The sequence below is a fragment of the Epargyreus clarus genome, unplaced genomic scaffold, assembly GCF_041222505.1.
Source record: "Epargyreus clarus isolate Ecla_fem2 unplaced genomic scaffold, WU_Ecla_fem_2.2 ptg000033l, whole genome shotgun sequence".
Classification (NCBI taxonomy): domain Eukaryota; kingdom Metazoa; phylum Arthropoda; class Insecta; order Lepidoptera; family Hesperiidae; genus Epargyreus; species Epargyreus clarus.
Window position 1 is genome coordinate 193,303 of NW_027332238.1, and position 144,179 is coordinate 337,481.

The 144,179-nt window shown below is 38.7% G+C and overlaps 7 protein-coding genes and 1 pseudogene across 7 annotated transcripts; 2 read left to right on the top strand and 6 right to left on the bottom strand.

Moving 5' to 3' along the window:
- Positions 1-14,912: 14,912 nt before the first annotated feature.
- LOC140755424 (collagenase-like) lies at positions 14,913-17,749 on the bottom strand. The gene is made up of 5 exons (XM_073090629.1): positions 17,549-17,749; positions 16,671-16,938; positions 16,246-16,335; positions 15,438-15,622; positions 14,913-15,047 (listed from the first exon to the last, which is right to left on the bottom strand). Exons 1-5 carry the CDS (start codon positions 17,747-17,749, stop codon positions 14,943-14,945), a joined length of 849 nt encoding a protein of 282 aa, XP_072946730.1. The 3' UTR covers positions 14,913-14,942.
- An 8,841-nt stretch (positions 17,750-26,590) lies between these two features.
- LOC140755440 (collagenase-like) lies at positions 26,591-29,222 on the bottom strand. Its single transcript, XM_073090700.1, has 5 exons — positions 28,978-29,222; positions 28,099-28,366; positions 27,672-27,761; positions 27,121-27,305; positions 26,591-26,725 (listed from the first exon to the last, which is right to left on the bottom strand). The coding sequence occupies exons 1-5, from the start codon at positions 29,176-29,178 to the stop codon at positions 26,621-26,623; spliced, it is 849 nt and encodes a 282-aa protein (XP_072946801.1). The 5' UTR covers positions 29,179-29,222; the 3' UTR covers positions 26,591-26,620.
- Positions 29,223-38,090: 8,868 nt separating this feature from the next.
- Positions 38,091-40,909, bottom strand: LOC140755449 (collagenase-like). The gene is made up of 5 exons (XM_073090709.1): positions 40,709-40,909; positions 39,826-40,093; positions 39,399-39,488; positions 38,591-38,775; positions 38,091-38,195 (listed from the first exon to the last, which is right to left on the bottom strand). Exons 1-5 carry the CDS (start codon positions 40,907-40,909, stop codon positions 38,091-38,093), a joined length of 849 nt encoding a protein of 282 aa, XP_072946810.1.
- Positions 40,910-54,782: 13,873 nt separating this feature from the next.
- On the bottom strand, positions 54,783-58,286 carry LOC140755450 (brachyurin-like; annotated as a pseudogene).
- An 8,029-nt stretch (positions 58,287-66,315) lies between these two features.
- Positions 66,316-72,519, bottom strand: LOC140755447 (brachyurin-like). Its single transcript, XM_073090707.1, has 5 exons — positions 72,322-72,519; positions 71,190-71,457; positions 69,057-69,146; positions 66,822-67,012; positions 66,316-66,447 (listed from the first exon to the last, which is right to left on the bottom strand). Exons 1-5 carry the CDS (start codon positions 72,517-72,519, stop codon positions 66,343-66,345), a joined length of 852 nt encoding a protein of 283 aa, XP_072946808.1. The 3' UTR covers positions 66,316-66,342.
- A 1,795-nt stretch (positions 72,520-74,314) lies between these two features.
- LOC140755448 (brachyurin-like) lies at positions 74,315-86,421 on the top strand. Its single transcript, XM_073090708.1, has 6 exons — positions 74,315-74,463; positions 83,553-83,814; positions 84,164-84,431; positions 84,525-84,614; positions 84,864-85,048; positions 85,969-86,421. The coding sequence occupies exons 2-6, from the start codon at positions 83,614-83,616 to the stop codon at positions 86,071-86,073; spliced, it is 849 nt and encodes a 282-aa protein (XP_072946809.1). The 5' UTR covers positions 74,315-74,463; positions 83,553-83,613; the 3' UTR covers positions 86,074-86,421.
- Positions 86,422-91,647: 5,226 nt separating this feature from the next.
- On the bottom strand, positions 91,648-96,624 carry LOC140755627 (collagenase-like). The gene is made up of 5 exons (XM_073090927.1): positions 96,424-96,624; positions 95,847-96,114; positions 94,855-94,944; positions 94,030-94,214; positions 91,648-91,776 (listed from the first exon to the last, which is right to left on the bottom strand). The coding sequence occupies exons 1-5, from the start codon at positions 96,622-96,624 to the stop codon at positions 91,672-91,674; spliced, it is 849 nt and encodes a 282-aa protein (XP_072947028.1). The 3' UTR covers positions 91,648-91,671.
- A 2,414-nt stretch (positions 96,625-99,038) lies between these two features.
- LOC140755351 (collagenase-like) lies at positions 99,039-102,387 on the top strand. Its single transcript, XM_073090545.1, has 5 exons — positions 99,039-100,376; positions 100,697-100,964; positions 101,359-101,448; positions 101,691-101,872; positions 102,283-102,387. Exons 1-5 carry the CDS (start codon positions 100,176-100,178, stop codon positions 102,385-102,387), a joined length of 846 nt encoding a protein of 281 aa, XP_072946646.1. The 5' UTR covers positions 99,039-100,175.
- The last annotated feature ends 41,792 nt before the right edge of the window (positions 102,388-144,179 follow it).

A 144,179-nucleotide genomic window follows, 5' to 3' on the forward strand; every position in this document is an offset into this window, starting at 1 on the left:
ATAAGCCTTACGACTAAGTCTGGTTTTACCTCTTCTACGAGTACCACGAGGTGATCGGTATCCCCAAAGCCGCTCGCATCAAGGCTGCTGAAGAGAGCATGGACTTCGATGGCGCTAGGATCGTGGGAGGGTCCACCTCCAACGTCGGCAAATTCCCTTATTTTGTGAGTGCTTTTTAGCTCTCGCCGCCAACTCTTTTTTATAATATAGACACGTACGTTTACACGTTTATAATATAGGCCCGTGGACATCTTTAATCTCCCTCAGATAGAATTAGATATTTCTACCTGACGTCGGCCACATATGCGCCACTACTCCTGAGGACTAAGATGGAACGCCTCGGAAAAGTATGTCTCCCTTACCACACCCTTCAAACCAGAATAAAGCAGCGGTTAACACTGCTGTTATAGCAGAAGAGGTGTGGGGGTGGTGCCGCCGGAGACGAACCACAAAGGGTTTGAACGCGCCACAGCCCGGCGCACGCGATCGGGTGCGGGCAAGCGGTGCGGGGAAGCGTTGCGGGGTGCACCTTCCTCCGCGCCCCTCACCAAGACGACGGAGGCGGGAGCTCATTTATCCTCGAATTCCTCGAGCGACCAGCCAGTGCCTTCAAAACCTTCAAAGCGACCGCACGCTACTAACCTGTAAAATTTCGGTTAACATTATACCAGCTCCAAACACTTCTACGTCTTTCATTTCGGGGCAGTTACCCCTAGCTCAGGGAGATAGGGACTGCACGCCAACAAATGGTCCTTCGAAGCAATCAAGACGCTGAAATTTAACAAGATGATCAGAATTCGTCGATTTAAGAACGCCGGCGCTTTTTAACGGACTTCGTGCCACGGCCGCCGTTAAGTCTTACCAGTCGGCGCATTCATCGAGGGCGGATTCAAATAGTAACGGGCGGCTACGTCAACTACATCGCGGGACAAGAAGCTCAATTACGTGGTGCACCGTAATCGTGAGATCGTTCCATATTCCTATTTTTAATCAAAATTTCACTATCCATCCATTTCATTGCATCTATTTATTTCATTAAACGTGTACCATTTCATATTCACTTCCATTAAATTTCAACACTTCTTCGAGACTTCATTTTCATTTCGAAAATCACTTTACTGTTTCATATATTGAAGGTGGTAGAACCCTTTGTGGTTCAACTCCGGCAGCACCACCGCCACACCTATTTCTACCTAATAACAGCAGTGTTAGTCGCTGCTTTATTCCGGTTTGAAGGGTGTGGTAAGGGAGACAGACTTTTCCGAGGCGTTCCAGCTTAGTCCTCAGGGGTAGCGGCGCATCTGTGGCCGACCTCGGGTAGGAATATCTAATCCTATCTGAGGTTGATTACGGATGTCCATGGGCGGCAGTAGCCACTAACCATCAGGTGGACTGCATGCTCGTCTGCTACTCTTATATTATAAATAAAATATATATTCGCATTTCATGCTATTTCATAGAATACTTCTCTTCCTCCATTATTAAGCCATTAATCATACACATCCATTTACAGTTTCAAATAAATCCCCTGTAACATTTTTTTTTTCCTTTGCAGAACACGTGGTGGCGCAACGTGCTTATTTCTGCTTTAGCCTATTGACGTGACAACGTCTTAAATTAGGTTGCGGCTGGGAGTCACTTATGAAAAAGTGTAACGCCCGGTAACGTTACGATGAGTCACCGAACGAGAGAGAGGCCCGCCGAATGCCTTGCGTCTCTCTCCCACTCAACTATGATCGGTCTGCCGCGCGCGCAGCACTAGAGAATTAGGCGCATTGAATCGGCGCATGCTTGTGTCTCTGTCTTTGTCTTTCTCGAACGTTCTTGGCGTTGGAAAAACAAGAAAGCGTCACAATACAAGTTCACACGTGTGGTTAAAGTATCGTCAGCTGTGTCTGTAGTGAAAATATGGAGTGCTTAGATTCGTCATTTATCATTTACAACAACTACAACAATAAAGGTAAATAATTGTACACTGATATTTCACTATCGTAAACTATGATTGATTGATTAATTGTTAGATTGACACAAAAGTTGAGAAACTGAGTTTATAGGTTATGTCATACTATTGATAAATGTTGATAGTGTTAAGTAAATTATTAGTTTAAAATTAATTAATTAATTAATTATTATTTTACAAATTTCTCTTGAAAAATGCAACCATTCCATCAGTATTTTCATATGACGTTGTCACGTTCAACTATCGTCAGTAAACCGACTTTACAGACAACCGATTTTTTTTTTCTTTTCTCCTTTGCAGAACACGTGGTGGCGCAACGTGCTTATATCTGCTTTAGCATATTTTTCTTTTTTTTCTTTCACTTTTGCAGAACACGTGGTGGCGCAACGTGCTTATTCTGTTTTATCCTACATTTTTTTTAAAGCGTAGTTTGCTTGCACTTTCCTTCTTCTATTACTGGACAATATTTTCCAATTTTTTTTAATATTTTGTGAGCTACGAATATATTCTTTTTTGCCATTCTGCTAGCCTTACTTAATTTACAATGGCTACCGAAAGTAAAATAAGTGATTTATGTAGGAAACGTGGTTCCATTAAAGAAAGAAAGAAAGAAAAGAAAGAAAGAAAGAAAGAAACATTTTTATTCGGATAAATTGCAACACAAAATAAATATAACGGAAATACAAAGCTAAGCTTACGCAATTTTCCACATATTTAGCTGTTGTAGAAAGCTGTGAGAAGTTGAGTCAACGTCAATCCTCAGAATTAGATGTACGCCTAGTCAAAATTAACAACTTATATGCAAAATATGATGCTTTACAGACCGACATAGAACAGCTGGTGGAAAATCCCAACGAGCAGTATGAGGAACGAGAGCGGTTCGAGAGCCAGTATTACGAGCTGGTGGCCCGCGCTCATTGTTTGCTCCCGCGTAGCAGCAAGGCAGCTACGGGACTTAATACTTCAACGGTAAGCTCATGTGGCGGATGCAAAGATGGACACAAGAAACGCGTTAAATTGCCTATTGTAGAATTACCTACCTTTTCAGGTAGCTATCAGAATTGGCTTGAATTTAAAAATACCTTTATTTCTTTAGTTCACAATGATACAGAGATGGACAACATAGACAAGTTACATTATTTAAATTTTAACACTTGTTTATATTTTAACACTTGTTTACTCAAGCAGGATGTCAGATCTCACAAATTACAATCCTTAGTCGATGCTGCAAATCTGCATATATTGCCTCTAAGTGCAACACATTTCTTTCCAAACTGTGACCCATCTCTGCTTGATTTAATGATGATATCATCACTGGATCATGTGGCAAAGTATGGCCAGTGTGCTGCTGAGGGTTTTTCATATCACGACCTTCTCTACTTGTCATATAAAATCCGACCTCCGAAAGCTAAGTCAAAAATTCTATTTCAGCGTAATTTCAGTGGGATGGACCTTGATAAACTCCGACATGACGCTGCTAACGTTGACTGGAGTGTCATAGAACGTGTGAGTACTGTTGACGAGCAGGTGGCACTTTTTAATTCCTTACTGGTACAATTGTACGACTTGCACGCCCCTGTTCGTCCAGTTCGTATGCGTCATCGACCAGCGCCATGGCTTACAGACGAAGTAAGATCCTCGATAAATAAGAAAAATATGGCTAAGTCGAGATATAAGTCGGATCCCTCCGATGTTAATTTTGCGCGGTACAAATCCGCAAGAAATCGCTGCAATATGATGTGTAGGGATTTACAACGACGCCATATTCATAAGTCTGTTCAAAATGAAGACCCTAGTAGGGTATGGAAATTTCTTAAAACATTAGGAATTGGGAAATTGAAAAATTCTACTCCACAAAATTTCGACATAAACAATTTCAATTGTCACTTTTCCGTATCTTCTTGCATTAATAGCGAAACAAAGAAAAAGACTTTAGATCACCTTTCACAAATTCCCAATACTAATTCTTGTTTATTTTCATTTAGTCAATTTTCGGTTCGTGATGTCGAGAGAGCAATACTATCCATACCATCTAATGCGGTCGGTAGTGATTGCATTAGCCGTAAGATGATCATCCCTCTCCTTGACATACTGCTTCCTATTATTACGTCCATATTCAATTATTCCATCCGTAGTAACTCCTTCCCTTCTTCCTGGAAAGACGCTCATGTAATCCCTTTACCCAAAAAATCCAATCCCTCCAACTTTGCAGATTTCAGACCCATTTCCATACTGCCGTTCCTATCTAAAGTCCTTGAGCGCCTTATTCATAAACAGCTTAGCTCCTTTCTTTCCATGCATGCCTTACTGAATCCTTTACAATCCGGTTTTCGTCCTGGTCATAGTACGGCTACTGCGTTACTAAAAATCACAGACGACATTCGCATGGGGATGGATAATCAACAGCTGACCGTATTAACGCTGTTAGATTTCAGCAACGCGTTTAATGCTGTTGATTATGATGTCCTCATAGGGGTTTTGCGTTCTCGTTACATATCTCCGACGGCGATTGATTGGTTTCATAGTTACTTGTATGGTCGCCGACAGCGTATTCAAATCGATGACAAATTTTCCAACTGGTCGAGTACTACTGCCGGTGTACCACAAGGTGGCGTGTTGTCTCCACTTCTGTTTGCTATCTTCATAAATTCTATTAGTCTCCACCTCACTTCTCTCTACCATCTTTATGCAGACGATCTTCAAATTTACAGTCAAGCAAATTTGAGCAACTTGCATTGCGCCATCAAAATTGTTAACACTGATCTGACTCATGTTTCGACTTGGAGTAAGACATATGGCCTTAAGTTAAATGCCTCCAAATCGCAGACTATTATTATAGGGAGTTCGCGACTGACCTCTAGAATCGACTGGAACCTGTTACCACCAATTACTCTGGATAACGTTATTATTCCTTACAGTAATACGGTGAAAAATCTGGGTATATACATGGACCAACACCTCTCATGGATACCGCAGATCACGGAGGTTAGTAAAAAGCTGTTTTCTGCAGTGGGCTCTCTTCGTAGGTTGAGTAATGTTTTACCTATTCCCACTAAAATAACGCTTGCACAATCATTACTTCTACCTATACTTGACTACGCTGATGTGTGTTATCCTGACATTACCGAGGAGCAATTAGATAAGTTTGAGCGTCTTCAAAATTTGTGTATACGGTTCATATTTGGATTACGAAAATATGACCATATCTCTGAATATCGCACTAAACTCAAGTGGCTCCCAATTCGCCTTCGCCGGAATGCTCATATTCTATCTCTTCTCTATTGTTTACTATTTAATCCAACTGCGCCTCCCTACCTCAAACAACACTTCCAGTTTCTACACTTGTCCCATGACCGATCTCTCCGTTCTACAGAAAATCTTGCTCTCTATACGCCTTCTCACTCAACTTCCTTTTATAAAAAATCCTTCACTGTTTCAGCTATCCGTCTTTGGAACTCCCTCCCAGTATCTATTCGTAACTCCCAGTCCCTATACTCCTTCAAAAAACTAGTCAAATCTCACTACCTTCAACTCTAACTTTATTCCTTCTCTAAAGTTGTGCTCTTGCTATTAATCATACTTTGTTTCTAAATTTAATTATTAGCTTCTTTCCCTTTTACTTATTTATTCTTCTCCTACTGCTATCCCTTATCTTACACTTCATTTTACATATTATTAGTTAACATTTTAATAATTTTGCACCCTACCTTTTATTGTATTTCATACTTTCTTTAACTCCTCACCCTAAGGTTGTCTGGAAGAAATCGCTGTTTTAGCGATAAGACCGCCTTTTGTGTCGTCCTAAATTGTATGTTTTCATTTTATGTTCTATTTTATTTTATGGTACGATAAAGAGTATTATTATTATTATTATTATTATTATTTACGAGCTTCTCTTAAAGGAAATGCTTTATTAGTCATTGATAACTTAGATTTTAGAGGCGATAACTACAATATAGCATGGGAGCTGCTTTGTCAAAGATTTGATAATAAGCGACTGTTAATTAATAATCATGTACAGGCAATTTTTTCAGTAGAATCCTTTCATAAGGAGTCCAGCGCTTCTTTACGTTACATAATTGATGTGACCAATAAAAACTTACGAGCCTTAGCCACATTAGGTTCACAATCGGTGGATCACTGGCTTGTAGATACATTAATAATAAATATTATGACAACTAAGTTAGATAATGTAACCAAGCGACAATGGGAGGAAAATAGAAATACTTTAACCGATTCTCCCTCTTTGTCTCATTTTATTAAATTTCTTAGCAATAGGGCTGACTTATTAGAGACTTTGGAAGAAGGGCAGGTTCCAAAAAATAAACTTGATTCACAAAAACCTAAAAGTTTTGTTATAACTACTGGAAAAAGTGTTAAAGCCATATCATGTCCTCTATGTAAACAATCTCACTTTTTATTTGCGTGCCCTGATTTTAGAAAATTAACCGTAGATGAACGCGTAAATAAAGTCAATGCGTTTAACGTTTGCATAAATTGTTTACGTCCCGGTCACAAAAGTTTTTCTTGTCGCCTCAGTAATTGTAAATATTGCAAATTAAAACATAATACACTTCTTCACGTACATAACGACGTACCCCAATTACAAGAAAGTAATGTTGTCTTATCTGCAAACCATTCCAATAACTCAAACATTGTGTTACTGTCCACAGCCTTGGTGAATGTTCTGGATGCTAATGGGGAGCCGCACAACGCCCGAATCCTTCTGGACAATGGGAGCACGGCAAACTTTATAGCTAAGGATCTTTTACGCAAACTTAATCTTCCTAGTCATGCCACTGGTTCAAGGGTGATAGGCATAAATAGTCAGGTGTCAAATAGTTCACAATCATGTTCAATTACATTAAAGTCGTCGATTAGTGACTATAAGATTGGCATTGACTGCTTCATTTTACCTGAAATTACTTCTTCTCTTCCTAGTACATTTATTAATATTAATAACTTATCTCTTCCACCCGGTATTCGTCTTGCCGATCCTACCTTTAACGTTCCGTCATCCGTTGATATATTAGTTGGAGCGGAAATATTTTGGGACATTGTAGGCGCGAATCAAATTTATTTGGGTAAAAATAAACCCACTTTAGTAGAATCAAAATTAGGTTGGCTTTTATCAGGTGTGGTACAAAACAACAAAAATAAATCACCCGTACCTGTATGTATGTTCACACAGGATGACCGTTCAGATTTAGACTTGTCGCGTTTTTGGGAACTTGATACGATCCCTATGAAACATGAACTTACATCAGAGGAACGTGCATGCGAAGATAGCTTCATAAAGTCTACAGTACGTCATGACAGTGGACAATTTATAGTTACAATACCTTTAAAAGAAACGCCTGATAGTTTAGGTAGTTCTTTTGAAATGGCGAAAAGTCGATTTTTATCTTTAGAACGTCGTTTAGAGCGTGATAATAACAATCTATGTATGTTGACTTTATGGAAGAGTATATTAGTCTCGGTCACATGACACCTGTACACACACCAGTTCCACATCCACATTATTATTTACCTCATCACGGTGTAATAAGAGAATCTAGTACCACAACAAAATTGAGAGTCGTTTTCGATGCATCTGCTGTTACAACGTCTGGTAAATCTTTTAATGACATACAGATGATCGGTCCTACCATTCAAGATGACTTGCTTTCCATTTTACTTCGTTTTCGCCAACATAAATATGTAGTTACAGCGGATGTTGAAAAAATGTATCGATTTATTCGTATAGCGGATGAACAACAACCATTACAATTAGTCTTGTGGCGATCCGATTATACAAAACCTCTTAAAACTTACACATTAAACACGGTAACATACGGTACCGCCTCAGCTCCTTATTTGGCAACTAGATGCCTAGTTGAGTTAGCTCATCAATGTACTGATAATTTCGTAAAGGATTCCATTTTGCACGATTTCTATGTTGACGATTTTATTTCCGGTAGTTCAACAATAAATAACACACTTCAATTATGCCACAGCGTAGCATCAAAATTAAAATCAGCTCAATTTAATTTAAGAAAATGGCACTCGAACTCAAAACAAATTTTACAAAACATTTCCCGTGACACACAAGACACAACCTTAGTAAATTTGAGTTATAATGAACTTTCAAAAACCTTGGGTCTGAATTGGAAGTGTTTTGAAGATTCATTCTCATTTAACATAAACATGCCTACGAACAGTAACGTAACAAAACGCCACATTTTGTCCACTATTGCACAAATTTTTGACCCTCTGGGGCTAGTTGTCCCATGCATAGTGGAAGCTAAATTTATTATGCAACAATTATGGTTAAATAAGTATTCATGGGATGAATGTATAGCAGGCGATATACAAAAAAAATGGTCTAATTTTCAATGCACTTTGCCTTGTCTCAGTAATTTACAAATTCCGCGGTGGGTTATATGTGACACTCCGGTTAACATACAGTTACACACATTTACAGACGCGTCCGAAAAGGCATACGGTGCATGAATATACGTTCGCTCAGTTAATAGTAACGGATCAGTCAGTGTATGTCTAATGGCCGCTAAGAGTAAGGTTGCTTCTCTTAAGACTACCACTGTGCCGCGACTTGAGTTGTGCGGTGCTTTGTTGGGAGCACGCCTATGTTTGAAGGTTTCCAAATCATTAACAGTTAACATTAATGAGTGTGTGTTTTGGTGTGATTCTACCATAGTACTAGGTTGGCTAACAACTTCACATACACAACTTAAGCCGTTTGTGCGCCATCGCGTCTGTGAAATTCGGGAAGATTTTAGTAACAATACGTGGCGTTACGTTCCTTCCCATGATAATCCCGCTGACCTCGCGTCGCGAGGCCTCAGTGCTGACCGCATAGGAGATTCATCTCTTTGGTGGTCAGGGCCGGATTTTTTAAAATTAGATTCTTCATATTGGCCTTCATTTCCTCACTCTATAGAAATTGTAAATTTACCGGAGCTTCGACAATCCTTTTTTACCGTAGATGAAACCGAAACTATTTCTTTGTTAATGAATAAATACTCTAGCCTTACAAAACTAAAACGTATAATTGCTTATATTTTCAGATTTATAAATAAATGTCGTAAGGTTAAATGTACATCGGGACCTTTAACGTTAGCTGATCTAAATAACGCCACAAATGTACTTATTAAATTTTCTCAAAAACATTCCTTCCCTGAAGAATATTCTGCCTTAAAGGCTGGCAAAGCGTTACCCAGTAAAAACAGACTTTTGTGCCTTTCACCTTTTCTAGACTCTGATGACATTATTAGAGTTGGGGGCAGGCTTAGCAATTCATATTACGAATATAATGTTAAACACCCTGTTCTTCTTTGCAGCAAACATCATTTAAGTACCCTTATATTTGACATGCTTCATAAAAATCTTCTACATGCGGGTCCACAATTACTGCTTACTACAGCTAGACACAATTACTGGGTGTTAGGTGGTAGAAATTTGGCAAGAAAAATTACTCGGTCTTGTACTAAATGTTGTCGAATAAAGGGGGAAACTATACAACCCATTATGGGAGATCTTCCAAGGGAACGTTTGCACTTAGAATTTCCATTTTTAGATACCGGTGTAGATTATGCCGGGCCAATAATGATAGCTAACCGTAAAGGTAGAGGATGTAACTTAATGAAATGTTTTATTTGTGTCTTTGTTTATTTAGCCACACGAGCCGTTCATCTTGAGCTAGCCTCGGACTTAACAAAGGAAGCCTTTTTAGCCGCTCTCAATAGATTCATAGCTCGAAGGGGAAAGCCGCGTAGCATGTTCTCTGACAATGGAACAACCTTTGTCGGTGCATTTAACGAATTGACTAAACTTCTTTCACAGGATCTACTAAGCGGCTGTCTTGACAAAGGTATTAATTTTCAATTTATTCCCGCCTATACTCCACACTTTGGTGGCTTATGGGAGTCAGCGGTAAAATCTGTTAAACATCATTTAAAACGAACCTTAACCTTAACTAATTTCACTTTTGAAGAAATGGCTACTTGTTTAATTGAAATAGAGGCAATTCTAAACTCTCGACCTCTCACTCCACTTTCCAATGATCCATCAGATGTTTCTCCTCTTACTCCAGCTCATTTCCTTATTGGACGATCTCTGATAGCGTTGCCGCATCAGAACATATGCAATCAAAATATAAACAGTTTGCAACGTTTCCAGCGGATCCAAGCACTAAAACAACATTTTTGGACTCGCTTCTCTAATGAATATATTTTGTGGCTTCAACAGAAGACAAGGTGGAGGCAATCAAGAGGAGAACTAAGGGTGGGTGCCTTAGTCCTGATCAAGGACAAGTCCGCGCCACCACCTCAATGGCTTATGGGGCGCATCATAAACTACTGCCCGGAGCTGACGGGGTTGCGAGAGTAGCCGATATCCAAACGCGCAAGGGTGTCATCCGCAGGGCTTACACAACGATATGCCCTCTTCCCGTAACATCATCAAATTTTGAAGAGACTTCAAGGCGGGGAGTATGAACGCGCCACAGCCCGGCGCACGCGATCGGGTGCGGGGAAGCGGTGCGGGGAAGCGGTGCGGGGTGCACCTTCCTCCGCGCCCCTCACCAAGACGACGGAGGCGGGAGCTCATTTATCCTCGAATTCCTCGAGCGACCAGCCAGTGCCTTCAAAACCTTCAAAGCGACCGCACGCTACTAATCTGTAAAATTTCGGTTAACATTATACCAGCTCCAAACACTTCTACGTCTTTCATTTCGGGGCAGTTACCCCTAGCTCAGGGAGATAGGGACTGCACGCCAACAGGGTTCTACCCTCAAGCACTATCACTGCTATAGCCAATACGAGTTTTTAAAAGAATGTGTTTTGTTAAAAGAATACTCAAATTTGTCACTCAAGATTTATTTACAAAATTATACAAATTTCATCTTGCGGAAAGATCACTCAAAGATCCGATAAACACAAGTTTGATTCCATTGTACAAGTGTCGTCAGTTTACATGCGGGCGCGGAGCCAGGCCACGTAGGAGGTGACCCTGGCGAAGCCGGCGGGGAAGCCGCGCTGGCAGCCCAGGATGGAGCCGAACGAGGTCACACCGATCTGGAAGAGGGTTACGTTATGTTAGATGGAACGAAATTAAAAGAATCATCAAGTGATGTAATAGAAGTCTTAAGCCAAAGAGATACGTTATTTCCCATGTCCGTAACAGTGGTCAAATTATCTCCATAAATTGAAAGTATAGTTTATTAATACTTTTGTTCAGCAAATACTATTAGCATTAGAGACCTTAGAGGACATCTTATTTTAAAAATTGTTAACAAGCGTAGACGTTATCAAAATTAATTTAATAATGTCTTTTTGTAATACTTACCTATTTTTTACCTATTTCTATTCATTTTATTTTTTTCAACAATATTTAATTATAACAGAAGACAATAGATGGCGTTGGGGTGATGATGAATGATACGTAAACAACGTATAATAAAATTAAATAAATATATTAAAATATCATTTATGGTTTTTATTTGTATTTATTATAATACCTACCTGTTGTAGTACTAAACTGATTATAAAAAAATCAACCGTTTCTCTAGTACGGTATAACAGTTAGATCAAAAAAGTCGAAAAATACCGGTTTTTTTTTTTTATATATATAATATAAGAGTAGCAGACGAGCATGCAGTCCACCCGATGGTAAGTGGCTACTGCCGCCCATGGACATCTGTAATCAACCTCAGATAGGATTAGATATTCCTACCCGAGGTCGGCCACAGATGCGCCGCTACCCCTGAGGACTAAGCTGGAACGCCTCGGAAAAGTCTGTCTCCCTTACCACACCCTTCAAACCGGAACACAGCAGCGCCTAACACTGCTGATATGAGGCAGAAATAGGTGTGGCGGTGGTGCCGCCGGAGTCGAACCACAAAGGGTTCTACCACCTTTAAATTGTATGTAATTATGGTTTGTTGTATGGAGACCCCCTTTCAAATTCAACTTTATTTTATTTTTAGTATTTGTTGGTATAGCGGCCACCGTTATGCATCCTCTTGCGGAGTTATAGGAGATATAGCCGGACAGACGGACAGACAGCGAAGTCTTATTAATAGGGTTCCGTTTTTACCCTTTGGGTACGGAACCCTAAAACACATCTATATTATTCTATAATCGGATAGTATGGCCTTTAAGGATCAAATTACGGTAAATTTTCAAAATTCGTTATAAATGGTGTAATTATGGTGCATCCAGAGTTAAACCACGAAGAGTCATCATCTACAAACGACTTAATGGTGGTAGAACCCTCTGTGGTAAGTCGCCGGCGGCACCACCACCACACCCATTTCTGCCTAACAGTGTTAAGCGCTTCTGTGTTCTAGTTTGAAGTGTGGTAAGGGAGACATACTTTTCCGAGGCGTTCCAGCTTAGTGTCAGCGGTAGCGGCGCATCTGTATCCGACCTCGGATGAAAATATTAGTATTGTCTCGGGTTGGTTGCAGTAGTCCATGGTCGAAGGGTTCTACCACCTTCAAACAAAACTGTGTAAACAAAGTGTTGCCACGTCTCCATTCTAAAATGCCCCTAATTTTTTTTTAATATTTATTTATTACGTAAAATACGTAGTATACAAATAATTAAATTACCTAAACATAACCATTTTAAATTAAAATATAAATAATAACAACATTAGACTTATAAAATAAAAATGTCGTCCAAAACCCTTTCTTGTGGCATAGTGCCCAGAACACTGGCAGCGTTTCCTCGCTGTATAGCGAGGCTAATTTTTTGTGCGAAATAGCTGCCAGCCCTCTGGTCACCCGAAGCGAGGATAAGTCTGTGGGACATATCTTTTACAAATTTTTTCATATCAGCCGACCACGGACCTAACATCTCAGTTGCAAGCGCCGCCAATTCATAATCATTTATAATTGAAGAATATTTGCGGCGCTTGAGAAACTGAGCGCGGTCGGCTGCAGCCCCAGCACTACTACAGGTGTCATGTATGTAGGTTGGGGCTAGTGTGTCCACACATGTAACGTCCCACACCAGGGCACGACCTAATTTCCACGGCGCCAGAGTTGCACCATCAGGTCTCTTGCCGTCGTCTCTGCACAAACCATTTGGCTCTAGTGAGGCTGGTACAGAGACGGTGACAAGGGCCCTACGGATTAAATCATTTAAGGTCAGTAGTATTAGTAGTATTCGTTATTTATACGTAAATATAATCTAAAAAAAAAAAAATATTTGTCAAGAATTAAAAAAGTAAATGGTAATTTTATTAAATTAAATTATTAAATGGTTAATTTAGATATTACAAATATCTAAATTAACATTAAAATTTAGATTTACATAAATATAAGAACATGACAGTACTCTAGGGAGAAGGTTGGGTGCCTTTAGAAGATTTACCTCCCGATACCAAAAAACAGGAGAAGGGATCTTGAGTAAACTAAACCTGTCTAGGTATGTAACCAATAATGGATTTAAAGGTTAAGTGCGTGAAAGTATCTGGTAAAAATTCTCATGTTTTGGAACCCTGTAGTTCCGGGATAGGCGACTAAAAGGGGGCTTCCGGGGTTGCGGACGGCAAGAGTGGGAGCTCAAACCGCCCGACCAGCGTCCCTGGGGAAGGCGGCGATATGTGTGGTTGCATACCGTCGTACGCACCAGACGGTGTAGCGAGCGTCGTGCTCACCTGGGCGGAGACGGACGGGGTAACGTACCAAGAGGTTTTAATGCGGTAAGAGTCCCACATAACCCTGTGTCACTCCCACGGGTTTGGATAGTTTTTGAAGGTTTCCCCCTCGTAAACAAAAAAAAAAGGTTTACGAACCAATAGTTACAGTCAACACTGATTCATGTACAGACGGCAATTGATAATTTACGTTACTTTTAAATATTTTTTTTTTTTTTTTTTATATTATAGGAGTAGCAGACGAGCATGCAGTCCACCTGATGGTAAGTGGTTACTGCCGCCCATGGACATCTGTAATCAACCTCAGATAGGATTAGATATTCCTATCTGAGGTCAGTCACAGATGCGCTGCTACCCCTGAGGACTAAGCTGGAACGCCTCGGAAAAGTCTGTCTCCCTTACCACACCCTTCAAAGCGGAACACAGCAGCGCCTAACACTGCTGTTATTAGGTAGAAATAGGTGTGGCGGTGGTGCCGCTGGAGTCGAACCACAAAGGGTTCTACCACCTTAAATACTTCTTTTATCCTTATACTTTTGGAATATGAAGTCTTGCTTTGAGTTATAAAATGTCATCCGTTTTTTGCAATTTCTTTTGCTAAATAACTATGATCAACAAGTGGATAAAGATGTATATGTCCGGAACAGGTCTAAAAAACGTTAAAAGCGGACTACGCTTCTATCTAACAATTTCCTTTACCTGCTCTTGCTATAATAACGTAACATTTGATCATTACTCTTCTCGTTTTAGTCATGATGAGTTGACACCTTCAGTGTCAACAACCCAGTGGTCGCTCCCTATGGAGCACCGCTAGCGCCTCTCGTTTCCAGAATGAGAGGTCGCTATCCGATATCGGTTGTACGGTCCCCTAGGACGAAAGCTTGAAAGGAGTTTAGTGGGTTGGCTTCCCTTAAGGATAGTCCTTTCAGGAGCCCCACACTCCCTAGGTACCGTCGTCGCGGCCTGGGCGTGCTAGGATGCATTCTCCCGCCTCCGTCCGCAAAGCGTAGCCCATTTTTCCACCTATCGATCTGGGCGTCAAAAAAAAATTGATCATTACGCATTTGATTTGGTTGCGTCTTGGTGTACGGATCGCTGTCTGTTTCAATAGACTGTCCGAGCCCTCGCTATGGTTATCTTGACTGACAATGATAACTAATTTTAAAATTACTGATTGACGTGTTACTTTTGATTTACGTATGATTATGGAAGAATACTGTAATAATTGTAATTTGGGCGTTTTAAGACGATGTATTTCGAAAACAAAGAAAACAATTAATTTTGCAAACGTTTATTCAACAATCCAAAAATTTTAAGTTTACATGCGGGCGCGGAGCCAGGCCACATAGGAGGTGACCCTGGCGTAGGCGGCGGGGAAGCCGCGCTGACAGCCTCGGTTCGAGCCGAAGGAGGTCACACCGATCTGCAAAAGGTGATGTTTATTAACATTAACATTGTCCAAGCAATGACAACATTTCTTTATAATAGCAGCAGCAGACGATACATCGATGCAGTCCACCTGATGGTAAGTCTCTACATCTGTAATGAACTCCGGATGGGATTAGATATTCCCACTGATGGTCGGCCACAAATGCACCGCTACCCCTAAGGACTAATCATTTACCTATCCCAGGATAGATATGACAGGAACACTGTGTTCCTAAAACTCTTGGAATAATACAACAAGAGATCCAATGGAAATCCCGGAGTGGCCTATTTAGAGTTGAAGAAAGCAATTGAAGGATTTAACGTGCTGCCACGCGGGTGTCATACACTACCCAATCACAAAGAAAGGAGTCTTAGTGCAACTTACAAGAGTAGGTCCAGCGATCCTAAGAGGGCCACCAGAGTCACCCGTGCAAGTGCTCCTGCCACCAGCGCCGCTGGTGCAGAGCGTCGAGGCGAGGATAATGTTGCCGAAGGTCCTGCGGCACTCGTCGTTGGAGATGACAGTCAGGGTCACGTGGTTGAGGTTCTGGTTGTTAGCACCAGCGGCAGCTAAAAATAACGAGTATTGATTGTTGAATTCGATGCATATTGGACAAAACTTAAATTAGCGATCTAGTGTAGAACCAATTTCTGAAGTTAAATAGGATTAGATATGTGACCTTCATTCAAGATTTAAAACCCATTGTAGTTTGAGAACGGTTTTGCCACCATCACTCCTATTGTTACTTGTTATAACGATATAACAAGTTTCTATGTTCTTGTAAATGTAAAAAGTAAACATGAATCGAAAATCCCAACGAACTAGCACCTTAGAACGCGTACTAAAAACATTGTAAAATTATCCACATCGGGGTAATGTTTCAAATTATTGTAAATTTGTAATATTAATATAAGCGATTGTGTAAGTTTTTTTGAGAAATGAAAAATCATTAAACCGAAGTCCTACCTGAGGTGTAGATGCGTTGCTACCCTTAAAGACTAAGTTGAAACGCCTGAGACAAGGATCTTCACTCACCACAACCTCTCTTCGAAACAAAACAAAGTCGCTTAAAACTGCTTTTATAAATAGAAATAGGTGATGCCTTAGGAGTACACCTTTGAACTGTGTACTAATTAACTACTTCTATTTTATTTCAAAGGGAGGATAGTAAAATGCTCCAAGGTATACTCACCGTCAGAAGTGCGGCCGAAGCCAATGGCGTTGGCGTTGGTACCGACGTAGGTGGCAGTACCAGTGGGCAGGTTGATGCGGTTAATGTTGTCTGAGAAATAAATTACGATCATTATAGCGTATTCACTATAAAGATCATCAATAGTTTTAAATCAACAAAGACCTGTTTTATTAGACGTACTTAGAATTTCGCTACAGGAATAAACATTCTTAAACTTTGGCAAAGTTAGATCTCCGCCAGGATAGGTTTGAATGGGGAGCAGCCGTACTCTGACAGTCTCAGTTTGGAACTTGTATGTATACCAAAGTTGAGAAAACTCCGATAGCGTGATTCACAATACTCGTGGTGCCATCTCTTGACGAAGTGGGAACTCATCAAAAACTTATTAAAACTTAACGTCTGCAAAATAATTTGAAAACGCTTACTGTTGAAGGCAACGTGGTTGATGACAATCATGGCGATGTCATTAGCGAGTGTGTTCTGGTTGTAGCTGCCGTGCATCTCCACGCGGTTGGTGTTGATGCGGGTGCCGCCGGAGAAGAGGCGGTTGGAGGCGAGCACCACCGTGAACTGGCGCGCCTGGAGGGAGCCGTGTCTCCAGCAGTGAGCAGCGGTAACAGCGCGCGTGTTGGAGAGGAGAGAGGAGCCGCAGACGGACTGACGGCCGTCCACCAGAAGGATCACCAGACCGCCCTGCACGCAAACATTATCTTATCACAAATTCATGCAGACTATTGACAGAAGAGTTTAGACGATTATCTATACTTCTAATTAGACCTGTCCTTTCTGACAGGATGATTCATAATCGAAGCGCCTAAAACACTAAAGGTAAAGTCTTGACTAGTTTCTTTTATGACGAAGGCATCCACTTAGGAAAGATTTTTGATAATCCACCCCAAAGGGGCCTAAAAAGGAGATAAAAGTTTGTTAGAAACTCCGTCAATTTTGAAGCAAGCACTATTAAAATTAGTATTTGGTTTAATGGTTATAAATAAATAAAACAATGATTTCAAGGTTTTCGGAAGATCAATCCCCCAAGACGGTGAAATAGGGAATGTATTTTGTACGAAAATCCGCTAATGTTCTACTTATTAAATAAATTAGAGCGGAATTTTGATTGGGGAGTCAAGTTAGGAACCACAAGACAACACCATATTGCTGCCAGTTATTTTCCCGAATTATTAAGTTTATTTTAATGAACTGTCTTCTAACCTTAGCCAAATTATGCAACTTCGTATGATGATGTTTAAGATACAATGCAATTGGATTACAAAATATTTCATAAATAAGAATTATGACTTACAAAGAAGGGCCACTGTCCAACGGATGAGCCGGAGCCTCCTACGATTCTGGATCCATCGAAGTCCATGCTCTCTTCAGCAGCCTTGAGGCGGGCGGCTTCGGGGATACCGATTTCCTCGTGGTAGCTGCTGAATATTTGCTCATATTGGGGCGCAGCTGATGCTGCTACCGCCAACGCCAGGATAACTAAGATCGGTCTCATCGTGGAATGCTTTCGATTTTGAATGCTCCAGTGATATTTTCTGGCCCTTTTATACCCGTGTAAAGAATTTTATCAGGATTAAAATTTATAAATATCGAACTATACTGAAATTTCAGATTATCTTAACGTATAATCTTTATAAACATCTTTAATTTATGTTTGTTTTGCTGTCAGGGATCCTTACATTAGTGAACCTTTTCCAATATTTTCACAATATTTTTTATAATGATTCTCTAAAAGTACGGACTTACGAAGTGTCTATTTAATACTGCCTGAAATGTGTATCAATTATTTACGAATACTCAATAATATAACCTAGTGAATGAAACTCAGCCTCTCAAAGGGTCTCGAAGGGTCCGAGTTACCAATCTCAGACGCGCATATCTGATATTTCGAAATTATGTGCGTATTACAAATTATCACGTGCTTGGAAACCTGCATGCCTGAGAGATACCAATTCGCACTGGACCAGCGCGGTACACTATGGCCTAATCCATCTCATTCTGAGAGAAGGCCGGTGCGCAGCGAAGGAACAGAAATGTGTTAATCACAAATAATATAAAAAAGTTTGGAAAATCCAAAAGTGCACGACTCATAATGCTCATTTAATTATGAAATATAAAAAAAAAAACTTAAGTCTTTCAAAATTAATTGCCGAAAAAACAGCTGTAGTAGGAAGAAGATACTGCACAAGCGCCCGTGGTGGAATAAATGTACATAATATCTATAGATGTACAGTCTTGTAATTTTCGTTTTTTATTAATTGCAATTAAACGACACTGAATTAATTAATCATTCGCATTCAGTGACCTACAATCGTCGATTAGAATTAAAAAAAAAAAAATTAACTCAAATGATGGATTTTTTCACAAGTTACAGTGTTTTCAGGTTTCACACATGACGGACAGGAAATTTTTTTGACCTATTTCGGTGTTTTTTTCCAATTCTATTGCAGTAAATCAATTTTTAAAAAGTATGGAATTAATCTCCATTAAATTATCTCGACAATAGTATGCAAAATATCTTGATTCCGTGGACTATCAAGGCTATAATAATAAAAATAGCCGCCAAAATTAAGCGAAAAAAATTTTTCGATCGTAAAGCACTCTCTGATGCTTCGCATCATGAGTCGTGCAAAACATGTATGTATATATAACTATTGTTTATTTGTTATAATAGTTATTAGATAATTATGTCTAGAAGTTACTTATGTTTTTGTCTATCCAAAATATGTAATTGATATTACCAATATGATCAAAATGTGAATTTAATTTAATACACTTCATAATCCATTTATTTCTGAGTCCTGACGATTGTTGACTTTGATTGATTTTTTAACGCGGTTGATACTGCGGGTCACAGCTAGTGTGTAGATGACTGTGATTGGCGTAACCTATTGTTATCTATTAGAAGATGATAGAACCCATTCTGGTTCGACTCCGGCGGCACCACCGCCACACCCACTTCTGCCTATTAACAGTAGTGTTAAGCACTGCTGTGTTCTGGTTTGAAGAGTGTGGAAAGGGACACATACTTTTTCTAGGCATTTTAACTCAGTACTCAGGGGTAGCGGAGGATCTGTGGCCGACCTCAGGTAACAGACGAGCATACAGTGCACCTGATTAAATGCCTACTGCCACTATTACTGACATCTGTAATCAACGCCAGTTAGGATTATATATTCCTACCTGAGGTCGGCCACAGGTGCGCCGCTACTCCCGAAGACTAAGCTGGAACGCTTCAGAAAAGTATCTCCCTTACCACACTTCAAACCAGAACACAGCAGCGCTATACAGCTGTTATAACAGAAATAGGTGTGGCGGTGGTGCTGCCGTAGTTAAACCACTAAGGGTTCTACCATTTTCAGTGGTTTTGGTACCGAAACTACTAAAACTAATAAAAAATCGGTTGTTTGTAAAGTCGGTTTACTGACGATAGTTGAACGTGACAACGTCATAAGAAAATACTGATGGAATGGTTGCATTTTTCAAAAGAAAAAAAAAATATTTATTTGAGAGATATTTTGTATGGATATAGAGAAAGAGGTAAATACGCGGAGGCCGATTATGCCTCTTTGTCGCTCGTTCTGCGCTCTCGCTTGCACTTCAAGTCTTAAATGGAACGCCTCAGAGCGAGGTAACGCCGCATGAGTCATGTTTTGGTGCGTGCAGCCGGCTCCATCGAATTTTAAGACGTTGCCACGTCAAAAAGAACCTACTGAATCTGAATCTTCTAAATATTTAACGATAGTACGGAACCCATGACACTGATGACAAATTAATCCATTTGACGTAAATCAACATGATGAATTATATGTAGATAACATACTTATGACGATTCATAATGATCGGAGAAATGTAAAACAATTGACATAGGCCACCGTCGACTTCAAACATTTGCGTGTTATTCAAAAGTATTTTTTTTATTATATAATTCTTTCACAGTTCAGGTTACGGACTAAGCTCGTCGGAGGTCCGGGGAAAATATAAAATGTTAAATCTTAGAAAGTTGAAGCCCCCTTTACAAGCTTTACTAGCGTGTAAAAATTGTTGTCTACACATGTAGACTTGTAGACAAATTCATATGCGCCAAATACGGTTTGCACAATCTTTTTTATTTCGTCCCCCAAAAGTCATGCAAAATGAAGTTGCGTAGATTATAACTTCGCGGATGGGTCACGGAAAGTCGTGAGTATCAAATACCAACTTATTTGGTCCAGTAGTTTCAGAGCGAAATTGCAGTGACAGATGGACAGACAAACTCCAGTGATCTCATAAGGGTTCCGTTTTTTCGTTTTTCCTAAGCTGGTGGGATTGCATCTAGGCGAGGCAGCAAAATTAGCGTATTTTATCCATCGTGATTATCAACCCATTACTGTTCCACTGTTGGGCACGGGTCTCTTCTTAGAATGAGAGGTCATAGTCCACCGCGCTGGCTAAGTTTGAATTAGTAGACTTCACAAACCGTCGAAATCTTTTTTTAAGATTACTCAGGTATGCAGATATCCTCATGATGTTCCTTCACCGTTTAAGCAAGTGATAGTTAATTTCTAATACGCACATAAGTGATAAGGGTTGATCACCCTTAACATTTTTTTTACATACATGGCAACACAACGTTTGCCGGGTCCGTTAGTATATTATATCTATTAATTTTATTTTAAAATATTATATTACAATTAAATGTATTAAACCAATCTCATGCAGAAAGTAAAGTGTATTTCAGAGCTCTCCCAGTTGTAACCGGGACTCTACATTAATCAGTGTAGAGACATTAATGGTAAATTTTGAGAAAACTTCAGTAATTCAATCCAATTTCTTTCTTATTGTTAAATGTTACAATCATTCTATTGGCAATTATCTATGAGAGAATAGTTATGAACCGCAGTAAAATGCACCCCACGCTTTTTACTCTGAATTGAATTATTATTTTAATAACTTAAATTTTTTTATAATTATTTTCAAGTTTTTTAGTCCGATTATCAATAAAAGCGTGTTTAGTTTATTTAAACAATTATTAATTTATATAAGATAAGATAAATAAAAGTTTAACGAATGGAAAATAAATCACATAAATGAGATTGATACCGGTATAGAGATAAAACTTTTTTTTTATAATATAAGAGTAGCAGACGAGCATGCAGTCCACCTGATGGTAAGTGGCTACTGCCACCTATGGACATCTGTAATCAACCCCAGATAGGATTAAATATTCCTACCTGAGGTCGGCCACAGATGCGCCGCTACCCCTGAGGACTAAGCTGGAACGCCTCGGAAAAGTCTGTCTCACCACACCATTCAAACCGGAACTCAGCAGCGCCTAACACTGCTGTTATTAGGTGGAAATAGGTGTGGCGGTGGTGCCGCTGGAGCCTAACCACAGAGGGTTCTACCACTTTTTATTATGCATTTTGGAATAAGATAAAGTCTATTAAGGCACTTGGCCAGCGTGATGGACTATAGCCTCTCTGAGAGGAGACCCGTGCCCAGCACTGGGACAGTAATGGGTCGACGACTGATCCCATGTGACGAATGTCATTTGAATCTAATCTACGTAAAAATCTATATGATTAATTAGTGTATTTAGGTATACTTATAAGCATATAAGATAGATGGATATAGGTAAATTAAAAAAGAATAATCAGTGGAAAAACCGCTTTGATAACAAAGCAATGTTTATCTTCTTGTTAGGATTTGTAGAAGTGTCGTTGTAAATATCTAAAGATACGAATATAATGCAAAAACAAAACCTTCGTGTAACTTTACATCAAATACATTTAAAAAATGTAGTTAAAACCATTATTGTAAATATATTTCAAAAATGTACTTACAATAATGGTTGAAGATCCCAATATAAGACGACCTTCACCGAGCTGGTTAATGGATGGAAAGTATTTTCATCATCAACAACCCATTACTGTCCCACTGCTAGGCACGGGTCTCCTCTCAGAATGAGAAGGATTAGGCCATAGTCCACCGCGCTGGCCAAGTGTGTATTGGTAGACTTCACATATATTTGATATATTTTTTTTTTTAAATCTCTCAGGTATGCAGGTTTCCTCACGATGTTTTCCTTCACCGTTTAGCACGTGATAATTAATTTTGAATACGCACATAACTTTGAAAAATCAGAGGTGCGTGCCTGGGATTTGAACCTCGAACCCCTCGATCGAGACGCCGAGTTTCTTAACCACGTATTTTAAGTCGAATAAAATATGTGGATAATCTATATATATAAAAGCGAAAAGATACTCACGTTCAAAACGTATTAATCAAGGTTTTGACTAAACTGCTGAAGCTGTTATCATGAAATTTGAAACATAGCTTCATTTTATTATGCAGATGTGCACTAAGAACGGATTTTTTGATATTCCACCGTTAAGGGGGTTAAATGGGGGTTGAAAATTAGTATGTAAGTCCGTCAGTTTTAAAGCAAACTGGATGAAAATTGGTATTTAGCGTTCTGATTTAAAGTAATAAAAATCTAATCTAAGGGTTTTTCCAAAATCAACCCTAAAGGTGATTAAATAGGGGTTGACAGCTTTTTTTAATTTTTCCATTTTGGAAGCCAGCACTATGAAAGTTAGCCATTGCTTTACTGGTAAGATATAATAAAACTGTAGTTATACCGTTTTTGGAAAATCGACCCCTATGTGGGTAAAATAAGGGTTGTAAGTCTGTATGGAATTCCCCCAGTTTTGATGTAAACTCTATGAAAATCGGTATTTGGGTTTTCGATTAAAAATAATTAAACACCTATTTCACCATTTTTGGAAATTCAACCCTTAAGTTGGTAAAATAAGGGTTCACAGCTTATTTTAAAATTTGCCAATTTGAAAGCTAGCCCTATGAAAGTTAGCCATTGCTCTACTGGTAAGATATAGAGGAACTTTAATTGTACCGTTTTTGGAAAATCAACCCTTATGTGGGTAAAATAAGGGTTGTAAGTTTGTATGAAAGTTTTGATGTAAACTGTATGAAAATCGGTATTTGGGTTGTCAATAGAAAATAATTAAACACCTATTTCATCATTTTTGGAAAATCAACCGTTAAGTTGGTAAAATAAGGGTTGACATCTTATTTTAAAATTTGCCAATTTGAAAGCCAGCACTACGAAAGTTAGTCATTGCCTTACTGGTTAGATATAGTGGAACTTTAATTGTGCCGTCTTTGGAAAATCAACCCTAATGTGGGTTAAATAGGGGTTGAAAGTTTGTTGGGAAGTCCGCAGATTTTGAAACAAAGTCTATGAAAATTGGTATTCAGCTTTCTGATTGAAAATAATAGAACACCTATTTTACCGTTTTTGGAAAATCAACCCTTAAGTTCGATTAATAGGGAATATAAATTTATTTTAAAATCCGTTAATTTGGAAACAAGGATTGTAAAAATAGCATTTAGCTTTCTGGTTCAAAATAATAGAACTTCTTTATCACCGTTTATGGAAAGTCTACCCTTAAGAAGGTAAAATAGGGGTGGAAACTTCGTTTAGAAGTCCGCGGCTTTTTAAGCAAAGTCTATGAAAATTGTTATTTGGCTTTCTGATTCAATATACTAGGACACCTAATTCACAGTTTTTGGAAAATCAACCCTTAAGTTTGTTCAATAGGGGATGGAATTTTATTTTAAAATCCGTTTATTTGGAAACAAGGACTGTAAAAAGTAGGATTTAGCTTTCTGTTAACTGTTTAAAGTTTATGGAAAATCCACCCTTAAGAGGATAAAATAGGGGTAGAAACCCCGTTTAGGATTTCGCAGATTTTAGAGCAAATTCTATGTAATTTAGTATTCTGCTTTCTGATTGAAAATAATATATCACTTATGTTTCCGTTTTTTGAAAATCAACCCTTAAGGTTGTTAAATAGTGGTTGGAACTTTATTTTATAATCCGTTAATTTGGAAGCAACCACTGTGAAAAATTATCATTAGACTCAATAAAGCATCTGAGTCACTGTTTTTTTTTAGATCAACCCTTAAGACGGCTATAAAAGGGTGTACGCATTATGCCTTTCTGTTTACACATCTGTTTCAGCATTTTTAGCAACTCAACAATCAACCCCATTGGGGTACTATTAGTAAAGAAAGTTTCTTTAAAAACCGTTATTGAAGTTACTTCCTTTGGCGTGTCTGGAAAAAGAACAGAGTGCAGAGAAGTTTAGTGTAGGGCGAAATTCCACGGGCCGTCGTAATATATATTTTTAACATGGGAATGTATTGCGCGTTCTGAAGTGCAGAATAGCGGTTTTTTAGGGTTCCGTACCGAATAAAAACGGAACCCTATTACTAAGACTTCCCTGTCTTTCCGTCTGTCCGTGTGTCACAGGGCTCTATCTCTGGAACTGTAATGGATAGACATTTGAAATTCTTACAGAGGATGCATAACTGTAGCCGCTATAACAACAAGTAATAAAAATAAAAAAGTTCAAAACAAAAAGGGGTCCCCATACAACACAAACTGCTATTCGATATTTTTCCGACTAACTTTTGAACCGTTAAAGGTAGACAGTTCAAATTTCCACAATGTGTGTACTTTAATGGCTGCTGCAATATTAAATACTAGAAATTAAAAAAAAATGATAATTTTGGTAGTACGGAACCCTCCAGGTTTTTTTTTTATAATATAGGAGTAGCAGACGAGCATGCAGTCCACCGGATGGTAAGTGGCTACTGCCGGCCATGGACATCCGTAATCAACCCCAGATAGGATTAGATATTCCTACCTGAGGTCGGCAACAGATGCGCCGCTACCCCTGAGGACTAAGCTGGAACGCCTCGGAAAAGTTTCTCTCCCTTACCACACCCTTCAAACCGGAACACAGCAGCGCTTAACGCAGCTGTTATTAGGTAGAAATAGGTGTGACGGTGGTGCCGCCGGAGTCGAACCACAAAGGGTTCCACCACCTTCTGGTAAAGGTCTGGTTCAAGGTGCGGGTTTGACTTGCACTTGGCCAATTATTAGTAACGCGCAGACCCGCGGGCCACAGGGGAAAGTCGCGGGCCACACACCACCCGTGGTTGTCGGGTTGCCGACCGTTGGTATTGAATATTATCTTTCAGAAATTTTCTGATAAAATATCTATTGATGCATATGTACATAGGAATGTTTTTGAAATTCTACTAAGGAGGTAAAAGAAGTATTATATGTATGTATGTATACGGGAATCTTTTAGGTTCGAAGTTAGAAACGTGAAATTTCAGATAACGTCTATTCAGACAAATACACGACAACGTTGAAGGGGTGCAAATTTCATATATGATAATGCGTAAGTTTATTCAATTTAGCCTACATTTTGTTATATTGATTAGGTACATCGCAACTACTTTGGACACACTGCGTGCCAACATTTTGTCCTGCCGTGGGGTATAGTTGTGGTGGGTATGCGTGGATTAGTGATGGTGATGTGGTAGATACATAGACCTTGGATTAAAATTTTAGGCTAGAACAGGGCTACAGTATCCCCTGCCTGTCGTACGAGACTAAAGGGGGACTTCTGGAGTTGCGGGCGGCAAGAATGGGAGCTCTAACCGCCTCTGTATGTAAGGCCCCATATAAGATGGACGGTTCCTATGGAATAGTGTAAATAATAATTATTGTATCCTACATGAAACTTATATTTTAAAGAAAGTTTCATTACAGTCCACTAATTAGAATTTTTGTGTATGTTTCTGAGCTTAACCAAAGTGTAAGCTTGACCAATTTAGGGTCACAGTGACAAAAAAAAAACTTTTATAAATTAAATATGAAGGCTACTTTATCGTTAAAATTGTTAGGTACAAATTTACGATTACAGTTATTTGTATGTCATATAATATTGTTTTACGCGAGCGAAGACGCGGGTTCTACTAGTTACTTATATTGCAAATGGGTTGTCTAAAAAATTTTAGTCCAGAATATGATTTTTTTATAATAAAACTCTCCTATTCACTCCAATTTCTGCCTAATAACAGCAGTGTTAAGCGCTGCTGTGTTCCGTTTTAGGGTATGGTAAGGGAGATATACTTTTCCGAGGCGTTCCAACTTAGTCCTCAAGGGTAGCGGCGCATTTGTGGCCGACCTCAGGTAGGAATATCTAATCCTATCTGGGGTTGTTTACAGATGTCCATGGGCGGCAGTAGCCACTTACCATCACGTGGACTGCATGCTCGTCTGGTACTCTTATTTTCTATTAAAAAAATATATTTTTTGTCAATGATAACTGATTTTAAAATTACTGATTGACGTGTTACTTTTGATTTACGGATGACTATGGAAGAATGCTGTAATAATTGCATTTTTGGAATCTCTTTTGAGCGTTTTAAGACGATGTATTTCGAAAACAAAGAAAACATTTCATTTTGCAAACGTTTATTCAACAATCCAAAAATTTTAAGTTTACATGCGGGCGCGGAGCCAGGCCACATAGGAGGTGACCCTGGCGAAGGCGGCGGGGAAGCCGCGCTGACAGCCTTGGTTCGAGCCGAAGGAGGTCACACCGATCTGCAAAAGGTGATGTTTATTAACATTAACATTGTCCAAGCAATGATAACATTTCTTTACAATAGCAGCAGCAGACCACCAGCAGATACATCGATACAGTCCACCTGATGGTAAATCTCTACATCTGTAATGAACTCCGGATGGGATTAGATATTCCCACCTATGGTCGGCCACAAATGCACCGCTACCCCTAAGGACTAATCATTTACCTATCCCAGGATAGATCTGACAGGAACACTGTGTTCCTAAAACTCTTGGAATACAACAAGAGATCCAATGGAAATTCCGGAGTGGTCTATTTAGAGTTGAAGAAAGCAATTGAAGGATTTAACGTGCTGCCACGCGGGTGTCATACACTACCCAATCACAAAGAAAGGAGTATTAGTAAAACTTACAAGAGTAGGTCCAGCGATCCTAAGAGGGCCACCAGAGTCACCCTGGCAAGTGCTCCTGCCACCAGCGCCGCTGGTGCAGAGCGTCGAGGCGAGGATAAAGTTGCCGAAGGTCCTGCGGCACTCGTCGTTGGAGATGACAGTCAGGGTCACGTGGTTGAGGTTCTGGTTGTTAGCACCAGCGGCACCTAAAAATAACGAGTATTGATTATTGAATTCGATGCATATTGGACAAAATTTAAATTAGCGATCTAGTGTAGAACCAATTTCTGAAGTTAATTAGGATTAGATATGTGACCTTCATTCAAGATTTAAACCGAAGTCCTACCTGAGGTGTAGAAGCGTAGCTACCCTTAAAGACTAAGTTGAAACGCCTGAGACAAGGATCTTCACTCACCACAACATCTCTTCGAAACAAAACAAAGTCGCTTTAAACTGCTTTTATAAATAGAAATAGGTGATGCCTTAGGAGTACACCTTTGAACTGTGTAGTAATTAACTACTTCTATTTTATTTCAAAGGGAGGATAGTAAAATGCTCCAAGGTATACTCACCGTCAGCAGTGCGGCCGAAGCCAATGGCGTTGGCGTTAGTACCGACGTAGGTGGCAGTACCAGCGGGCAGGTTGATGCGGTTAATGTTGTCTGAGAAATAAATTACGATCATTATAGCGTATTCACTGTAAAGATCATCAATAGTTTTTAATCAACAAAGACCTGTTTTATTAGACGTACTTAGAATTTCGCTACAGGAATAAACATTCTTAAACTTTGGCAAAGTTAGATCTCCCGCCAGGATAGGTTTGAATGGGGAGCGGCCGTACTCTGACAGTCTCAGTTTGGAACTTGTATGTATACCAAATGTTGAGAAAACTCCGATAGCGTGATTCACAATATTCGTGGTGCCATCTCTTGACGAAGTGGGAACTCATCAAAAACTTATTAAAACTTAACGTGTGCAAAATAATTTGAAAACGCTTACTGTTGAAGGCAACGTGGTTGATGACAACCATGGCGATGTCATTAGCGAGTGTGTTCTGGTTGTAGCTGCCGTGCATCTCCACGCGGTTGGTGTTGATGCGGGTGCCGCCGGAGAAGAGGCGGTTGGAGGCGAGCACCACCGTGAACTGGCGCGCCTGGAGGGAGCCGTGTCTCCAGCAGTGAGCAGCGGTAACAGCGCGCGTGTTGGAGAGGAGAGAGGAGCCGCAGACGGACTGACGGCCGTCCACCAGAAGGATCACCAGACCGCCCTGCACGCAAACATTATCTTATAACAAATTCATGCGGACTATTGACAGAAGAGTTTAGACGATTATCTATACTTCTAATTAGACCTGTCCTTTCTGACAGGATGATTCATCATCGAAGCGCCTAAAACACCAAAGGTAAAGTCTTGACTAGTTTCTTTTATGACGAAGGCATCCACTTAGGAAAGATTTTTTGATAATCCACCCCAAAGGGGCCTAAAAAGGAGATAAAAGTTTGTTAGAAATTCCGTCAATTTTGAAGCAAGCACTATTAAAATTAGTATTTGGTTTAATGGTTTTAAATAAATAAAACAATGATTTCAAGGTTTTCGGAAGATCAATCCCCCAAGACGGTGAAATAGGGAATGTATTTTGTACGAAAATCCGCTAATGTTCTAAGTATTAAATAAATTAGAGCGGAATTTTGATTGGGGAGTCAAGTTAGGAACCACAAGACAACACCATATTGCTGCCAGTTATTTTCCCGAATTATTAAGTTTATTTTAATGAACTGTCTTCTAACCTTAGCCAAATTATGCAACTTCGTATGATGATGTTTAAGATACAATGCAATTGGATTACAAAATATTTCATAAATAAGAATTATGACTTACAAAGAAGGGCCACTGTCCAACGGATGAGCCGGAGCCTCCTACGATTCTGGATCCATCGAAGTCCATGCTCTCTTCAGCAGCCTTGATGCGGGCGGCTTCGGGGATACCGATTTCCTCGTGGTAGCTGCTGAATATTTGCTCATATTGGGGCGCAGCTGATGCTGCTACCGCCAACGCCAGGATAACTAAGATCGGTCTCATCGTGGAATGCCTTCGAATTTGAATGCTCCAGTGATATTTTCTGGCCCTTTTATACCCGTGTAAAGAATTTTATCAGGATTAAAATTTGTAAATATCGAACTATACCGAATTTTCAGATTATCTTAACGTATAATCTTTATAAACATCTTTAATTTATGTTTGTTTGCTGTCAGGGATCCTTACATTAGTGAACCTTTTCCAATATTTTCACAATATTTTTTATAATGATTCTCTAAAAGTACGGACTTACGAAGTGTCTATTTAATACTACCTGAAATGTGTATCAATTATTTACGAATACTCAATAATATAACCTAGTGAATGAAACTCAGCCTCTCAAAGGGTCTCGAAGGGTCCGAGTTACCAATCTCAGACGCGCATATCTGATATTTCGAAATTATATGCGTATTACAAATTATCACTTGCTTGGAAACCTGCATGCCTGAGAGATACCAATTCGCACTGGACCAGCGCGGTACACTATGGCCTAATCCTTCTCATTCTGAGAGAAGGCCGGTGCGCAGCGAAGGAACAGAAATGTGTTAATCACAAATAATATAAAAAAGTTTGGAAAATCCAAAAGTGCACGACTCATAATGCTCATTTAATTATGAAATATAAAAAAAAAAAAAAAAAAACTTAAGTCTTTCAAAATTAATTGCCGAAAAAACAGCTGTAGTAGGAAGAAGGTACTGCACAAGCGCCCGTGGTGGAATAAATGTACATAATATCTATAGATGTACAGTCTTGTAATTTTCGTTTTTTATTAATTGCAATTAAACGACACTGAATTAATTAATCATTCGCATTCAGTGACCTACAATCGTCGATTAGAATTTAAAAAAAAAAAATAACTCAAATGATGGATTTTTTCACAAGTTACAGTGTTTTCAGGTTTCACACATGACGGACAGGAAATTTTTTTGACCTATTTCGGTGTTTTTTTCCAATTCTATTGCAGTAAATCAATTTTTAAAAAGTATGGAATTAATCTCCATTAAATTATCTCGACAATAGTATGCAAAATATCTTGATTCCGTGAACTATCAAGGCTATAATAATAAAAATAGCCGCCAAAATTAAGCGAAAAAAATTTTTCGATCGTAAAGCACTCTCTGATGCTTCGCATCATGAGTCGTGCAAAACATGTATGTATATATAACTATTGTTTATTTGTTATAATAGTTATTAGATAATTATGTCTAGAAGTTACTTATGTTTTTGTCTATCCAAAATATGTAATTGATATTACCAATATGATCAAAATGTGAATTTAATTTAATACACTTCATAATCCATTTATTTCTGAGTCCTGACGATTGTTGACTTTGATTGATTTTTTAACGCGGTTGATACTGCGGGTCACAGCTAGTGTGTAGATGACTGTGATTGGCGTAACCTATTGTTATCTATTAGAAGATGATAGAACCCATTCTGGTTCGACTCCGGCGGCACCACCGCCACACCCACTTCTGCCTATTAACAGTAGTGTTAAGCACTGCTGTGTTCTGGTTTGAAGAGTGTGGAAAGGGACACATACTTTTTCGAGGCATTTTAACTCAGTACTCAGGGGTAGCGGAGCATCTGTGGCCGACCTCAGGTAACAGACGAGCATACAGTGCCAGGTGCACTGTATGCTCGTCTGTTACGTATTAAGTGCCTACTGCCACTATTACTAACATCTGTAATCAACGCCAGTTAGGATTATATATTCCTACCTGAGGTCGGCCACAGGTGCGCCGCTACTCCCGAAGACTAAGCTGGAACGCTTCAGAAAAGTATATCCCATACCACACTTCAAACCAGAACACAGCAGCGCTATACAGCTGTTATAACAGAAATAGGTGGGGCGGTGGTGCTGCCGTAGTTAAACCACTAAGGGTTCTACCATTTTCAGTGGTTTTGGTACCGAAACTACTAAAACTAATAAAAAATCGGTTGTCTGTAAAGTCGGTTTACTGACGATAGTTGAACGTGACAACGTCATAAGAAAATACTGATGGAATGGTTGCATTTTTCAAAAGAAAAAAAAAATATTTATTTGAGAGATATTTTGTATGGATATAGAGAAAGAGGTAAATACGCGGAGGCCGATTATGCCTCTTTGTCGCTCGTTCTGCGCTCTCGCTTGCACTTCAAGTCTTAAATGGAACGCCTCAGAGCGAGGTAACGCCGCATGAGTCATGTTTTGGTGCGTGCAGCCGGCTCCATCGAATTTTAAGACGTTGCCACGTCAAAAAGAACCTACTGAATCTGAATCTTCTAAATATTTAACGATAGTACGGAACCCATGACACTGATGACAAATTAATCCATTTGACGTAAATCAACATGATGAATTATATGTAGATAACATACTTATGACGATTCATAATGATCGGAGAAATGTAAAACAATTGACATAGGCCACCGTCGACTTCAAACATTTGCGTGTTATTCAAAAGTATTTTTTTTATTATATAATTCTTTCACAGTTCAGGTTACGGACTAAGCTCGTCGGAGGTCCGGGGAAAATATAAAATGTTAAATCTTAGAAAGTTGAAGCCCCCTTTACAAGCCTTACAAGCGTGTAAAAATTGTTGTCTACACTTGTAGACTTGTAGACAAATTCATATGCGCCAAATACGGTTTGCACAATCTTTTTTATTTCGTCCCCCAAAAGTCATGCAAAATGAAGTTGCGTAGATTATACCTTCGCGGATGGGTCACGGAAAGTCGTAAGTATCAAATACCAACTTATTTGGTCCAGTAGTTTCAGAGCGAAATTGCAGTGACAGATGGACAGACAAACTCCAGTGATCTCATAAGGGTTCCGTTTTTTCGTTTTTCCTAAGCTGGTGGGATTGCATTTAGGCAAGGCAGCAAAATTAGCGTATTTTATCCATCGTGATTATCAACCCATTACTGTTCCACTGTTGGGCACGGGTCTCTTCTTAGAATGAGAGGTCATAGTCCACCGCGCTGGCTAAGTGCGAATTAGTAGACTTCACAAACCGTCGAAATCGTTTTTTAAGATTACTCAGGTATGCAGATATCCTCATGATGTTCCTTCACCGTTTAAGCAAGTGATAGTTAATTTCTAATACGCACATAAGTAATAAGGGTTGATCACCCTTAACATTTTTTTTACATACATGGCAACACAACGTTTGCCGGGTCAGTTAGTATATTATATGTATTAATTTTATTTTAAAATATTATATTACAATTAAATGTATTAAACCAATCTCATGCAGAAAGTAAAGTGTATTTCAGAGCTCTCCCAGTTGTAACCGGGACTCTACATTAATCAGTGTAGAGACATTAATGGTAAATTTTGAGAAAACTTCAGTAATTCAATCCAATTTCTTTCTTATTGTTAAATGTTACAATCATTCTATTGGCAATTAATTATCTATGAGAGAATAGTTATGAACCGCAGTAAAATGCACCCCACGCTTTTTACTCTGAATTTAATTATTATTTTAATAACTTAAATTTTTTTATAATTATTTTCAAGTTTTTTAGTCCGATTATCAATAAAAGCGTGTTTAGTTTATTTAAACAATTATTAATTTATATAAGATAAGATAAATAAAAGTTTAACGAATGGAAAATAAATCACATAAATGAGATTGATACCGGTATAGAGATAAAACTTTTTTTTATAATATAAGAGTAGCAGACGAGCATGCAGTCCACCTGATGGTAAGTGGCTACTGCCACCCATGGACATCTGTAATCAACCCCAGATAGGATTAAATATTCCTACCTGAGGTCGGCCACAGATGCGCCGCTACCCCTGAGGACTAAGCTGGAACGCCTCGGAAAAGTCTGTCTCACCACACCATTCAAACCGGAACTCAGCAGCGCCTAACACTGCTGTTATTAGGTGGAAATAGGTGTGGCGGTGGTGCCGCTGGAGCCTAACCACAGAGGGTTCTACCACTTTTTATTATGCATTTTGGAATAAGATAAAGTCTATTAAGGCACTTGGCCAGCGTGATGGACTATAGCCTCTCTGAGAGGAGACCCGTGCCCAGCACTGGGACAGTAATGGGTCGACGACTGATCCCATGTGACGAATGTCATTTGAATCTAATCTACGTAAAAATCTATATGATTAATTAGTGTATTTAGGTATACTTATAAGCATATAAGATAAATGGATATAGGTAAATTAAAAAAGAATAATCAGTGGAAAAACCGCTTTGATAACAAAGCAATGTTTATCTTCTTGTTAGGATTTGTAGAAGTGTCGTTGTAAATATCTAAAGATACGAATATAATGCAAAAACAAAACCTTCGTGTAACTTTACATCAAATACATTTAAAAAATGTAGTTAAAACCATTATTGTAAATATATTTCAAAAATGTACTTACAATAATGGTTGAAGATCCCAATATAAGACGACCTTCACCGAGCTGGTTAATGGATGGAAAGTATTTTCATCATCAACAACCCATTACTGTCCCACTGCTAGGCACGGGTATCCTCTCAGAATGAGAAGGATTAGGCCATAGTCCACCGCGCTGGCCAAGTGTGTATTGGTAGACTTCACATATATTTGATATTTTTTTTTTTAAATCTCTCAGGTATGCAGGTTTCCTCACGATGTTTTCCTTCACCGTTTAGCACGTGATAATTAATTTTGAATACGCACATAACTTTGAAAAATCAGAGGTGCGTGCCTGGGATTTGAACCTCGAACCCCTCGATCGAGACGCCGAGTTTCTTAACCACGTATTTTAAGTCGAATAAAATATGTGGATAATCTATATATATAAAAGCGAAAAGATACTCACGTTCAAAACGTATTAATCAAGGTTTTGACTAAACTGCTGAAGCTGTAATCATGAAATTTGAAACATAGCTTCATTTTATTATGTAGATGTGCACTAAGAACGGATTTTTTGATATTCCACCGTTAAGGGGGTTAAATGGGGGTTGAAAATTAGTATGTAAGTCCGTCAGTTTTAAAGCAAACTGGATGAAAATTGGTATTTAGCGTTCTGATTTAAAGTAATAAAAATCTAATCTAAGGGTTTTTCCAAAATCAACCCTAAAGGTGATTAAATAGGGGTTGACAGCTTTTTTTAATTTTTCCATTTTGGAAGCCAGCACTATGAAAGTTAGCCATTGCTTTACTGGTAAGATATAATAAAACTGTAGTTATACCGTTTTTGGAAAATCGACCCCTATGTGGGTAAAATAAGGGTTGTAAGTCTGTATGGAATTCCCCCAGTTTTGATGTAAACTCTATGAAAATCGGTATTTGGGTTTTCGATTAAAAATAATTAAACACCTATTTCATTGTTTTTGGAAAATCAACTCTTAAGTTGGTAAAATACGTTTGACAGCTTATTTTAAAATTTGCCAATTTGAAAGCTGGCACTATGAAAGTTAGCCATTGCTCTACTGGTAAGATATAGTGGAACTTTAATTCTACCGTTTTTGGAAAATCAACCCTTATGTGGGTTAAATAAGGATTGTAAGTTTGTATGAAAGTCCCCCAGTTTTGATGTAAACTGTATGAAAATCGGTATTTGGGTTGTCAATAGAAAATAATTAAACACCTATTTCATCATTTTTGGAAAATCAACCGTTAAGTTGGTAAAATAAGGGTTGACATCTTATTTTAAAATTTGCCAATTTGAAAGCCAGCACTACGAAAGTTAGTCATTGCCTTACTGGTTAGATATAGTGGAACTTTAATTGTGCCGTCTTTGGAAAATCAACCCTAATGTGGGTTAAATAGGGGTTGAAAGTTTGTTGGGAAGTCCGCAGATTTGGAAACAAAGTCTATGAAAATTGGTATTCAGCTTTCTGATTGAAAATAATAGAACACCTATTTTACCGTTTTTGGAAAATCAACCCTTAAGTTCGATTAATAGGGAATATAAATTTATTTTAAAATCCGTTAATTTGGAAACAAGGATTGTAAAAATAGCATTTAGCTTTCTGGTTCAAAATAATAGAACTTCTTTAACACCGTTTATGGAAAGTCTACCCTTAAGAAGGTAAAATAGGGGTGGAAACTTCGTTTAGAAGTCCGCGGCTTTTTAAGCAAAGTCTATGAAAATTGTTATTTGGCTTTCTGATTCAATATACTAGGACACCTTATTCACAGTTTTTGGAAAATCAACCCTTAAGTTTGTTCAATAGGGGATGGAATTTTATTTTAAAATCCGTTTATTTGGAAACAAGGACTGTAAAAAGTAGGATTTAGCTTTCTGTTAACTGTTTAAAGTTTATGGAAAATCCACCCTTAAGGGGATAAAATAGGGGTAGAAACCCCGTTTAGGATTTCGCAGATTTTAGAGCAAATTCTATGTAATTTAGTATTCTGCTTTCTGATTGAAAATAATATATCACTTATGTTTCCGTTTTTTGAAAATCAACCCTTAAGGTTGTTAAATAGTGGTTGGAACTTTATTTTATAATCCGTTAATTTGGAAGGAACCACTGTGAAAAATTATCATTAGACTCAATAAAGCATCTGAGTCACTGTTTTTTTTAGATCAACCCTTAAGACGGCTATAAAAGGGTGTACGCATTATGCCTTTCTGTTTACACATCTGTTTCAGCATTTTTAGCAACTCAACAATCAACCCCATTGGGGTACTATTAGTAAAGAAAGTTTCTTTAAAAACCGTTATTGAAGTTACTTCCTTTGGCGTGTCTGGAAAAAGAACAGAGTGCAGAGAAGTTTAGTGTAGGGCGAAATTCCACGGGCCGTCGTAATATATATTTTTAACATGGGAATGTATTGCGCGTTCTGAAGCGCAGAATAGCGGTTTTTTAGGGTTCCGTACCGAATAAAAACGGAACCCTATTACTAAGACTTCCCTGTCTTTCCGTCTGTCCGTGTGTCACAGGGCTCTATCTCTGGAACTGTAATGGATAGACATTTGAAATTCTTACAGAGGATGCATAACTGTAGCCGCTATAACAACAAATAATAAAAATAAAAAAAGTTCAAAACAAAAAGGGGTCCCCATACAACACAAACTGCTATTCGATATTTTTCCGACTAACTTTTGAACCGTTAAAGGTAGACAGTTCAAATTTCCACAATGTGTGTACTTTAATGGCTGCTGCAATATTAAATACTAGAAATTAAAAAAAAAATGATAATTTTGGTAGTACGGAACCCTCCAGGTTTTTTTTTTATAATATAGGAGTAGCAGACGAGCATGCAGTCCACCGGATGGTAAGTGGCTACTGCCGCCCATGGACATCCGTAATCAACCCCAGATAGGATTAGATATTCCTACCTGAGGTCGGCAACAGATGCGCCGCTACCCCTGAGGACTAAGCTGGAACGCCTCGGAAAAGTTTGTCTCCCTTACCACACCCTTCAAACCGGAACACAACAGCGCTTAACGCAGCTGTTATTAGGTAGAAATAGGTGTGACGGTGGTGCCGCCGGAGTCGAACCACAAAGGGTTCCACCACCTTCTGGTAAAGGTCTGGTTCAAGGTGCGGGTTTGACTTGCACTTGGCCAATTATTAGTAACGCGCAGACCCGCGGGCCACAGGGGAAAGTCGCGGGCCACACACCACCCGTGGTTGTCGGGTTGCCGACCGTTGGTATTGAATATTATCTTTCAGAAATTTTCTGATAAAATATCTATTGATGCATATGTACATAGGAATGTTTTTGAAATTCTACTAAGGAGGTAAAAGAAGTATTATATGTATGTATGTATACGGGAATCTTTTAGGTTCGAAGTTAGAAACGTGAAATTTCAGATAACGTCTATTCAGACAAATACACGACAACGTTGAAGGGGTGCAAATTTCATATATGATAATGCGTAAGTTTATTCAATTTAGCCTACATTTTGTTATATTGATTGGTACATCGCAACTACTTTGGACACACTGCGTGCCAACATTTTGTCCTGCCGTGGGGTATAGTTGTGGTGGGTATGCGTGGATTAGTGATGGTGATGTGGTAGATACATAGACCTTGGATTAAAATTTTAGGCTAGAACAGGGCTACAGTATCCCCTGCCTGTCGTACGAGACTAAAGGGGGACTTCTGGAGTTGCGGGCGGCAAGAATGGGAGCCGCTAACCGCCGCTGTATGTAAGGCCCCATATAACATGGACGGTTCCTATGGAATAGTGTAAATAATAATTATTGTATCCTACATGAAACTTATATTTTAAAGAAAGTTTCATTACAGTCCACTAATTAGAGTTTTTGTGTATGTTTCTGAGCTTAACCAAAGTGTAAGCTTGACCAATTTAGGTACACAGTGACAAAAAAAAAACTTTTATAAATTAAATATGAAGGCTACTTTATCGTTGAAATTGTTAAAGGTACAAATTTACGATTACAGTTATTTGTATGTCATATAATATTGTTTTACGCGAGCAAGGACGCGGGTTCTGCTAGTTACTTATATTGCAAATGGGTTGTCTAAAAAATTTTAGTCCAGAATATGATTTTTTTATAATAAAACTCTCCTATTCACTCCAATTTCTGCCTAATAACAGCAGTGTTACGCGCTGCTGTGTTCCGTTTTAGGGTGTGGTAAGGGAGATATACTTTTCCGAGGCGTTCCAACTTAGTCCTCAAGGGTAGCGGCGCATTTGTGGCCGACCTCAGGTAGGAATATCTAATCCTATCTGGGGTTGATTACAGATGTCCATGGGCGGCAGTAGCCACTTACCATCACGCGGACTGCATGCTCGTCTGGTACTCTTATTTTCTATTAAAAAAATATATTTTTTGACAATGATAACTGATTTTAAAATTACTGATTGACGTGTTACTTTTGATTTACGGATGATTATGGAAGAATGCTGTAATAATTGCATTTTTGGAATCTCTTTTGAGCGTTTTAAGACGATGTATTTCGAAAACAAAGAAAACATTTCATTTTGCAAACGTTTATTCAACAATCCAAAAATTTTAAGTTTACATGCGGGCGCGGAGCCAGGCCACATAGGAGGTGACCCTGGCGAAGGCGGCGGGGAAGCCGCGCTGACAGCCTTGGTTCGAGCCGAAGGAGGTCACACCGATCTGCAAAAGGTGATGTTTATTAACATTAACATTGTCCAAGCAATGACAACATTTCTTTACAATAGCAGCAGCAGACCACCAGCAGATACTTCGATGCAGTCCACCTGATGGTAAGTCTCTACATCTGTAATGAACTCCGGATGGGATTAGATATTCCCACTTATGGCCGGCCACAAATGCACCGCTACCCCTAAGGACTAATCATTTACCTATCCCAGGATAGATCTGACAGGAACACTGTGTTCCTAAAACTCTTGGAATACAACAAGAGATCCAATGGAAATCCCGGAGTGGTCTATTTAGAGTTGAAGAAAGCAATTGAAGGATTTAACGTGCTGCCACGCGGGTGTCATACACTACCCAATCACAAAGAAAGGAGTATTAGTGCAACTTACAAGAGTAGGTCCAGCGATCCTAAGAGGGCCACCAGAGTCACCCTGGCAAGTGCTCCTGCCACCAGCGCCGCTGGTGCAGAGCGTCGAGGCGAGGATAAAGTTGCCGAAGGTCCTGCGGCACTCGTCGTTGGAGATGACAGTCAGGGTCACGTGGTTGAGGTTCTGGTTGTTAGCACCAGCGGCACCTAAAAATAACGAGTATTGATTATTGAATTCGATGCATATTGGACAAAACTTAAATTAGCGATCTAGTGTAGAACCAATTTCTGAAGTTAAATAGGATTAGATATGTGACCTTCATTCAAGATTTAAAACCCATTGTAGTTTGAGAACGGTTTTGCCACCATCACTCCTATTGTTACTTGTTATAACGATATAACAAGTTTCTAAGTTCTTGTAAATGTAAAAAGTAAACATGAATCGAAAATCCCAACGAACTCGCACCTTAGAACGCGTACTAAAAACATTGTAAAATTATCCACATCGGGGTAATGTTTCACATTATTGTAAATTTGTAATATTAATACAAGCGATTGTGTAAGTTTTTTTGAGAAATGAAAAATCATTAAACCGAAGTCCTACCTGAGGTGTAGATGCGTTGCTACCCTTAAAGACTAAGTTGAAACGCCTGAGACAAGGATCTTCACTCACCACAACCTCTCTTCGAAACAAAACAAAGTCGCTTTAAACTGCTTTTATAAATAGAAATAGGTGATGCCTTAGGAGTACACCTTTGAACTGTGTACTAATTAACTACTTCTATTTTATTTCAAAGGGAGGATAGTAAAATGCTCCAAGGTATACTCACCGTCAGCAGTGCGGCCGAAGCCAATGGCGTTGGCGTTGGTACCGACGTAGGTGGCAGTACCAGCGGGCAGGTTGATGCGGTTAATGTTGTCTGAGAAATAAATTACGATCATTATAGCGTATTCACTGTAAAGATCATCAATAGTTTTTAATCAACAAAGACCTGTTTTATTAGACGTACTTAGAATTTCGCTACAGGAATAAACATTCTTTAACTTTGGCAAAGTTAGATCTCCCGCCAGGATAGGTTTGCATGGGGAGCGGCCGTACTCTGACAGTCTCAGTTTGGAACTTGTATGTATACCAAATGTTGAGAAAACTCCGATAGCGTGATTCACAATACTCGTGGTGCCATCTCTTGACGAAGTGGAAACTCATCAAAAACTTATTAAAACTTAACGTCTGTAAAATAATTTGAAAACGCTTACTGTTGAAGGCAACGTGGTTGATGACAACCATGGCGATGTCATTAGCGAGTGTGTTCTGGTTGTAGCTGCCGTGCATCTCCACGCGGTTGGTGTTGATGCGGGTGCCGCCGGAGAAGAGGCGGTTGGAGGCGAGCACCACCGTGAACTGGCGCGCCTGGAGGGAGCCGTGTCTCCAGCAGTGAGCAGCGGTAACAGCGCGCGTGTTGGAGAGGAGAGAGGAGCCGCAGACGGACTGACGGCCGTCCACCAGAAGGATCACCAGACCGCCCTGCACGCAAACATTATCTTATCACAAATTCATGCAGACTATTGACAGAAGAGTTTAGACGATTATCTATACTTCTAATTAGACCTGTCCTTTCTGACAGGATGATTCATCATCGAAGCGCCTAAAACACTAAAGGTAAAGTCTTGACTAGTTTATTTTATGACGAAGGCCACTTAGGAAAGATTTTTGATAATCCACCCCAAAGGGGCCGAAAAAGCAGATAAAAGTTTGTTAGAAACTCCGTCAATTTTGAAGCAAGCACTATGAAAATAAGTATTTGGTTTAATGGTTACAAATAAATAAAACAATGATTTCAAGGTTTTCGGAAGATCAATCCCCCAAGACGGTGAAATAGGGAAATAGGGAATGTATTTTGTACGAAAATCGGCTAATGTTCTAAGTATTAAATAAATTAGAGCGGAATTTTGATTGGGGAGTCAAGTTAGGAACCACAAGACAACACCATATTGCTGCCAGTTATTTTCCCGAATTATTAAGTTTATTTTAATGAACTGTCTTCTAACCTTAGCCAAATTATGCAACTTCGTATGATGATGTTTAAGATACAATGCAATTGGATTACAAAATATTTCATAAATAAGAATTATGACTTACAAAGAAGGGCCACTGTCCAACGGATGAGCCGGAGCCTCCTACGATTCTGGATCCATCGAAGTCCATGCTCTCTTCAGCAGCCTTGAGGCGGGCGGCTTCGGGGATACCGATTTCCTCGTGGTAGCTGCTGAATATTTGCTCATATTGGGGCGCAGCTGATGCTGCTACCGCCAACGCCAGGATAACTAAGATCGGTCTCATCGTGGAATGCCTTCGACTTTGAATGCTCCAGTACTATTTTCTGGCCCTTTTATACCCGTGTAAAGAATTTTATCAGGATTAAAATTTGTAAATATCGAACTATACCGAATTTTCAGATTATCTTAACGTATAATCTTTATAAACATCTTTAATTTATGTTTGTTTGCTGTCAGGGATCCTTACATTAGTGAACCTTTTCCAATATTTTCACAATATTTTTTATAATGATTCTCTAAAAGTACGGACTTACGAAGTGTCTATTTAATACTACCTGAAATGTGTATCAATTATTTACGAATACTCAATAATATAACCTAGTGAATGAAACTCAGCCTCTCAAGGGGTCTCGAAGGGTCCGAGTTACCAATCTCAGACGCGCATATCTGATATTTCGAAATTATGTGCGTATTACAAATTATCACTTGCTTGGAAACCTGCATGCCTGAGAGATACCAATTCGCACTCGACCAGCGCGGTACACTATGGCCTAATCCATCTCATTCTGAGAGAAGGCCGGTGCGCAGCGAAGGAACAGAAATGTGTTAATCACAAATAATATAAAACATGTATGTATATATAACTATTGTTTATTTGTTATAATAGTTATTAGATAATTATGTCTAGAAGTTACTTATGTTTTTGTCTATCCAAAATATGTGATTGATATTACCAATATGATCAAAATGTGAATTTAATTTAATACACTTCATAATCCATTTAGTCCTGAGTCCTGACGATTGTTGACATTGATTGATTTTTTAACGCGGTTGATACTGCGGGTCACAGCTAGTGTGTAGATGACTGTGATTGGCGTAACCTATTGTTATCTATTAGAAGATGATAGAACCCATTCTGGTTCGACTCCGGCGGCACCACCGCCACACCCATTTCTGCCTATTAACAGTAGTGTTAAGCACTGCTGTGTTCTAGTTTGAAGAGTGTGGAAAGGGACACATACTTTTTCGAGGCATTTAACTCAGTACTCAGGGGTAGCGGAGCATCTGTGGCAGAACTGTAAAGTCGGTTTACTGACGATAGTTGAACGTGACAACGTCATAAGAAAATACTGATGGAATGGTTGCATTTTTCAAAAGAAAAAAAATAATTTTATTTATTTGATAGATATTTTGTATGGATATAGAGAAGGAGGTAAATACGCGGAGGCCGATTATGCCTCTTTGTCGCTCGTTCTGCGCTCTCGCTTGCACTTCAAGTCTTAAATGGAACGCCTCAGAGCGAGGTAACGCCGCATGAGTCATGTTTTTGGTGCGTGCAGCCGGCTCCATCGAATTTTAAGACGTTGTCACGTCAAAAAGAACCTACTGAATCTGAATCTTTTAAATATTTAACGATAGTACGGAACCCATGACACTGATGACAAATTAATCCATTTGACGTAAATCAACATGATGAATTATGTGTAGATAACATACTTATGACGATTGATAATGATCGGAGAAATGTAAAACAATTAACATAGGCCACCGTCGACTACAAACATTTGCGTGTTATTCAAAAGTATTTTTTTATTATATAATTCTTTCACAGTTCAGGTTACGGACTAAGCTCGTCGGAGGTCCGGGGAAAGTATTAAATGTTAAATCTTAGAAAGTTGAAGCCCCCTTTACAAGCTTTACTAGCGTGTAAAAATTGTTGTCTATACTTGTAGACTTGTAGACAAATTCATATGCGCCAAAATACGGTTTGCACAATCTTTTTTTATTTCGTTCCCCAAAAGTCATGCAAAATGAAGTTGCGTAGATTATACCTTCGCGGATGGGTCACGGAAAGTCGTGAGTATCAAATACCAACTTATTTGGTCCAGTAGTTTCAGAGCGAAATTGCAGTGACCGATGGACAGACAAACTCCAGTGATCTCATAAGGGTTCCGTTTTTTCGTTTTTCCTAAGCTGGTGGGATTGCATCTAGGCGAGGCAGCAAAATTAGCGTATTTTATCCATCGTGATTATCAACCCATTACTGTTCCACTGTTGGGCTCGGGTCTCTTCTTAGAATGAGAGGTCATAGTCCACCGCGCTGGCTAAGTGCGAATTAGTAGACTTCACAAACCGTCGAAATCTTTTTTTAAGATTACTCAGGTATGCAGATATCCTCATGATGTTCCTTCACTGTTTAAGCAAGTGATAGTTAATTTCTAATACGCACATAAGTGATAAGGGTTGATCACCCTTAACATTTTTTTACATACATGGCAACACAACGTTTGCCGGGTCAGTTAGTATATTATCTATATATATAAAAGCGAAAAGATACTCACGTTCGAAACGTATTAATCAAGGTTTTGCCGAAACTACTGAAGCTACAATCATGAAATTTGGAATATAGCTTCATTTTATAATGTAGATGCGCACTAAGAACGGTTTTTTTGATATTTCACCATTAAGGGGGTTAAATGGGGGTTGAAAGTTAATATGAAAGTCCGTCAGTTTTAAAGCAAACTGGATGAAAATTGTTATTTAGCTTTTAGATTTAAAGTAATAAAAATCTAATCTAAGGGTTTTTTCAAAATCAACCCTAAAGGTGGTTAAATAGGGGTTGACAGCTTATTTTAAATTTTGCCATTTTGAAAGCCAGCACTATGAAAGTTAGCCATTGCTTTACTGGTTAGATATAATAGAACTTTAGTTCTACCGTTTTTGGAAAATCAACCCCTATGTGGGTTAAATAAGGGTTGTAAGTTTGTATGGAATTCCCCCAGTTTTGATGTAAACTCTATGAAAATCAGTATTTGGGGTTTCGATTAAAAATAACTAAATACCTATTTCACCATTTTTGGAAAATCAACCCTTAAGTTGGTAAAATAAGGGTTGACAGCTTATTATAAAATTTGCCAATTTGAAAGCCAGAACTATGAAAGTTAGCCATTGCTCTACTGGTTAGATATAGTGGAACTTTAATTCTACGGTTTATGGAAAATCAACCCTTATGTGGGTTAAATAAGGGTTGTAAGTTTGTATTAAAATCCCCCAGTTTTGATCTAATCTCTATGAAAATCTGTATTTAGCTTTTTGGTAGAAAATAATTAAACACCTATTTCATGGTTTTTGGAAAATTAACCCTTAAGTTGGTAAAATAAGGGTTGACAGCTTATTTTAGAATTTGCCAATTTGAAAGCCAGCACTACGAAAGTTAGTCATTGCCTTACTGATTAGATATAGTGGAACTTTAATTCTAGCGTTTTTGGGAAAATCAACCCTTATATGGGTTAAATAAGGGTTGTTAGTTTGTATGAAAGTCCCCCAGTTTTGATGTAAACTGTATGAAAATCGGTATTTGGGTTTTCGATAGAAAATAATTAAACACTTATTTCACCATTTTTGGAAAATCAACCCTTAAGTTGGTAAAATAAGGGTTGACAGCTTATTTTAAAAATTTCCGATTTGAAAGCCAGCACTATGAAAGTTAGCCATTGCCTCACTGGTAAGATATAGTGGAACTTTAATTCTATCTTTTTTGGAAAATCAACCCTTATTTGGGTTAAATACAGGTTGTAGGTTTGTATGAGAGACCCCCAGTTTTGATGTAAACTGTATAAAAATCGGTATTTGGGTTTACGATAGAAAATAATTAATCACTTATTTCATTGTTTTTGGAAAATCATCCCTTAAGGTCGTTAAATGGGGGTTGGAATTTTATTTCAAACTCCGTTAATTCGGAAGTAAGGTCTATAAAAATTTGCATTTGGCTTTCCTGTTGGAAATAATAGAACTTTTTAACACCATTTATGGAAAATCTACCCTTAAGAGGGTAAAATAGGGGTTGAAAGTTTGTTGGGAAGTCCGCAGATTTTGAAACAAAGTCTATGAAAATTGGTATTCAGCTCTCTGATTGTAAATAATAGAACACCTATTTTACCGTTTTTGGAAAATCAACCCTTAAGTTTGATGAATAGGGAATAGAACTTTATTTTAAAATCCGTTAATTTGGAAACAAGGATTGTAAAAACAGCATTTAGCGTTCTGGTTCGAAATAATAGAGCTTATTTAACAACCTTTATGGAAAATCTACCCTTAAGAAGGTAAAATAGGGGTGGAAACTTCGTTTAGAAGTCCGCAGATTTTGAAGCAAAGTCTATGAAAATTGGTATTTTGATTTCTGGTTGTAAATAATATATCACTATTTTTCCATTTTCACACACCAAATCAACCCTTGAGGTCGTTAAATAGCAACCACTATGAAATCTATCATTGGACTTAATGAAGCATCTGAGTTACTGTTTTTTTTAGATCAACCCTTAAGACGGCTATAAAAGGTTGTATGCATCATGCCTTTCTGTTTACACATCTGTTTCAGCTTTTTTAGCAACTCAACAATCAACCCCATTAGGGTGCTATAAGTAAAGAAAGTTTCTTTAAAAACCGTTATTGAAGTTACTTCCTTTGGCGTGTCTGGAAAAAGAACAGAGTGCAGAGAAGTTTAGTGTAGGGCGAAATTCCACGGGCCGTCGTAACATATATTTTTAACATGGCAATGTATTGCGCGTGCTGAAGTGCAGAACAGCAGTTTTTTAGGGTTCCGTACCTAATGGATAAAAACGGAATCCTATTACTAAGACTTCGCTGTCTGTCCGTCTGTCCGTGTGTCACAGGGCTCTATCTCTGTAACCGTAATAGATAGACATGTGAAATTTTTACAGGGGTTGCATAACAGTGGCTGCTATAACAACAAATACTAAAAATAAAAAAAAAAGGTTGAAAACAAAAAGGGGACCCCATACAACAATCTGCTATTCGTTATTTTTCAACTAACTTTTGAACCGTTAGAGGTAGACAGTTCAAATTTTCACAATGTGTGTACTTTAATGGCTGCTGCAATATTAAATACTAGAAATTTAAAAAAATGAAAATTTTGGTTGTACTGAACCCTCCAGGTGCGGGTTTGACTTGCACTTGGCCAATTATTAGTAACGCACAGACCCGCGGGCCACAAGGGAAAGTCGCGGGCCACACACCACCCGTGGGTGTCGGGTTGCCAACCGCTGGTGTTGAATATTAGCTTCCAGAAATTTGCTGATAAAGTATTTATTGATGCATATGTACATAGGATGTTTTTGAAATTCTACTAAGGAGGCAAAGGAAGTGTTATATGTATGTATACGGGAATCTTTTAGGTTCGAACTTAGAAACGTGAAATTTCAGATAACGTCTATTCGGACAAATGCACGACCACGTGGACGGGTGCAAAATTTATATATGATAATGCGTAAGTTTATTCAAATTGGCCTACATTTTGGTATACTGATTAGATACGTCGCAACTACTTTGGACACACTATGTGCCAACATTTTGTCCTGCCGTGGGGTATGGTTGTGGCTATGCGTGGATTAGTGATGGTGATGTGATAGATACATAGATCTTGGATAAAAATTTTGAGCTAGAACAGGGCTACAGTATCCCCTGCCTGTCGTACGAGACTAAAGGGGGACTTCTGGAGTTGCAAGAATGAGAGCTCTAATCGCCCAGTCAGATATCCTGGAAAGAACCACTGTATGTAAGGCCCCATAGATGGACGGTTCCTATGGAATAGTGTAAATAATAAATATTATATCCTACATGAAACTTATATTTTAAATAAAGTTTCATTACAGTCCACTAATTAGAGTTTTAGTGTATGTTTCTAAAGATACCTTGACCAATTTAGGTACACAGTGACGAAAAAAAAAGCTTTTATTAATTAAATATTAATGCTACTTTATTGTTAAAATTGTTAAAGGTACAAATTTACGATTACAGTTGTTTGTATGTCATATCATATTTTTATACGCGGGCGAAGCCGCGGCTTCTGCTAGTAATAATAATAATAATAAGGTAGAATCAAAACAACATACAAAATAATAATAATAATAACGTTTATTCACGAAAACAAGGACTACAGCAATCATTATGACAAAATACAACATCACATAAAAAACACAAAAAATAAAAAAATAAAAATTTCGACTTATAAATATACCTACTATTTTACGGACAATGTTTCGCATACCGTGCTGCAGGCCAAGCTCGCAAAAAGGTTACCGGAACTCAGCATAAGTCGCGAAAACATGGTTCACGACACTGATTTTCAGTCCGGTCCCGGTATTGAAGTAACTCGGACGGCTGTCTGTGTGTATATTTATTTTCATTCTTGCTTTTTTGGAATATGCTTATGTATTATCCTATGAGTAGTATCAAAATTTAACTTATTAGTATAAACATAATCTAAAACCTAACGAGAAGCTAAACTCTGAGGGTCGATAAAATTAAGTTAAGAGACTAGTTTACCATGACAATACGTATACTATTAGGAAACTTCTAAATGATTTAATTTGATAAAACACTGTTCTTATGATAAAGTACTCGTACATATTGATGCTTCCACAATATATATATATATATTTATTTCTTTTGTGCGCTATCCATATTATAATCATATTTTTGTATTTCCAACAACAATGACTTGTATGTATTTTTGAAATTCCTCAATGTTTTCGTGGTATGAAGAGGCGGCGGAAGGTTATTCCAGCACCTCGTGGCGCTGTGCTTAAAGCTACTCAATTATATTCAATTATATGTATTAATTTTATTTAAAAATATTATATTACAATTAAATGTATTAAACCAATCTCATGCAGAAAGTAAAGTGTATTTCAGAGCTCTCCCAGTTGTAACCGGGACTCTACATTAATCAGTGTAGAGACATTAATGGTAAATTTTGAGAAAACTTCAGTAATTCAATCCAATTTTTATTCTTATTGTTAAATGTTACAATCATTCTATTGGCAATTATCTATGAGAGAATAGTTATGAACCGCAGTAAAATGCACCCCACGCTTTTTACTCTGAATTGAATTATTATTTTAATAACTTAAATTTTATTATAATTATTTTCTAGGTTTTTAGTCCGATTATCAATAAAAGCGTGTTTAGTTTATTTAAACAATTATTAATTTATATTTTCTTAATCTGTGACAAACTCATAAATTGGGGAATTAATTAATGTAATAAAGATAATGAGAAACTGTTATCAATGTCATCCTTGATACGTGTGCAAAGTTTCAAATTAATCAGAGCTGAAGAAATTGGTCCATAAGTTGAAAGTCGGTCAACGCGCTATGGAGAGAGCTATGCTCGGTGTATCTTTGAGAGACAAGATCCATAACGATGAAATTCGCATGAGGACCAAAGTCACCGACATAGCTCTGAAGGCTAGCAAGTTGAAGTGGCAATGGGCTGGCCACATCTGTCGAAGAGCCGACAACCGCTGGAGTAGACGGCTCTTGGAGTGGAGACCGCGTCTAGGCAAACGTAGTGTGGGACGCCCTCCAGCAAGGTGGCGCGACGATCTGCGCCGGGCGGCGGGAACTAGTTGGATGAGAAGAGCCGAAGACCGGGCTCAGTGGCGTACCTTGGGAGAGGCCTATGTCCAGCAGTAGACTAACGTGGGCTGAAGATGATGATGATGATGATGAAGAAATTGGTGAAAATTGAGCTCAAATATTCCGTTACATACATATAAACTACCCAATTCAATTGTTTACTGATAGCCATACCATGCTATGCTCCATATTGATTTTATTTGTTATCATAATTAGAACGATGTAATCTAAATACTTGAAAAATGTACATAATTACTGCAAACTTATCTTAATACAAAGATAAATAAAAGTTTAACGAATGGAAAATAAATCACATAAATGAGATTGATACCGGTATAGAGATAAAACTTTTTTTTTATAATATAAAAGTAGCAGACGAGCATGCAGTCCACCTGATGGTAAGTGGCTACTGCCACCCATGGACATCTGTAATCAACCCCAGATAGGATTAAATATTCCTACCTGAGGTCGGCCACAGATGCGCCGCTACCCCTGAGGACTAAGCTGGAACGCCTCGGAAAAGTCTGTCTCACCACACCATTCAAACCGGAACACAGCAGCGCCTAACACTGCTGTCATTAGGTGGAAATAGGTGTGGCGGTGGTGCCGCTGGAGCCTAACCACAGAGGGTTCTACCACTTTTTATTGGCACTTGGCCAGCGTAATGGACTATAGCCTCTCTGAGAGGAGACCCGTGCCCAGCACTGGGACAGTAATGGGTCGACGACTGATCCCATGTGACGAATGTCATTTGAATCTAATCTATGTAAAAATCTATATGATTAATTAGTGTATTTAGGTATACTTATAAGCATATAAGATAGATGGATATAGATAAATTAAAAAAGAATAATCAGTGGAAAAACCGCTTTGATAACAAAGCAATGTTTATCTTCTTGTTAGGATTTGTAGAAGTGTCATTCTAAATATCTAAAGATACGAATATAATGCAAAAACAAAACCTTCGTGTAACTTTACATCAAATACATTTAAAAAATGTAGTTAAAACCATTATTGTAAATATATTTCAAAAATGTACTTACAATAATGGTCGAAGTTCCCAATATAAGACGACCTTCACCGAGCTGGTTAATGGATGGAAAGTATTTTCATCATCAACAACCCACTACTGTCCCACTGCTCGGCACGGGTCTCCTCTCAGAATGAGAAGGTTTAGGCCATAGTCCACCGCGCTGGCCAAGTGTGTATTGGTAGACTTCACATATATTTGATATTTTTTTTTATAAATCTCTCAGGTATGCAGGTTTCCTCACGATGTTTTCCTTCACCGTTTAGCACGTGATAATTAATTTCGAACACGCACATAACTTTGAAAAATCAGAGGTGCGTGCCTGGGATTTGAACCTCGAACCCCTCGATCGAGACGCCGAGTTTCTTAACCACTAGGCTATCACTGCTATATTGCTGCAAAGTATTTTAAGTCGAATAAAATATGTGGATAATTACTTATATTGCAAATGGGTTGTCTAAAAAATTTTAGTCCAGAATATGATTTTTTTATAATAAAACTCTCCTATTCACTCCAATTTCTGCCTAATAACAGCAGTGTTACGCGCTGCTGTGTTCCGTTTTAGGGTGTGGTAAGGGAGATATACTTTTCCGAGGCGTTCCAACTTAGTCCTCAAGGGTAGCGGCGCATTTGTGGCCGACCTCAGGTAGGAATATCTAATCCTATCTGGGGTTGATTACAGATGTCCATGGGCGGCAGTAGCCACTTACCATCACGTGGACTGCATGCTCGTCTGGTACTCTTATGTTTTATTAAAAAAATATATTTTATTTTAACACGCTTTTATTAGCTTGGGTTGTATGTATGTATGTACGTACGTAACAGTAACGGAATCTTTGAACCCGATTTCTATCCACTTTGAACGTTCAATGTAATTCAAAATTTTGAAGAATTATCAAAAACCGATGACAATACACAATTTTAATATATTTGTACCATTGTCCTTATCAACATCCTCAGGACTAACGATTTTCGAGGCGAGAGAAAGCGCCTTAGGGAGAGTTCACGCAAAGTTACTACATAGATTGATTTTAGCAATTAAAAAAAATTAAGCAATTGAGGCGTGAATCCGGCAGCCGCAATCTTCTGGAGAAGAATATCATTGTTTAACAAGTCAAACGCTTTTCGGAAATCGAAATACGCAGTATCGACCTATGAACCATAATCAACTGCCCTAGTGACATAGGTCCAATACGATAACAAATTTGTGGAAGTAGACTGATTTCTTCTGAAGCCATGTTGAGCATTTGTTAATTGGCTTTCAATTTGAACCCTTATCAGTTCACATATTATAGATTCAAATGAAAAATGAAATTATTTTATTTGTATCAATATAGTTACATAAGTAATCTATTGTTGGGGCCTCCTTTTAAGTATATTTATACCTGTGACAGGAAGCCCCGCTCTTCCGTAGCATAATACAAATATTATTATTTAAAATTACAAGTTTTCTTCACTTACTAACTAAGTGTGTGCGTGCGTGTGTGTGTGTGTGTGTGTGTGTGTGTTTGTATGTATGTGTGTGTGTATATGTGTGTGTGTGTGTGTGTGTGTGTGTGCGTGCGTTTATGAAATTACATTTAATAAATCTTCACTCTCATCATAGTCCATTTTCTTTAACCATTCAATTATGGTGCTTTTACAGTCACGTTTGCGCAAAGAATAAATATTTAAAAGGGCATTTACTTTGTTGTATAAGTATCCTGATTGTTTTTTATATTGACGAACGGCAAATTTTGTGTTAACTGCATCAGTATCGATTTTTACTTTTCCTCTCCTATAACTTTTAGAATCTTTTGTAGCGATCATGTCTTTCAAGTAATGAATTTAGTACATATAATTTTCTGACACTTAGCAAATTGCTGAGGGAATACAATTCTAATGTGGGGAATCTGTATGACTTTTTATACATTACTTTAATAAGTAGTCTCTGTGCCCTTTCCAATTCAAGGAATTTTAGTTTAGAACAGCCACCCCACACAGGGATGCAGTATGTCAAGATAGATTGAGCAAGAGCGCAGTAAACTTGATTTAAGATTTTGTTTGACGCAACATTTCTAAGTGACTTAAAAATCCAGATTAATTTTCGTATCCTACTAGTAGTTATCGCTACATGATTATGCCAAGAAAGTCTCTGATCAATTACTATTCCAAGGTATTTTGTGCAACATTTTTTTTCTATATTTGAACACTTGCAATTACTAATAGAATCATCGCAACTGTTAATTTTGATAGTGATATCTTTTGGTTGGGTACTTTTATTAATAGCAAAACATATATAATTTGTTTTAGTAACGTTGAGTGTCAGTAAATTTAGTTTTAGCCATTCAGCTACTTTAGAAATACCAAACTCTGCTGCAGTTTGGACTTCATTCCAACTGTTACCTGAAAAAACTAATGCCGTGTCATCTGCATATGAAAATGTTAGTCCATTATTGATTTTTAGGTTACATAAGTCGTTTATGTATATTAGAAACAAGGTAGGTCCTAAAACACTTCCCTGGGGTACGCCATAGCTGATTTCAAGGTCGTCACTGAAAAAATCCCAAATTTTAACCCTTTGTGTTCGACCGCTTAGATAATCTCTTAGTAAATTAAGTTGAGTCCCTCTTACACCAATCATAATCATCTAACTTATGAAAAAGTGTGACTGTGGACACAGTGTCAAATGCCTTTTTTATATCCAAATAACTTGCCAAATACAGATAGTATAGCAATGGGTCTATAGTCACTTACGTTCGACCCAGAACTATTCTTTGGAACAGGTACTACCTACCTACATATACAGGGTGAATTTTTAAAATGGGCCTACATGGCCAAATCCGAAACTATAAGAATTAGCGAAAAATTTTAAAAGGAGTTAAAAAACACCAAAACGAACCCGATTTAAAAAACACCAAAACTGCATCGTTAGATTTTCCTTAGCCGGGAATCGAACGTGTTCCTTTTAAAAAAAAAAGCCCTGTATTATTCCATAATCAGATAGGGTTGCTTCTAAGGATCAAATTCTGGAAAGTAATGATGTATGGTAAACTACAGAAAAAGGCTTAGGAGAAATGATGAAAAAAACCTTACAAATAATCAAACAGGGTAGTATTATCAGACTTTGATAAATCATTTCGTTAGTCAATCTTTCAATAGAGCACATACAGTTATCATGAGTAATTACATTTTGCAATCAAAACACATTAAGCAAGTAATTATGACTTGTAACTTTATGATTAATTAAGCGATAACCCGGTGCATGTAGTATGTAATGAGTGGTGCAAAATGAATTTAATAATAACCGTCGTCCACCCATTACTGTTATTCTAGGCACGCGTCTCCTCTCAGAGTGAGAAGGATTAGACCATAGTCCACCGCGCTGGCCAAGTGCGTATTGGTACACTTCACATACCTTTAAGAACTTCTCAAAAAGACCTCTCAGGTGCGTAGGATTCCTCACGATGTTGTCCTTCACCGCTAAGCAAGTTATAATTGTGAAACGGTGAAATAAGTGTCCTATTATTTTCAATCAGAAAGCCAAGTATTATTTTTCATAGACTTTGCTTCATAATCGGCTTAGTTTTAAACAAACTTATTTACTCCTATTTTACCAACTTAAGGGTAGATTTTAATAAATATGCAAAATGGTGCAAAAAGCTGAATGGTGCAAAAGAATTCTTTCATTCTCAAACAGAAAGCCAATTGCAAGTTTTGCAGTCCTTGCTTCCAAATTAATGAATTTTGAAATAATATTCCAACCCCCTTTTAACGACCTTAAGGGATGTTTTTCTAAAAACAATGAAATAGGTATTTAATTATTTTCTACCGAAAAGACAAAAACCGATTTTCAGAGAGATTACATTAAAACTGGGGGACTTTCATACAATCTTACAACCCTTATTTAAGCAACATAAGGGTTGATTTCCCCTAAATAGAATTAAACTTCCACTATATCTAACCAGTAAGGTAATGGCTAACTTTCAGAGTACTGGCTTTCAAATTGGCGAATTTTAAAATAAGCTTTCAATCTTTGGCAAAGGGAGATCTCCCGCCGGGCTAGGTGATCATTCCCGGGGAGCGGCCGTGCTCCGACAGTCTCAGTTCGGAACTTGTATATATGCCAGAAATTTAGAAAAATTCGATAGCGTGATTCAGAATACTCGTGACGCCATCTCTTGTCGAGTAGCGGGAGGTCGCCCCAAATCCCTATTTTATCAACTTAAGGGTTGATTTTTCAAAAACAATGAAATAGGTGTTTAATTATTTTCTATCGTAAACCCAAATACCGATTTTCATAAAGTTTACATTAAAACTGGGGGACTTTCTTACAAACTTACAACCCTTATTTAACCCACGTAAGGGTTGATTTTACAAAAACGGTAGAATTAAAGTTGCACTATATCTAACCAGTAAGGCAATGGCTAACTTTTATAGTGCTGACTTCCAAAATGGCAAATTTTAAAATAACCTGTCAACCCCTATTTAACCACCTTAAGGGTTGATTTTGGAAAAACTCTTTAATTAGATTTTTATTATTTTAAATCCGTAAGCTAAATTTGAATTTTCATCGAGTTTGGTTTAAAATTGACGGATTTTCATACTAACTTTCAAGCCCTATTTAACCCCCTCAACGGCGGAATATCAAAAAATCCGTTCTTATTGCGGATCTACATCATAAAATAAATCTATATTCCAAAGATCTACAATTAATTAGAACATTTTATGGTTCTATCTTTTATAGTTCATACAGCGTACGCAAAATAAGTAACTTTTCTGAAATATCTTACGGAACCCTATTTTTTTCCAAAATAAAATATAGCCTATGTTACTCGTGGATAATGTAGCTATCAAATGGTGAAAGAATTTTTAAAATCGGTCCAGTAGTTTCGGAGCCTATTCATTTCAAACAAACAAACAAACAAAAAATCAAACCTTTCCTCTTTATAATATTAGTATAGATGTAGTTTTTAGATTATTTACGAGTGAACGATATTTCTTCGTACTTTTTCTTCGATTACACCATGACAGCCATTAAACGGCTGACAGAATTGTGAGCCGTTTAAGTCATTTAATGGCTTCCTTCAATTACAATGCGGTGAGATATCTATACTTATCTATGTACATAATATTATTAATTCTAGCTAACAATGATTGTTACAATTATTATTTATTTCCAAAGACTTTTTTATGCAATTATTAATATTATTTCAATTTTATTATTTTTATTTTTATTTATTCTTTATGTGGACATCGAATTGTTTTTATAATATATTTTAATTTGTGTGTTATTAAGTGTAATTGGTTCTGCGTAACCGTAATTTGACAATAAATAATTAAATAAGTAAATAAATGTTTGCATACATAATTCCACTGGTTCCACACTAAATCTCAAGCTTTGTTCGAACATTTTCAAAAAAGACATCAATACGAGTATCATAACAAACATTTATTCAGGTCCAAATTACAAGCAAGTCGTCGGTCGGTTACATGCGGGCGCGGAGCCAGGCGGCGAAGGAGGTGACCCTGGCGAAGGCAGCGGGGAAGCCGCGCTGGCAGCCGGCAGCAGCGCCGAAGGAGGTCACACCGATCTGGAAGAAGTTAAGCATGACCATATGTCAGCAGGAACGGTAAGTCTGAATTTCAATGTAAGTAAGATCAGTGAGATCAGATTCGAGAGGTGTATGATCGAAGTGGCATACAAAGCAGTTTATCTGATGATAAGTACTGCCGCTCATACATCTGTAACAAAAAGTGGGGATAAACTTCCGTTTAGAACATATCTCCGATCGATCTGAATTTTGGTACACCTATGGATTTCGACCCGCAGATGAAGAATATCGTACTCAAAATACCCGCAAATAATATTTTCAAGGTCAAATTGCTCAAAAACTATTTTTTTTTGCTGCTATATTTCTCTGAAAAAACTGGGTCCACGCAAAAAACATATAGAACAAAAAATATGTATTTATTTACGGTCTACAACTTTTCTTTGGAATGTTTTTCTCTAACGTTCATATTTATCGCAAAAAGCGCAAAAAACATAAAAAAAATCGTTTTTGAGCAATTTGACCTTGAAAATATTATTTGCGGGTATTTTGAGTACGATATAAATGTGCTCATGAATAAAGGTAAGGTCTGGATTGGACCCACCCGCTCGCAGGGCGCCGCGCCCTGCTCGCTTAGTTTTATATTGTCTTATATGTTCCAACCTAACCTAACCAATTCAATACGAAACACTATAGGCTAGGCTATACGCAATACTATATTATTGGCTAGGTTAGGTTGGGACAGGGAAAATTACATTACCGACTAAAGAAAACTCCGCACTATATAAATATAACGCGCGTGCTAAAATGCAATTTTATCAATTTAATTTCTCGGTAACTATGGGTATGCGCCAAAAATCCCTTAAGGGGTTGTCTTCGAACATTCAAAGGAAAGTCCGAGCCAAGTTTCAAATCGATCGGACGTGGGGGTTTTCGGAAGTGCACCACATTTTTCTCCCAAACAACTGGGTTTATGCGGAAAACATACAGAACAAAAAATATTGATCTTTTTAGCGTCTACAACTTTTGTTTGAAACATTTTTCTCTAACGTTCATGTATGCTGCAATATACGCGGAAAACCATTAAAAAAATCATTTTTCAGCAATTTGACCTTGAAAATATAATTTGCGGGTATTTTGAGTATGATATTCTTAATTAGGAAGCCAAAATCCATATGTGTACCAAAATTCAGATCGATTGGAGGTATGTTCTAAACGGAAGTACACCCGAAGTTACCTCTTAGTCAGCCAGTCTTCGAAACGCAGTAGTGTACCTCCCTGGTCGAGCCATATTGCTTCTAACTTCTTCCTAACCATTCTACGGTGTATAATACATTTTGATTTTAATTTCGATGACTGTGAAAACTTACAAGGATAGGTCCACCAATCTGGAGGGGGCCACCAGAGTCTCCACCGCAAGTGCTTCTGCCGTTGGCGCCGCTGGTGCAGAGGGTGGAGGCGAGGATGCTGTTGCCGAAGGTCCTGCGGCACTCGTCGTTGGAGATGACCGGCAGGGTCACGTGGCGGAGGGCCTGGTTGTTGTTGATGTTGCCAGCAGCACCTGGGAAAATAAAAAATGTTTAGAAGAAGTAGTAATTATCCCTCTAATTCTATGTGCATAGCAGTGGGACAGAATGGGTTGATAATGGTAATGGTGGAAGTTACTTACCATCAGCGGTACGTCCGAAGCCAATGGCGACGGCGTTGACTCCAACGTAGGTGGCAGTACCAGTGGGCAGGTTGATGCGGTTAATTTGGTCTAAAAAGTTGAAAGAAATTATTAGTATTTTTTTAACAAGAGTAATGAAATATTTGTTTTGTTGTAAAAAATGAGATTGAAGTAGCCGACGAGGATGTCTATACGGTAAGTCATGTCATATGGACATCTGTAACCAACTGCATTTAACACTGTAACAGTGGTTCTTCTTAAAGCCGATCACAAGCGTTGCTATTTCTGAGAAGTGAAATCGCATCATATGTAATGCTGGCGTTTGGCTGCCGATCCAGAACTACTTAAAATAAATAGTGTTTTGTGTCTGAAGTCGGCGCTCATATTAGACACGCTGTTTACATCGTTATCCAACTAAATATATTGAGCGCCGACTTCACAAATATGTACTAAACCAACATTTATTTCAATTTTTTTTTACTTTGTTGTGACATTGAAGTCGGTTGTATTTTTTGTTAAAAATTTTTTTGTAATATAGGAGTAGCAGACGAGCATGCAGTCCACCTGATGGTAAGTGACTACTGCCGCCCATGGACATCTGTAATCAACCCCAGATAGGATTAGATATTCCTACCAGAGATCGGCCACAGATGCGACGCTATGTATGGCTCGGAAATGTATGTCTCCCTTACCACACCCTTAAAACCAGAGCACAGCAGCGTTTAACACTGCCGTTAATAGGCAGAAATAGGTAGAGCGGTGATGCCGCCGGAGTCGAACCCCACCTACCTTCATATTTTCCTTATCTATCTTCCTTATATATCTTCATAATTTCCTTATCTACTTATATCCTTCCCAATAATTCTTCAAACACAACTTACTGGTAAAGCCAACGTGGCTCATGACAATTATGGGCGATGTCGTTGGCGAGGGTGTTGTCGTTCCAGCTGCCGTGCATCTGCACGTTGTTGGTGTTGACGCGGGTACCACCAGAGAAGAGGCGAACGGAGCCGAGCACCACGGTGAGCTGGCGCGCCTGGCTGGTGCGGTGTCTCCAGCAGTGAGCAGCGGTGACAGCGCAGGTGTTGGAGAGAAGAGAGGAGCCGCAGTCGGAGGAGCCGCCGGTGGTCATCGTGATAACCAGACCGCCCTGAATAAAAGTATTTTGCAAGTAAGGTAATAGGAAATATATCATGGTAAAGCTACTGCGGCCTATAAACATCTACAATCAACCCCAGACAAGACCAGAGTCCAACCTGAGGTCGGCCACAGATGCCCGCTTCCCATGATAACTAAGTTGCAACATTTCCCGTACACTCTTCAAATCAGAACACAGCAGGGTTTAACATTGCTGTTATAACAGAAAAAGGTGCGACGGTGGTGCCGCTGAAGTCGAACAGAGGATTCTACCAGCTTTCAACATTATATAATAAGCAAAAAACACTTACAAAGAAGGGCCACTGGCCGAGGTTAAGGCGGAGCCTCCCACGATCCTGGAGCCATCGAAGTCCATGGCCTCTTCAGCAGCCTTGATGCGGGCGGCTTCGGGGATACCGATCTCCTGATGGTAGTCGTAGAAGGTTGGCTCAAATTTGGGCGCAGCTGATGCTGCTGCTACCAGCGCCAGGACAACTAGGATCGGTCTCATCGTGGAAGGCTTCGTTGTAGAATGCTGTAGTGTTGTCTCCTAGCCCTTTTATACCCTGAAAAGTGTGTTATTTATTTATTTATTTATTTTACCACGCCAACAGCTTAACAAACAAAACTTATAAACTATAATATAATACGTATAAAACTTTTCTATGTATGTAAGCCAATTATAGGCGTGTACAATTTACACATATGACATGTTATTGCTTATTTTAACGGTTAAATAATATCAAACACAATGCAATATACTAAGAAATATTATGAGGTTAATGAACATAAAAAACATAAATACAAAGACATTAAATTTTACATTAATAATTTGGTTAGCTTCTTTTTCAAGCCTAGGCTTGTATCATGAAATATATCAATGTCTCTGACTGATGCACATGCTTGGTTGTATTCCGCACAAATTCTTGGTAGGGTTCAATTTTTGAAAAGGTTAGTTTTACTTGATGGAATATGAAATATTTTAGTGAGAGGTTGCCGTGGATAATGGTGGGGAACATTGATATTTATACTATGCAGTAAATGGTGACAATCTAAGTGACCAGAAATAAGTTTTTTAAGAATCATGATATTAATCAATTTGCGACGATTTTTGAGTGACATCATATTAAAGTGTTTTAGTCGTGTTATCATGATCAGAAGTACCACGCATGATCGAACCATACCGATTTTATCGAAACATAATCTCTAATTACTTATTTAACTTATTTGTTTTGGTGCCAGGGATCCGTAGGTTTGTGAACCTCTTTCGAAAGTAGGTACCAGTTTGGTTCTACCGCTTGTCTAAGTGCGGAATGGAGGACTTCACCCACTTTTTTTTCCTGGGGATACCCTTCATGCGTTCCTCTTGGCTGTGAAGGCAGTGAAGAGCTTTCACGACCATTGGTAACGATATCTTAATTTCGAAAAATCATAGGCCAGATTCCGATTTGGTGGATTCGAATTCGGACTTACGGACTATTCTGACGGATTAGCTAACCTCAGGTTCCATACCTGAGGTTTTTTAATTCTAAATCTTAATATATATAACTCAAAGGTGACTGAAGTAGTGATCTATCAACGCACAGCCCAAATCACTTGACGGATCGGGCTGAAATTTGGCATGCAGGTAGAAGTTATGACGTAGGCTTCCGCTAAGAAAGGATTTTGATCAATTCTACCCCCAAAAGGATAAAATAGGGGATGAAAATATTACTTCGTAACGCGAGCGTAGCCGCGGGCAAAAGCTCGTTTTATTATATATTAATACAAACGTTAGTATGTCATCACTAGCAAGGGTGAAATAAAAACAAATAAATACAAGCGACTTCTATGTCACTACAAACCAACATTTATTTTAATTATTTTTTACTTTGTAGTGACATTCAGAAGTCGGTTATATTTTTTTGTTAAATTTTATTTTTTAATGTCACTGACGGTAATTATACTCGTAAGAAAATTTAGTCCATCAATGCACCGACACGTCCGTCCAGGCCGACGATCGGGCATCGACTGCCAACTACCCACACTTACATATCCTTATTTACAAGGAGAAGCCATCAAAAGGTACCCGGTGCCATGGGAGCGACGCAGGGTTATGTGGGATTCTTACCGCACAAAACCCCTCTCGGTGGTCGTTCTCAGCGCTGCTTAACGGGCTCCAGAATCTCCAAAGCAACCGGAGTCCTCTTAGCGTGTTGCCCCGTCTGGCTCCGCCCAGGTGAGCTTGACGCTCGCCACACCGCCTGGTGTACACGACGATATGCGACCACATATACCATCGTCCTTTCCGGGGTCGCTAGCAGCTCGAGCTCCCACTCTTTAAGCCAGAAGCCCCCATTAGTCGCCTCTTACGACAGGCAGGTGATACCATAGCCCTAGTTTGTTCCCGGAACCACAGTGATGTGTTTCTGCTCCTATGGATTGCTTCGGTCTCTTCTTATCCCTTTAAGCCGGAACACAGCATCGCTACACTGCTGCTAGGCAGAAATACGCGTGGCGGTGGTGCCGCCGGAGTCGAACCACAAAGGGTTCCTTCTAATAGAATATACGGAATCAAAACAATATAAAAATTTAATATATTATTCACAAAAATCGTATCATATATCAAGATTGATTGAAAATTAAACTCATCAGTCATTATTACCATTACATATTGATAAATGATGATTGATATTAATTAAGATAGCGCACATCATTTCGTAGTTCCATATTTCACAACTGACTCAGACGCTTAGTAATTCAGACATTTATTTGAAAATCAAAAATATTTTTTTGGTTTTTTTTGGAAAAAATTAAGCTCTTCGCTTCATTGTTTCGATTATGGAGAAGAAACAGTGTAAGAAACTTTATAATGCCTATTTCGAACAGTATAGTATTATTATCTTAATTTATTAATAAGTGGAAAATTTTTAGAGTTTTAAAATTTAGACAAACACACACTTCCACACACTCACGAATACACACGCACACACACACACCTACACACATATACACACACTTGAATAAGTTTTATTATTATTATTAAAATTGTATTATTTTTATATACGTACGACTGAGGCACGTACGAGTACATTATCGGGGAATTCTTGTGCGAGCTCCCACATATCGCCTTTAGGGAGATGGGCGGGTCTGAAAAACAGCACTGCTTTGGGTCATGACCCGATGTCAGATAATGCTGAGACACGTCCTTTTGCCCACAATTCCTATGCATTTAAGCTGTATTTGTTTTTTATAGCGGTTTTTTCGATGTGTAACCTTTTTGTTTTTTTTCTGTCTTTTTTATTATGTCTTGTATGTTTTTTGTTTTTTTTTTTAATCTTTTTTGTGTAGTTTTTTGTGTGGCAATAAATGAATTTATTATTATTGTTATTATTATTATTAATCAGGAGAATAACCAGTAGGGATTTTCGGAGTATAAGCGCAAACATCCCTTGCCTAGGGCCCCGATATTATCTTGACCCGAATATCTTAAAAAACTTAAAGATTTACCTTCAACATTTCTAAATAGAAATGCTGATAATGGTGGTGTTTTAATTTTTCGTAACATTATTTCTATTCTAAGGGCCCCCGGTATTTTAATTCCAGTGCCCTGGCGCCCCAAAACTTTTTAAGGCGGCCCTGTTGATGAAGCAAAAAATTTATTACAGTAAATGTAAGTATCAAAGTATGTCCCTGTATTTTCGGGACCAGAATAGGGCTACGGTATCCCTTGCCTGTCGTAAGAGGTGACTAAAAGGGGCTTCCGGCGTTGCGGGCGGCAAGATTGGGAGCTCGAACCGCCCGGCTAGTGACCCCGGGATGGACGGCGGTATGTGCTGTTGCATGCCGTCGTGTATAACAGACGGTGTGGCGAGCGTCAAGCTCACCTGGGCGCAGCCCGACGGGGCAACGCGCTAAGAGGACTCCGGTTGCGTTCCTTTGGAGATCCCGGAGTCCTCTACGCAGCGCCGAGGGCGGCCACCAGGGGGTTTTGGTGCGGTAAGAATGCCACATAACCCCTTGCCGCTCCTCGGCAAAGGGTACCTTTTGAAGGTTTCCCCCTCGTAAACAAAAAAAGATAACCCTGTCTCGCTCCCATTGCACCGGGTACCTTTCGAAGGTTTTCCCCTCGAAAACAAAGAAAAATCAATGAGTTTATATTAGTTATATAACTCCGGCAACAGAACCGAACTTTATCAGACAAAATGGCAACTGTTTTGTCATGCTGGTCGTAAAATGCCAAAATGATGACGATTGAAGTATATTATTCAATCAATGATAGCAATCTAAACATTTTTTATTGTATTGTATTTTTTCTATCCATGTGAATTTCTGATTGTTTATATTGATTTTTTTTATTTAGGTATGTCAGGTTTTGTTGATTTCACTTCAAAAAGGAGGCGGTTATCAATTCGGCCGGTAATTTTTTTTTTATGTATGTACACGAATTACTCCGCCGTTAGTGGACCGATTTTAATAATTCTTTTTTTATTGTATAGAGACGAGCTGGAGCTGGTCCCACTGGTGGACTTCAGAAATATGTACGAAACCAACATTTATTTCAATCATTTTTTACTTTGTAGTGACATAGGAGTCGGTTGTATTTTTTGTTATTTTTTTTTACTTATCTAAGATCTCAGCTTAATATATTAAATTCAAAGAAACAAATGCGCTTATTTTCAACATTATTATCTTATGTTATTTATCATAATCTAAAATCTATACGCAAATTGATCATCAATCTTTGTAACCATTACCATTTTTGATGAAGATAATATGTTTTTCAAGTGTTTTATGATGATTATGAGTCATTTAGATAATATTTATGTTACGTTAGATAACTTTATGATTTATTAATATCATATCTCCTTATTTAAATCACGTTCTTATGATAAGAAAGAAAAATATTTTATCCGCGTGACGTCATATATTTATATCATAATAAGATTTGAAATGAATTATTTTTCTACACTAATATTATAAAGAGGAAAACTTTTTGTTTGTTTGATTGTAATGAATAGGCTCAAAAACTACTGGATCGATTTTAAAAAATTCTTTCACCATTCGAAACCTACATTATCTACGAGTAACATCCTTACTAATATTATAAATCCGAAAGTACCTCTGTCTGTCTGTCTGTTTCTCTCTACTTCACGCCTAAACCACTGAACCGATTTTAATGAAATTTTGTACAAAGATAGTTTGAGACCCGAGAAAGGACATAGTATAGTTTTTATCCCGGTTTTTATCACGGTAACTAGTGATGGTGATCTAAGATCGATTAATCGGAGAATTGATCTTTTGGGCCAAAAAGTAGATTATTTCAATCGATATTAGAAAGGATTGAATCGTAAACTATGGCTTGATCAAGCTATGATCTTTAGCAAAGTTGTTGTCCATGAGCCCACGAAGGTTTCAGAGTTGATACGACCAATTTTGGCCAGATGGCGCCACTTTCATTCCAATGAAGGTACAAATTTTCAGTTTTATGTATGTCATATTATTTTCTTTTAAATCAATATCTTCAATATGTCTCCCTTACCACACCCTTCGAACCGGAACACAGTAGCGCTTAACACTGATGTTATAACAGAAAAATGTGTGGCGGTGGTGCCGCCGGAGTCGAACTACAAAGATTTCTACCACCTTCAAATCAATTTAGAATAATAATGTTAAATAATAATAATATTATATATTAACAATATTGTAAACATAGTAATAATAATTATATGTTATTGAAAAAAAAACAAGCTTTTATTTCTACTTAAATGAAAGTAATAATTTTATGCGATTAATAATAAATATATATTTGTCAATATTTTTTCTGTTGCAAAAAGTAATTTTAAGTTTTTAGCGCACAATATACTTAATTTAGTGTATTCGCTTTTCCTAAAATTTATTTGTATTTAAAATTTATTTACAAATACAGCATGTTATGTAAATAAATTTATTGTTAGTTTTTGTTGTCTTACTATTTCTAATATTCCTTACATGTTGTTTCATGTAGGTTTTCAAAATTTTTTTAATATAAAACATAGATTAGTATAGATTACTCATTCCTAACAAGAAAATGTACCCAGTTTTGAGAATTGAAATAGTTGCGTAAAAAAGTTTTGCCACGTCTCCGTGCTAAAATGTCCCTAAAATATTTGAAATAATCATTTATTTATTATGTAAATTACGCAGTATTAGTTATTTATTCGTAAATTTTCTCTATAAATGTTTTTATTTGTCAAGAATTCAAAAAAAGAACTTACTAATAAGCCGTTTGTGGCTTCATTCAATTTCAAGGCGGCGAAGTATCTTTACTAATCTATGATATAAAAGTATTATTATTTTCTACAATAAATTTATTTCTGACGCCTTTATAACGATCGTAACCTGTAATTATGTAACATTGGAATATTTTATCCGTTAAGTAATTTTTATTTATTGGTACCTTTCATGAAATCGGACTACCAAGCGAGTGTCCAGTCTACCTGATAAGGTGTAATCTGTAATCAATCCCAGATAAGATTAAGATGCCTATAGCGGCCTAAGACCTATAGCGGTTTAAGAAGGGGGCGGAAGGGGCGGTCCGCCCCGGGCCTGCGATCCTGATGGACCTCTAAAGTATTTTTTTTTATACTGTAAGAGTAGCAGACGAGCATGCAGTCCACCTGATGGTAAGTGGCTACTGCCGCCCATGGACATCTGTCATCAACCCCAGATAAGATAAGATATTCCTACCCGAGGTCGGCCACAGATGCGCCGCTACCCCTGAGGACTAAGCTGGAACGCCTCCGAAAAGCCTTTCTCCCTTACCACACCCTTCAAACCGGAACACAGCAGCGCCTAACACTGCTGTTATTAGGTAGAAATAGGTGTGGCGGTGGTGCCGCCGGAGTCGAACCACAAAGGGTTCTACCACCTGCAACCAAAGTTGCTAAAAAACATCGTCAGTACCAAACAATCTATAAAATGTGTATCACAGCGAAAAAATGGTCACCGAATCACAGGAAAATAATTTTATGACACATTTGTCATTTTGTAAAATTACCTTTTTACACTTTTGGGGGTCTCCATTCAACTTTCCCCGGGCCTCCGTCCGTCCGACACAGATGCACAGGTCGCCAAAATGCATTGCTTTTACCACACTTCAAACCAGAACACAGCAGCACTACACTGCTGGTATAACAGAAATAGATGTGATGATGCCTCCGGAGTTAAAACAAGTGTTCTACTGGTCTGTGTTATTGTAAGGAATGAATTGGTTAACAATAAAAGTTGATCAACATTTCAGTTCAGGATTGTTATGTGTAAGATAATTTATCGGCTATTTGGGGGCCCTCTTACGTCGGGCGCTCTGGGCAAGGGCCCTTAAAGTTAAAGATGTAATGACTGAATTGTGGAATTCTATGGACTGATGTAAGAGTGGATAGCGTAAAAGTTAAGTCAATAAAGGTTATTTAAAATATATATTTTGTGTAAATATGCTATCTAAAAAAGACTGCTGCTGGAAAGCAGTCACCGCTGGAAAGCAGTGACCTGCTGGAAAGCAGTCACCGTCGCCTATGGACATTTGCAACACCAGAGGAGTCGCCAATGCATCGCCGGCTATGGAGGAGAGCTCTTTTAGCACCTTTTTTGAAGAGCCCCATGTCATGTCCGGGTATCCTCAAGAGGAAGTTCATTTCACATCTTGCACGTTCGTGGCAAGAACCTCCTTGCAAATCGAACCGTGGAGGACCGCCACGAGTCCAGTTGGTGCGGATGGAACTTCATCTTTTGGCGAGTGGTGCGATGGAAGAATAGTGACGTAAGCACCAGGTCAAATAGTTCCTCGTAGCTTTTTATTAAGTACTCTTACATACAGCTTGTAGGTATTTTTTTAAGGAAGATCGTTTTAATTCTTGATATATATTATTTTTAGTCGGGTGCTTTTATATGCCTTTATTAGGTCTAGAAAATTACGAGGAAAATATAAAAAGAAGGTTACAATCACTTACAAAAAGGAGACCAAAGAATTTGAAATTGGAGCCTCCTACGATCCTGGAGCCATCGAAGTCCATGCTCTCTTCAGCAGCCTTGAGGCTGCTTCTGGAATACCGATCTCCTTATCGGATAAGATGGGCTCATTAAGGCATCTATTATTTTATCTAGATACTAGATACAATCACCTAACCTAACCAACTCTATATAGAGCAGGGTCTATTAGAAGCCGATCATAGTCTGACGTGCTTGAAGAGTAATCGTCTTATTTGTAAGTCAGTCGAAACCCTTCCACGAAACGAAGAACTGCTTTGGGCTAGAAATAGTTAATGCTGCTATCACTACTAGGGCTACTATCGTTTTCCTAGCAAAAGGTTCTAACATTGAGTGCTCTAGTACTATAGTCTATCCTTTTATAACTTCGTATACGTTATCAGGATTAAGTATATCAACAAAAATTACATCAATTTCCTGCGAATCATTATATTATCTTAATTTTATCTGGTGACAATTATTTTTGTGGGCAGCGATCCGTTACTCGTGAACCTTTGTGGGTTTTGCCAAGAAATCACCAAATGTATAGAATATAGTCATATGAGTATCTTAAAGTCTTTGGGTATGGAACCCTAAAGAAAACAGTATCATGATACAAAAATATATTTATGATTCACAAACATCTTGTGGCACTCGAGCATGGGTCTTAGCATGGAGCTGCACGAAATGGCATGAAGTTGCATGAAGTTACATGCGGGACCGGATCCAGGCTACGAAGGAGGTAACCCTGGCGTAGGCGGTGGGGAAGCCACGCTGACAACCATATCGGGAGCCGAAGGATACAATACCAACCTGAAAAGGACATTCATTTTCATTTTTTTTTTATAATATAGGAGTAGCAGGCATGCAGTCCACCTAATGGTAAGTGACTACTGCCGCCCATGGACATCTGTAATTAACCCCAGATAGGATTAGATACTCTTACCGGTCGGCCACAGATGCGCTGCTACCCCTGAGGATTAAGCTGGAACGCCTCGGAAAAGCATGTCTCACTTACCACATCTTTCAAAACGGAACACAGCAGCGCCTAACACTGCTGTTATGAGACAGAAATAGGTGTGGCGGTGGTGCCGCCGGAGTCGAACCACAAAGGGTTCTACCGCCTTCATAGACTGGCTTCCACCTTCAGGGATAGAAGAACTATACCAGTAAACATGTATACTTACAAGAGTGGGTCCACCGACCCATAGAGGGCCACCAGAGTCTCCACCGCAAGGGCCCCTACCGCCGGCGCCGCTGGTGCAGATGTTCGACCCCTGTAACATGTTCCCGAAGGTCCTGCGGCACTCGTCGTTGGAGATGATGGGCACGGAGACATGGCGGAGGACCTGGTTGTTATTGATGTTGTGAGCAGGACCTGGAAAATGGGTAAGTCGGTAGCAATGTGGGTTTATATAGAAGTAGCAGGCGAGCAGTCCACCTAATGGTAAGTGGCTACTGCACTATGGACCAGATAGGATTTATAGTACCCGAGGTCGGCATACATGCGACGCTACTGTGAACTAAGCTGGAACGCATCGACTAAGTATGTCTCCTATATAATTTATATTCTGCATTTTTCTCCACGGTGCACACAGAATTTATTAAAATATTTTCTGAAGTTAGGTATGAAAAGAGTTCTAGACTTAGTTTTTGTGAATGGGCTACTAAAGGTATTCGTCTAAGTAGAAGTAAACTTTTCGAGCTTTCAAAAATATTTAAATCAGTTTGTATGACGGCTATATCTAAGTTCATACATAATAAAATAAAAAATTCTGATAATAAAATTAAAACAATCTGGAAAATAATTAATACCGAAACACGAAATTGCAGATTAAGTATCAGTAAAGTATATCTTACTACTGAACGTGGTCAGATTACCTCAGATAAAGAAATTGCACAAGAATTTGAAACTTTTTTCACGAATATACCATTTAATACTACAATTTTTTTAAAATCATCCCCAATTAAAGCAGTGATCATCCTTAAGGAGAATTTAAGTCAGTGTCACATTAAATTTAAATTTAGACATATTTTAATTAATGACATATTAAAAGCTTTCAAAGAATTAACAGTTAAAAATACAGAAGACATTTGGGGAATGTCAGTAAAAGTTTGTATATCAATTATTAAAACTTTAGCTCCCTACTGAGTCACTATTTTTAATATGTGTGTTGATCAGGGCTGTTTCCCAAATTTAATGAAACATAGCAAAATAATTCCATTGTTTAAGGCAGGTGATACTAAAGATCCCAACAATTATAGACCCATCTCAGTACTGCCTGTTCTAAGTAAAATTTTTGAAAAGATCCTTTTACACCAAATGTTGCTTCATTTTAAACTAAATAATCTTTTACACCAAAAGCAATTTGGCTTTACTAAAGGCCGTTCTACCACAGATGCTGGTGTTCAATTGCTGCGACATATTTTTGATTGTTGGGAACAAGCACATGATGCTATAGGTATTTTTTGTGACTTGTCTAAAGCTTTTGATTGTGTTGATCATAAAACCTTATTGTTCAAATTACAATATTATGGTATGCAGGGAAATTCTCTAAAGTTGATAAATTATTATTTAAAAGCTGGAACGCCTCAGAAAAGTCTGTCTCCCTTACCACACCCTTCAAAACGGAACACAGCAGCGCCTAACACCGCTGTTATTAGGTAGAAATAGGTTTGGCGGTGGTGCCGCCGGGGTCAAACCAAGGGGTGGGAAGGAGTCCAAAATTTTGTGACGCCTCATTTCAAAGTATAATATCTACAATAGAATTTTATTATATGCATAGATATGTATTTTAAATAACAAATTTTCAAAACTGCTTTTCTTTTTTAGTAATTTCTAACTTGCCAAATCTCTGACGTCACACTAAGGTCACACAAGATGTGACTAACGGTGACAACGGGGGAAAACATGTGACGTCACACTAGAAGGTTCACACAGTGTCCCTGTAGTTCCGGGACTAGAATAGGGCTACGGTATCCCCTGCCTGTCGTAAGAGGCGACTAAAAGGGGGCTTCCGGGGTTGCGGGCGACAAGATTGGGAGGTCGAGCCGTACAGTAAGCTACCCCGGGAAGGACGGCGGCATGTGTGGTCGTACACTGTCGTAATCACCAGATGTTGTGGGAGGAGCGGACGCTCCTCCAGGGCAGAGCCCGATCGGGGCTTCGCGCTTGGAGGACTCCGGTTGTGTTCCGTGGGAGATCCCGGAGTTCTCCAACAAGCGCTGATGACAGCCACCGGGAGGTTTTAGTGCAGTAAAAATCCCACATAATCCGGCGTCGTACGCACGTTGTCGTTGAAGGTTTCCCCGTCGAAAAAAAGGGAGGTTCACACAGAATGCGATCAACTGTGACAAGGATGGGGAGGGTTCGAATCAAGAAATTTGTATGACGTAGTTTATGGCCCTGAAGGTATACTTACCATCTCCAGTGCGGCCGAAGCCCACGGCGACTCCAGTCACTCCAACGTAGGAAGCAGCACCAGCGGGAAGGAGGATACGGTTGATGACATCTAGAAAAGTTGAAAGATAGGTATAATGTTCAGTATTTCGGACCGGCTGAAATAATTGTAGTTGATTACTTTTCATAACTACATATTTAAAATAAATATAGTTCAAAAAACTAAAAAACACGCTTTTATGATAAAATTAACTAAAAAGTAGAAAATCTAAATGAACCTAGGAATCAATTAAGGAACAGTAAATAGTATAATTGTGAAATAAACCTACAAAGTTTGAACAAAATCTGGCCGTTTAAAGTGGGTCAAAATCGCGCCCAAAGAAGTCGGTTACAAACATACAAACAAACATACAAGTGAAGCTAATAAAAAGCGTGTAATGATGTTGGGCCTTTAAAAATCGCATACACGCACGCGTGTCGTTCATGTAACTACTTGTCGTTTGCTAGGTAGTTAGTTAAGAGCCTGTTAGAGCGAGAGTGCAGCGCTAAGTCCTACCACCAAACAGACCATAGGCAGGAATCGAACACCACACCTTCGGGTTATACCCCGGGTGGCTGTACAGGCTGTACTCTTATTCCACGTTTTATTTCATTGCAAAATATAAGTCCATAGAATTCAAATATTTAGTAGTTATAACTACTAGATTGCAGCAGCAATTAATAACTACATCATGTAGTTAAATTATGTTACAATTAAAAGTTGAGGTTTCTACGGACCTCTAAAGAATTAAACCCTAAGTGACCCAAGAGGAATTTAGTTGGGTACAGATACGGGTAGTAACCGTTTTCTCGTTTGTAGAGAAATCTGTGGAACGCTTTTTGCACTTTTTCCAAAACGTGCGTTTTTTATAAAATACATTGTGTATTTGGCTTGATGTGGGTTCCAGACACAAGCGCTTGTGTCTATTTTGCTGCGTACAAGTGCATAATAAACAATTTTGATAACTCTATTGGAACCAAGGTCTTTCGCATTCCTGAGGACGAAGCCGAGTCGAGCGAAAGAATCCTTGGCCACTGCGATCATATGCTCGTGAAAAGTCAGTCCTGGGTCGAATGTAACACCTAAGTCTTTCGTAGAGTTAGATTTATATAAAGTACTTCCATTTAATGATAGGAAAACGAGATCGGACACCGCAGACGTCCGAAGCTCATTGAGGTACATTTGGAGGTATTAAACTCCATCCTATTCAGTAAGCTCCACTCGTTTACGGCGTCTAAATCTCGTTGAAGTGCTTCGCAATCAGACACGCAATTAATTGTATGAAAAAGCTTAAGGTCGTCAGCATAGAGAAGACATTTGGCATTGGTTAGAACCGAGGGCAAGTCATTAATCATGGCAAGAAAGAGAATAGGGCCAAGTATAGAACCTTGGCTTACTCCGGAGCGGGTATGATGGTCTAGACTTGTACAAGCCTAATTTTACGTATTGCTGACGATCTCGTAAATACTCGGCCAAAAGACGAAGTAGAATTGGAGCAACACCAATGGCACTGAGCTTCGACAGGAGAATGTCATTATTTACTCTGTCGAAGGCTTTTTTGAAATCAAGATAGAGGACATCCACTTGATCATAACTACATGTAGTTAACTACTTTTAATCGTAGTTAGTAACCAGATTACAAATTGTAGTTAACTACGCCCAACACTGGCCGGTACCCATAAAGACCAATGCCACTTGACCAGCAATGGAATATGGCCTAATCCTTCTCAATCTGATAAGTGACAAGAGTCACGTTTGGGACAGTCGATGATGAAAATTTCAAGCAGTTCCAAAATCATCATCATCATCAACCCACTTCTGTTTCACTGCTGGGTTCGGGTCTCCTTTCAGAATTAGAGGGATTAGGCCATAGCCCACCGCGCTGGCCAAGTGCATATTGGTAGACATCACATACCTTTGAAAACTTTTTTAAATTTTCTCACGTATGCTGGTTTTCTCACGATGTTTTCCTTCATCGTTTAAGCAAGTGATAATTATTTTCTAATACGGACATAATTTTGAAAAATCAGAGGTGACTAGGATTTAAACTTCGGACCGCGATCAAGAGGCCGAATTTCTTAAAATTATCGCTGCCACTAGTTTCAAAATACTTACTGCTAAAAGGAACGTGATTGAAGGTGATGATGGCGACGTCGTTGGCCAAGACGATGTCGAAGTAGTTTCCATGGAGGACGACGCGGTTCGTGGTAAGGCGGGTGCCGCCGGAGTAGAGCCGGATGGACCCGAGCACGATGGTCAAGATGCGACCACGGCTCTCGAAGTGGCTCCAGCAGTGAGCAGCAGTGACAGCGCGCGTGTTGGAGACTACCGTAGACCCGCAGACGGAGGTGGGGCCGTGCATCAACGTAATCAAAAGACCTCCCTGTGAATATTTTTTATTTGTATAATATAGGAGTAGCAGAAGAGCATGCATTCCACCTCATGGTAAGTGGCTACTGCCGTATGGACATCTGTAATCAACCCCAGATAGAATTTTCCTACCTGATGTCGGCCACAGATGCGCAGCTACTCCTTAGGATTAAGCTGGAACGCCTCGTATGAGTATGTCTCCCTTACCACACCCGTCAAACCAGAACACTGCAGCGCTTTACACTGCTGTTAATATAGCTAGGGGCGCCACTGTGCCACACTTGTCATAGTACTCGTAAATAAATTGATATTAAAAATATTCAAGTGCATTTTGTGCGGAAAAAAGCGAATAATCTTATAAATAGTTCACAATCTCATTTGGACAATATATAGAAAACAATTATAAATCGCAAGAAGTCGTGAAAATAGTGCAAATAAGTGATCCAACAAGAAGACATTGACTGCGCTAAAAGACATAATAAATCGGACTTAATCAGTGAAAAACTCGTTTACGTGGTGCGGATGTGAAATATCGAAATTGAACAATCTACAAAAAGTGCTTCAAAACAAAAAACTTTATTATCATAACCTTAAAAAATATATTAATGACTCATAATAACAACGCTAAAAGTACCCACACTAGGCTAGCCCACACTAGGATTCCCTGTTTCGTAGGTGCCATGGACACACAGACGAATACACAAATACCCAGATCCAGAAATAGAAACCTATATTCATCATTAAGATTTCTGTCTTTCCGGGGATCGAACTCGGGACCCTCTGCGCGTCAGACCACTATGGGGACTGCTCCGCCACGCGGGTCGTCAAAGAAGAATTCTTCTTCCTTGAGAAGTCTTAATTGTTAAACAGAACTTACAAAGAAGGGGAACTGTCCAAGGCCAGAAGCAGCACCTCCTGCAATCCTGGCTCCATCGAAGTCCATGCTCTCTTCAGCAGCCTTGATGCGGGCTGCTTCGGGGATACCGATCTGATTGTGGTAGTCGGTGAAGACTGGCTCATATTGGGCTGCAGCTGATGCTGCTACTGCCAGAAGGACAACTATGATCGGTCTCATGGTTAACGGCTTCGTCATCGAATGATCAGAAGCTTAGGTCTTTTATATGCCTAATTGGCATGTTATCAGGACTTAAGATAAAGTCAAAATCAAATCATTTCACTTTATCGTGTGCATTATCTCTAATTAAAGGTTGGTTTGATTGTGTTGACAGGGTTCTCTACATACGCGGACCTTCTTCAGAACACAGTGGTGCCTTTTACGATAGGTAGGGATACCGTAGCCCTATTCTGATCCCGGAAATATAAGGTCACTATTAAATACCCTGCATTTGTTACTTAGCAGTGATAGCCTAGTGGTTAAGCAAACTCGGCTTCTCGATCGAGGATTCCGAGGTTCAAATACCACGCACCTCTGATTTTTCAAAATTATTAGCGTATTCGATATTATTATCATTTGCTTACGGTGAAGGAAAACATCGTGAGGAAACCTGCATACCTGAGAGATTTATATAAAAAAAGAAAACATCTCAATGGTATGTGAAGTCTAGCAATACGCACTTGTCCAGCGCGGTGGACTATGGACTAATCCTTCTCATTCTGAGAGGAGACCCGCCCAGAACGACAGTAATTATTTTCAGTCGGGTGCTTTTATGTCCTACAATGAATTCTTGTTGGAATATAGCAAAAACTCAAGCCTCTTATAATGTATAATATTCAAGTAGGTTATATATGATAGAGCTGGCAGCTGAAAAATATATATTTTACTTCTTCTGATTTGTCATTCTGTCAATGATTCGATATAATAAAAAGTATCTTTTTGGAGTGAATTTCATTTTATTATATTTCAGTTTATTTTCTCGTTCTCCTGTGGCCATTTCCCAACAATTCTCATCGAGTTACATATAAAATAAGCGCCATCTATGATCTAACTGTCATCGACATGCGATATTCACAAAACCCCAACAGATGTCGCACCACTTCCTTTTTTTGATATTAAACTCTATATCCTAGGAGTTAAAAGTTTAAATTGCATAATGAATCAAATAATAACTAACATTCACGATTCACGAAACGCCGTGAGCCGCGATTTGAATTGATCTGATCTGTTTGGGTTTGATCTGCAGATCAAACTCATATAATAAGTGAGCTGAATCTTTGAATCGGGTCAGATCTGAGTTACTCACCTCTATACATTATCACTTGGACAACTAGTTACGATTTAATCCGCACCACATAGCCACATAGCGGCGCCACCTACATCAAATCCCGCCTCTAATATCGTCTCAATGGAATAAAATTATTAAAATCGTGTATTGTCATCGGTTTTTATAATTGTTCAAAGTTTTGAATTAAACTGAACGTTCAAAGTTCAAACGTACAAAAATCGAGTTCAAAGATGGAAAATCGTTATTTTAGGGCTCGATATTTTTGTAAATCAATTTATCAGACTTTGATTCCAATCGATGTAAGAATCAATCTTTTTCGGAAAGAATCGCCATTCCTATTCTACGAGTACGCTACTGACCGCCGTGAGTCTCATTCATAATTAAATGTCCAAAGTCCAAACATAGATAAGTATAGATACTACGGTGTTGCCCGATCAAAAACATACGTTTCAAATAATAAACTACTTCTTATTGTTGACGATAATAATGAAATACAATTTTACTATAGTAAAATAGTCATGCAATTGATTTAAGATCAATGCACATTTGACTTTATTTCGTTATCACATTTTAATTTTCTACCATAAAGTTTGTTTATGGTAGAATATTAAAATATGATAATGACAACAGTTTTACGTTTCGTAGTTATGTTTTTCGTGATTGTCGTGTTTGAACTGGAAGGTTTTCTTATTTTTATAGGGTGTTTGTTAAAATGTGTGTAATTCTTAAAGTTTTAGTTTGTTGTTAATTTTTGTAGTGAATCAGACTATACGTGTGCAGTGTGTGTGTTGACAACCTGATATAGTTGAACACAGAAGGCACAGATGGCGTTACAGGTAAGGTCGGAGCGTTGATTTCGTGTTTTGGACCCCCATTTATAATCAACTTTGTTTTATTTTTAGTATTTGTTGTTATAGGTGCCAGCTATATATATACATTGTCAAAATTCCATGTGTCTATCTATTACGGTTTAAGCGGTAAAGGCCTGTGACAGACGGACAGACGGACAGACAGCGGAGTCTTAGTAATAGGGTTCCGTTTTTACCCTTTGGGCACGGAACCCTTAAAAATGTAGATTTTGATAATTTACGAATGAATTGATATTTCTTCGCACTTTTTCTTCGATTTGGTGTCGTAATTGCGCATGTCGGCATTATACCGCGGAAATTACACCATGACAGTCATTAAACGGCTGACAGAATTGTCAGGCGTTTTAGTCATTTAATGGCTTCCTTCAAATACGAGGCGGTGAGATATCTATACTTATCTATGCGGTCGAATCACAAACCTCCTCCTTCTTTGACGTCGGTTAAAAATATAATACATTTTAAAGATTTTTTCAAAGTGGGTTATGTTTTACAATCTACATAGTTACTAGCTGACCCGGCAAACGTTGTGTTGCCATATAAATAAAAAAATGTTAAGGGTAAACAACCCTTATCATTTAGTGGTATGAAAAATAGATAGTAGCTTCTCAGACCTACTGAATATGCATATAAAATTTGGTGAAAATCGGCAAAGCCGTTTCGGAGGTGTAAGGTTACTGACATTGTGACACGAGAATTTTATATATAAGATAATCTCTATATATTATATAATTTTTCCTCAAATTATTATTATCTTTCGGTATGTATGTACGTATACGGAGGTATACTTAATTACAAATTACTAACTTTATCTGTTAAGAAAATCTATTTTTGACAAATTGACTTACATGCTTAATTGTCTATCATGCTCCACTCATTGAAGTGGGGGAACCATTATATTGAAATCATTCCATAACAGGGTTGCCAGCTTTTTGTAACATAGGAGTAGCAGACAAGCAGTCTGTTTGAAGGTAAGTGGCTACTGCCGTACGGACATCTGTGATCAACCTCAGACAAGATTAAATATCTATCTGAGACCGGCCGCAGATGCGGCGCTACGCTTAAATAAATGTATTCCTAAATTATGTCTTCCTTACCACACCCTTCAAACCAGAACACATAGTTAGGATAGTAATGGGTTGATGATGATGAAATACAGATGTCCATGGGCGGCAGTAGCCACCATACTGCTCTGCTGCGTGATATTGTTACTTGAATCTAAAAAAAAAATCCGTTGTCTGTAAAGTCGGTTTACTGACGATAGTTGAACGTGACAACGTCATAAGAAAATACTGATGGAATGGCATGGTTGCATTTTTCACTGCACTTCATACTTGACGAAAACATGTAAATGTATTATTGTATAGCAGCTGTCCACGCGGACGCATCGCTCACTCGAGTAGGAGAGAGACAGATGTCGAACGCTGCCGAACGCGGAGGCCGATTGTGCCTCTTTGTCGCTCGTTCCGCGATCTCGCTTGCACTTCAAGCCTTATTTGGAACGCCTCAGAGCGAGGTAACGCCGCATGAGTCATGTTTTTTGGTGCCTGCAGCCGGCTCCATCGAATTATAAGACGTTGTCACGTTAAAAATACAAATATATTACACAGTGAAGAAAACCCTAGTCAAGCCACGTCTCATGATAATATGTGATAAGTGATACTGATAATGGTTTTCCACTTTATCATTATCATAATTAACATTTTTTTGTCAAAACACACTCTTTATCAAGTCGTGGAATCTTATTATCTTATAGATTTTTTTTTGTTTGCATAAAGTACCAAGTGACTAATAGTAGTCAGGTACTTTATATTAATTACGATCTAGCCTAATTTATGACTAATGAGTAATTCTACGCAAACTTAAACTGCTAAATAATCATATTATAATGAAGGTGGAGTCCTCTGACACTGCACTTCTTTGATTTAACACATAAGGGAGTAGACACATTGTTCTTGTGTTCTATAATGTTCACTTATCACTATTTCACTAACACTACACTGTGTCATGTCACAAGCTCAAAGGGTTAAGTCCGTTTGAGTCTTCTCACTAGGTCCGTTGTATCCAGGAGCTGGATAGCCTCGATATTAACGTGATGATGAAGTCTTTTTTGATGACCTTCGGCATATGTATTAATTACTTTTTTGACAAGGTCTACTTTAAGGTCCCGATGTAGATCTTCATTTCTTACATACCAAGGTGCATCTTATGGATGAATAATTTATTAGGCAGATACAGCTTAGAAGGAACGCCTTTAATTTTTAAAAGGATTTATTTGGCTTGCCCTATGCGTTTGGGTCAAATCGTTTAAGTTTGACCCCCTTCACTACTACCTCAATATGGGTATCAAATGGCTACTAGTAAAATTAGAAACTAAAAAGTTAAATATAAAATAAGTAAAAAAATATGTTAAACGGTTTTATTGAAAAAATATAATAATGATGTAGATAACCAAAGACCTATATTGGGTACAAAATACAGGTCTGTGTAGATAACTGTAGTTCCGGGACCAGTACCCTTACCATGAGTTTTCAAAACATCCCACAATTTTACGTTACGTATACTTAATCCATTATTCTGTTACGTTTGCTTCAGTACACTGAGTATACGTAATATTAAGTAAGTGCTCAAGTCTTTTTGTCTGCCTCACGTGTACGCAAAAAAGAGAGACAAAACATGAAGCGCCATTTTGTCAATTTAGACATTTAATGTTATACTGACACTATAGTTCTGATACAATCCGCTAGGGGCGCTGATTGGAATTTGTATGGGCAAATACGTAAACAAATACCAAAATCAGTCATATTTGTCAAAACGTAAAAACTCATGGTAATGGTAAGAAGCGACTAAAAGGGGGCTTCTGGGGTCGCGGGTGGCAAGAGTGGTAGGTCGAACCACCCGGTAAGCGACCCCGGGAAGGGAGGCGGTGTGGCCGCATACCATCGTACACACTAGATGGTTTGGCGAGTCTTATACTCACCAGGGTAAAGCCTATTATTATTATTATTAAACAGTCATATTTGTCAAAACGTAAAATCTCATGGTAAGGGTACTGATTGGTACGTGCAATACTTGTATTAGAACTTAATTTGGCCATTAAACGAATAGTTTAGAAAAGACACAAATAGTTTCGTAGCCTCCTTAGATGAGTAAATTACATAGATTGATCACTCCTAACAAGAATAAATATAGTTCAAAAAACTAAAAAATACGCTTTCATGATAAAATCAACTAAAAAAAATTTTAACAAAAAAATACAACCAACTTCTATTATATTATTTCATTATTTTTTTATATTACTTTAATTTATTTTAGTTAAAACATTTAAGTGTGTAAATCTCAAAAATAAAAATATATAATATAACTTCTATTTCACTACAAAGTAAAAAATAACTGAAATAAATGTTGGCTTAGTACATATTTCTGAAGTCGGCGCTCAATATATTTCGTTGGATAACGATGTAAACAGCGTGTCTAATATGAGCGCCGACTTCAGAAATATGTACTAAACCAACATTTATTTCAATTATTTTTTACTTTTTAGTGACATAGAAGTCGGTTGTATTTTTTTGTTAACTTTTTTTTTACCCTTTTTAGTGATGACATACTAACTTTTATATTGATACAATTTAAAATTGTATAAACGTGATCATGAATGAAGGTAAGGTCTGAATTTACAGTGATTGGAACTGCCCGCGAGTAGGGCGCTACCGCGCCCTGCTCGCTTAGTTTTATATTGTCTTATATGTTCCAACTTAACCTAACTAAACAGTCAATGAAGAACTGGCTTTGCAATTTCATTAGAACCTACACCAAATATCTTCAAACACAACTCAATTATTCCCATCGGTTGAGGAGTTACATATTTTGTCTCCGATCCACATTATCAGACCCTTAAATAGTCAATGATGAACTGGCTTTGTAATTTCATTAGAACCTACACCAAAATATCTTCAAACACAACTCAATTATTCCCATTGGTAGAGGAGTTATATATTTTGACTCCGAGCCACATTATCAGACCCTTAAATAGTCAATGATAAACTGGTTTTGCAATTTCATTAGAACCTACACCAAATATCTTCAAACACAACTCAATTATTCCCATCGGTTGAGGAGTTACATATTTTGTCCCCAGAACCCACTCTGATCCTCATCATATTTAAATGGGACCTACTTGTATCAATTGTCCACACACGAAATTAAAGGCACTAAAATAGGTTCATAAACGGTGAAGTTATGACTGTTACATGGGTGGAGTTCCCCTTATTTTCTCCAGAACCTTATTTTCTCCACAAGCACAAGTGCATTTGAGTTATAGGGAAATAACATTATATCTAGTAACTTTGCGACGAATTTTCTCTAAGGCACTTGCACAATCTCGCCTCGAAAATCATTAATCCTGAGGATGTTGATAAGGACAATGGTACAAAATTATTAAAATCGTATATTGTCATCGGTTCTTGATAATTTTTCAAAATTTTGAATTAAATTGAACTTTTAAAGTGGATAGAAATCGGGTTCAAAGATTCCGTTACTCTGTCACGAGTGAGCATCAACTCCTTAGATCTGATGATGCAAAGGTGCCTCAAGCCTATATCATATGAATAAGCCATTTAGTGCTTTATATGTGCTGAGATATGTGCAGGTGCACATTACTATAATTGCTGGATTGGAAGAATTGACATCCCTTGTTTGTTCTTGTTCCTTTTATTCCTGTTCGTTCCATAGGTCTATTGCCAGTACTGCATGACAAAATCGAAAAACTCGCCTATTTATATCCCCGATTCAAGTACCACAACTTTCTAGTTGCTTCTGGTACCTGCTTCTGCAGGTTCAAACAGGGATATAGGCCTTTGGACCAATCACAACTGGTTCCTATGTCTATCCCTGTTGCTCTATTTTCAAACATGTACGGACCTGTACGAACCTGTTTAAACCGTGGCCTTGAATCGAGGATTCACAATAATAATAATAATTAAGTATTTACTTTGTTCAGGAATTTACATATTTCTATTTACTATACAATTAAAACCTGAACTATCACAAAACCTATTATAAATGACACTTATACCTATACCCTATAAACTATTACGAAATTTTTATTTTAATACATTTATAAAACTTACACTATTATCTATTTTCCCTATTCTGTTAAGTCCTATTACATACTATTAACAATAAAACATAATTAAAACACAATTCAAACATATTTAAACAATAATAAAAAACATTAAAAACTATCAGCTGTTTACGTAACTAAGTCCTACCGCTATGATCAGCTGATCGAGTTGGAGTCAGCTGTTTAGCGTCGTCCATTGAACTATACAATATTAATCAGCTGATCGTGTGTTACGCATAATGAAGTCTTTATTTATTAGAACTTATAAACTATTCTTAACTATAAAAAAAGTAAACAATTTCAAACTTATAATTACGTCGAATCCGAGTCAGCTGTTTGCGTCGTCCCGCACAAGATATGTGTATCTTACAGTGCCTAAGCAGATACATGTAATAAAAAATTTGATCTTCAACTGTTTCACTCTGATGATGCTAGTTTGCTTCCAACCTAAACCATAGGCGTTAGCCATTTTGTGGTTTCATATGTGTATAAATGTCACAACAGCAAACACACAGGATGAACATTTTAGACCTTCAAGATCTTAACCCTGATAAAGAAAGGTTGCTTCTCGCCTAAACCGTATGAGTTATACATGAGACGCTTACAGATACTTATAAATAGTATCAAATCTAGACTTTGTAGTGACATAGAAGTCGGTTCTATTTTTTGTTTAAATTTCTTTGTACTTATCAAAAGCCGCCCCACTAAAATGCGTCTCGAGGTGCAAGTTACGTTTGAGTTGCCTTACTACATATATTATATGAAAAGCACGTGTATAATGCGATTAAATGTGATAATTTAGAGATTTTATTTGCCCTAAAACATACAGTTTTAAATATAACTTATGAGAAAATATAATTATGTTAAGATGTCTCTTATGATTTTTTTTATGCCGCTTCTGCTCCATTAACGAAACTTGTGAAGCTTAGGCTTCATGACGCGCAAACTGAATTCAGTGAAGAAAATTTTGATAATTAAGAAAATATTTCAAGCTCGACTTGGCGGAGGCACTACCATGCCTCCAGATTTCAATGAGCGATCGTCAATATTTTTTTATTTTTCTGTCTGACGTCTGTTTCCAACCCCATATAAGATTAGTTTCTTACCTGAGTTCGGCCACACATGCTCCTCTATTCCTGGAATAAGCAGGAATACCTCGGAAAAATGTATTTCGGACTAAACTAAAACTCTATTATGCTCCTAGTAATTCGTAAGTACGTCCATGGTAAGTTACGTCCATGGGTGCCTCCTCTCACGGAAACTCTTGACCCGCAGTGGTGGACAGCCTGTTTCCAGGAACCACTGACGAAACGGGTTCTCCCGCCGCGTCGTCGGATCTCCCTGGTTGGTCGGATGACCTGGCGGTCACTGATTGTGAGCTCGACGGAGCCATAAAGCGCATGGCGAGGCGAAACACTGCTCCGGGGCCGGATGGTATCCCAGGCCAGGGTTGGGTCTTGGCGCTGACAGTGCTGGGGGGGAGGCTGCAAAACCTGCTCACCGCCTGCTTCCGCTATGGACGATTTCCGTCGGTGTGGAGGCAGGCAAGGCTGGTGCTGTTGCACAAGTGTATGAGTATCGTATGAGGCGGCGACAGTCCTGGGGCGGTGTCCGCCCCTGGACATTCTGGCGGATATGGACGCACGGGTCTTCCATAAGATCCGAGTCCTCCGTCAGAGGACTGAACCCTTCGACGAAGAGACGATCGGAGCGCTTCGGAAGAGAGCCAGATGGCGCGCTCTGAGGTGCTGGCGCGAACGGCTTCAGGAGCCTAGGAACATACACCAAAGGGTGGTTCACGCTATCCTACCGAACTGTCGGGCCTGGCTGAAGAGCAGGGGTAGAGTGACCTACCGCCTTACTCAGATACTCACCGGGCATGGCTGTTTCGGTGAGTATCTGAACAGGATACAGAGGGAGGAGAGGGCCCAGTGCCATCATTGAGGGCACGATGAGGATTCCGCACAGCACACGCTGCAGTACTGCCCAGCGTGGGAGTCGCAGCGGCGGATCCTCATCGAAAAAGTGGGACCGGATTTCTCTCCGTCGGCCATCGTCGGGGCGATGGTTCAGCGTAGCGAAGCCTGGGACGGCATGATCACCTTCTGCGAGGCAGTCATGTCCGCGAAGGAAGACGCCGAACGAGCAAGGGAGCGCGCTGAACCCGCTCGGAGGAGGAGTCGCCGCGGGCGTACGTAAAGGCCCCAGGCGCTGTGTCCCTGTAGTTTCGGGACCAGAATAGGGCTACGGTATCCCCTGCCTGTCGTAAGAGGCGACTAAAAGGGGGCTTCCGGGGTTGCGGGCGGTAAGTGTGGGAGCTCGAACCGCTCGGTCAGCGACCCCGGGAAGGGCGACGGTATGTGTGGTCGCATACCGTCGTACGCACCAGATGGTGTGGCGAGCGTCAAGCTCACCTGGGCAGAGCCCGACGGAGCAACGCGCTAAGAGGACTCCGGTTGCGTTCCTTTGGAGATCCCGGAGCCCTATACGCAGCGCTGAGGACGGCCACCGGGGGGGTTTTAGTGCGGTAAAAATCACACATAATCCTGCGTCGCTCCCACGGCGCCGGGTACCTTTTGAAGGTTTCCCCCTCGTGAACAAAAAAAAAAAAGTAATTCGAATGTAAATCATCGCAACATACCAAAACGACGCGTTAATTAGACGTAATTTCGATTTAAAAATTCTATAGAGAAATCGAGAAAAATATTACAGATTTTGCAGAGGTTTTCAAAAGATTAATTAATTCACATTGTGAATATGTACCTCTTAACTTTTGTCATCGTTTAAGAATACCTACTTACTTACTCCGGTGACTCGTCGACCCGAAGTGAGTCTTGGCCACCGATACGAGAAGTCGACATTTCTCTCGATCCTGTGTAATTTCTTGCCAGTTGTCTAAATGTAAATGACTAAAGTAATTTGAGTTTGTCATCAAATATTTGAATTTGATGGAACGATTCCGTTGGATTACAAAGAAGATAATGATTATAAATAATGATGTCACGTTTAATGACAATTATCATTAATCTGATATATTGATATGTATCCTGCGCTTCCAAATAGTAATTAATCTTTTACGGATGAAACGTAACGAAATAGATAACAATAATGTAAATAAAATATTAATTGACACTTATAACATAGGTTCCGTATGTTTTAATATGATTTCAGATGATGATGATGATTCCTTCACCGTTGTGATACGTGATAATTAAGAAGTGGAATTGAGCAACTAAATTTCTATCACCACGTTATTATTGTCTTTTAAGCCCGTCACATCTATTATTTAAGAGCTATTAAGAGCTAGCATTAGGTGGATCGCACATTTGATACCTTAATCTTTAGAGTAGTTATTGACTAATTATTATAAAAGCAAAATTGGTCTGCTTAAAATATAGTATAGTCTGACCTCCACAATGTAGATGGATCGAACGCTTCCTCATATGTTGAAATAGCTCAAGAAGTTTTGGTTATACGGCGTAAAATGAGACATATACAAAATATGTAAAGTCAAAAATCATTGCCCTCCACAGTGTGATAAAAAAGGCATTATGGACGGAAGACATTTTTTCTGTAATTTCACGTTCTATTAACAATAATATATAAAGCTATATTTCTTCAGTGTATCACAATAAAAGAAACATCTAGAGGAAGATGATATATTTTCATAAATATTTTATAACAATGACGATTATGACAATTGGCCTCCCGCCCAAACTCATTTCTCATTTCTCCCACCACGCCGCACCGCGCCTCACCACACAACAGATTAAAAATCAATCTGCCACAAATAACTTAAAAATTTCAAAAAGATTTATAGATCTAAGGAACCCTACTATGAAACAAACAGAAGTATTTGAGATTAAATTGATAGATAAACAAACAATGATAATAATAGTTCGATCTTGTTGATAAATTTAATCCTAATATCTAACAGTAAAGGGGTATATAAGGTCTAGAAAATAGCATTGAAGCATTCAACGTTGAAGCCTTCCACGATGAGACCGATCCTAGTTGTCCTGGCACTGGCGGTAGCAGCATCAGCTGCGCCTCAATATGAGAAAATCTTCTACAGCTACCACGAGGAGATCGGTATCCCCGAATACGCTCGCATTACGGCTGCTGAAGAGGCCATGGACTTCGATGGAGCTAGAATCGTGGGTGGCTCCAACTCCAACGTTGGACAATGGCCCTTCTTTGTAAGTAATTGTTTAAACTTATTCCCTTAATAGCATAAATCCAGTTATCAATTGCGTTAGAGCATGAGCATTGAAGGTAGTAGAACTCTCTGTTGTTCGACTCCAGCGGCACCAACGCCACACCTATTTCTGCCTAAAAACAGCAGCGTTAACCGTTGTTTTGGTTTGAAGGGTGTGGTAAGGGAGAGATACTTTTACATCAGGTATACTACATGCTCTTCTGCGAATCATTGAAAGCTTAAATAGCTAAATAAGCAGTAATAGAATCGTTTATCATCAGATAGACTGAAAACAATTGTTTGATGACAAATAAATATTTTATCTGTAAACTGTAAATGTTTGCACGCAGGGTGGTCTGTTGATCCAATTGACGGACGGCCGTCAGTCCGTCTGCGGCTCCTCTCTCCTGTCCAACACCCGCGCTGTCACCGCTGCTCACTGCTGGAGACACCGGAACCTCCAAGCTCGGCAGTTCACTGTCATACTCGCCTCTAACCGCCTCAACTCCGGCGGCACCCGCGTCGTCACCAACCGCGTGGCCATGCACGGCAGCTACAACCAGAACACCCTCGCCAACGATATCGCCATGATCACCCTCAACCACGTTGGCTTCAACAGTAAGCATTTTCACAATGTCTTCAGCTCTTTTAAATTGATTGAGAATTATCGATTACCTTAAGAATGGATACTCAATCGCAATTTTTTTCTAGACAACATCAACCGCATCAACCTGCCTTCTGGATCCGCCAGCTACGTCGGTACTTCGGCTAACGCCATTGGCTTCGGTCGCACCGCTGACGGTGAGTGAGATCATTTTACAATACGATTCGAATACGTTCAAAGTGCCTAAGACATATGTAGTCCCGCTGACATTAATTGACCTCTATCGCTTAAATATATTTGTAACCAAGTCCGTTGTAACAAACTGAACCGTGGAGGACCGCCACGGGTCAAGCTGATGTGGATGGAACCTCATCCTTCGGCGGGTGGTGCGATGAAGGAAGGAAACCTTTGTTCATACCATATACATTAGTAGTTATTATTCTCAGGTTCTGCCGGTAACAACAACCAGAACCTTCGCCACGTGACCCTGACGGTCATCTCCAACGACGAGTGCCGCAGGACCTTCGGTGGCAACATCATCGCCTCCACCCTCTGCACCAGTGGTGCTGGTGGCAGGAGCACTTGCCAAGGAGACTCTGGTGGCCCTCTTAGGATCAATGGGCCTACCCTTGTAAGTGCCTTAAAATACTATGATTTTTGACTTAAAAAACAACACTTTCCACACTCACAGCCTCACACTAGGATTCTCTGTGTTGTGGGTGCCATGGAAATACAAATAAGATATAAATTCATCATTTAGATATCTGTCTGACAGGGGATCCAACTCAGGATCCCCTGCGCGTCACTACAAAGCCACTCGGGTTGTCAAACCACGGCGGGTTTTTTATACTCAGGAGATTTTCTTAAAACCTCCTGAGAGTTCTCACAATGAAAATGTAAAGGCCGTATATTCTGATTAGAAGCAGGTTGGTAGAATAATAGAGAACTGAGAGTATATCTCTCATCGTGACCTTCGCCGTTAGAGGAATAATAATATTTCTTTGATTTCTGACTTTTATAAGATTCTAAATGTGACCTCTGTGGTATTACTTTTTACAATTATAATTACTGAATACATAAAATTTAAGGTAATAAAATACACCATAAACTAAAAAAGAACTTATTTACAAAACATTTAAGAAAACTATAAATAAAATAAGTCATCTAAAATTGCCGTGTGTGGCATGGCTCCCAAAACGCTGGGGCGTTTCCTTGTTTTCATCTGTGGTTGAAATTATCCAATTATTTACAGCTATTTCTCTAACTAATAACAGCAGTGTTAGGCGCTGCTGTGTTCCGTTTTGAAGGGTGTGGTAAGGGAGACAGACTTTTCCGAGGTGTTCCAGCTTAGACCTCAGGGGTAGCGCCGCATCTGTGGCCGACCTCAGGTAGGAATATCTAGTCCTATCTGGGGTTCATTACAGATGTCCATGAGTGACAGTAGCCACTTACCATCAGGTGGATTGCATGCTCGTCTGCTACTCCTATATTATAAAAAAAAAAACTTATATCTGTGTATATCTGTGCCTAACTTAATACTACTTCTTCCAGATCGGTGTGACCTCCTTCGGCTCTACCGCTGGCTGCCAGCGCGGCTTCCCTGCCGCCTTCGCCAGGGTCACCTCTTTCGTGTCTTGGCTCCGTGCCCGCATGTAAACTGTAGCATACCTACTGTAGGCGACACTTTTTAATTATTAATATTTTTCCTATAGTAATTAAGTTTAATTTAAACAATGTTGTAACTTAGGGCATTAGAGGGGAATACAGCGGGGAGCGGGTAGTTCCGATATAGTTGTCATCGTGAACAGTCGTATGTGCTTGCATGTCATTTTATATCGAGTCATTTCACGGACAGTCAAAAGTGTGAATTTGTGCTATATTTTCTATTGTGCTGAGGACATTAAATCTGGTTTTTCCCTAAAACACGTTTTTAAATTGAAGAACAATTTGGTTCCACATGAAAATGTAACTTGTTGATGCTTCAATAAATGTTTGCAAAATAAACGTTTTGTTTTTAATGTGAACTATCTTGTAGTCACCGCCGCACCTATTTCTGCTATAACAGCAGTGTTAAGCGCTGCTGTGTTCTGGTTTGAAGGGTGGTAAGGGAGACATACTTTTCCGAGGCGTTCCAGCTTAGTCAGGGGTAGAATATTCCTACCTGATATCGGCGCATCTGGTGCCGACATCAGGTAAGAATATCTGATCCTATCTGGGGTCGATTACAGATGTCCATGGTCAGCAGTAGCCACTTACCATCATGTGGATTGCCTGCTCGTCTGCTACTCCTATATTATAAGAAAATAACGGAAAATATACAGAGCTAGTACCTTTTGCTGTCGTGTGGTCTACGCCTGCCTGCGTACCCATATGCTATATATCGTTTCGTTTCATAGGTAAACCCTCATGGGCCAAGAAGTCACTGAGTCTATGTCTAACTCACCGTAATCAGGCGTATCGAGGCATTTGTAAGCTGGGCGATGTTTGAATAAAGCACTGAAAATCGCAATTAAGCTCTAGTTAGAGCGCGGAGTGTTAACTTCTCGCAACATATATATATATTAATATTCAGTACTTCAATGTTTTAAACAGACTGGGTCGACTTGACAGTACAAAGTCGATTTCGTTTTTGTTGATTCCGTCCGGTGATCTCCAGGTCCATTTATTTTTTGGTTTCTTTTCAAAAAAGTGTTAAAATTGACAGTTTGTTTTCACTGGCGTATTAAATTAGTAATTGCCCTCTGTCGTTTCTGATTCCATATCCGTGTGCTTTCATGATTAGATGTACCTCTTTTTTCGGTATTCCAATTTTAGCGTTTAGGTCGCCCATCAGTATGAAGTCCTTGTGTGCTAATTCTATTGCCCTTGTTACTGTCGCATAAAAGTTATCGATTTCATCATCACTTCCTTGTGTAGTAGGGGCGTAGACTTGAATGATGGATAGGCTGGTGCACTCGAATTTCATATTCAATATGGCTACTCTTTCAGAAAGGCCAAGGTAGCCTTCTATATTATTTTTAAGATGGTGTTTAATTATAAAGCCTATGCCATGTCTTCCAGGTGTGTGGCCTGTGTAGCAGAAGATAAAGTTTTCATGTTCTTCAATTTTGTTTCCGGTGCGTCTTATTTCGGCTAATCCTAATACGTCGTATTTAATTTCTTTGAGAGCTTCGTTTAGCTCTATCAAACGCTCATATGATGAGTGTTTTAACGTTGTATGTCAAAATGTATAACGTTTTTGTAAGGTTTCGGTTTTCGGAGGGTTGTTTGGAGGTCATGATCTTCCACGGTGACCAGCCGGCTTGGAAGATAAAAGATACGAGATACGAATACGAAAGATACGAATGGTCAAGATACGAGAAAATTTCTTTTGTACCCGTTCGATTCTATATCCGTGTATCTTATAATTAGGGCACCATACAACACTACCATATTCAAGCTTGTTTTGCACATAGCTATTGTAAAGCTGGATAACAGCAGCTGGTTTTTTAAAACTCTTTGTGCATCTCAGAATAAAACCCAGTGATTTATATGCATCAGATGCAATCTTATCGATGTGATCCGAAAAGCTGAGTTTACTGTCAATGAGAACACCTAGATCGCGTATAGTAGAAACCTCTTCAAGTTTATTATTGGCTATATAATATGACGTTTGTAACTTATTTCTTTTTCTGGTGATCTTTATATAATGACATTTTGAGCTATTCAGATTCATATTGTTTTTATTGCACCAGTCGTGAATATTATTTATATCTTCCTGTAAGTATTTTGCGTCCGTAGTATTTAAAATGGGTTTTAATATATATTTTTTTATATTTAACCTAACGATAAGGCAGACGTGCTACCTGATGGAAAGCAGTCACCGTCGCCTATGGACATTCGCAACACCAGAGGAGTCGCCAATGCATCACCGGCTTTGAAGGAGAGTTCTTTTTACACCCCTCTTGAAGAGTCACATCTCATAGTCCTGAGGGAATACCTTAAGAGGAAGTTCATTCCACGTTTTGCACGTTGTCAAGCTGATGTGGATGGAACCGCATCCTTCGGCAAGTGGTGCGATGAAGGAAGGGTGATGTAGGCACCAGATCGAATTTTAAATATTTTAAATCGTCTGCAAATAAATAGACTTTGCTGTGCTTCACTACATTAGTTATATCATTGATAAAAACGTTGAAGAATAAAGGTTCCAATATGGAGCCTTGCGGGACTCCAGAGGATGCCGAGAAAGTTTGAGATTGTTTACCATGCACTACAACTCTAGATAGACGATTGTTAAGGTATGATTTACACCATTCTAGAACTGAACCTGTTATTCCAAAAGCATATATTTTTTTTATCAGAATGTCATGATTTACTTTATCAAACGCTTTAGAGAAATCGGCATAGATTGCATCCGCTTGTGTATTTTGATCCACAACTTCTTTGACGTCTGATGTAAAAAGTGCCAAATTAGTGATGGTTGATCTCTTGATCATGAAGCCATGTTGTTTTGGTGTAATGTACTTTTGGATGTGATTATACATGACAGTGTGACCATTGACTCAAATAACTTTGATACTGCTGATATTATAGATATTGGTCTGTAATTAGTTACACATTCTCTCTTACCGTTTTTGAACAATGGCACTACCCTTGCTTCTTTCCATTTTTCAGGAAATATGCTTGATTGAAGAGATCGGTTAAACAATATAGTTAGTGGATGAGCTAAAGTGTCGGCACAGTTTACGAGAAGTGGGTGTATATTATCTGGACCCATGCCCTTTTGATTGTCCAGTTTTTTAAGTTTTCTTTTCACTTCCTCGGACGTGAAATGAAATGCCGGTAATATGTTCTGAGTTTCATTATACAGCCCAAAAACATGATTGGTATTTTGCTCATCATCATTATCTTCTTCATATACTGACGAAAAATGAGTCGTAAACATGTTCGAAATAACTTTAATATCAGATGACGTGTTGTCATCGCCACGGCATGCGTCGCCACGCCAGAAATTGGTTTTACGTGCGGCTATAGATGTTTCACATCAAAAATTAAAATCTAAAAATATCCCTATTTTTTCATGGTTCCTTTACATCTTTTAACCAATTTACATTTCAATATGATAGACCAACAATCTGATAGTATTTAACAGAAAAAATAAACACTGCATCACCATATTTGTACACGCAGTTAACGAAAGAAGATGAAGAGGGCCGAATTTCTCAAAAAATCTAAAACAATTGATAGTGCAAAAACGGTGACACTTTTACTAAGGTAATTTTTTTTTCCCTAGAGAGGTCAGATCCTAACCTATGTCCTCCCCAAGTTTGTCGTGGTACTTACTGGACACCCTGTATATACGTGTCGAATAGATAACGCCTCTTCCTTTGGAAAATCGGTTAATGAATAAAAATAAGTTAAAAATATTGAACATTGGGTGGTACGGAAGCCTCCATGTGCGAGTTCGACTCGGTCTTAGCGAAGTATTTTAAGATATCTCAGGTATTTAGGTTTCGCAAAGATTTTCTTAAGCGTTAAAGTAAGTTATAATTAATTTCTAATACTTGCCTTGGATTCGCACAGAGCACTCGATAGAGAGTCAGAGTTTCAACCACTATCATCATCATTCATCATCAACCCATTACTGTCCCACTGCTGGGCGTGCCCAGCAGTGGGACACGCCCAGCAGTGGGACAGTAATGGGTTGATGGTCTCCTCTCAGAATGAGAAGGATTAGGCCATAGTCCACCGCGCTGGCCAAGTGCGTATTGGTAGACTTCACATACCTTTAAGATTTTTTATAAATCTCTCAGGTATGCAGGTTTCCTCACGATGTTTTCCTTCACCGTTTAAGCAAGTGATAATTAATTTCTAATACGCACATAAATTTGAAAATCAGAGGTGCGTGTCTGGGATTGAATCTCGGACCCCTCGATCGAGAGGCCGCGTTTCTTAACCACTAGGCTACCACTTATATATATTTATAATATTTTTTATATATAATATGGAGTTAGGTTAACAGATGATTTTTTGTTCACAAAAGAAACCTTTGAAGAGTATCCGATGCTGTGGGACGTCGGGTTATGTGGGATTTTTACCGCACTAAACCCCCAAGTGGCCGTCCTAGGCATTTGTTGGAGAACTCCGGGATCTCTGACGGAACAGTCGGAGTTCCCAAACGCTTTGCCACCGGGCTTTATCCTGGAGGGAGCAGCGGACCGCCCCTTCCCCTTCCCCTTTAGTCCGCTAGAGACTGTTCCGGGACGGAGATACAGAACAGATGACTATGATATAAAAATAATTTAATAGAAATTATTATAAAAACTAAAGTCTTGACCGCTTGAAATTAATTACAAAGGGAAATAATATAGTCTACTTCGTTACCACAATTTAGACGAATCCAACGACACCTCATATGTTGATAAATTTATATTAAAAAATGTTTTATAAAAATGCTTTTATTTTACAAAAAGTAAATAAAGGTTTTATGCAATTAATAATAAAAAATATTTGTATTTATTAAAAATTCAATTACAACTCCATTATTTATTTTCTCTGACAATTCATTCCATGACATCTTATTTTTCCAAAAACATATAATAATCTTTTTCCTTTTATACAGTTTCCCGCTACATTGCTTCACCAGCAATTAAATATACTCTTATTACTTAACATACTTTAAATAAAAAGTATTGTAATGAAAATATACCCCTACATAGTATTGTGGCGACCTCCCGCTACTCGTCAAGAGATGGCGCCACGAGTATTCTGAATCGCGCTATCGAAGTTTTCTAAATAACTGGCATATATACAAGTTCCGAACTGAGATGTTGGAGCGCGGCCGCTCCCCGGGCATGATCACCTAGCCCGGCAGGAGATCTCCCTTTGCCAAAGTATAAATGATTTTAAAAGCTTGTAGCGCCCAAGTTATGTACCTCATTTAGTGTAAACTTTCAGTTCCCAGATTTTACTTGCGTTACCACAATTTATATTATTTTACCTTTAGCCAAAAATAAAGGAACTTCGTCTAATTCTATCAAAATTCTCATATCATTTATCATTGTATTTTGAAAACTTCATGCTACTTATAAAATTTTTAAAATGTTTGATGTTCTAAAATTTACAAATAAAGATGAGTTATATTTTAAATAGAAGACGCAAAGCATTCAAATTGGTCAATAAAAGGCTAAAACAAACAAAAAATAATACTCACAAAAATTTATTTAAAAATCAAAAAAATATAAGGTTGTTCTTTGTACCAAAATTGGTGGTAGTTTACATGCGGGCACGGAGCCAGACGGCGAAGGAGGTGACCCTGGCGAAGCCGGCGGGGAAGCCGCGCTGGCAGCCCAGGATGGAGCCGAACGAGGTCACACCAATCTGGAAGAGGGTTGGTTAGGTAGGTTTGAAGAAACCCTTTGTGGTTTCTCTATTTCAGAGCGTATTGCTTAAACACTTTAGCGTCATAACATCAGCGTTGCATTCAGAACAGACAATAATATTAAATCCATCTGTAATTGTAAACAAGTAATTAATTTAAAAATCAAAAACCCGACTGCACCAAAAAGGCTGAAGTAGAATTTCTAAAAGCAGTGAAATAGGCATTTCATTATTTTTATCCAGAAAGCCAAATACAAAGTTTCATAGTAAGTGTCTGCTTCAAAAACAAAAGATGTTCAAACAATATTATCCTCGTAGTGTTCATTTACGCTATATAAAGAACCTATGTGTAAAATTCCAGCACGCTAAGTTCAGCGGTTTCCCTTTGCGTTGATCTCTGGCACAGCAACTCTCTCATTTAGCCAGACAGTCATCTCGATGTGTATATACGAGTATATATGTACTAGCTGACCCGGCAAACGTTGTGTTGCCATATAAATAAAAAAATGTTAAGGATGAACAACCCTTATCACTAGATAAGGCCTAGGATATATCAAAAAAATAGATAGTGGCCGATTCTCAGACCTACTGAATAGGTATATAAAATTTGGTGAAAATCGGTGAAGCCGTTTCGGAGGAGTACGGTAACTAACACGAGAATTTATATATAAGATATATTATATAATGTATGTGTAATCTCCTCTTAATTTCCTTTATTTTGACACCCTACTCGATAGGTTTGGTTAACTTTTTTTAAAACGTGTTACTATTTTGCGAAAAAATTCACCATTTACGGTCTATAAAATATATAACTTCAGTAAATCAAAGTTTCGGTCATTATTTTACCTCATTAGAGGTAGCATTTCATTATTTTTATCCAACAAGCCTGATACAAAATGTCATAGTGTTTGCTTCAAAATTGACGATTTTCAAATGAACTTTTAACCCTTATTTTACCCTCTACGGGGTTGATTTTTCGGAGGGGGATAAATAAGTGCGTCCTTATTCCTATCGAGAAAGCCAAATACAAAATTTTATAGTAGTCGCTTCAAAATTAAAGGATTTCAAAAAAACTGTTTTCCCCTATTTTACCCTCTTAAGGGTAGAATTTCTAAAAGGCCTTTCTTAGTACTTATTCAAGCTATATAGAGAACCTGTGTGCAAAATTTCAGAACTGTAAGGTCCTTGGTTTAGGTTGTACGTTGATTTCTGAAAAATGAAAAAGTCATTTAGTTAGTCAGTCAGTCAGTCACCTTACTGTTTTATATATATACAAATATGTTTTTATAATCTCCGTTTAATTTCCTTTCATTTGATACCCTACTCGATAGGTTCGGTTAGCTTTTTTTTTAAATGTGTTACTATTTCGCGCCAAAAATCCGCCATTTTGTTTTTTTTTTACTAACACCTATCTAAGGACACTCGGGTCATTGAGACAAATATAATGACACTTTAACTGTTGAAATTCATCCAGCCGTTTGTTAGATCGGATCAAATAAAGAAAGACAAACATACAAGATACGCGCGAAAAACATAACCCTTCCTTGGCAGTCGGGTAAAAAAAAGAAGTAGACATGACCAAACAGGCGTCTACAAAATTGTTTGTCCTGATTGCAATGGCGTATACGTCGATCAAACTGGGACAAATTTTAATATTCGTTATCGCGAACATCTAGCCGCGTATACAAATGGTCACGCAGACAATTCAAATTTCCCTAAACATCTAATAGACGCCGGTCATGATGTGCCAAGTAACTATACGTATGAAATTTTTCACACGAATGACAAGGGCTGTTGTGAAGTAGTTTTAATCTTAAGTTAATACCTTTGTGGTTCAATGACACCACCGCCACGCGTGTAATAGCAGTGGAACGCCCTGATGTGATCTGTTTTAATTTGGTAATGGTATACTTATCAAACATTCCAACTTACTTTTCAAAGGTGGAAACGCATCTTAGGTAAAATAATATAATAAATAAATTATCTGAGTGTAAACGAAAACATTAAAAACGGTAAAATCCTTCTGCGAGGATTTTTTTGTTATATAATAAAAGAGTAGCAGACAAGCATACAGTCCACCTGATGGTAAGGTTACTGGCGTCCATGAACTTCTGTAATCCACCTTGTATTCCTACCTGGGGTCGGCCGCAGATGCCCGCTACCCTTGAGTGCTAACCTGGACATCCTCCGAAAACTATTTCTCCCTTACCACAGTGTGACACTTCCACTAATGTGTAAATAATAATTACTCACAAGGGTGGGTCCAGCGATCATAAGAGGACCACCAGAGTCACCAGAGCAGGTGCTGCGGCCGCCAGCGCCGCTGGTGCAGAGCGTGGAGGCGATGATGGAGTCACCGAAGGTCCTGCGGCACTCGTCGTTGGAGATGACAGTCAGGGTCACGTGGTTGAGGTTCTGGTTGTTAGCCCCAGCAACACCTGGAAACAATAGTGACTTTTATATTTGAATTATTCGATTAAGGTAAAAAGTACCTTACTACACAATTGTAATACTAGAAACAGAAAAATTATCCATACCTAAATATAGATCATGTAAGGTGGCTAGATCTTTCATGGGTAATTGTATTTCCTACTACAGTAAAATACCCGACCACATCTTGAATCTTACATAAAAAAGTTTAAACGTGTCGTTAAACAAACGCTATGTAAAAAATCGTACTATAAAGTAAGTGATTATTTGACTGATAAAACGGTGTGGTCTGAAGTAGCTTCAGCTCCACATGTACCATTAGGTTAATTGCCTTTGTTTAAAACATTTTTTTAAAAGATGCTTGTTATGGAGTTTCTTTCGCCGCTTCTTCTCCATAACAAAACACCTTGTGAAGTGGTGGTGTAGTTGTACTGACATTCAAAAAATGCTCTGTAAAGAACCTATTTTGAATTAAAAAAAATGATTTGATCTGATTTGAATAAAGCAAATCTGTGGTGAATTTTTTAGTATATATTATTCTATTTGTTTGATGTACGTGGTCGACAGTGACCGATTACAGTGATCTGTGTTCTATACTTTCGAAATAAAAGCGTATTAAAGATGTAGATTGTTGAAGGATATACTCACCATCAGCGGTGCGACCGAAGCCGATGGCGACGGCGGAGGTACCGACGTAGTTGGCGGTGCCAGTGGGCAGGTTGATGCGGTTGATGTTGGCTGAAAAATAAATTGCAATAGTTACAAATTCATCATTCAGGTCAGTATTTTAACAAGCTTTTATTAACTTGGGTTGTACCTATGTATGTACGTATGTATCGGAATCTTTGAGCTCAATTTTCAACCGTTTCTAGAAACTTGATAAATTTTAAACTTTGCACAAGGACCGATGACAATGCAATAAGTTAATAACAGTTTCCCATTATCCGTATTAGATTAATTAATTCTCCATTTATGAGTTAGTCACAGACTAAAAAATGAAAAGTGCCTTTGTACATACTATTTCTTTGTGTTTTTTTCTTGTATCTGTATTGTGTGAGCATAAATAATAAAGAAATAAAAAATAAATTAATAATAGTTTCAAAAGACACGTTTTTATTGCTAATCGAACTAAAAACTAGAAGTTAAATGAATCAACCATAATGAATCCCTCAAAATAAAATTATAATAAAATTGAAGATATTAAAATAATAATTAAATTCAGAGTAAAAAGCGTGGGGTGCATTTTACTGCGGTTCATAACTATTCTCTCATAGATATGATATATTTTCTAGTTTTTAGTTCGATTAGCAATAAAAGCGTGTTTTTTTAGTTTTTTCTAAAACTATTATTTATTTAAACAATAAAGACTCTTGTAACTGTCCCATTGGTTCTTCTCACAAACTGAGGAGGTTAGACCATATTACGTCTAGGATATTACGTCTTCTTCTTAAAGTGCATCTCCAAATATTGAAGTTTAGCTATCAGTTTCCTTGATGTTATCCTTGCTTTTAGCTCTGCGATAGCTCAGCGGCGCTGGCTATTCCGGTCCGCTCTCGAATGTTACGTAACCACGTAAATATTAATAATATATAATAATATAAGTATATAATATGATATCATTATTGACAACAATTACTTACCAGTGAATGCAACGTGGTTGATGGTGATGATAGCGATGTCATTGTTCAAGTTGTTGTCGTTCCAGCTGCCGTGCATCTCAACGCGGTTGGTGACGATGCGGGTTCCGCCTGAGAACAGGCGGTTGGTGGCGAGCACGACGGTGAACTGGCGCGCCTGGCTGGTGCGGTGTCTCCAGCAGTGAGCGGCGGTGACAGCGCGGGTGTTGGACAGGAGAGAGGAGCCGCAGACGGAGGTGCGGCCGTCAGTCATCGCGATCAGCAGACCACCCTGCATGCAAACATTTATATATTCATTCAAAGACAGACAAATTGACCTACAAAATCAGGTTTTCTCTGAACACGTATTAAATTAATCGCCATTTCGGTAATACCGAATGGATGGCAATTTTTAGATACTGATGAAAGAGGCCTATAAATCTGCTTTTCAAAGCAAAACTATTTAATTTTGCATTTGCATTACAGACGTTATGTTTATACGAAAGATCAAGATCATATTTAAAGAATAAACCTCATAAATGGTGATATTCAAGCAAATACAATTGGGATACTTAAATAAATTAATAAAAAAGAAACTTACAAAGAAGGGCCACTGGCCTACGTTGGAGCCGGAGCCTCCCACAATCCTGGAGCCATCGAAGTCCATGCTCTCTTCAACAGCCTTGATGCGAGTGGCTTCGGGGATACCGATCTCCTCGTGGTAGTTGTAGAAGATGGGCTCATATTGGGGCGCAGCTGATGCTGCTACCGCCAGCGCTAGGACAACTAGGATCGGTCTCATCGTGGAAGGCTTCAACGTTGAATGCTTCAGTGGTATTTTATGAACCTTTTATACCCCCAAATAGCATTTTATCAGGATTTAAATCTGAAAAGATAGAACAAAACCTATTCTTTAGTTTATCTATCTAATTTATATTGATTATCTATCGAATTATGTGTAATTTGGGTTTTTTGTTGCCAGGTGTGAATGAAATTATTTGAATGAAATTATCTATCTTCAGTATACCTATCGCTAAAACTATCTAATTTATATTGATTATCTATCGAATTATGTGTAATTTGGGTTTTTTGTTGCCAGGAGTGAATGAAATTACTTGAATGAAATTATCTATCTTCAGTATACTTATCGCTAAAACTATCTATCTACATGTTGTCTTTTAGGCTCCCCCTTATCTTGTTATTATTGTTGCTTAAGCCACTGCCATCAAAATTGTTGTTTGTAGAAGTGCATTGATTTTTTTATTGAAAATATCTAAGTCAACGATAGTTTGTCTACGCGTAAGTATGTGAAAAAGCAACTTTCAGGATGACTACTTTATCGCTAATATCCGATGATTTTTTTTTCTTTTTTCGATTTATTTGTGTTAACAAACAGTAAACAACAACTATGTCGTTAACCAACACCGTTAACCACGGATTACTACAAAAATAAACAAAAAAAAAATGTTATTGAAAGTGGAGGAATACAATATAACTAGACTTTAATTGTTCTTACAAACGACTCTACAGGCACAGTCAGCAGAACTTGTTTCTTAAATAAGCCAGGACTAGTATTTAATATATCCAACTTTTTATAATTTACATTATAGTTACGCATCATATTATACATAGGTGAGCGTTTACCGGCATTAGTGCGACATTTAGCAATAGCAAAAAATGGTATTTCTCTACGCATATAAGTTTGACGAGGTACAGTAGAATACAATTCATCATTAAGAGGTATGCAGTCGTATTTCCCATGGTAAATGTCATATAGAAGAAACGATATAAGCTGAAGGCGTCTAGTTTTAAGCGTTTGTATGTTACCTTTTAAGAAGAGAAAAATATGAGCATTGATTGTGACCAAATTTATAACTTAAACGTTTTAAGTATTTCTTTTGTACTAATTCGAGCTCATCTATATATTTATAATAAAATGGATTCCACACCGATACTGCATATTCTAATTGAGATCGAACGAGACACTTGTAGATATAAAAAAAGTGGACGGTTGGGTAAACGCCAAACATGTGCGCATTACAAAACCATACATTTTAAAGGCCTTATTTATAATATTATCGATATGTGCATGTGAATGCAGCTTGGAATCTAGCGTCACACCAAGATCTTTACTTATTTCCGTTGAATTTAAATCTGTACCGCAAAGTGTATATTTATAATTACCAATCACCTTTTTTGTAAACCTTATTACCGTGCATTTATTTAAGGCAAGATCCAATTTGTTTTGTTGACAATACATTGAAAAACAGTCAAGATCTGCTTGGATTTTAGCATGGTCGTCAGCACTGTTGATAGTGTGATAAATTTGTAAAGCATCTGCATATAACAGAAACTTGCAATGTTGAAAACAATTATTTACATCATTTATAAAAATAATAAATAGCAATGGTCCCAAAAAGGACCCTTGCGGGATACCAGATATTACAGGAACGAAAGCCGATTCGAATCCATTGACAACAACTTTTTGTGTACGGTTAGAGATGTACGATTTAAACCAATGCCAGAGATTTCCACGAATTCCGTTGTATGCTAGCTTATTAAGTAGAATTTTAAGGTCGACTCGGCCAAAAGCTTTTCGAAAATCTGTATACAGTAGAATCCGTTTACTATGACTCCGTATATATTGACCAACCGCTTATTATGGCGTAATTACACAACGAAGTTTGGTTTTCATATAAAATTCTTTGTAAAAAATCGGATATAATGTCTTCCCTGACAGTGAGTGAGTCGCTTATTATGACCCATTGTCGATAAATTATGTCCGTTTTTAATGACCGACATGACAACATGATTTTTTACATCTTCGGTAATGTTCGTTGATCTTTGTGGTCACGAAACCTAGACGCAGATTCTTTAGCAGCACTGGAAATGTGGAAAGATTATGTTGACATTGATAGCACTCTCCTCACATCCGGAGCACCAACCGATGAAGATCTCGTACATAACATGAATGTTAAGGAACAACTCAAAAGTGATGAGGGAGAGGAAGTCGAGAAAGAACCATTACCTACCGCAGAAGAGACATTAAGGGCTGCAGAATTATTATCGTGATTTTTAATAGCAATATTGAAAATGATTAACGTGCAATTTTTATTTTTATTTATTATGGTATGTTTCTCTATTAAAATACATAAATACGTATTTATATAAAAAAAGTTTTTTTTTCACGAAACGCTTTGTATGACGTCCGCTTATTATGACGTGTTTATCAATTCCCTTCGATGTAATTATAAAAGGATTCCACTGAATATGCTATCCGTTTGTACATTTTTATCTAGTACTCCGAAAAGATAAGTTGTGAAGATCAGCAGGTTCGTGGTGGTAGACCGTTTTTGAACAAAACCACGCTGCTCTTCAATAAACTTACTATGTAAAGGTGGATAGATATAGATTCAAATTTAAATCTTTCTCTGTACATAGAAAACTCACTTTCATCAATCTTATTATCGTATTTTTTCCATTTTTTCCAAGATACATTTTTATTTTTAAATATATGCACGACAGCACGCGAGAACCACACTGTGTACTGAGTTCAGTTTTATATATGTTAGTATGTTATATTTATTAACGCGGGCGAAGCCGCGGGCAAAAACTAGTTCTTGATAAATGATATATCGCGGCTGCCTTTCAGGGGCGGGTGGGTCGTCGGAGGCCCGAGGAGGCAAGTTAAATGGATGCCCCCAAAAGTGTAAAAACTTTATTTGATTTTACAAAATGTGTCAAAGAATTATTCACCTGTGATTCAGTGACCTTATTTTTTGCTGAGTGATACACATTTCATAGACTGTTTGGTTCTGATGACCTTGTTTTAGCAACTGTGTTTGGAGGCCCCCCAGGATCGGGGGCCCGGGGCGGACCACCTCTTCCACCGACCAGAGCTGCCCATCGCAATTGTCGTTTGAGCAACTGGTAGAGACTTTCACTATTAATAATTAATCCAACGTTTTGTCTACCACATGTCGAAATTTCTGATATTTGGGGTTGATTACAGATGTCCTGGGGCGGCAATAGCCACTTGCGGTTAACTGCATGTTCGTCTACTACTCCTATATTGAATGATTTGGATCAAAACCCATTTCGTAGTTGTAACTACTGATAAAAATAATCTATTACAAAAATCTCGGAAACGTTCACGTACAAGAAATTAGATTATTGGCAACAAAAAACCTCAATGAATTATAATTAGATCGATAATGTAGATTAGATATAGTGTAAGTAAAGAATCAGTATTGTCCATCTTTGCAAATATGTTTAATCATGATTAAATGCCTTTTGGGAGTATAAAAGAGCCAGCAAGTAGCAGAAGATCATTCAACGTCGAAGCCTTCCACGATGAGACTGATCCTAGTTGTCCTGGCGCTGGCGGTAGCAGCATCAGCTGCGCCTCAATATGAGCCCATCTTCTACAACTACCACGAGGAGATCGGTATCCCCGAAGCCGCCCGCCTCAAGGCTGCTGAAGACGCCATGGACTTCGATGGCTCCAGAATCGCTGGAGGATCTGGCTCCAACGTCGGACAGTGGCCCTTCTTCGTAAGTATTATTTTTTATTAATTAATTGAAATACCCTACCATTACTTGTATTTCAGCTTGATCATCACATTGAAAGCCATTTCAGGATGGTTTATTTCTTGAATGGACCTGATTTCATAAACATAACTTGTCATTAAGGCTGTTAAATAGTCCTTCTTTAAAAGGCAGATATAAAGAAACATTTTACTACATATTGCCATGCAGCCGGGATCGTCTTCTTTTGTAGAGCACCAGGGCCTGGCATTTAAAATGTGTCCAGAGAAAAACTAATTTTGAAGAATGGTAGTCTAGGAAGAGTTTGAGTAAATATTTGCATGCAGGGTGGTCTGGTGATCGCGTTGGTTAGTGGCCACACCTCCGTCTGCGGCTCCTCTCTTCTCTCCAACACCCGCGCTGTCACCGCCGCTCACTGTTGGAGACACCGCAACAGCCAGGCTCGTCAGTTCACTGTTGTGCTCGCGTCCAACCGCATCCACTCCGGCGGCACCCGCATCGTCACCAACCGCGTTGAGATGCACAGCGGCTGGAATGACAACAACTTCGCCAACGATATCGCTGTTATCACCATCAACCACGTTGGCTTCAACAGTAAGTACAATTACTTCATTTGCATAGGTTACTAGAAACTCGGCGCCTCAGTCGAAGACATTCAAAGCCCGATTGCACTGATTTTTATTATTGTATGCGTATTATAATACGCAAATGATATATGATTTGCTGAATGAAGAAACACATCGTGAGGGACCTTTCACGTCTGAGAGTTCTTTAAAGTTCTCAAGGGCTTGTGAAGTCTCTCGTTTCCACCTAGCTAGCACGATGAATGGCCTGAATCCTTCTCACTCAGAGAGGAGACCCGTGCGCAGCAGGAGCACAGTGGATTGGCATTATTTAGTTTTCACGAATAAATAGTTTAACAAGAATCTTTGTCGTTTAAATTACTGTTTTTAATGATGTATGATAACGATTGTAATTTATTTTACAGACAATATCAACCGCATCAACCTGCCCGCTGGTGCTGCCACCTACGTCGGTACCAACGCCGTCGCCATTGGCTTCGGTCGCACCGGTGACAGTGAGTATACCTTTCAGCATTTAACTTTATATTAATTTCGAAGAAAGTAAGGAACATAGCCTAAATACATCAAACACAAACAGATTAATAAACACTCTGAAGCAGCTACAGTCCAAAAGGACTAAATTCCAAATCAAAAGCACTAAACTTCAGGCATCATGCCGAATCTCACCTTAAAGTCTAGAAATTTAGTTTACACTAGTAAGGTACTTTCACTTTCATCGACTAATTCTTGTCTCCAGGTGCTGCTGCTGCTGGAAACCAGAACCTCAACCACGTGACCCTGACTGTCATCTCCAACGACGAGTGCCGCAGAAACTTCGGTAATGTCATCGCCTCCACCCTCTGCACCAGCGGCGCTGGTGGCCGCAGCATCTGCTCTGGTGACTCTGGTGGCCCTCTTATGATCGGAGGACCCACTCTTGTGAGTGTACCTTTTTTTCATTTACGACATTTATTAAATTTTTTCTTACGACAGGCGGAGGATACAGTGGCCCAATTCTGGTCCCGGAACTACAGGGACAGACTATTGTTTATCAGACGAGCATGCAGTCTACCTGATTGTAATTGGCTACTGCCGCCCATGGACTCTCATCAATCCCAAATAGAATAAGATATTCCTACCTGCAGTCGGCCACATATGCGCCGCCACCCCTAAGGACTAAGCTGGAACGCCTCGGAAAAGTATGTCTTCCTTACCATACCCTTCAAACCAGAATACAGCAGCGTTTAACACTGCTATTGTTAGACAGAAATAGGTGTGGAGATGGTGCTGCCGGAGTCGAACAACAAAGGGTTCTACCTTCAAATCTTACCTAACGTCACTTCTTCCAGATCGGTGTGACCTCTTTCGGCTCTGCCGCTGGCTGCCAGCGCGGCTTCCCTGCTGGTTTCGCCAGGGTCACCTCCTTCGTCGCCTGGCTTCGCGCCCGCATGTAAACTACCACCAATTGATACAATGAAGACAACCTTATGGATTGTTTATATTTGAATAAATTGTTTGAAGATAATTTCAATGTTTTATTGACAAATCTGAACCCTTTGTATCTTTTGTTTAAATGGAAGTTAAGTAATTTTATTTGTAACGATTATAACAAGTACGCAAAAATTATTTTGTCTTAATTGTAAGGTTTGAAAATAAGGTAAAGTCACCTATTTCCGCGGTATTTTCACCAAAACTAGAAAGAGCGTCAGATATTAAGCATTTACTAAGGGCTTATAATTGAAAAGTTACATTTGGGGTTGCGTTTCTAAGAGGACGCAATTTTATTTTTTTGAAGTGTAGGGGGGGTCATTATAAAGCTAAAACCAAGTTTGTGGGGTCGCCACCCTTGTCCCACGGCCGCCATCTTGAAAATAGGGGTTGAAATGGTTTTTACGATATATCTCTTAATCTATTTATCAGATAAAAAAAAATTATAAGCATTCTTTGTTGCAAATTAAATTCATCAGATTAATTCAGATGCTGAGCCGCAGCCTGGTCCATGGAAAAGACTGAGGACGGAGTAGTTTTAATTTAGAAAATCACAGTGGATTATGCCTATTGGGGGGATACCACGTAAAAAAACGCGCCTCTAGACTCTACCTCGTAGGTGGTGAGGAAAAGAGTTAATAATTCATTATTATAATATTGCCAAATTAATAATTTAAAAAATTATAATAACAAAATTAAAAAATAACTGAAATAACTGATGTTGCGTATGAAAGTTGTTCCTCAAAAAACGAGCTACAAAAATGGTCTGATATCATTTTTTCGTAAAATTATCAAAAACAAAGTTATATCGAAAAATATAATTTCTTTCTCGAATTTCTTAACATTTTCGCTTATAACTTTTTTATTTATAGTTCTACGACAAAAAGTTCCTAGACCAAAGTTGTAGAGAATTTAATTTGCAACAAAGAATGCTTATAATTTTTTATTGTTTGATAAATAGTTTAAGAGATATATCGTAAAAACCATTTCAACCCCTATTTTCAAGATGGCGGCCGTGGGACAAGGGTGGCGACCCCACAAACTTGGTTTTAGCTTTACACTGACCCCCCCTACACTTCAAAAAATAAAATTGCGTCCTATAAAAAACGCAAAGTTAGGCCTAAAAAATGTAACATTTCAATGGACTATTAATAAAACCTGAGTATAGATTTATAAATAACTGGGGTTGTGAGTGTAGAAAGCGTTAAAGCGGTAACTTTACATAAAAAGAATCGATTGGTTAGTCTTTCACCTTTTATTAATTAAATAAATTAAAATTAAATTAATTAATTAAAATAAAATAATTAAAAAAGCCTTTTTTTCCTATAAACCTAGATTGTAACAGTTGCAATTATTTCTATTTATAAGAGTTACCCTCTTATTATAAATAATATTGGTAACTCTTATTATATATAATAGTGGTTACTCAATAAGAATCTGACATATCAGCAAGGCTTTAATTTAAAAATAAATAATATTGATGTAAAAGGGGATCTAGGGGTGGCATCAGAGTTTGAGAATTTCTTTACTAATATGCCTATTTTAACAACTAAAACTCTGAAATCATCTCCTATTTCCGCTCAAAACATACTTAATAATAATAATAATAAACGCTTTCTACACTCACAGCCCCACACTAGGATTCCCTGTGTCGTGGGTGCCATGGACACACACATAGACAAATACACAAACACCCAGACCCAGAAACAGTAATCTAAATTCATCATTTACATATCAGTCTGGCCGGGGATCGAACCCGGGACCCTTTGCGCGTCAGACCGGTCTGGTGGCCGCTCCGCCACGCGGGTCGTCAAGTCTTAAACAAAGTGTAAATGAATGTAGCACAGGATTTGAATTTTCAGTTGTTAATGCGAATGATATTATTAATGCCTTCAATAGTCTCTCCAACAGAGGCTCTCCGTCAAAGCCGTTTCATCCATCATCAATCTTATTGCACCGCACTTAGCTTGTGTGTTCAATGCTTGTGTTACTTATGGTGTTTTTCCTGACCTTATGAAACAAAGTAGAGTGATTCCCTTGTTTAAATCGGGAAGTGATTCTGATCCAATAAATTTTCGGCCAATTTCAATACTACCAACATTAAGTAAAATTTTCGAAAAAATGTTTTATATGAACTGCTGAAGTATTTTAATAAAAACAAAATACTTCATGACAACCAATTTGGTTTTAGAAGGAATCGCTCTACAATAGATGCAGGGATTGAATTGTTAAAGCATATTTATGAGGCCTGGGATGAATCGCGTGATGCCCTAGGTATGTTTTGTGATTTATCTAAGGCCTTTGATTGTGTCCACCATGAGACACTTGACAGGAAATTACACCAATACGAAATCAGGAACAAGGCTCTCAACCTTTTGACTTCTTACTTAAATAATAGAATTCAGAGGGTTGATGTAAATGGTACAAAATCGCCCGGCGCTTCTCTTACAAGGGCGTGCTACAGGGTTCAATACTCGGTCCATTCCTGTTTTTAATTTATATTAACGACTTGCCTACTATGTAGGGAATAATCATGAGATTGTACTGTTTGCAGATGACACTTCATTTTTATTTAAGATTAAAAGACAGTTAAATAATTATGACGAAGTAACAATGCTCTCTCGAAATATAAATAATCTTATTCTTAATGAGAAGAAAACTAAATATATTAAGTTCTCGTTATCCAACGTGAAGCATGTTGAAAGCAATGTGCTATTAAATGGAATGGTTTTGGATCCTGTGGAGTCAACAGTTTTCCTAGGTCGTACTGTTGACGCCAAATTGCAATGGGGTTCCCATATAGATAAATTGTCGGGTAGACTCAATTCGGCGGCATATGCTGTTAGAAAAATTAGACTTCTAACTGATGTAGAAACAGCTAGAATAGTTTATTTTAGTTACTTTCATAGCATTATGACCTATGGTATATTGCTTTGGGGCGCTCTTCACATCTAAATGATATTTTATATTGCAAAAGAGAGTTATGCGAGCTATCTACAGCCTGCCTCCAAGAGCTTCACTAAAAGAACTGTTTAAAGAAATAAATATTCTAACTGTTATATCTAAATACATATATGAAAACCTAATGTATGTAAGGAAAAATATTCATAAATTTGTAAAACGGTGTGACACGCATAATGTAAATACAAGGAACAAACATAATCTTTCTACACACGTTACTCGTCTCCACAAAATAAGTTTTATTTTTAATGGGTCAATAATACGATAAGAATACGTTTTTATAATAAACTTCCCTCCGAAATCAGAAATTTGTCAATTAATAAATTTAAAGCCATAATCAAAATCAAACTTACTCGTAAAGCTTATTATAAAATTTCTGATTATATTGATGATAAAACAACTTGGGACTGGTCAATAACAAAATTATTAATTAATTAAGAAAATGTCAAAGCCTAGCGTATCTTGCTGAACAAACTTCTTTTTTAGATAAATGTAAAGCAAGATACTGGAGCTAATGCTTTATTAATTATATGTAAAAATGATGGCATTAAAAAAAAAGATAATAATTATTATTAAAAAAAAAGACAAACCCACTGAGTTTCTTACCGGATCTTCTCAGTAGAGGTCGCGTTCCGATCCGGTAGTAGTTTAAGAAAAATTATACCTGACAATTTGTAAGTGCCGTCGTTGGCAAACACAAAAAAACAAATAAATATATTTCATATCATTTCATTTCATATAATTGTTAATGTAAATTTTCATTTTATATTATAGGAACCCCATTGTTGGGTATAGGCCTCCTCCAATTTATGCCATTATTCTCTGTTTTGTGCTAATTTAATCCAGTTTGACCCCGCCAATGATACTAACTCATCTGCCCATCTTTTTTGTGGTCTGCCCACGTTTCTTTTTCCTTGTGGGCCGGTCTATTTCGTGCTCTTTAAAGTCCATCGCTGGTCTGTACATCTTGCCAGCCCAGCCCCATTTTCATTTTAATGCTTGGTGTAATGCATCTGTCATTTTTGTCTTTTTCCTTGGGTCTATGTTGCTGTTGTGAAGAGCTTCCCACATGGAGTTATGATAGAGACTGTCGAATGCTTTTTTGTAGTCGATAAAGCCTATATACAAGTTCTTGTTAAATTCGGAGTATTTTTCTATGACTTGTTCTATTGTGTGGATGTGGTCTATAGTCGAAAATCCGGGGCGGAACCCTGCTTGTTCTACCGGTTGTTCGTTATTACAGATAACGAACAACCTAATGAGCTAATTTTCCTGTGTATAATAGAAGTGAAAAGCTTGTACACACTTGATAGTAGTGGATAATCGGGCGATAGTTAGCGATGTCCAGCGGGTCTCCTTTTTTATATAATAGTATTGTGTCTGGATTTTGCCATTGCTCTGGTATCGTGCCTGTGTTTAAAACCAAGTTAAATATGTGTGTCAGTGGCCCGGTGAGTAGTTCCGCTCCTTTAATCAATGCGTCATTCTTTATGACGTCGGGTCCTGGACTCTTCTCTCGCTTTAACTTTTTAATTGAAGGTGGTAGAACCCTTTGTGGTTCGACTCCGGCGGCACCAGCGCCACACCTATTTCTACCTAATAACAGCAGTGTTAGGCGCTGCTGTGTTCCGTTTTGAAGGGTGTGGTAAGGGAGACAGACTTTTCCGAGTCAATCCAGCTTAGTCCTCAGGGGTAGCGGCGCATCTGTAGCCGACCTCAGGTATGAATATCTAATCCTATCTGGGGTTGATTACAGACGTCCATGGGCGGCGGTAGCCACTTACCATCAGGTGGACTGCATGCTCGTCTGCTACTACTATATTATAAAAAAAAATCCCAGACTTCGCGTTCTGTTATGGTACTTGTTCCACTGGTGTTTGTCCGTAAGCTATTTATTTCTGCTAACGTAGCTGTGTCTTGTGGCTCATAAACATAGAGATCTTTGAAAAGGTTTGTGGCGTAGGATGTTAAGTCTTTTCTTGATTTCGTTTCTTTTTGTCCGTTCTTCAAGCTCTTAATCCAGTCTTTATGAGAGGTTAGTTGTTTATAAGCTCCTTTAGCGCTTCTGTAGTGTGTAATGCTATTTTCTAGGATTTTTTTCCTGTGCTGCTTATAATAATTTCTTATTGATTTGCTGGTTTGTTTGAATAGATTTGATAATTCTTTTTTCATCTCACGTGATTTGTTTTTGGTTTTTATAAAATCGTGGCGGCGATGGATTAATAGTTTGGTTGAATCCTTGAAGAAAGAGGAAGTATAATCATTGTTCTTATTTGTAATCTCCGACTTGAGGCATTTTTTAGGTAAAATTCAAATTTGTTATAGGTGTTTTGTACGTTGTCTTCATGGGAGTTGTTTAGGTCCATACCCTGACATTCAAATATAGGCACTAACGAAAACTATGCGATTATTTAAAAAAACAACACTTCTAAACATACCTTTCAGTAAAAATGAGTTCATAAATAGTTTATAAAAGCCGTTTTTGTAAATACCGCGGAATTTAGTTCCAATTTCAGAGGCCGTCGGCATTAGGTGACTTTACCTTATAATAAAAAAAAAACGTAATTTCTTCATCATTATTGCTTAAAGGTTAAGATATATAAAAGAGAAAACATATGAAACTTATTTAAAAATTATTTGAAGAATAAAATAATATATAAGTATTTATGTACACTAAAATTATTCGAACTTATTCAACTTTTCTTGTTAGTTCGTATATTTGACGGTACAATTGATAAAGCGAAAGTTGCCGAAAAATACCAGTTTTGTATAGCAACCATCATTACCTTTCAAGTGTTTTTTGATGTAAAACATCTTGAGCGGCGTTGTACACTCTTTGTGATGGGTACGAAAAGTTTAGCTCGCGTCAGCAGCAACCTCGCGTGTCCTGGTCGAAAATTCGTAAGACGGCAAAGCAAACTGCAAAAATCAAGATGTCATATTGTGTCAGCATAGAAAAATTTATGTCAATGGGTGTCAGTTTCTTTTTTTTAACACGCTTTTATTAGCTTGGGTTGTATGTTTGTATGTATGTATGTAACAGTAACGGAATCTTTGAGCCCGATTTTTATCCACTTTGAACGTTCAGTTTAATTCAAAATTTTAAAGAATTATCAAAAACCGATGACAATACACGATTTTAATAATTTTGTACCATTGTCCTTATCAACATCCTCAGGATTAACGATTTTCGAGGGGAGAGAAAGCGCCTTATGGAGCGTACAGGCAAAGTTACTAGATTGATATTTAGCTATGAGAAATAATAATGTTATTTCCCTATAACTCAAATGTACTGAAACATATCTATAATGCCATCTTTTAGAATGATTTTTAGGATTCCGTACTCAAAGGATAAAACGAAACCCTCCGCTGTCTGTTCGTGAGTCACAGAGCTTTATCTCTTAAACCGTAATAGATAGATACTTGATTTTTTTACAGACGATGCATAATGATGGTCGCTATAACAACAAATACTAAAAATTAATAAAATAAATATAGTTAAAAAAACTAAAAAACACGCTTTTATGATAAAATCAACTAAAAAGTATAAAATAATTTTCAATCTAGGAATCAATTAAGGAACAGTAAATTGTACAATTGTGAAAAAAGCGTGTAGTGCTCCACTTATTAATTTTCGAAAAGCCCCCCACACTTTTTCCACAATTATACAATTTACTGTTCCTTAATTGATTCCTAGATTGAAAATTATTTTATACTTTTTAGTTGATTTTATCATAAAAGCGTGTTTTTTAGTTTTTTGAACTATATTTATTATTATTCGAGCATACAGTCCACCTGGTAAGCGGCTACTGCCATATGAACATCTGTAATCAACCCCAGATAGGATTAGATATTCCTACCTGAGGTCGGCCACAGATGCGCCGCTACCCCTGAAGACTTAGCTGGAATGGCTCGGAAAAGTATGTCTCCCTTACCACACTTCAAACCAGCACACAGCAGTGCTTAACACTGTTGTAATAACAGAAATAGATGTGGCGGTGGTGCCGCCGGAGTCGAACCCTCGATACCTCGATCTAGTCACCGAGTTTCAAATCAAATCAAAATCAAATAATTTTTTTTTATTCAAAATAGGTTCTTTACAGAGCACTTTTTGAATGTCAAACTACCACCACTTCACAAGGTGTTTTGTCATGGAGAAGAAGCGGCGAAAGAAACTCCATAACACACATCTTTTAAAAAAATGGATTTAACAATGTTAAACTTAACCTAATGGTACATGTGGAGCTGGAACTACTTCAGACCACACCGTTTTGTCAGTCAAATAATCACTTAGTTTATAGTACGCTTTTTTACATAGCGTTTGTTTAACGACATGTTTGAACTTTTTTTCTGTGAGATTCAAAAACACCACCAGGTTATCATTTATCTTTGTGGTTTATCCCACTTTATAATCTTTTCGCAAATCAATCATAAGTTATTTAAATGTCTTTATATCCGTGTCACTTTGTGATTTATTACGGAGATAACAGTATTTCCAAGCAATGTTGATAATCTAGGAACTAATTAAGATAATTATATTTAATGTAACGCTATATTGCTTTCTGATCTAAATTTAATTTAATTTAACAGATTACATGGATCCATGTTTTATGCACATAGTAAAGGACAGGGACAGGACTCTTGGCAGATGAGGCCCAGCATATTTAAAGTACCCAATGCTAAGACAATCGTGACCGGGGGATTTACCTTTACTCATATTCTGAATAACGGTCTTAATTTGGTTTGCAGTGAAGTATGAAATTGAGTCTTCCCGGCAACACGAGATCTCAGCATCAATCAAACCGTGCGAGGGACCAAGTGGAGAACCGATTCGAAAATGATGAATAAAAGAGTTTGCAATTTCCCCTTGCTTTCCACGGTAACAGGTAGACCTGAAATGGGTTTTTGAGGTAAGTATGGCTCCACTTATGTCCTCATACATAACCTCAACCTCATCGTCTGGGTGTGTCGACGTCGGCGCATATACCTGTATGACCTTCAGCGAATACCGTTTAGATATTCTGAGTATAAGGTACGCTACCCTTGCCGACACATTGTCGACCGTTACCACGTTGTTAACGAGGGATTTGTGGACTAGGAACACGACACCTCCTTGAGACAGGTGTTCGCCCTCCCGGTGATAGAACAAGTTGCCGGATTTAAGGATTACCGTGTGCTCCCCCTGTCTTTGGACTTCTGATAATCCCAAAATACTCCAGTTTAACTTGTCTATCTCTTCTTCCAGCTCCTGTATCTTCTCGTCGGTCCTCAGTGTCCTGGTATTGTATGTTGCCTGGTATCGTATATTGTTGTTGATAACGAACAACCTAATGAGCTAATTTTCCTGTGTATAATAGAAGTGAAAAGCTTGTACACACTTGATAGTAGTGGATAATCGGGCGATAGTTAGCGATGTCCAGCGGGTCTCTTTTTTTATACAATAGTATTGTGTCTGGATTTTGCCATTGCTCTGGTATCGTGCCTGTGTTTAAAACCAAGTTAAATATGTGTGTCAGTGGCCCGGTGAGTAGTTTCGCTCCTTTAATCAATGCGTTATTCTTTATGCCGTCGGGTCCTGGCCTCTTCTCTCGCTTTAAATTTTTAATTGAAGGTGGTAGAACCCTTTGTGGTTCTACTCCGGCGGCACCACCGCCACACCTATTTCTACCTAATAACAGCAGTGTTAGGCGCTGCTGTGTTCCGTTTTGAAGGGTGTGGTAAGGGAGACAGACTTTTCCGAAGCTATCCAGCTTAGTCCTCAGGGGTAGCGGCGCATCTGTCGCCGACCTCAGGTAGGAATATCTAATCCTATCTGGGGTTGATTACAGATGTTCATATGACAGTAGCCGCTTCTACGCTGACACAATATGACATCTTGACTTTTGCAGTTTGCTTTGCCGTCTTACGAATTTTCGACCAGGACACGCGAGGTTGCTGCTGACGCGAGCTAAACTTTTTGTACCCATCACAAAGAGTGTACAACGCCGCTCAAGATGTTTTACATCAAAAAACACTTGAAAGGTAATGATGGTTGCTATTTATCACACTTCAAACCAGAACACAGCAGCGCTACACTGCTGTTACAACAGCAACAGGTGTGGCGGTGGTGCCGCTGGAGTCGAACCCTCGATACCTCGATCTAGTCACCGAGTTTCAAATCAAATCAAAATCAAATCATTTTTTTTTATTCAAAATAGGTTCTTTACAGAGCACTTTTTGAATGTCAAACTACCACCACTTCACAAGGTGTTTTGTCATGGAGAAGAAGCGGCGGAAGAAACTCCATAACACATGTCTTTTAAAAAAATGGATTTTACAATGTTAAACTTAACCTAATGGTACATGTGGAGCTGGAACTACTTCAGACCACACCGTTTTGTCAGTCAAATAATCATTTAGTTTATAGTACGCTTTTTTACATAGCGTTTGTTTAACGACATGTTTGAACTTTTTTTCTGTGAGATTCAAAAACACCACCAGGTTATCATTTATCTTTGTGGTTTATCCCACTTTATAATCTTTTCGCAAATCAATCATAAGTTATTTAAATGTCTTCATATCCGTGTCACTTTGTGATTTATTACGGAGATAACAGTATTTCCAAGCAATGTTGATAATATAGGAACTAATTAAGATAATTATATTTAATGTAACGCTATATTGCTTTCTGATCTAAATTTAATTTAATTTAACAGATTACATGGATCCATGTTTTATGCACATAGTAAACGACAGGGACAGGACTCTTGGCAGATGAGGCCCAGCATATTTAAAGTACCCAATGCTAAGACAATCGTGACCGGGGGATTTACCTTTACTCATATTCTTAATAACGGTCTTAATTTGGTTTGCAGTGAAGTATGAAATTGAGTCTTCCCGGCAACACGAGATCTCAGCATCAATCAAACCGTGCGAGGGACCAAGTGGAGAACCGATTCGAAAATGATGAATAAAAGAGTTTGCAATTTCCCCTTGCTTTCCACGGTAACAGGTAGACCTGAAATGGGTTTTTGAGGTAAGTATGGCTCCACTTATGTCCTCATATATAACCTCAACCTCATCGTCTGGGTGTGTCGACGTCGGCGCATATACCTGTATGACCTTCAGCGAATACCGTTTAGATATTCTGAGTATAAGGTACGCTACCCTTGCCGACACACTGTCGACCGTTACCACGTTGTTAACGAGGGATTTGTGGACTAGGAACACGACACCTCCTTGAGACAGGTGTTCGCCCTCCCGGTGATAGAACAAGTTGCCGGATTTAAGGATTACCGTGTCCTCCCCCTGTCTTCGGACTTCTGATAATCCCAAAATACTCCAGTTTAACTTGTCTATCTCTTCTTCCAGCTCCTGTATCTTCTCGTCGGTCCTCAGTGTCCTGGTATTGTATGTTGCCAGGTGCAGAAGTCGTCGTGTGTGGTAGCCGACTCTCTTCCGGGGATTCTTAGCACCCCCTGCCCCGCCGTTACCTTGGCCGCTACCATAGCCCGGAATAGCGGGGCCGCCGGGGACTGGGGGCCGTGGCTTTTCTGCACCTGTCATTGGGGGTTTTTGCCATAGTCACCGCGCCTGGCATGCGTGTTGGTGACCGCAGTAGGTGTTATTCTTACACGGGAAAATGCTGCTGCCCATCTCCTGGTATTGTCCCTTAGTCGGCTCTTACGACATCCACGGGAAGAGAGGGAGTGGTGCTATTCGAGGCCGATCTACACTTGTAAGTGTAATATTACAAACAATTTATATAGAAGTAGCAAATGCAGGTGAATTCATCATACTCATAAGCTAACCCGTGTCCAACTGCAGGGCACTGATCTCCTCTCAGAATGAGGATTAGGCCATAGTCCACAGCGCTGGCCATGTGCGTATTGGTTGACTTCACATACCTTTGAGACTTTTTTTAAAAATCTGTTTTCTCCCACCGTTTAAGCAAATAAAATATGGCAGTACCACCGCCACACCTGCTTCTGCCTAATAAGTAATAACAGAAGTGTTAATCGCTGCTGTGTTGAGGTTGGAAGGGTGTGGTAAGGGAGATAAACTTTTCCGAGGCATTCCAGCTTAGTCCTCAGGAGTATCTTTGGCCGCCCGATAGAACATTATGTGTGTTGATTACAGATTTCCTTGCAACTAGTCACTTACCAACAGGTGGACTGAATGCTCGTCTGCTACTCCTATATTATAAACTGCCTTCATAACACAAAGAATACCTCATCCTGATCGGAGTGAGTTCCTTCGTCTCTGGTCTGGGTTGCCAGCGTGGGTTCCCCTCCGCCTGCGCCAGGGTCACCTCCTTCGTGTCCTGGCTCCGTGTCCGCATGTGAATGTGTTTGGACAACTAGAGATGCTACGATATATCGATAGTGTTGATACGAAAATATCGATGTTTTTATCGACATTGTTGATGCAAGGGATGTTATGGAACTCCGTAATTGTAACCGGATCTGTCGGATATCCGAAATAAAAATATATCTGAAACTAAATCCGACACTGTCAGATAAACAGAGTCTAAATCATACATAAGTAATTATTAAAAAAATCGCTTGACGAAGACGTTGAACTTTATTTTTCAGGATTAATTAAATCATTAATTTTGTATTTTTTCATCTTTACAATTCCTTAAAAATATAATATCTATAACTGAGATTATCCAAAACTATCCGATAATCCGAATATCCTATTTGTAACTGTATCCGAAACCAATGTAATAGAGATGTGCCGAGTCAGGTCGACTCGAGTCAGTACTCGAGTACTTACATAAACTCGCATACTCGAGTACCAAAAGTGATACTCGAGTACCAGTAATACTCGAATACTGACGATACTCGTACACTACAACTACTACTCGTACAAGTAAAAACTTGTTTAATTTTGTGTAGTGAGTGGCGTTTTTTTTTTTTTGCTCTTCCGTGCTATTGGACTGTATGTTGTGCAAAGTACTCGAGTACTTTGTGAATACTTTGGACTCGAGTACTGACTCGATTCTTTTTTATATGAGTACTAAAGTACTCGAATACCAAAAATGGCCGACTCGGCACATCATTACAATATAATATTTTTAATAAATCCATATCAAGATTATGATAAGAGTAGTATACATAATTATGAGAAGCACCTTTTTTGAAATGATATGGGTCATTTCAGTAAAGGTGCAAAAAGAGCTCTCATATAAAGCCGGCGATGCATTGACGACTCCTCCGGTGTTGCAAATGTCCATAGGCGACGGTGACTGCTTTCCATCGCGTAGCACGTCTGCCTAACCGTTAAGTTAAACAATAAAAAAATCAAGATCCGTGGCCGAAGTTACGTTTAATACATTTAAGTAGTTAATTTAAGACTTTGACTTTGATTTTTATCTTAACACATATGTATTATAAAATTTGAATACGACTTTGTTTTCACTTCCACGCCTGAACTAAAAAATCGGTTGTCTGTAAAGTCGGTTTACTGACGATAGTTGAACGTGACAACGTCATAAGAAAATATTGATGGAATGATTGCATTTTTCAAAAGAAAATTTAAATTTAAAACATGTAAATATATTATTGTATAGCAGCTATCCACGTGGACGCATTGCTCACTCAAGTAGGAGAGAGACAGATATCGAACGCTGCCGAACGCGGAGGCCGATTGTGCCTCTTTGTCGCTCGTTCCGCGCTCTCGCTTGCACTTCAAGCCTTAAATGGAACGCCTCAGAGCGAGGTAACGCCGCATGAGTCATGTTTGTTGTTGTGTGCAGCCGGCCCCATCGAATTATAAGACGTTGTCACGTCAAAACTGATTATCATAAAATTCTGTACACACGTTGTCAGGGGTTCAGAAAAGGACATAGAAAGAGAGACATATCTTTTATCCGGAGCAAGAATATCGTTCCCGAGGGATAGATAAAAACCTCGGTTCGCGAGCACTAGATTATATATATAAACATGATTGTCTGTCTGTATGTCTTTTATAGAATCGTAAACTCTGCATTTGATCATGTGATGTTTAGCAAAGTTGTTGTGCATGAGCCCACGAAGGTTTCTGAGTTGGTACGACCAATTTTCGACAGATGGCGCCACTGTCATTCCAACGAAGGTACAAAATCTCAGTTGTATGTATATCATGTAATTTTTTTAATGCGGGCGAAGCTGCGAGCACTACTAGTTTTGTAATACAAATGCGTAAATATTACTTCCATACGTCAAGCCTAATTATCTTTATCGAGGTAATGTGATAAAAAATAATCTACCATTAAATTTGTTTTATCAAAACACAAATATTTTTATAATAATATTGATTTCATGATGATGATGATATTTATTTTATGATGACGATGAAATCACATCAATAAATCACGGTCGAAACCTTGAATTGATAAAATAGTATTATGGCTATCTTTAATTCTATTTTTATTTATAATATATACTCGTAGGAGTAGCGGACGAGCATGCAGTCCACCTGGTGATAAGTGGCTATTGCCGCCTATGGACAACTGTAATTAACCTCATATGAGAATAGATTCCTAAACTGAGGTTGTCTATAACTGCGCTACTATCCCAAAAGACTAAGCTGACCTCGGCAAAGTATGTCTCCCTTACCATACCTTTCAAGCTTCTTCTCTACACTCTCACTAAGATATCGGTCTTATCGGATATACAGATCTGAATTTTGGACACTGAGCAAAATGGATTCATTACTAGTATATGCCGGACTCTTACTGACTAAAGCCCAGAGTGTTCCGGACGCCCTTTGTCGAGACGGGTACGCTAATAGCACTCATCCGCGTTCCCGACGGCGGTGGTCTGTGCCCTAACCCTGATGCTATGGAGACCGATGTCCAGCAATAGGCACGACACGGATCGATGTAAGGAACCGTGCAGTTATATAATAAATATATTTATCATTAAAAATAATCAGCTACGCTATTATTTTTATCATTGAAAATTTTATAATACTTTAAATTAATATCATCAATGATTATAAAAATATCGTCATTGTAAATACACGAATTTTTACCGAAAGAGATAAAGTATATAGAGACACTCTATAGCCCTATAGCGGATATTGTCAAAAGAATTTTAGGTTCGATCGCCGGACAGTCAGACAACTGAAAAATTGGACGGTTGTGTCTGGGTGTTTATCTATTTGTCTTCGTGTGTGTTCGTTGTATCCACGACAGCGAATTCTAGTGGCGAGATATAAAGAAGTTTGAAAAACACTGCCCTAGGCTATCTACTGCGGCGACCTCGTCGCCTCCGAGGCTAACTTCCGTAGACTGCGCAGTTTCGCCCGAAGCTGGCACAAAGACAGGCAGGGGCGGGAACGCGAAGACAGGGCACGCGCGGCCGGCGTCCGAGGCTGTGGAGTGGCGTCCATCCCAAGACGGGTGAGCGGCGCTGGGACCAGCTCAGAATGAGCGGCTCGATACGAGCTTTGTAGGGAGATAAGACACGCCGTGTATTCATACATCGGCGTGTTCTCCCGTTGTTTCGGCCCGTATAACCGGAAGGTTGAGAGGGCCATGGGAAGGTGGTGGGTGAGTGCCCTAGGCTATCAATTTTTGTCCCTGTAGTACCGGGACCAGAATAAGGCTACGGTATCCCCTACCTGTCGTAAGAGGCGACTAAAAGGGGCTTTCGGGGTTGCGGGCGGCAAGAGTGGGAGCTCGAACCATCCAGTAAGCGACCCCGTGAAGGACGGCGGTATTGTCGCATACCGTTGTAAGCAGCAGATGGTGTGGGAGGAGCTTTAATTGCTCCCCCGGGGTTGAGCTCGAGCGGAGCATCGCGGTTGTGTTCCGTCAGAGATCTCGGAGTTCTCCACCAAGCCCTGAGGACGGCCACCAGGAGGGTTTTAGTGCGGTAAAAATCCCACATAACCCAACGCTCCCACGGCGTCGGGTACTTTTTGAAGGTTTTCCCCTCACAAAAAGGGGCTATCACTTATTTTGTTATATCAGTATATTAATCAGTAGATAAAAACCAACCATAATTCGTCTAATTATAAATATTGATTAAAATGAAAGATAAAATATGTCGAAATAATTACACGATTTTTCAATATTGACTTTTACTATCTGAGATTGAACAAAACACGCAGATATGTTACAAAGATGGGAAGTTTTTATAAGATTGAAGATTTGAAACGAGCATGCAGTCCACCTGATGGTAAGTGGCTACTGCCGCAGGATATCAGTAATCAACCGTGGATAAGATTACATTCCTACCTGTAATCGGTCACAAATGCACCGCTACTAGAACTAAGCTATCCTCGGAGAATGTCTTCCTTACCATAACCTTCAAACCAGAACACAACAGTTAACACATTTGTTATTAGGCAGATTGGTGTGGCGATGGTGCCACCGGAGTCGAACCACAGAGGGTTCTACTACCTTCAAATTCATCCATTCACAATATTACTTCTTTACCCATTATCATCGTCAACATAAACCCATTACTGTCCCACTGCTGGGCACGGGTCTCCTCTCAGAGGGAGAAGGATTAGGTCATAATCCACCGCGCTGGCCAAGTGCGTTGGTAGACTTCACATACCGTTGAATTTTTTTTAAAGATTTCTCAGGTAATTAATTTCAGATAATTAATTTCTAATACGCACATAATTTTGAAGAATCAGAGGTGCCTTAACCACTAGGCTATTGCTACGATTAGTTTGTAGGTAAGTTAAATACTGTCCCTGTAGTTCCGGGACTAGAATAGGGCTACGGTATCACCTGCCTGTCGTAGGAGGCGACTAAAAGGGGGCTTCCGGGGTTGCGGACGGCAAGAGTGGGAGCTCGAACCGTCCAGCAAGCGACCCCGGGAAGGACGGCGGTATGTGTGGTCGCATACCGTCGTAAACATACATGGTGTGGGAGGAGCGAAAACTGCTCCCCAGGGTAGAGCCCGTTGGGCATCGCGCTTGGAGGGCTCCGGTTGTGTTCCGTTGGAGATCCCGGAGTTCTCCAACAAGCGCCGAGGACGGCCACCGGGGGGGTTTTAGTGCGGTAAAAATCCCACATAACCCGGCGTCGCTCCCACGTCGTCGGGTACCTTTTGAAGGTTTCCCCCTCGAGAAAAAAAAAAAAAAAAAAGGTAAGTTATATACAAGCTTATACAAACATTGTGATGTCTGTATTATTTGTAAATCTATTACGACCAATGCGTGCTGTGGCCTATTATTTTTTATGTCACTGCTTCTACTACAGTAATAGCGATTAAATCATGTTCAGTGCCTAATGTAACTTTAATTATGTGTAACCGTTGGAAGCGTCGTAGTTAAGCTTTGATTTTCGTTGCTTTAACGTTTCAGACGTCAAATGTGTTATTATTTTTAGTTTACTGCCCAATAACAGCAGTGTTAAGCTGTGTTCTTATTTGAAGTGTGGTAATTCTTACCCTAGGCGTTTAAGGCGTACTTATCCAAGGCGTTCCAACTTAGTGCTCAGTTTTTATAATATTGGCTTTTTTTACGAGGATAAAACTTTCAAATGGTACCCTATGCCCAGATGATTATGATATACGACCCGCATGGCGAAGCAGTCACCATACCGGTCTGACGCGCAGAGGGTCCCGGGTTCGATCCCCGGCCTGACAGAAATGTAAATGATGAATTTAGGTTTCTGTTTCTGGGTCTGAGTGTTTGTGTCATTGTCTCTGTGTGTGTCCATGGCACCCACGATACAGGGAATCCTAGTGTGGGCTGTGAGTGTAGAGAGAGTTTTTTTTATGAAACTCGCCATTCCTTGTGGAGCGCATGACGGTATGAGGTCACACATACCATCGTTCTTCCCGGGGTCGCTATCCGGGCGGTTCGAGCTCCCACTCTTGCCGTCCGCAACCCCGAAAGCCCCCTTTTAGTCGCCTCTTACGACAGGCAGGGGATACCGTAGCCCTATTCTAGTTCCAAAACTACAGGGACAAATATAGAAGTACCTGATGATAAGTGGCTACTGCCGCGCAGCTACATCTGATATCATCTCCAGATAGGATTAGATACTAGAAGTCGGTCATAGATGCACCACTACCTTTGAGGACTAAGCTGGAACGCCACACTTCAAACCAGAACACAGCAGCGCTTAACACTGCTGTTATAACAGAAATAGGTGTACCGGTGCCGCCGGAGTCGAACCACAAAGGGTTCTAGCACCTTTATTATAAAAAACTGGAAAATGTATGAAACCAAGTATGATATTTGCGTCAGCGGCGCATTTGCGTTAGTGATGCGCGTCTCGCGCATTTTTTGCGTCGCGCCGCTTGTATTTGCGCCGAGTGGCGTCAGATTGTCACGTGTGATGGAGCTTTGTGGATTATTATATGTAACATTTACAAGTAAGTAATTTTACAAGTAAGGCCGATTTCATTGCCACCATCACCAAACCTTTACCGACAACGAGATGACGGCGCCGAAGTAGCGGTACATACATTTACTATAGCCGCGTGTCCACCGCACGTCCGTCACCGTCATCCCGGCCGCGGATATTTCGAGTAGATCGGTGTGACCGCTAGATCGGCACCGAGATTTAGACGGGCTTATGTGCCGGCAATATAAACATATTGGAACTTGTCCATACACTGCCGTCACACACGTGACAGCTGGTACAAACTAAACCGACGATATCGGTCGCGGTGGACAAACTATCGCCGTCGTAGATAGGATTAGATATTCCTACCTGAGGGCAGCCACAGAAGCGCCGCTACCCCTGAGGACTAAGCTGGAACGCCTCGGAAAAGTCTGTCTCTCTCACCTCACCCTTCAAAACGGAACACAGCAGCGCCTAACACTGCTGTTATTAGGTAGAAATAGGTGTGGCGGTGGTGCCGCCGGAGTCTAGCCATAAATGGTTCTACCTTCAAAATTAATTTCATTTGATTTCATTCATTTAATTAATTTTAAGCAGTCGGGTTTTTTAAAATAATTTGAGTCCGCGCCAAACTTTCAGTCCGCTCTGAATATAGAAGCGAGTCGTGTCGCAACAGCAAATTGTAGATATTAGCGGGACGAAGACAGCGCGGGGTCCTCCGACACCCTCCGCTGTTCGCTCTCGTCCACGGGCACATAGCGCAGTAAGCGTACCCTTACTTGCTACGGAGTATATGCTTGTAGTTGTGTTCGACCGCATTGACTCATTGTACCAGGAGTTTTTACGTTTTGACAAATATGACCGTTTCGGTATTTGTTTACGTATTTGCCCATACAAATTCCAATCAGCGCCCCTAGCGGATTGTATCAGAACTATAGTGTTAGTAACGTAACATTAAATGTCTAAATTGACAAAGAGGTGATTTATGTTTTGTCTCTCTTTTATTGTGAACATGTGAGACAGACAGAGAGACTTGAGCACTTACTTATTGTTACGTTTACTCAGTCTACTAACGCAAACGGAACAGAATACCTATTGGATTGAGTAAACGTAACGTAAAACTGACTACAACTGCGTGCAACAACTTCAGAGCGGACTACCAGTTTGGCGCGGACTATTCCTGTTTAAATTCTAATTTTATTCGACTTATTTTCCAGCTCTAGTAATGATGTACAGTAGTAGTGTATTAATAACGAATCATGTCAAGCAAAGATCACAAATATCCTGGGCTATTGTGAGAATATGTAGCGTGATTGTGCATATAATTGGAACCTACAACGCGGTTTCTAGAATGAAGCGTTATCTTCACACTTTTCAAATTTTGGAAAAGGTATGCAATAACAAAATTTCAATGTAGGAGGTACCATGCCACCCACACCTACTTCGCCCATGGTCATCTATAATCAAATTCAGATAAGATTAGACCTTTTTTTTACGAGGGGGAAACCTTCAAAAGGTATCCAACGACACTAAAACCCCCCCGGGGCCGTCCTCAGCGCTTGGTGGAGAACGGGATCTCCGATGGAACACAACCGGAGTCCTCCAAGCGCGATGCCCCAATTGGGCTCTTCCCTGGGGGAGCAGTTTACGCTCCTCCCACACACACCGTCCTTCCCGAGGTAAGATTAGACCTACCTAAGATCAGTCACGGATGCTTTGCAACCCCTGAGGACTACGGAAAGCCCCGGATAAGTACGAGTATTTTTTTTTATAATATTGGAATAGCAGACGAGCATGCAGTCCACCTGATAGTAAGTGGCTACTGCCGCCCATGGACATCTGTAATCAACCCCAGATAGGATTAGATATTCCTACCTGAAGTCGGCCACAGATGCGCCGCTACCCCTGAGGACTAAGCTGGAACGCCTCGGAAAAGTCTGTCTCCCTTACTACACCCTTCAAACCGGAACACAGCAGCGCCTAACACTGCTGTTATTAGGTAGAAAAAGGTGTGGTGGTGGTGCAGGCGGAGTCAAACCACAAAGGGTTCTACCACCTCCAAATGAGTATGTCCCCCTTACTTCAACTAGAACACAGCAACGCTTAACACTGATACTATTAGGCAGAAATAGGTGTGACAGTGATGACTCTTAAATACTAGATAAGAAGGTGGTAGAACCCTTTGTGGTTCGACTCCGGCGGCACCACCGCCACACCTATTTCTACCTAATAACAGCAGTGTCAGGCGCTGCTGTGTTCCGGTTTGAAGGGTGTGCTAAGGGAGACAGACTTTTCCGAGGCATTCCAGCTTAGTCCTCAGGGGTAGCGGCGCATCGAGACGAACCCGGACGCGGGCAAACGCTGTCGGGACTGCGGACGAGTGCTATTAGCGTACCCGTGGTCCCGACAAAGAGCGTTCAGAGGAACACCGTGGGGTTTTAGCTGGTAAGAGTCCGGCATATCCTCTCTACTGTCCCCGCAGCTGAGAGGAACCCATGAAGGGTTTCCCCACGAAAAAAAAAAAAAAAAAAAAAAAAAAAAGGGGTAGCGGCGCATCTGTGGCCGACCTCAGGTAGGAATATCTAATCCTATCTGGGGTTGATTACAGATGTCCATGTGCGGCAGTAGCCACTTACCATCAGGTGGACTGCATGCTCGTCTGCTACTCTTAAAATATAAAAAAAAAAAAAATCTTCTCTAATTCACATTTACTTATCATTATTATTTTAAAAAAATTTTAGATAAACGAAAATATAAAACATTATGCCGTCGAAAAAATGGAACGGAAAATGGACGTGATTGCTAAAATAACTATTATATTGACAGCAATTGTAATTGTTATTATTTTTGCGTTAAGTATAGGGTATACAGTCCTTGCTGATAACTATGGTGAGTTTTTTGAGTTATATATTATATATTTAAGTATAATTTGCGGGGTTCCGTACCTGAAGGATAAAAACGGAACCCTATTACAAAGACTTCGCTGTCTGTCCGTCTGTCCGTCTGTCCCAGGGCTCTATCTCTGGGACCGTAATAGGTAGACACTTGATGTTTTTACAGAGGATGCATAACGGTGGCCGCTATAACAACAAATAGTAAAAAAATGTGAGCCGTCACGGGACGCCTGGCAGATGTGAAACATCGACATTATTTTGTAAAAGTAATATGCAGAAAAGAACATATTGTGATAGGAACTAAATATGTCATAATGATAAAATAAAATATTACGTTTTTTTTTCAGATAACGATGACTATTTATTGAATAAACATTTATTTTCATTACATACAAAAATTTACGAATTTATTTCAAATCGTGACTACTTAATTCGTTTAATCAGTGACTTCGGTAATAGTTATATTCGATGTTGCCTCTGAGGACGGTATTACTGTGTCGATTGCGCATGGCGACGCGTCGCCACACCGTACACACTACTGCATATTTTTTTAACTGTATATATATACCATCGTATAGCGTGGCGACGCGCCACGGCATGCGGCGCCACGCCAGAAATCAGTTTTACGTGCGGCTATAGATGTTTCACATCAAAAAGTTGAATACAAAAAGGGGTCCCCATACAATAAACTGCTATTCGATACTTTTCCACGTAACTTTTGAACTTTATAGTTAACCCTATACTTGACTGTGTGCACTGAAATGCACATTCAAATCAGATTATTTTTTTTCGAAAATGCAACATAGAATCTTATTAATAATAACTCAAAGCGACTTAGCAAACGTTTCTTTTCGTCAGAAAATGAAATGTATATCTGACTTGTTCACACATTGTCAGTGGTAAACACAATAGCGAGCCGTCGGTCAGCGCCTGCACAACGCTCTCCAAGTATCTTTTGTTATCTGAATGAAATTAAGTTATATGTACGAAATTTATATTATCTTATTTATATTAGAAATTAATTATCACTAGAAATTTATATTAGAAATTAATTATCACTTGCTAAACGGTGAAGGAAAACATCGTGAACAAACCTGCATACCTGAGAGATTTATAAAAAAAAAAAAAATCTCAAAGGTATGTGAAGTCTACCAATACGCACTTGGCCAGCGCGGTGGACTATGGCCTAATCCTTCTCATTCTGAGAGGAGACCCGTGCCCAGCAGTGGGACAGTAATGGGTTGATGATGATGATGACTTTCTGCAAGCTTTATGAAATGTTTTCGTGATATTTTTTTGAGATATAATGTTTTGAATATATAGTAATTCATGACTTTTGTTATGTGTGCATTAAAATGCACACTGCCAACGACATACAATATTACTGTTTGTCAATATTGTGTCTTTAAATGCACACTGCCAACTTTGCTACTATATGCTAAGGTTCTGCACACAAGGTAGGGGTAGGGTGAACAAAGTTCAGACAGAGTTTTTTTTTTATAATTCATGACTGAAATTAATATTTCCCCGTTTCCACTAAATTCCCAGTCCTTAGCTTGCAATATTTTTTTCAGATAACTGGAGGCCGAAAAATTCTAGCTTTGGTGTCTAAATTGCGTAATTAAATCTGATGTAGAATCCAGCAAATCTTAGAAAGATGAATTCCAGATGTCTAGGGCTCATCAAGACGTCCCTGAACTCAAGTCCTGTCCAATCAATAGCGTCTTCTGTCAAAAATGTAAACATGTCCAATAATGTTGATTCCAGAACATCTGCAATATCAATCCCAGATAAGACCAAATTCCCACTTGAGGTCGGCCATAGATGCGCCACTAGCCCTGAAGACTAAGCTGGAATGCCTCAGAAAAGTATATCTTCTCACCACATCCTTCAAACAAGTGGAATAAAGTCTAATCATATGCTCAAATTTAATACAATATTCTAACGGAAACATGGATGAAGGTCTAAACAGACAAGTCGCTTTATAGAGTACAACTGTGATAGGCCATCGTTAGTATTGTCTTCACAGATCCTGGACATCTTCGTTTGCAATTCCTGGTTGCTGTTTCGTAATGGGAATAGCGGTAAACAAAAATTATTGCCACTCAAAAAGTTTCGAGTCGCTTTATGTGGGAACTGCCTTTTTTTGGGAGGAGGTCTTCTAATCTCTCAACTCAACTAAAATATCTCATAACTTGTTGACATGTCATAACTTCCGAGACTTTTATCTTTAGTATTTTCAAAATGTATGATATTTTTATATTTTTTAATTATTTCTTGGTTTAGTGAGTACTTGGCGGTGTGCATTTAAAGACACATATTTTTTTCTTGTGAACCTGGCAGTGTGCACTTAAAGACACATCCTATATTCTGAAAACTGAAATTCAGAGATTTTTTATTTTATTTTTCCTAATATCCTTGTAACCCAATTAACGCAGGGAAGTAGCAAAAATATAATTTTTTTAGGATAAAATTCTCTGCCAACTATAGGGTTAAACAGTTCAAATTTTCACAATATATACTTAAATGGCTGCTATAATAGTAAAAACTAGAAATTATAAAGAAAATTTTGGTTGTACGGAACCCTCCATGTGCGGATTTGAAGGTGGTAGAACCCTTTGTGGTTCGACTCCGGCGGCACCACCGCCACACCTATTTCTGCCTAATAACAGCAGGGTTAGGCGCTGCTATGTTCCGTTTTGAAGGCGACATACTTTTCCGAGGCGTTCCAGTTTAGTCCTCAGGGGTAGCGGCGCATCTGTGGCCGACCTCAGGTAGGAATACAGATGTCCATTACAGATGTCCATGGGCTGCAGTAGCCACTTACCATCAGGTGGACTGCATGCTCGTCTGCTACTCCTATGTTAAGTACAAAAAAAAACTTAACTTGCACTTGGCCAATTATTAATTCTTATTAAAGTCAGCTATATGTCGTCGAGAACAACGGACCTTTGTTAAGAGAACTTTTACCATCATTAAGATCACAGATGTTTATGATCGGCAGTAGCCACTTACCATAAGGAATGCGTGGACGTCTGCTACTCATATATTTTATAATTAAAAGCCAATATAAGAGTCCTACTTGAAGTCGGCAACAGATGCGCCGCAACCCCTGAGGACTAAGCTAGAACGCGTCGGAAAAGTATGTCTCCCTTACCACACCCTTCAAACCAGAACACAACAGCGCTTAACAATGCTATTATAACAGAAATAGGTGTGGCGGTGGCGCCGCCGGAGTCGAATAACAAAGGGTTTTTCCAAACCTTCGCCTTAAATGAAATGTATATTATTATTATTTATGTTTTGTTCTAGAAGAAAAGACGCTCCTGACAGCTGTTTTTGGGTTCCACGTCGCACTGGTACCATCTGTTCTTGTAACCCAGTTTACTATAATAGCACTAAAGGTGTATTTCGCGTTTCGAAAAATTAATGCACATTTTGCCCGAGTACATGACAACTCTGTGTCCTTTGGTTGGTATTTTAAATCATTTTACCACGCTTTTATTAGATTCACCTGTACCCCTTTTTTTTTTTTTTTTTTTGTTCACGAGGGGGAAACCTTCAAAAGGTACCCGGCGCCGTGGGAGCGACGCAGGGTTATGTGGGATTTTTACCGCACTAAAAACCCCCCCGGTGGCCGTCCTCAGCGCTGCGTAGAGGGCTCCGGGATCTCCAAAGGAACGCAACCGGAGTCCTCTTAGCGCGTTGCCCCGTCGGGCTCTGCCCAGGTGAGCTTGACGCTCGCCACACCATCTGGTGTGTACGACGGTATGCGACCACACATACCGCCGCCCTTCCCGGGGTCGCTTACCGAGCGGTTCGAGCTCCCACACTTACCGCCCGCAACCCCGGAAGCCCCCTTTTAGTCGCCTCTTACGACAGGCAGGGGATACCGTAGCCCTATTCTGGTCCCGAAACTACAGGGACATCACCTGTACCCCTGCGATGAGTTTTCAAAACATCCCACAATTTTACGTTACGTTTACTCAATCCATTACTCTGTTCCGTTTGCTTCAGTAGACTGAGTAAACGTAACAATAAGTAAGTGCTCAAGTCTTTTTATCTGGCAACACAACGTTTGCCGGGTCAGCTAGTTTTAATATAATATTTTCTTCTTCAGCAATGGATAATGAAAATCGGCACTGGAAGCTCCGTCAACTAGCTCTGTCTTACTCGTCTGTTTGTGGTATTATGAGACAGATGATAGACGTTGATGAAATCATTTTAATTCTGTCCATAATCAACTTTTTTATGCGGATGGAGTGGCTTCTATATAATTTTATAAGTGGGAGTCACAGAATGGGTGAGTATGTGCAATAGAGATGTTATGTTATTGAAAGAACCCTCTGGTTCGACTCCGGCGGCACTACCGCCATACCTATTTCTGTTATAACAGCAGTGTTAAGCTGCTGTGTTTTGGTTTGAAGGGTGTGGTGTGGGAGACAGACTTTTCCGGGGCGTTCCAGCTTAGTCCTCAGGGGTAGCGGCGCATTTGTGGCTGACTTCAGGTAGGAATATCCAATCCTATCTGGGGTTGATTACAGATGTCCATGGGCGGCAATAGCCACTGGTGGATTGCATGGTCGTCTGCTACTCCAATATTATAAAAAAAAAATCTGTAGCCGATCACAAGTACCGCCGCCCACGGGCACCCCAAATAAGATTCGTTTCCTATCTGAGGTCTGAGGTTGCATAGATGCGCCGCTACCCCAGAGAACTAAGCTGGCAGGCATCGGATAATTATGTCTCCCTTACCACTTCAAACCAGAACACAGCAGTGCTTAACACTGTTGTAATAACAGAAATAGATGTGGCGGTGGTGCCGCCGGAGTCGAATCACTGATGGTATATCAAACTTTCCGAGACCTACGTTGAAACAGTGTGTCCTAACACACTACAAACCAGAACACACCAGCGCTACAGTACTATTATAACAGAAATAGGTGTGTGGTGCCTCTAGTACAAGACATTAGTACAAGATTAGTCAGTGATAGCCTAGTGATTAAGAAACTCTGCCTCACGATCGAGGAGTCCGAGGTTCAAATCCCAGGCACGCTCTGATTTTTCAAAGTAATGTACATATTAGAATTTTTTTATCACTTGCTAAACGGTGAAGGAAAACTTCGTGAGGAAACCTGCACACCTGAGAGATTTATAAAAAACATCTCAAAATATGCGAAGTCTACCAATACGCACTTGGTCAGCGCGGTAAACTATGGCCTAATCCAGACGGATTAGGCCATAAACTACTAGGAGAGGAGACCCGTGCCGAGCAGTGCGATGGTAATAGGTTCATGATGAAAACACAAGAGTTGCAACTTCAAAATAATATTTTCACCAGGTATCATCGGTATTATGGAGATCATTTCGAAAAGTATAACTTGGGTGATCGTATTTCTGAATTGTATGTTCCTTACTGAACCATCGCACAGGATCCATGAAGACGTATGGTATTGTCATTACATAAGGCGTTCTAACTTAGTTAATAATATAGTAGCTGACGAGCATGCAGTCCACCTGAAGGTAAGGCTACTGCCGTATGGACATGTGCAATGGACATCTGTAATCAACCCCAGATAGGATTAGATATTCCTACCTGAGGTCGGCCACAGATGCGCCGCTACGCCTGAGGACTTAGCTGGAACGCCACGGCAAGGATTTCTTCCTTACTCTTCAAAGCAGACAGCAGCATTATGACAGAGAAATAAGTGCGCTTCACGCTTTTTACTCTGGATTGAAACTCTTTACTCTTAAACTCTTTGTCATTAAAAAATATTTTCTAGTTTTTAGTTCGATTAACAATAAAAGCATGTTTTTTTTAGTTTTTTGTAACTATTATTTATTTTTCATTTTTTATTCTGTGACAAATTCATAAATTGGGGAATTAATTAATCTAATAAAAGTAATGGGAAACTGTTATCAAATTATTGCATTGTCATCGGTTTTTTATACGTGTGCAAAGTTTCAAATTCACCAGAGTTGTGGAAGTTGGTGAAAATTTAGCTAAAAGATTCCGTTACATACATACATACATACATAGATACAATCCAAGCTAATAAAAGAGTGGTAAAAAGGGTTCCTGCATGCTCATTTGCTTCTTCTGTATTAAACTTAATAAAGCTTATTGTTTAAATAGATGGACAGAACACAAATGAAGATATGGAAGCTATCGCAAAGTACGAACTTATCTGAGAAGATGTCTAATGAGCTAATGAAATTCAGGAGATTAGTTCAGTTGAATAAACCAACTCTCTCCCCACTCGGCATTTGTACGCTAGCCCGACCACTGTTTATTAAGGTAATTGTATTTAAACTATTGTGGAGGGTAATGTTTCCCGACGGCGGAAGGTAATATTTTTCGACTGGGGAAGATAATTATTTCCAACTAGTTTTTGCCCGCGGCTTCGCCCGCGTTTAATAGAAAATAATATGACATACTAACATACATAAAACTGAAAATTCGTACCTTCATAGGAATGACAGTGGCGCCATCTGGCGAAAATTGGCCGTACCAACTCTGAAACCTTCGTGGGCTAATAGACAACAACTTTGCTAAAGATCATCACTTGATCAAATGCATAGTTTACGATTCAATCCTTACAAATATCGATTAAAATAATCGAATTTTTGGTCCTAAAAGATCGATTCTCCGATTAATCGATCTTAGATCGCCATCCCTAGTTCCCGTGGGATTTCCAGGATAAAAACGATCCTATGTCCTTTCTCGGGTCTCAGACTATCTTTGTAGAAAATTTCATTAAAATCGGTTCAGTGGTTTAGGCGTGAAGAAGAGACAACCAGACAGACAGACAGAGTTACTTTCGGATTTATAATACTAGTAAGGACTAGTAAGGATAGTGTAAGGTAATATTTTCTGACTGCGAGAATGTTTTCCAATTGTGGGATAATGATTTCCGACTACGGAATAATGTTTTTCGACTGATAAGGTGTTTTCCCATTGCGAAGGTAATGTTTCTTGTACGAGACATTCCAACTTAGTCGTTAGTCGTTTCTACTTGATGCGTTGTTACGCATCAAGTAGAAACCTTATCTAATCTGGGATTGATTACAGATGTCCATTCGGCAATAGCCACTTACCATCGGGTAGTGCCTGCTGATCTGCTACTCCTATAATAATATCTTTAACTCTCTTTAATCTCTTACTCTCTTCTCTCTCTCTCTTCTCTTTCTCTTTTATCTTTTACTCTCTTTAATATCTTTATTTTTTTTTCTTTTTTTTTTTCTTTTTTTTCTTTTTTTTTATATATAATATCTTTGTTTCAGGTGATCGGGGCCTTGATTTCATATCTAGTTACATTTCTGCAATTATCATAATAACAAACTAATTCACTTCTATAGTCTTTATGACTTCTTATAAATCATCATCATCTACCCATTACTGTCCCACTGCTAGACACGGGTCTCCTCTCACAGTGACGATTATGCCATAGTCCACCGCGCTGGACAAGTGCGTATTGGTAGACTTCACATAGGAGTACCTTTGAAAACTTTTTTAATTATTTATCAGATATGCACGTTTCCTCACGATATTTTCTTTCACCGTTTAGCAAGTGATAATTAATTTGTAATACGCACATAACTTTGAAAATTCAGAGGAGAACCTCGCACCCCTCGATGGAGAGGCCGAGTTTTTACACCATTAGGCTATCTGCTTCAATAAATCTTATAACCAAAATCGTTAAATAAAAGATTTTAAAAAGTTTGCCTTTTATTATGTAATCCAAAACATAAATCCAAGCCCCAATAATAATCATTATCAAGGTGATAAGATTGTATCATCAAGGTGATTTATTTTATCAAAACACGATGTTTTATCAAAATATTGATTGTACAATTTAATGATATTGATAAAACCTTGAACTGATAACAGCAGTGCCACTGTAAGTAAAGCACAGTAGAATTATGGTTCGATAAGGAGGTAGAGTCTGCGCCAAACTGGTAGTCCGCTCTGAAGTTGTTGCGAGCAGGTGTAGTCATACAATTTGCTATGGCGACGCGACTCATTTCTATATTCAGAGCAGATTAGCAGTTTCGCGGGAACACTACCATCGCCTCGCTTATTTCTAGAATGACGCAGTTCTAAAGATGGTAGAACCCTCTGTTCGAATTATAGAGAGTTCTACAGACTGGCTACTGCCGTCCATGAACATCTGTCAACCTCTGATGAAATTAGATTCCTACTTGAGGTCTATCACAGATTTCACTTTCTTATGTGCATTTGATGGTAAGTCTTTACTGTTGCCCATGGTTATCTATAATCGATCCCAGATAAGATTACATTACAGCCCTACTTGAGGTCAGCCTTAGATGCGTTGCTACCTTTTTTTTTCTTAACGAGGAGGAGACCTTCTAAAGATACCCGACGACGTGGGAGCGACGCCGGGTTATGTGGGATTATTACCGCACTAAAACCCCCCCGGTGGCCGTCCTCAACGCTTGTTGAAGAACTCCGGGATCTCCGACGGAACGCAACCGGAGTCCTCCAAGCGCGACGCCCCGATCGGGCTCTGCCCTGGGGGAGCAGTTTTCGCTCCTCCCACACCATATAGTGTACACGACTCTATGTGACCATACGGACGGCTAGAGCTCTTACTCTTGCCGCCCGCAACCCCGGAAGCCCCCTTTTAATCGCCTCTTACGACAGGCAGGAGTTACCGTAGCCCTATTCTAGTCCCGGAACTGCAGGAACAGATGCGTTGCTACCTGAGGACTAAGTTGGAACACCTCAGAAAAATATGTCTCCCTTACACACCCTTCAAATCAGAACACAGCAGCGCTTAACACTGCTGTTGTAACAGAAATAGGTGTGGCGGTGGTTCACAGACTGGGCCACAAAGGGTTCTGGCACATAAACATAAATTGCACACACCAAGTTGTAGATTACAAATGGTAAAAAGAAACGCTCATATTTCAGTAATTCAAATATATAATAAACTACCTAATTTTTTTAAGGAATTACCATTGAATAAATTTCGAAGAAAGTTACAGGAATGGCTCATAGAAAGTAATTTTTATACCTTACGCGATTATCTTAATGCCAAATTTGACTAATTTATATTATGACATTTTTATCGCATTATATTATTGTCCTAGCTATTGTTATGAACACTAGGAAAATGTAATAATTATTGTTATTATGTGCAATTATTATTTGACATTGATTATTATCTGGAGGCACGGCAGTGCCTCCGCCAAGTCGAGCCAAAGCCAAAAAAAGCGGCACGGCCGTAGCATACTTTTCTCGAAGCAATTCGGCCCATTTTCGACCCCCTGTAACTTCGTTGCATATGAAGCTAGAAGCTTGAATTTTCAGGAGCCAAGCAAGCATTGTGTAGACACGGTATATTTCAAATTTCATTAAATTTGAACCAGTAGTTTAAGAATTACAAGTAGTCAAAGTTCGTAATTTTGTCACTCACTCACTGACTGACTGACCGATCATCAAAACTTTAAGGCACTTCTAGCAGACATAGAAGGTTGAAATTGAGAATACAATTAGTGTTTAGTATATAACTCATGGGAAAACTAAAATATTTTGCAATTTCTGTCCAGTTATCTAGATACACCAACTACATTAAATAACTTTGTATCCTATATAAGTTATATAGGATGACAAAGTTACATTTGCCGTTAATGAATCTGTGTTTCTGTCCGCGAAATGTAAGAGTAGTAGGGGAGCCGATGATGTTAAATGGGTAGAAACTCGAGCGCCGATAGGTCCTATACGATTGTGTAGATTACACGTTAGAGTGAAGAAAAGGTTGTGTGATATTTTTCGATTCACCGTGGGAATAGTGTCTAGATGATTCGAAAGATGTTAAAAGCAGAGTCAGACATACTCAAGGCGCGGCAGGTTAGTGATAGAGTATATATCTCTGATGCCGGAAATATGTTTATCTGCTGGTTTGGGATAGTCATACGAGAGGTAAAAATGGAAAAAAAAGTAACCAGCGCATTAGATTTTCAAAGGGGATATGAAGCTACCTCAGATGAGTCGCCCATTCGAAAAACTGACGATTCGATTCGAAAGACTGTCAGTGACTCTTCGAAGATTATTATACAGGATCTGGAGGCACGGCAGTGCCTCCGCCAAGTCGAGCCAAAGCCAAAAAAAGCGGCACGGCCGTAGCATACTTTTCTCGAAGCAATTCGGCCCATTTTCGACCCCCTGTAACTTCGTTGCATATGAAGCTAGAAGCTTGAATTTTCAGGAGCCAAGCAAGCATTGTGTAGACACGGTATATTTCAAATTTCATTAAATTTGAACCAGTAGTTTAAGAATTACAAGTAGTCAAAGTTCGTAATTTTGTCACTCACTCACTGACTGACTGACCGATCATCAAAACTTTAAGGCACTTCTAGCAGACATAGAAGGTTGAAATTGAGAATACAATTAGTGTTTAGTATATAACTCATGGGAAAACTAAAATATTTTGCAATTTCTGTCCAGTTATCTAGATACACCAACTACATTAAATAACTTTGTATCCTATATAAGTTATATAGGATGACAAAGTTACATTTGCCGTTAATGAATCTGTGTTTCTGTCCGCGAAATGTAAGAGTAGTAGGGGAGCCGATGATGTTAAATGGGTAGAAACTCGAGCGCCGATAGGTCCTATACGATTGTGTAGATTACACGTTAGAGTGAAGAAAAGGTTGTGTGATATTTTTCGATTCACCGTGGGAATAGTGTCTAGATGATTCGAAAGATGTTAAAAGCAGAGTCAGACATACTCAAGGCGCGGCAGGTTAGTGATAGAGTATATATCTCTGATGCCGGAAATATGTTTATCTGCTGGTTTGGGATAGTCATACGAGAGGTAAAAATGGAAAAAAAAGTAACCAGCGCATTAGATTTTCAAAGGGGATATGAAGCTACCTCAGATGAGTCGCCCATTCGAAAAACTGACGATTCGATTCGAAAGACTGTCAGTGACTCTTCGAAGATTATTATACAGGATAAGATTATTATACAGGAAATTCCAACTGATGTTTTACTTATCATAACCCTTCATCTGACGATTTAGTGGAGGGGTTTTCTATACTGACGATTTGAAAAAAAAATAGAATGAGAATGTATGAAGAATAATGTATTTTCCATAAAATTTGCCTTTTCCTTTAGTTTGTTATACACCATTACTTTCCAGGGATCCAAGCTAATAAATGGCGCTATCAGATAGTGCATATTTTCTAGCATTATTTCCTTTATATTAAAAAAATTACCGCACTCGAGTATGTCCAGGTATAGATTTTTTTGCAACCTTATTACTCCCTAACGCCGCCCTCAAATCATCAGATTATAAATTTATTGTTTTCAGAATGTAATTAAGCTACTATAGATAATACATTTTTTTATTAATAGTCTGATGGACTTCCCTGGTTGAACCCCCCAAATGGATAGTTTAAGATACTCTATAGGATGTAAGGTATCTCCCATATCTTAATCTGCCGCGTTCGAGTCACTCTCGAAATCCCGTCTTGGGCTCCCCTACTATTATAGGCGACGTCAATTGTTTTTATTCTCGAGACAAAAGACGTTTTCAATTCCAACTTCAATTTAAATTCAATTCAAATAATGGGTGAAGTGCGAATCGAACTCGTACACTGAGGGTTCCGTACCACAAAAACATTTGTTTATTTTATTTTTATTTTTACTAATTGATATTATAGCAGCCATATAATGCATTGTGAACATTTCAACTGTAACATCTATTACGGTTCAATAGATAAAATGAAAAACGCCAAAAAATAGCAGGTCCTTATATATTTGTCCCTGTAGTTCCTGGACTAAAAAAGGGCTTCGATATCCCGTGCCTGTCGTAAAAAGCGACTAAAAGGGGGCTTCCGGAGTTGGGAGTGGCAAGAGGGAGCTCGAACCGTCCAATAAGTGTCCGCGGGAAGGACGGCGGTATGTGTAGTCGCATACCGTCGTGAACAAAGTGTTTGAAGGTGATAGAACCCTTTGTGGTTCGACTCCGGTGGCACCAACGCCACACCTATTTCTACCTAATAACAGCAGTGTTAGGAGTTGCTGTGTTCCGGTTGAAGGGTGTGGTAAGGGAGACAGACTTTTCCGAGGCGTTTCAGCTTAGTCCTCAGGGGTAGCGGCGCATCCGTGGCCGACCTCAGGTAGGAATATTTTATCTTATCTGGGGTTGATTACAGATGTCCATGGGCGGCAGTAGCCACTTACCATCAGGTGGACTGCATGCTCGTCTGCTACTCTTACATTATAAAAAAAAAAAAAAACACCGGATAGTTTAGGAGGAGCGAAAACTGTTCTCCCAACGCAGAGCTCGATCGAGGCATCGCGCTTAGAGGACTTCGGTTGCGTTCAGTCGGAGATCCCGGAGTTCTCCGACAAACGTTGAGGACGGCCACCGAAGGATTTTAGTGCGGCTAAAGTCCCACATAACCCGGCGTCACTCCCACGTCGTTGAGTACCTTTTGAAGGTTTCCTCCTCTTCATAAAGAAAAAGAAGGTCTTTGTATGGCAACTCTCCTTTATTTGAAAGTTTTTCTTTTTACTTTTATTACTTGTTGTTAAAGCGGCCACCATTATAAATATGCCGTAAAAAAATTTAAGTTTCTATCTATTAAGGATCCAGAAATAGAGCTCTATGTCAGACAGACAAACGGACAGCTTAGAAATAGGGTTCCGTTTTTACTCTTTGGGTATGGAACCCTAAAAAGTTATATAATATCAAAAACATTCCGAATTTCTGACAAATGTCATAAGAAGAAAACTAGATGTTACGGCTAATGTGCCTAAATCAGTTAAAACGCAGATTAGCTTGTCCATTACCTAAAGTACAAAACGAAGATTGTATCAATTTTTACCCCTTGACGTCGACCCATGCATGCTATGATGCGTCGTCGTGTCATGAATTTACGACAAACTTTGTATATTTTCACGAAACAATATCGCTTTGCGGCACGATGTCGCTATGTATCACACTACGTCGTCGTGTCGTAAAAAGGCATGTGTTTTAGTCCTAAGAACAAGTCTGAAAAGATGTTTCAAATTTTAACTACATAGTTAATCTGCATATTTTCTAGCTAATCTTAAGACTGCCTAGTTAATGTGTATGCTAACGTATTCTACAATCTAACGGCAACATACACAAAATACAATAACTGTCGTGAGGTAAAGCAACTGTCACCGTATTATAAAATAATAATAAGTTTGTTTCCAAGGAAACAAGTGTTTAGGCAAATTTCGGCCTTATTGCGCATAAATAAATGTCTATGAAAATAAGCTTACATATAAAAATTTACAATGTTCACAATGGAAAATCCCTAATAACTTCTAAAAGGATTACCCTAATTACACAATTCCTTTTGCCCTATCCGTTTTAGACCTAAACCTACCAAATGGCATTAAAGACAAACCAATATATATACGAACAAAAAATCATGTTTTCAACTTACGTAATATTAGGTACCTAACATTTCAACGCAATATTACAAAAATTTAGTTATATTCATTTCAAGTGATTCGAAATAGGAAACTGTTATATAAATCGAGCTTAGATAGCCACTTTATAACATATTCTTGCCATGATCACCAAAAATATCAGCTCCTAGTGGCTTGATAATTGATAGCTATAAAAAAAACGAAAATCCACAGTTTAATGTTGAATTTAAACAACCGTCCATTGCACAATTAGGGTATTTTTTTGCTCCATTGCTTGCACAAAACAGTTACAAATGCGTGTAAAAATGAACTGACGAGTCGAGTCGAGTCCCCCCGAGATAACTAGTCGGTAAGTGGTGTCTATGTGTGCGTTACTCCAGCCCACTTTGTATGAAGATTGACTTCTGTTAGTTTTTATTTTGTGGTAATACCTACCCGGAAAAAACGTGGAAACTATTATAAGAAACCTTTTTAATATAAATTATTTGTAATCTATAATAGCTATATATAAAATTATATTGTACGGTGAGTTAAGTTTTAAATAGAAGTGAATAAAAATATAGTCTAGCTGAAAATATGTATTATTAATATACTCTGCAAATAATAATTCTAAAAATAACTACAGTTGAATGCAAAAGACAAATGCAGACTAATAATTTTAGTATGAATTTGTTAGCGGTGAGTAAACTTATTGAAAAAGGATTTACTGTTAATTTCTTGAAAAACGGTTGCACTATTAGTAACTCTATGGATAACATCATCGCAACTGGCCACAACGTACATGGTATATATAAATTTAAACAATTTGTCAAATCACCGATATGATATTTGACAATGTCAAATAAATATTGGCATAGAAGACTAGCCCATATTAATCCGGAATATAAGAATATTATGACCGGGCTTGATGATGTGAACATTACGACGGATATGACGACTAGTAAGAAACCATTTCCAAACCTCTGAACGCGAACGAACGATATACTGGAGATCGTACATACAGATTCATGTGGTCCCATGGAAGCTACTTCACTCAACGGTTCAAGGTACATGTTATTATTTATCGACTATTATTCACGAATGACACATGTTTATTTTCTCAAATATAAGAGTGAGTATTTACGAAATTTCAAAAATATAAAGTGTTGAAATGGGAACTAGCAAGTCGAACAAATGTAGGTATGAGATCAGATGGATGAACGAAATTTTGTAATAGAGCTTTCAATATTTTCTTATCAACAAATGGAATTCTACATCAGAAGGCGATGCTATATACCCCTAAACAAATTGTTGTGGTTGAAACAGCTAACAGAACTATTATTGTAAATGCGAGAAGTTTAAAACGAATGTTATCATTATTAAATAAACATTTCATTTAATTTCATTTCAGAAGTCAGAAGTATATTATAAATTGAACCGAATTTGAGCAAGAGCAGTAAATACTGTGGTTTATATAAAAAACCGGAGTCCGACGAAGTCAGTGAAAGATTACCAATGATTTTTGTCGGATATTCAGAAGAAAGTAAGGGATGTCGATTATTTAATACGAAGACACGTTAAATCACTATAAATAAATAAATAAATAAATCACAATCAGTAGAGATGTTTTTTCCTGAGGACAATGGGAATAATTTCAGTTGTCAAAATAGTAACTTTTTTTGATTTAATTTATTGTCATGTTCGAATGAAAGTGATGATGAATGGCAAGATTATTTACATAACTACAAAGACTAACTACAAAAATTTAATTGGCTTTAAAAAATCTGTTGTTGAGATTCAACTAGTAGAAGGTACCGGAAAGGAAAAGAGTAGAAATATCTACAAAAAGGAATGAGATGCCATCAAAAACAATGCTTGTAAAAAGATCCAAGTCTCGCCATTCAGTTCTTCTACCGTAAAAAGTTTTGAGATCTATGTAAAACCAAGCCGGTAAATGTATGCAGTCCCTACTTAAGGGACCTTCTGTCTTAAGGTATTATCTCACTATCTAACCTAACAACATCTCATGGGACCATACCAATATTAAAAATCTTTTATGTTCTAAATAAATCGACGTGGCAATCGTACTAATGTTACCTGTGTGATGCGATATGATAAGATGAAAACACAATGTGACTTGCAGTACGATTGCCACGTTAATTTATTTAGAACATAAAAGATTTTTAATATTGGTATGGTCCCATGAGATGTTGTTAGGTTAGATAGTGAGATAATACCTTAAGACAGAAGGTCCCTTAAGTAGGGACTGCATACATTTACCGGCTTGGTTTTACATAGATCTCAAAACTTTTTACGGTAGAAGAACTGAATGGCGAGACTTGGATCTTTTTACAAGCATTGTTTTTGATGGCATAAGATTATTATACAGGAAATTCCAACTGATGTTTTACTTATCATAACCCTTCATCTGACGATTTAGTGGAGGGGTTTTCTATACTGACGATTTGAAAAAAAAATAGAATGAGAATGTATGAAGAATAATGTATTTTCCATAAAATTTGCCTTTTCCTTTAGTTTGTTATACACCATTACTTTCCAGGGATCCAAGCTAATAAATGGCGCTATCAGATAGTGCATATTTTCTAGCATTATTTCCTTTATATTAAAAAAATTACCGCACTCGAGTATGTCCAGGTATAGATTTTTTTGCAACCTTATTACTCCCTAACGCCGCCCTCAAATCATCAGATTATAAATTTATTGTTTTCAGAATGTAATTAAGCTACTATAGATAATACATTTTTTTATTAATAGTCTGATGGACTTCCCTGGTTGAACCCCCCAAATGGATAGTTTAAGATACTCTATAGGATGTAAGGTATCTCCCATATCTTAATCTGCCGCGTTCGAGTCACTCTCGAAATCCCGTCTTGGGCTCCCCTACTATTATAGGCGACGTCAATTGTTTTTATTCTCGAGACAAAAGACGTTTTCAATTCCAACTTCAATTTAAATTCAATTCAAATAATGGGTGAAGTGCGAATCGAACTCGTACACTGAGGGTTCCGTACCACAAAAACATTTGTTTATTTTATTTTTATTTTTACTAATTGATATTATAGCAGCCATATAATGCATTGTGAACATTTCAACTGTAACATCTATTACGGTTCAATAGATAAAATGAAAAACGCCAAAAAATAGCAGGTCCTTATATATTTGTCCCTGTAGTTCCTGGACTAAAAAAGGGCTTCGATATCCCGTGCCTGTCGTAAAAAGCGACTAAAAGGGGGCTTCCGGAGTTGGGAGTGGCAAGAGGGAGCTCGAACCGTCCAATAAGTGTCCGCGGGAAGGACGGCGGTATGTGTAGTCGCATACCGTCGTGAACAAAGTGTTTGAAGGTGATAGAACCCTTTGTGGTTCGACTCCGGTGGCACCAACGCCACACCTATTTCTACCTAATAACAGCAGTGTTAGGAGTTGCTGTGTTCCGGTTGAAGGGTGTGGTAAGGGAGACAGACTTTTCCGAGGCGTTTCAGCTTAGTCCTCAGGGGTAGCGGCGCATCCGTGGCCGACCTCAGGTAGGAATATTTTATCTTATCTGGGGTTGATTACAGATGTCCATGGGCGGCAGTAGCCACTTACCATCAGGTGGACTGCATGCTCGTCTGCTACTCTTACATTATAAAAAAAAAAAAAACACCGGATAGTTTAGGAGGAGCGAAAACTGTTCTCCCAACGCAGAGCTCGATCGAGGCATCGCGCTTAGAGGACTTCGGTTGCGTTCAGTCGGAGATCCCGGAGTTCTCCGACAAACGTTGAGGACGGCCACCGAAGGATTTTAGTGCGGCTAAAGTCCCACATAACCCGGCGTCACTCCCACGTCGTTGAGTACCTTTTGAAGGTTTCCTCCTCTTCATAAAGAAAAAGAAGGTCTTTGTATGGCAACTCTCCTTTATTTGAAAGTTTTTCTTTTTACTTTTATTACTTGTTGTTAAAGCGGCCACCATTATAAATATGCCGTAAAAAAATTTAAGTTTCTATCTATTAAGGATCCAGAAATAGAGCTCTATGTCAGACAGACAAACGGACAGCTTAGAAATAGGGTTCCGTTTTTACTCTTTGGGTATGGAACCCTAAAAAGTTATATAATATCAAAAACATTCCGAATTTCTGACAAATGTCATAAGAAGAAAACTAGATGTTACGGCTAATGTGCCTAAATCAGTTAAAACGCAGATTAGCTTGTCCATTACCTAAAGTACAAAACGAAGATTGTATCAATTTTTACCCCTTGACGTCGACCCATGCATGCTATGATGCGTCGTCGTGTCATGAATTTACGACAAACTTTGTATATTTTCACGAAACAATATCGCTTTGCGGCACGATGTCGCTATGTATCACACTACGTCGTCGTGTCGTAAAAAGGCATGTGTTTTAGTCCTAAGAACAAGTCTGAAAAGATGTTTCAAATTTTAACTACATAGTTAATCTGCATATTTTCTAGCTAATCTTAAGACTGCCTAGTTAATGTGTATGCTAACGTATTCTACAATCTAACGGCAACATACACAAAATACAATAACTGTCGTGAGGTAAAGCAACTGTCACCGTATTATAAAATAATAATAAGTTTGTTTCCAAGGAAACAAGTGTTTAGGCAAATTTCGGCCTTATTGCGCATAAATAAATGTCTATGAAAATAAGCTTACATATAAAAATTTACAATGTTCACAATGGAAAATCCCTAATAACTTCTAAAAGGATTACCCTAATTACACAATTCCTTTTGCCCTATCCGTTTTAGACCTAAACCTACCAAATGGCATTAAAGACAAACCAATATATATACGAACAAAAAATCATGTTTTCAACTTACGTAATATTAGGTACCTAACATTTCAACGCAATATTACAAAAATTTAGTTATATTCATTTCAAGTGATTCGAAATAGGAAACTGTTATATAAATCGAGCTTAGATAGCCACTTTATAACATATTCTTGCCATGATCACCAAAAATATCAGCTCCTAGTGGCTTGATAATTGATAGCTATAAAAAAAACGAAAATCCACAGTTTAATGTTGAATTTAAACAACCGTCCATTGCACAATTAGGGTATTTTTTTGCTCCATTGCTTGCACAAAACAGTTACAAATGCGTGTAAAAATGAACTGACGAGTCGAGTCGAGTCCCCCCGAGATAACTAGTCGGTAAGTGGTGTCTATGTGTGCGTTACTCCAGCCCACTTTGTATGAAGATTGACTTCTGTTAGTTTTTATTTTGTGGTAATACCTACCCGGAAAAAACGTGGAAACTATTATAAGAAACCTTTTTAATATAAATTATTTGTAATCTATAATAGCTATATATAAAATTATATTGTACGGTGAGTTAAGTTTTAAATAGAAGTGAATAAAAATATAGTCTAGCTGAAAATATGTATTATTAATATACTCTGCAAATAATAATTCTAAAAATAACTACAGTTGAATGCAAAAGACAAATGCAGACTAATAATTTTAGTATGAATTTGTTAGCGGTGAGTAAACTTATTGAAAAAGGATTTACTGTTAATTTCTTGAAAAACGGTTGCACTATTAGTAACTCTATGGATAACATCATCGCAACTGGCCACAACGTACATGGTATATATAAATTTAAACAATTTGTCAAATCACCGATATGATATTTGACAATGTCAAATAAATATTGGCATAGAAGACTAGCCCATATTAATCCGGAATATAAGAATATTATGACCGGGCTTGATGATGTGAACATTACGACGGATATGACGACTAGTAAGAAACCATTTCCAAACCTCTGAACGCGAACGAACGATATACTGGAGATCGTACATACAGATTCATGTGGTCCCATGGAAGCTACTTCACTCAACGGTTCAAGGTACATGTTATTATTTATCGACTATTATTCACGAATGACACATGTTTATTTTCTCAAATATAAGAGTGAGTATTTACGAAATTTCAAAAATATAAAGTGTTGAAATGGGAACTAGCAAGTCGAACAAATGTAGGTATGAGATCAGATGGATGAACGAAATTTTGTAATAGAGCTTTCAATATTTTCTTATCAACAAATGGAATTCTACATCAGAAGGCGATGCTATATACCCCTAAACAAATTGTTGTGGTTGAAACAGCTAACAGAACTATTATTGTAAATGCGAGAAGTTTAAAACGAATGTTATCATTATTAAATAAACATTTCATTTAATTTCATTTCAGAAGTCAGAAGTATATTATAAATTGAACCGAATTTGAGCAAGAGCAGTAAATACTGTGGTTTATATAAAAAACCGGAGTCCGACGAAGTCAGTGAAAGATTACCAATGATTTTTGTCGGATATTCAGAAGAAAGTAAGGGATGTCGATTATTTAATACGAAGACACGTTAAATCACTATAAATAAATAAATAAATAAATCACAATCAGTAGAGATGTTTTTTCCTGAGGACAATGGGAATAATTTCAGTTGTCAAAATAGTAACTTTTTTTGATTTAATTTATTGTCATGTTCGAATGAAAGTGATGATGAATGGCAAGATTATTTACATAACTACAAAGACTAACTACAAAAATTTAATTGGCTTTAAAAAATCTGTTGTTGAGATTCAACTAGTAGAAGGTACCGGAAAGGAAAAGAGTAGAAATATCTACAAAAAGGAATGAGATGCCATCAAAAACAATGCTTGTAAAAAGATCCAAGTCTCGCCATTCAGTTCTTCTACCGTAAAAAGTTTTGAGATCTATGTAAAACCAAGCCGGTAAATGTATGCAGTCCCTACTTAAGGGACCTTCTGTCTTAAGGTATTATCTCACTATCTAACCTAACAACATCTCATGGGACCATACCAATATTAAAAATCTTTTATGTTCTAAATAAATCGACGTGGCAATCGTACTAATGTTACCTGTGTGATGCGATATGATAAGATGAAAACACAATGTGACTTGCAGTACGATTGCCACGTTAATTTATTTAGAACATAAAAGATTTTTAATATTGGTATGGTCCCATGAGATGTTGTTAGGTTAGATAGTGAGATAATACCTTAAGACAGAAGGTCCCTTAAGTAGGGACTGCATACATTTACCGGCTTGGTTTTACATAGATCTCAAAACTTTTTACGGTAGAAGAACTGAATGGCGAGACTTGGATCTTTTTACAAGCATTGTTTTTGATGGCATTATTATTTTGTTTCCATTGCAGTTATATAAATGGTAATTGTAAATATTTTAATTCCTTATAAATACCTAATTTTGCACACCCATAGGGGTAGGACATAAGAATTTATGTTAATTTTAAGACCCATGTATACCACTATGTTCTTGCAAATAAACTGAATTGAATTGAATTGAATTGGCACCTTGAGTCACTTACAACAAGCAGAGGATACCCTAGTCTTCCATTCTATTCTGGTCGAAATCCGGTATCCATGAGATAAAAAATATTTAAGCCTTTAATTCGATAAGATTATAATGTATGAAATGTATTTTATCTATAATTACGGAATTACCCAATGTTTTTATTTATTTTCGAAGAATTAACGGAACTGATAAATGAAATATACATAAGTCACTTACCAACACGGTTTTGAAAAAGTAATATGCACTCTTGAAACCAGAACACAGCAGCGCTTAACACTGCTGTTATAACAGAAATAGGTGTGACGGTGGTTGTCCCTGTAGAACCGGGATTAGAATAGGGCTACGGTATCCCCTGCCTGTCGTAGGAGGCGACTAAAAGGGGGCTTCCGGGGTTGCGCGCGGCAAGAGTGGGAGCTCTAACCGTCCAGCAAGCGACCCCGGGAACGACGGCGTTATGTGTGGTCGCATACCGTCGTAAACAACAGACGGTGTGGAGAGCGCCTGGACTCACCTGGGCGGAGCCTGATGAGGCAACACGTTCAGAGGACTCCGGTTGCGTTTCGTTGGAGATCCCGGAGTCCTCTTCGCAGCGCTGAGGATATCCACCGTGGGGGCTTTAGTGCGGTAAAAATCCCACATAACCCCGTGTCGCTCCCACGACACTGGGTACCTTTTGAAGGTTTCCCCCTCGTCAACAAAACAAAAAAGAGGTGGGACGGTGGTCCCGTCGGTATCGAACAACAAACGGTTCTTCCACTATAAAAAGTAGAAATATAAAACAGTTATTGCGTTTGGATGAAGGTAAATAAGGACTGACTTACATATGAAGCGTTTCTCATT

What these genes read in the sequence shown, in the direction of transcription:
- LOC140755424 (XM_073090629.1), bottom strand. Translation starts at nt 17,749, where the DNA reads ATGAGACCGATCTTAGTTATCCTGGCGTTGGCGGTAGCAGCATCAGCT. An exon ending in TTGGACAGTGGCCCTTCTTT is followed by an intron (nt 16,939 to 17,548) that starts GTAAGTCATAAT and finishes GTTTGCGTGCAG; the next exon opens with GGCGGTCTGGTGATCCTTCT. An exon ending in GGATCGCTGGACCTACTCTT is followed by an intron (nt 15,048 to 15,437) that starts GTAAGTTGCACT and finishes CACCTTTTGCAG; the next exon opens with ATCGGTGTGACCTCCTTCGG.
- LOC140755447 (XM_073090707.1), bottom strand. Translation starts at nt 72,519, where the DNA reads ATGAGACCGATCATAGTTGTCCTTCTGGCAGTAGCAGCATCAGCTGCA. An exon ending in TTGGACAGTTCCCCTTCTTT is followed by an intron (nt 71,458 to 72,321) that starts GTAAGTTCTGTT and finishes AAATATTCACAG; the next exon opens with GGAGGTCTTTTGATTACGTT. An exon ending in CTTCGGCCGCACTGGAGATG is followed by an intron (nt 67,013 to 69,056) that starts GTAAGTATACCT and finishes CCCATTTTCCAG; the next exon opens with GTCCTGCTCACAACATCAAT.
- LOC140755448 (XM_073090708.1), top strand. Translation starts at nt 83,614, where the DNA reads ATGAGACCGATCCTAGTTGTCCTGGCACTGGCGGTAGCAGCATCAGCT. An exon ending in CTTCGGTCGCACCGCTGACG is followed by an intron (nt 84,615 to 84,863) that starts GTGAGTGAGATC and finishes TATTATTCTCAG; the next exon opens with GTTCTGCCGGTAACAACAAC. An exon ending in GGATCAATGGGCCTACCCTT is followed by an intron (nt 85,049 to 85,968) that starts GTAAGTGCCTTA and finishes TACTTCTTCCAG; the next exon opens with ATCGGTGTGACCTCCTTCGG.
- LOC140755440 (XM_073090700.1), bottom strand. Translation starts at nt 29,178, where the DNA reads ATGAGACCGATCTTAGTTATCCTGGCGTTGGCGGTAGCAGCATCAGCT. An exon ending in CAACCACGTTGCCTTCAACA is followed by an intron (nt 27,762 to 28,098) that starts GTAAGCGTTTTC and finishes TTTATTTCTCAG; the next exon opens with ACAACATTAACCGCATCAAC. An exon ending in GGATCGCTGGACCTACTCTT is followed by an intron (nt 26,726 to 27,120) that starts GTAAGTTTTACT and finishes CACCTTTTGCAG; the next exon opens with ATCGGTGTGACCTCCTTCGG.
- LOC140755449 (XM_073090709.1), bottom strand. Translation starts at nt 40,909, where the DNA reads ATGAGACCGATCTTAGTTATCCTGGCGTTGGCGGTAGCAGCATCAGCT. An exon ending in TTGGACAGTGGCCCTTCTTT is followed by an intron (nt 40,094 to 40,708) that starts GTAAGTCATAAT and finishes GTTTGCGTGCAG; the next exon opens with GGCGGTCTGGTGATCCTTCT. An exon ending in GGATCGCTGGACCTACTCTT is followed by an intron (nt 38,196 to 38,590) that starts GTAAGTTGCACT and finishes CACCTTTTGCAG; the next exon opens with ATCGGTGTGACCTCCTTCGG.
- LOC140755627 (XM_073090927.1), bottom strand. Translation starts at nt 96,624, where the DNA reads ATGAGACCGATCCTAGTTGTCCTAGCGCTGGCGGTAGCAGCATCAGCT. An exon ending in CAACCACGTTGCATTCACTG is followed by an intron (nt 94,945 to 95,846) that starts GTAAGTAATTGT and finishes TTTATTTTTCAG; the next exon opens with CCAACATCAACCGCATCAAC. An exon ending in TGATCGCTGGACCCACCCTT is followed by an intron (nt 91,777 to 94,029) that starts GTGAGTAATTAT and finishes ACCCTCTTCCAG; the next exon opens with ATTGGTGTGACCTCGTTCGG.
- LOC140755351 (XM_073090545.1), top strand. Translation starts at nt 100,176, where the DNA reads ATGAGACTGATCCTAGTTGTCCTGGCGCTGGCGGTAGCAGCATCAGCT. An exon ending in CAACCACGTTGGCTTCAACA is followed by an intron (nt 100,965 to 101,358) that starts GTAAGTACAATT and finishes TTTATTTTACAG; the next exon opens with ACAATATCAACCGCATCAAC. An exon ending in TGATCGGAGGACCCACTCTT is followed by an intron (nt 101,873 to 102,282) that starts GTGAGTGTACCT and finishes CACTTCTTCCAG; the next exon opens with ATCGGTGTGACCTCTTTCGG.